The sequence below is a fragment of the Odontesthes bonariensis genome, chromosome 9 (genome assembly GCF_027942865.1).
Source record: "Odontesthes bonariensis isolate fOdoBon6 chromosome 9, fOdoBon6.hap1, whole genome shotgun sequence".
NCBI lineage: Eukaryota > Metazoa > Chordata > Actinopteri > Atheriniformes > Atherinopsidae > Odontesthes > Odontesthes bonariensis.
The window spans coordinates 27,956,152-28,100,330 of NC_134514.1; positions in this window are offsets into that span (position 1 = coordinate 27,956,152).

The window sequence follows — 144,179 nt, forward strand, 5'->3', positions numbered from 1 at the left end:
TAGGGTTTCGTTTACTTGAATAACTTCAAAGAATAAAAAATGTGCTTTTTGGTATTCGAATGTTGATGATTTGTTTTTCTATGTTAAGCTCATTGTTTATGTTCTTTTAAGCAGAGATTTTTACATTTCCCTTATTTCAAGAGTGAGTGGTTTAATGTAGCTGCCTAAACATAAGTATTTGACATCCAGAAAGTAAATTCTAAAGAGCATTTTGCCACGTTAAAATTTGGCTGCCTCTATACAAGAATATTCATAAACCTTCTTCTCAGTATTTTGACGCTTAAAACAAGTCCTCGATTTGATTAATAGTTGGTTTATTTAGCATTAACTGGGCTTGATTTCTTCAAATTTGTTTTTGATCATGTTTTAAGAGGAATTCACTGAATCCACAGTCAGTCCAGTTTACCTTGCTTGGGTACAAAGATCCTTATGTCTTAAAATCGCAGGCTTACATTAAATGGGGCATGTTTTCCATGCATGCTTATGAAATAGTAATTAAAGAACCAACAGATTTACTCCTTTTACACAGTGTTAACGTTCTCTAAAGTCCTCTTGCTCATCATTCTTACACATTAGTAGTTGGGTTTGTAGGGATCCTTCTTTTTCTCAATGCTCTAGCACATTTCTGCAGCTAAATTGTGGAACAAATTGGGGGAAACTTGACTGCACTGACAAGCAACAAGTGGTCAAACATTTCTTTCCATCTTGAATGCCGGTGGATCTTGCTGATATGTTGGTGGTGTCATACCCGAAAGATTCAAGAAAGATGATGGTGTTAGAGTGTCTATCTAAAGGCTGAGTTATACTTCTTTTAACTGCCCTTGCGCTTGCGTCTTGCGCGTATGTTAATGGCTCGAGACGTTTATACTTCATTTTGCTTTGTTGGCGCTTGCGTGTGCTGCGTGGCGATTCACCGCCAGGACAGTAGGTGGAGTAGCGGGTTTTTTCAATGACAAGCCTACTATGATGAAAGCAAATTCACCGCCAGGACCTCTTCGAGTGGATTCATGCTTCTACTTCTTGTAAATAGCCGGTATTTTGTCAGATTTTCAACACCTTGGGGGTCTAAACGACTACTTTCTCGCCTGAAAATGTTTCAAATGTTGCTAAAGTTATATATTTACAGAGTTTATAGCTTAAGGGAAATCAGCTTTTCAGGCTGGCTGATTTGGGCTCGGACAGGAGTGAAGTGCACTGTGTGTAAACGCTCTGCATACTGTCAGATCGATGAGTATGCCGTTTTCAAGTAGTAGGCGGTTTCGAACACAGCCAGTGGCTTGTGCTTGCGTCTTGCGTAAAGTTTAGAAAATTGAGGTGACACACGCAAGCACGCAAGGGGGGGCTTGCAACCGCGCAAGGGCTTGCGTTGCGTCTTGCGTTGCGTCTTGCGTTACCGACTATAAACCAGGCTTAACACTGAACTTTTTCTACACTCTGGTGTCTTTGCTCTAATGTGGTTTGTCTTCCCGCTTGCAGCACAGCAGCAGATGCCTGTCAGATGAGACAGAGGCTTGCTGGGTGTTTGAGCTCAGTGATCCAACAAAGGAAGTTAAACTGTCGGAGGCAGCGTTAGAATGACTAGTTCTGACACACACGTACACACACACATCCACAAAGCAAAATCCTGCTGCTTTCCTTCACCGTCAGTTTGACGGAGTCAGTTTCAGAGCTGTCATGTTAAAGACATTCGCATACAAGAAATGTGTTTGTGTGTTGAAGCTGGGTGGTGCTGGTTTCTCCACTGAGAGATTTACTGGCTCCACAGGCACCTCATCCCAATCTGACAGGCCACAGGATGAGTGTGTGTGTTGAGGGTGTCCCCTGAGAAAATGTGGAAATTAGATCATTTGACACCCAGTTATTTACTTGCGTGGCTTTCTGAGTTATTAGACATAACATCTATTATCATTTTGTTATGCTGTGAAACAGTGAATGCCGATCTGGGTCTTCTGCCTAGTGCCATCATCCTTGATGAATGTGACTTGTTATGAAGGAAAAAAGTAAAGCAAGTGGATACAAGTAATTGTATCCACTCAACTCATTTTGCATCGTTCCAATAAGTCCTCAACACGTCGTCTAATTGATATGATCATGTAGGTCGTTTGTTCATACCTTTAAAGACAACCCATGACAGCATCCTGTTAAGTATCACGCTTACAAGCCACAGGATTGAATTACAACTCGGGAGCATTTCTATATAAAGGAAATTACATTCTCAAGCTTTTTCTTTAAAAAAAGCCACAGATTTTCACAAGGATGCAGGAGGAGGGTGTGGGTGGTTATATTGGAGTGACCACACAAAGCATTTTGTATCAATCATCCTTTTATTACACAAGTTCAAGGCCATCTTATGATAACAGCTTTTTCACTTCTGAGTTATGCTTAGTCAATAACATGAGAACACTTTACTGAAACACCTTCATCACCTCCTGGTTGATCTAATAGCAGAAGTTGATTACTTTTGTTACATTGGAAAACTTTGTCACTTCCTGGTTGTGGTCAGCGAATACCTTCATTTTGTTAGGGATAGAAGTTGAAACTATTTTGTTAGGGTAAGAAAACCATCATAGGCAGGACTGAAATAAAGTATTCTTTCAAGGTGACCATTCCGGACATTTGGTCCCACATGAACAACACCCAATGTGGACGTACTCGGGTGGAGGAAAGTCTCCAAATTTCAGCTTTCATGCTGAATATATGTTTTTGTTTTCAAATTTAGTTTACACAAAGTTCATTTCTGTAAGTGGCAGATTTATTATGTCAACCACACTCTTCCCCCCTTTTTTTTTTTGCCCCAAATGACTTGAAGTGTTGCTATGCACAGGTATTGATATCTTTGTGATATAAAAGAAATAACATATAATTATTGCGTTGATCATGCACATATAAGATGATCATGGCTTTTGTCAGCTCATAAAATCAAAACAACATTAAAAAAAGATTTACGGTTTTGTGCTTTTTTTTCTACAAACCCTTCACCCCTATATTGAGTCTTATTTAACTACTTAAAATGAGGAAACATAACACACTCTCATACATACACAAAAACCCACAAACTTGTATAGAAATGCTGAAGGTATCAAATCATTGTGTCATGCATGCTTTTGAACACTATAATTGTTTCTTAAAATGTGTTGAAGGGATGATGAACAGCCTAAGTAACAATTTTCTCCTTAAATCCATTGTTTTTTGCAGTAATTTTATCCACACATAATAATCTAAGAGCCTGGACACTCTAGTTTAACACTGACAGTACCATCTTCAAAGTTCCTAATCATAAAACAGCACTATGCAAATTCACATTATGCAGGTCAGTACCCTGCAGCCCCTGGTTTAAATCAAGGTCATTTCCTCCCATGATGTGAATCCAACACCATTGTAAAGACAGAGTTTGCTCTCCTCAGCCAGAGGGAAGATGAATGTCCCTTTAGTGACAAGTTTTCTGTCCTGTCCTCCCATATGTTTTCATGGTACCCCTTAGCTGATCTAAAGTTGGACAGATGTTCTGCCTCTTTTGTGTGAGCCGCAGGGTTGATACTTCTCTCAAGTGTCCCCATTCAGAGCAACTACTCACACTATAACCTCCATTTTTTTTGTCCTCCCAAAACTGACAAACCTTTCTGTCTCCTTCAGTCATGTCATTGGTATTAACCGCCTTCGTCCCATTACGGGAGTTTCAGATAGGATCTGTCAGAGCTGTTTGGTTTCATTCCTGGTACGTTTTTCAGGTTTGCAGGACCCAAGTAGAAGCTGAGACGGAGCAGGTAGATAAGAGGTAAGTGATTTATTTACAGCAGAATAATGTGACAGTGAGACTTTGAAGTGAAGGATCTCCCTGGATCTCTGGTGACAGCTCTACAACGGGTCTGTGGCTCTGTGAGAGGATAGGCAGGTTAATGGACTGGTTGGATCTTGGAGACTGAATCTTGAGACTTGAGGTGAGTACAGACTGGTGTTTGAAAAGAGGAAAAACTTGACCTGACTTTCCAAAAGCTGACTCGTTGTGGAAACGTTGGTGGTGCAAAGTGGCAGTGGAGTAAAACGTTGCTTTGGGTGGCTGTGACGTTTGTGGCTGCGTTGCGAGGCTCCTTGTAGCAATGCCGGTAGAATGCAGCTGCTCTCTCCAGCATCTTCTGTGAAACAAATAGAAAATCAAGCTTTTACAATAAATCTCTCTAGACAATAGCATTCAAATTCAATTCAATTCAAAAATACTTTATTTATCCCAGAGGGAAATTAAATGTTGATGTAGCTCAATTAAACAAGGAGTTATTATAGATGCTGATGGCTGTGGGCAGGAAAGATTTCCTGTAGCGGTCCGTTTTGCATCCAAACTGAAGAAGCCTTTGACTGAAGAGACTCTGTTTTCCGATAACAGTCTCATTGAGAGGATGTTCAGGGTTGTCCATAATTCTCTTGATTTTATCCAAAATCCTTCTTTGCATTATTGTCTCCAGAGGTTCCACAGTCATCCCCAGAACAGAACCAGCCTTCCTTATCAGGTTGTTGAGTCTTTTTAGGTCCCTGGTTCTGATGCTGCTGCCCCAACAGATGACGCAAGAGGAAATGACGCTCTCAACAACAGACTTGTAGAAGATCTGCAACTTGTTGCAAACCTTGAAGGACCTTAGCTTCCTCAAGAAGTACAGTCTGCTCTGTCCTTTCTCGTAGATTGCTTCACTGTTGTGTCTCCAGTCCAGTCTGTTGTCCACATGAACACCAAGGTATTTATATTCCTCAACCACCTCCCCTTCTTCTCCCATGATGGAAACAGGGTTTGATCTGACCTTGTTTCTCCTGAAATCTACAATCATCTCCTTTGTTTTGTTAACATTCAAGATGAGATGATTGTTCCCACACCATGCCACAAAGCGGTCCACCAGCTCTCTGTACTCAGCTTCTTGTCCATCTCTGATACACCCGACCACTGCAGAGTCATCTGAATATTTCTGTAGATGACAGGTCTGACTTGTACTGGAAGTCTGAAGTGTACAGAGTGAAAAGGAATGGTGAGAGTACAGTCCCCTGTGGTGCTCCTGTGCTGCTGATCACCTGGTTAGACACACAATTCTTCAGTCTGACAAACTGTGGTCTGTTTGTCAGGTAGTCATTAATCCAGGTGATTGTTGAGGCCTCCACCTGAGTCTTCTGGAGTTTCAGACGAAGCAGATCAGGCTGGATTGTGTTAAATGCACTGGAGAAATCAAAGAACATGATTCTCACAGTGCTGCCTGCTTTGTCCAGATGACAGTGGGTTTCTTGAAGCAGGTGTATGATAGCGTCTTCAACTCCAACTCCATGGCGATAAGCAAACTGCCGGGGGTCCTGATATGTGCTGGTTTGCTTACACAGGTGGGTCAACAGGAGTCTCTCCAGGACCTTCATGATGTGGGATGTCAGGGCAACAGGTCTGTAGTCATTGATGTCTGAAGGGTGAGTTTTCTTTGGTACCGGAACCAGACAGGATGTCTTCCACAACAGTGGTACCTTCTCTTGGGTCAAGCTAAGGTTGAAAAGGTGTTGCAGAATCCCACAGAGCTGCTCTGCACAGGCCTTCAGGGATGTCTCTTTGGCTTGGAACAGGAGGGGAGGATGGTGAGCTTGTTCCTGAACTGAACCTGTTGAAGAATGTGTTCAGCTCATTTGCTCTGTCCAGACTTCCATCCATCCGATCCTCCCTCTGCTTGAGGCCTGTGATCTTCTTCATTCCTGACCACACATCTCTGATATTGTTCCTCGGCAGTTTACTCTCAAGCTTCTTTCTATACACCTCCTTGCTCTCTCTGATCTTGACTTTGAGCTGCTTCTGTATACTCCTCAGTAACTCCCTGTCTCGCTCCCTAAAGGCTCTTTTTTTCTTGTTCAATAGTTCCTTTAGCTCACTGGTGATCCAGGGTTTGTTATTAGGGAAGCATCTCACTGTTCTGGTGGGGATGGTGTTGTCCACACAGAAGTTTATATAGTCAGTCACACACTCAGTCATGGCATTAATGTCCTCTCCATGTGGCATACAAAGAGAAATCCAATCGGTTGCATCAAAACAACCCTGTAAGGCTTCTTCAGCATCATGTGACCACTTTCTAACAGTCCTTTTTGTGACAGGTAGTCTCTGGACAAGGGGTTTATATGCTGAACAGAGAAAAACAAGGTTGTGATCGGATTTACCCAGGGGAGGTCTTGATTTGGAAATGTATGAATCCTTGACATTTGTGTAAAACAATGTCTTGTTTTCTCTGGTAGAGCAGCTGACAAACTGTTGAAAAGTTGGCAGTGTAGCAAAGAGTGAGGCATGATTAAAATCACCAGATATTGCCACAAAAGAATTGGGGTGTTGTGTCTGTATCTTAGCAACAACGGAACTGATGACATCACATGCAGTGTCGGCAACAGCTGAGGGTGAAATGTAAACAGCCACCAAAACAACACTGGTGAACTCTCTTGGCAAATAATATGGACGAAAACTTACTGCCAATAGCTCAATGTCAGGACTGCAGAGACGACTCTTCACAGTAACATGTCCTGGGTGACACCATCTGTTGTTGACAAGCACTGCCAATCCACCCCCTTTCCTTTTCCTGCTACTCTTTAAATCTCGATCTGCTCGTACAGTCAGGAAGCCCGGCAGAGAAACGCTGGAGTCAGGTATATGATCCTGTAGCCATGTCTCAGTAAAACACATAATGCTACATTCCCGATATTCTTGCTGAGTCCTTGTCAATGCTAGAAGTTCATCCAACTTGTTAGCTAACGATCTTACATTTCCCATGATGACGGATGGCAGAGATAGTTTGAACTTCTTCTTTCTTTCTCTCCTCTTTGCTCCTGCTCTGCATCCACGACGCCTCCTTTTCAATTCCAGTGGGATTTCTGGCTTCAGTTGTCGAATTATTTCTGCTTTTCCAATGTTAATCAGCTGCTCCCTGTTGTAAACCACCTTGTTGCTATGGTTATGCATCATGACAAAAGAGTAAAATATACAAAAGTATTGGGAAAAATTAATCCAGCTGCACAGCATCCAAGGCAGGAAGGAACAGTTGTCCAAAAAATGCAATTTCTTCCAAGCAAAAACAGGAATGAAATTTTGAAAAAAGAAAAATCTCAATGTGAGGTTCAGAGCTACTCCAACGTGCTGCCACCCTCAGCAGCGCATTCTAGAACAATTGAATCAAGCATGAGTAGTTAGTGAATAACAATCTGGTGCCGAATCCAGAAGACACTAGAGCTTGAGAAGGAGAGCCTCAGCATCAAGTTGTTGAACACATCAAGGTGATTAGGAGCCAGCAGCCACCAAGCCTGGGGAGCAGAGGGTCCGGGTACTAAAGTATAATCCGTTTTTCTGTCAAAACGAAAAAACGAAAAACGGAAGTAGCTGTCCTTTTTCCGTTTTTCGTTTTAAAACAAAAACGAAAAAACGGCGAAAAAACGGATTTTGTTGATTTCATAAAAAAACAAAAAAACAAAAAACCAAAATCAAATAACGGACCAAATTTGGTTTTTGGAAATTACTTTTTTCATTTCTTACATTCGAACATGACGGCAGGCAGATTGGAAGCGAAAGTAACTCCAAAATAAAATTAGCGTGCTAATTTAATATCAAACATATTTTCCGCTTTTTATACACCCATTGTAGGTAGTAGGCTGCATTTATTTTAGTTAAGTGAAAATACAACATCTGTTTTTTTGGGAGAACGTGATAGCCTATATAAAATTATAATACGCTACAAAAAAGTGATCACAGCCAAATATGACAAAAGATGAGGCTAGCCTTTCATTTCTGACAGCTGAACATTGCACATCTACAAACCTTAAACAAAATAAACGAGAGCAACAACCGTCTATTTTTTTTTCTTCTTAAACAATGTTTCATACTGTTTTCATATAATTTGCTGATGGCAATTATAGAATGCTAGTGCGTGTGTTATACTGAAAGCGAGGCTGGGTGTGTCTATGAATATAGACAACAGTGATTTTTTTTTATTTTTTTTTTATGTGTTTAATTTTTTCAATAAGCAGACATACAAAAGACAAGACTAGAAAGAATAATAAAACGACGACAACAACAACAGAATAATCAAAAACCCAAATGGAAGGATCAGTTCCAGATAGATGTGACAGGTACATTATACAGTATAAAATGAGCTAGAGATACAGCGGGAGCTGAAAAAGAAGAGACACCCGCCCCCACATGTCTTTATTAATATTTTGTTTACTGGGTACTACTTTGGTTCCTGAGTTGTGCATTTGGGTTCAAGTGCTAGTTCTATTAGTTAAACACATGCCACACAGACATGAGTTGTTTTGATTTAACACATTCCAACCATTAAAATTGTACTCCACTTTGTCCGCACACCTGCAACATTTTGGCTTCAAAGGAGCAAAATGCAAGGTCACATTACAGGGTCTGACATGTTCACTCTTAACTGTAGTCTATGTCAGGGTGTATTTTACTGTAATCTCCAGCAATCCTGACATGGGCCCAACAGTGAGGAGGACCACCACATTGTCCAGATTGAACAATCTAGACACCAAACTGCTGAAGACCTTCTACTACTCTTGTATTGAGAGCCCGCTGGGACCTGCACTGAGGCAGACAGGAAGAGGCTTCAGGGGGTAATAAAAGCAGTAGTAGTATCACAACAACCTTTTTCACTTGACTTGTGACTAAAAAGAGCATTTGTTAACTGAAACTGACTTCCCTGATTTGACTAAGAAAAACGACCTGCTCACAACAAAATATTAAAGCTAAATGAAACAGTTTATAACAGAAGGAACAACATGAACTTGAACGTGAATAAGAAAAATCAGTGGAACTCTGTTATTTTATGTCAGGGACACTTTGTTTCGTCCATTTCTCAACATATTCTTATTCCGAATCATACAAGGCTGTAAGACAAAACATAATAAATCCCTGGAATAAGGGTGAAACTTGCGCTCTGACGTGTAAATACACAACCGCCATGAGCAAAGAGTAAAGCATATTTGTTTATAGTGTAGGCTACAGTGCTTCATTCAATTCACTGATTCAGAAGTTAGGGTAGTTCCGCGTATTACATGGTAAGTGGCCGCGAGTTATGCTGTAAGAGTGGAGAAGGTGGGAATTGGCCAGGAGTTAGGCTACACTGGAAGTCCGGGCAAAGTAGGAAATAAGTGAACGGGATGTACACTCTAATACTCAGACAGTATTGTGAAGTGTTACCTAAAGGTCTTTGTCGTTGTACAGAGACGCTATGATTTGCTTGTACAGCACCTAAAAGAAACCCTCACAGAGAGGACTGGGTGTTGTGATTAATGAGGAGATGTGGGAGGACATCTGGGATAATGCAAGAAAAATAACTGTTTGTAACCGGACAAGAGCGATGCAATTTAAGATGCTGCATAGAGCACATGTTAGTCCAAGCCGTCTCTCTCAAAGTACAGGAAGGATGTCTCTCCACTCTGTCTTAAATGTAAGACAGAAATTACTCTTACTCATCGTTTCTGGTCCTGTGTTCAAATTTAAAATTATTGGAGTGATGTCTTATTTGAAATGCAAAAGATTGTGAAAAAGGACCTCGATCTCGACCCGGTCTCTCTCCTTCTGGGCCTTCCCAGTGAGCGTGTGACTGATAAGTACCAGAAGAAACTGTATAATGTTATGTTATTCTACAGCACTGGATTTCAGATAATTGAGAGGATGGCACAGGACATGGGGGGGGGGGGGTGTCTCTCTTCTTTTTCAGCTCCCGCTGTATCTCTAGCTCATTTTATACTGTATAATGTACCTGTCACATCTATCTGGAACTGATCCTTCCATTTGGGTTTTTGATTTTTCTGTTGTTGTTCCCAGCTTGTTGTTGTTGTCGTCGTTTTATTATTCTGACTAGTCTTGTCTTTTGTGTATCTGCTTATTGAACAAATTAAACACATTTAAAAAAAAAACAAAAAGAACCTCACTGTTGTCTATTTTCATAGACACACCCAGCCTCGCTTTCAGTATAACACACGCACTCTATAATTGCCATCAGCAAATTATATGAAAACAATATAAAACATCGTTTAAGAAGAAGAAAAAAAAGACGGTTGTTGCTCTCGTTTATTTTGTTTAATGTTTGTAGATGTGCAATGTTCAGCTGTCAGAAATGAAAGGCTAACCTCATCTTTTGTCATATTTGGCTGTGATCACTTTTTTGTAGCGTATTATAATTTTATATCCTACTACCCACAATGGGTTTATAAAAAGCAGAAAATATGTTTGCTATTAAATTAGCACACTAATTTTATTTTGGCGTTACTTCCGCTTCCAATCTGCCTGCCATCATGTTCTAATGTAAGAAACGAAAAATGAAAAAAGTAATTTCAAAAAACCAAATTTGGTCCGTTATTTGATTTTGGTTTTTTCCTTTTTCGTTTTTTTATGAAATCAACAAAATCCGTTTTTTCGCCGTTTTTTTGGTTTTTGGTTTAAAACGAAAAACGGAAAAAGGACAGCTACTTCCGTTTTTTGTTTTTTCGTTTTGACAGAAAAACAGATTATACTTTAGTACCCGGACCACAGACCCTGACAATTCCACTGGAAATGTTCAGTTGTCCTGGATCGGATTTATTTCCTAAAGACTTCAGATGTGTAACGTCAAACATCCATCTCACAAGCTCACAAGTTACCTGAATGTGCAAATTGTGAACTGAGCTTTCTCTCGAGCAACATTATCGTTTACAGTGAAAAAAACTGAAGAAGGTATCAGAAGAAAGAAAAAAAAAAAGGGAGAGGCCAGCCAGCTGAATCTCAAGGATGTAATCGATGACTTTGCTCAGCAGAAAACCAGAGGAGCAAAACCTGTAACGTAAGTTTTCTTTGGACTTTGACCTGTGTCGTGCACTGCCACGAAGGATGATTTTACCTGCTGTTGTTCTGTCACGGGATTTTGTCATACAGCTGCTGACTTTTTTTTTTTGTTGTTGTTTCTTTTTGGTTTACGCATGATGTTGTTGGGTGTATTGAAGTTTTTTTTTCTTGCTGCTGAAGTTACCTTGTGTTTTCTTTTTTTTAAAGTTTTTGGGCACTGTGTGACCTATTCAATAATAGGTGGATGGGAAAAGGGGCAGAGAGAGAGTTATGGAAGAGGAACTACAGCCTCTGTAGAAGGGGCACCTGCACAACCAGTTGAGCTATACACACACCAAGTTACCTTATGTTAACGTGACGCTAATTGTAAGACTGAAGCATTTGTCACTGTTTTTTTCTTCCTATGTTAAACTGTCATGGATAAACATCTAATTATCAAGGACAGTTTCCATTATCACTCTGGCACCTCTACAATCTGCTCACTTGCGAGTCAGACATGTTGTGGTTATAGACTGACAAAAAGCACATGGGTACATCTGCTCAGCCACAGATTCATTCTACAACATGACAAATTATCTTAAACCTAAAGTGTGAGTCTGGGAACTACTTTTATATTGCCCAGTAAACCCTAATCTGACAGATAATGGTGCCAAGTTCTCCAGTAAGTGATACGGGTCCATTTCCTTCTATGGTTTATGCTATGGATTCTGGGCTGATACTTATTATGGAAAAATACATTATAATATAGCTTACGGCCAACACGGATTGCTTTCGTCATTTATTTGACTCTTTCATGCTGGGGAAACAATAAAAGATTGATTCTTAAAAAAAAAAATAGTGAACACTTTAAAGTATTTTGGCTTTTCATCATATTATATTTGAATGGGGAAAAAATTCATGCTTAGGGATGTCTGATGCTTATATTGTTCATGGGATCTGCTGGAGTAACTCCAGTTTGGGGTTTAGTTTGATTTTAGCTGACTTCCTTGCATCTTCTTCAGGGTTGCCATTTTTCTTTGGGACCTCAAGCTACGGGTAGTTGTTTGGAACTTCTCTTTTCCCTCCTGGTGGTTCAGTGCCCGCAGTTGTGATCATTTTGCTGCTTTTCGTACAATTTTGCTGCATTTATCTGATCCAAATGACATTCCGATATACTTGCTGAATATCCCGGTGAGTTGGATCAGTGAGTCAAAGATTCATTCAGTCTTCATATACATGCTACCTATTTAGAAGAGGTGATTGCTCCATTTCCATATCCACTCTTCATGATGATCTTGCTGAGGATTTTCTTAGTTTATCCATTTTTTAAATTTTATTATTATTATTGATTTTTGTTTTAGGTGACGAGTTGTGTTCAATTTAAAGGCGGGGTAGGGGATCTTTTTCTGGAACATTTTTTTACATATTGCTTGAAATACTCTTCACACCCCCATTGCAACCAATTAATTAAAAGTTTTGACACAAATATGAAAAGTTTTAGTGGCCTCTAGAACGTACAATCTAGGAAAAACACTATCCAATCATACTGAACAGACCGTTCACAATGATTGGATACTGTTGCTGTCTATCAAACTGCAATCTGCTCCTCCCTCCCCCTCCCCCTCCTTCCCCCTGTGCGCGTACCCTGCTCCGTGAACGAAGCTTGGCAGGAAGCTAAACTAGAGCCAGCTTGGCTAGCACCTAGCATTATTAAACGTATAGTTAGCATAAACTAAATACTAAATACGGCAACGATCGATGCTTGCTGTCAGAACAGCGCTCGTGCACCTTCGTGCTCGTGCGCGTTCATGTACTCTAGAGGCGTGCCTTCGGGGGGAAAGTGAAGAAAAGGGTTGGGACTTTTTACCTGTGTATTTTCAAAATGCAGCTTCGCTGGACTCAAAATCCAGGATCTCCTACCCTACCTTTAAGTGCCTCACTAAGAAATTAATAATACAAAAAACAATAAACAGCTGATCTTTCTTATATATTTATGGAGTCCTATCTAATGATTTTAGTTTGGTTCTTGGCAGGAACAACTGCACCGTATTCATACAGCTCCATCAATCTCTGTTTCACAGATTTATAACTATGGTGTTAGACTGGCCCAGATGGAGAGGATACTACCATATGTGTCAGATTTATGGCTGACATGGCCAGGAGTCAGGCACTGAACAAGATAACAAGTCAGAAGAAAGAACACCTTAAGTATCTTCCTCTTTGGTGCTTATAGATACAGACCAGACAAGAAAAAAACTACAAAAAACCCTGAAAAATATATGAACTGCATACATTTTTTTAATACTTTGTTCTGTAAAGGTGGTAAACAATCAAAGTATTCTTTTTCTTTTTTTTTCTCTCTTAGAATTTATTTTCTACTGAGGCTTTGATAATTGCAGCCCAGTGGATCCACATTCAAAGCAAAAGGGATATGTGTCAGTGACCCCCTGGAGCTTACTGACAGATTGTTTTTATTAACTAACAGAAGTGATGTGTCAACTGTCAGATCTTCTCAGAGGAAGCTGGCTGTTTGATCTTGTGTCTGAAGTTATTTTGAGAATGATCTACCTGTATATATGTATTTGTGTGTGTGTGTGTATTTTTTTGTGGCCCAGAGAAGCAGAATCCTATGTTGGTTATTCCAGGCATGTTCTTCTCTCTGGCCTTAAAACACTTGAGATGGAAACGGTCTCATTCAGCTTGACCATGTCCCCTGTTACATCACGAATATGCTCCTAAATCTCTCCCAAACTCCTAAATTTCTATATCACAATCCAATGAAGCATCTGTGGAATGTAAAAAGGTTGTTGCTGATGGGTGTATGTGTATGCTTGTGTGTATCCAGCAGTCAGTGCTGATGTGCTAACCATTGATGACAGAAGAGTTTATATGAGAGGTTATTTCTCAGTTTCCTTGTTTAACAAACCAACCGAGGGACCAAATGGTCCTCAGATTTATAAACCATCTGCTGCAGCAGAATGACCAATTCTGAATGTATTTATTCAGAGGAGTAAAGAGAAGATTAAGAATAATTTCAAATAAAAGATGACAGGGTGTTTAACTTAATGTTTGATGAAGTTCTTAACCTGTAATGGGAATGATATTATATGCAAGATGCAGATGACCTGTGCAGCTGTGATCTTCTGAAAGATTTTTCTTTTAGCTGTAAAATCTTGTAGAATAATTAATTTACTGTAGCAGCAATGTTCATTGGTAGTAGGTTGGTTGTTTCTGAGCCTTGAAATATAGTTTCCTGTCTTTTTTCTTTATGTACAAAGATTGTCACAAGCACTCACTGATGATGCAGTTTTTTTCCGGCCAGGTGCCACACACCATAACAGCTTAAAGTGTGTCTGTGGTCAGGCATCGCAGCAGTTCGTCTGCAATTTATGTTTTCAAATTTTCATTTGCTTCTCATATTGAAGACTCTAAACAAGGTGACCAACACAGTAGAACTTCCCATTGGTTGTCTGGTAACACCAGATAATATGTGATTTCTATCAAGGCTAACAATCATACCTGTCATGGATGATGCTTATCAGCTGCTCGCAATTATAACAATAATAGTAATAATAATGATAATGTATTATTATTATAGCTGCTCACAATTGTAAGGCAAGGCAAGTTTATTTGTATAGCACAGTTCAACAACAAGGTCATTCAAAGTGTTTTACAGATACATTAAAACAGTAGAAATACAAAGCATGATTTGAAATTTAAACAAAAAAGAAAGAAATAAGAAAAATAGATGAAATCAGTTGTTGAAATATGATTAAGTTTTAAAACTCAAGCTTCAGATTTGGAGCTTTATTCAAATGCAGCTTAAATACACTGAGTGTTTCAGCTGATCTGAGGCTTTCTGGGAGTTTGTTCCAGACATGTGGATAACAGAAGCTGATTGCAGCTTCTCCATGTCTGGTTCTGACTCTGGGAACTGATAAAAGACCGGATCCAGATGACTTGAGGGGTATGGAAGGTTCATACTGGGTCAGGAGGTCACTGATGTATTCTGGTCCTAGACCATTTGGAGCTTTATAGACCAGAATCAGAACTTTAAAGTCGATCCTCTGATGGACAGGGAGCCAGTGTAAAGACCTCAGACTGATGTGGTCCACTTTTTTGGTCTTAGTGAGGACTCGAGCAGCAGAGTTCTGAATAAGCTGCAGTTGTCTAACTGACTTTATAGGTAGACCTGTAAAGATACTGTTACAATAATCAAGCCTACTAAAGATGAATGCATGGACTAGTTTTTCCAGGTCCTGCTGAGATATCAGATATTTTAACCTTACATATTCTTTAGGTGATAGTAGGCTGACTTTGTTATTGCCTTCATGTGTTTTTCCAAATTTAGGTCTGAGTCTATCACTACACCCAGATTTCTGGCCTGGTTGGTAGTTTTTAGGTGTATAGATTGAAGCTGTGTGGTGACCAGTAATTGATTCTCTTTGGCTCAAAAGACAATTACCTCAGTTTTGTTTTTCTTTAGCTGGAGAAAGTTGTGGCACATCCAGTCATTAATCTCTTCAATGCATTTACCAAAAGCCTGTACAGGGCTTTGGTCTCCTGGTGACATTGTAATATATATCTGTGTGTCATCTGCATAGCTATGGTAGCTTATGTTGTTGTTTTTTTATAATCTGTGCCAGTGGGAGCATGTAGATGTTACACAGAACAGGTCCCAGGATGGAACCTTGGGGAACTCCACATGTGATTCAATTGTATCAATTGTTCCAAAACTTTACATTGATTTATGTTTTGTCCAACTAACAGTTGATGTACTTTCTTATCACCTACCATTCTTTTAGACATTTTACTGTATTCTGCCTCATTTTATTCCATTTTTGCTACAGTTTCTGATTAACTGTTTCAAAATTCACTCAACCAGATTTTAGATAATGTGGGAGTGGCATGAATGATGTATGAAGTAAGGATATCACAGCAGAACTAATGAACTTAAATGACTAATGAACTAATCAGGATCGTCTCAGATTTTGATCTTTCCTGGTATTATATTCATAAGCTTTCTTCTAACCATTGTTTGTTTTCTTGCTTTTCTGAAGTTATCTTATGAAAACAAAATTGTTGTCATCAAAATATAAAATACCAGTTCGACATAAGGCATAAATACTTACATAATATACATGTATTATTTCTGTATCATCTCATCGCTTTCCTCTTATAATTTCTTAAAAGAGTAGTTGTCACGGTGAAAGCCGGGCTGAATCACAAATCGTAATCAATCGGTCTCGGAATCCACAGTGGTGAGCTAAATCCTTTAGCTTGGAAATCCACTGCAACAAACAATATTAGAAACAGACACTGGGAGCACAAGAGAACAAGGTAAGTACATAGAGAGTTTAACGAGAAGTCAGTCGAATTACCACTGTAGCCGTGAGAACAATCTGGCAAAGACTGGTTGCTCCTGCAGGTCCTTATCGAGGCGTCTTGACGAGCGCTGATGGAAAGCAGGTGCGAGCGCAGAAACCAAACAAACACAACTGGCCCGCATAATCATGACGATAATAAAAAAACTTTTTCATTTTTTTCCATCCATCCATTATCTTCCGCTGGTCCGGGGATCGGGTCGCGGGGGCAGCAGCTTGAGCAAAGAGACCCAGACGTCCCTGTTACCGGCCACTTCCTCCAGCTCTTCTGGGGGGACCCCGAGGCGTTCCCAGGCCAGCCGAGAAACATAGTCTCTCCAACGTGTCCTGGGTCTTCCCCGGGGCCTCTTCCCAGTGGGACGGGCCCGGAACACCTCTCCGGGGAGGCGTCCAGGAGGCATTCTCACCAGATGCCCGAGCCACCTCATCTGACTCCTCTCGATGCGGAGGAGCAGCGGTTCTACTCCGAGCCCCTCCCGGATGACCGAGCTTCTCACCCTATCTCTAAGGGAGAGCCCAGACACCCTGCGGAGGAAACTCATTTCGGCCACTTGTATTGGCGATCTCGTTCTTTCGGTCACTACCCACAGCTCGTGACCATAGGTGAGGGTAGGAACATAGATTGACCGGTAAATCGAGAGCTTCACCTTCTGGCTCAGCTCCTTCTTCACCATGACGGGCCGGTGCAGAGCCCGCATCACTGCAGACGCCGCACCGATCCGCCTGTCAATCTCCTGCTCCATTCGTCCCTCACTCGTGAACAAGACCCCGAGATACTTGAACTCCTCCACTTGGGGAGGGATCTCATTCCCGACCCGGAGAGGGCATGGTCTCAGATTTGGAGGTGCTGATTCTCATCCCAGCCGCTTCACACTTGGCTGCGAACCGCTCCAGTGAGAGCTGAAGGTCACGGTCCGACGACACCAAACAGAACCACATGGTCCGCAAAAAGCAGAGACCCGATTCTGAGGTGGCCAAAACGGACCTCCTCAACGCCCTGGCTGCGCCTAGAAATTCTGTCCATAAAAATTATGAACAGAATTCGTGACAAAGGGCAGCCCTGACGGAGTCCAACCCTCACAGGAAACATGTCCGACTTACTGCCGGCAATGCGGACCAAACTCTGACACCGGTCATACAGAGACCGAACAGCCCATATCAAGGAGTCCGGCACTCCATACTCCCGGAGCACCCCCCACAAGAGTCCCCGAGGGACACGGTCGAACGCCTTCTCCAAGTCCACAAAACACATGTAGACCGGTTGGGCGAACTCCCATGCACCTTCCAGGATCCTGCCGAGGGTATAGAGCTGGTCCACTGTTCCACGGCCAGGACGAAAACCACACTGCACCACCATTAAAACCAATTTCTTTTTAAATTTGGTGGCATTGTGCTTTAGCTTCAGCTTTACATTTTACAATAGTCATTTATGAGCTAATCATTCGAGGAATACCTCGAACCTATAAACATTTTTTTTCCTGTAACTAATCTATGAAATTTGTCTCATTAGAGCCATATTCTACCTTCTAGAGTGTGGGAAAGAGAATTATTTTCTGGTGCAGTGCTGTATCAATCAATATGATGGAGTGGCTCGTCTTCACATAAACTTACTGAATCCAGCTCGGCAAATGTCAACATGAACAAACAAAAAGAATAAAATGTCTGATAATAAAGCTTTATTATAAAATAATGTTTTCCACAAATGAAACTGATTGCTTCCTCTTAAGATCTGTCATGAAAGAAAAGAAAACTGTACAATAAAACTACAGTAGCTTGTAAAAGCATTCACCCTCTATGACATTGAAATTAGTGAGGCAAAAACAACATATATGAAGAAAATTTCTATGACAAATATGTTGTGTGTGCATTTGTATTCAAGAGTCAGTGCAACCATTTACTGCCAGAGGTCACCAAATTTTTACAATCTGTGTCACATGATCTCTGTAAATGTGCATCTGAAGTGCACCATGAACACCACAAAGGCAGAGAAGCTCTCCAAAGCAGTCAGGCATAAAGCTGGGGAGAAGTACTTTTCAGGGTTGGGTTAGAAAAAAATGTTTAACTTTGGAAATGCCATAAAACGCCATTCAAATGCCATCTCTCATCACTAAAAAAAAAGAAAAAAGAATAGGACAAACCTGTCCAGAGAAGGCCGTCCAGCAAAGGTCCACTCACAGACCAGGTAAGCAGGGCATTATTCAGAGAGGCAACAAAGGTAACCCTGAAGGAGCTGGCAGGCTCCTCAGGAAAGAGTGGTGGAAAAGTGGAAAGAAAAAAGCTATTATTGAGAGACAGGTTCGCCAGAAGGGATTTAGTATACTCAACAATAGGGCAAAAGGTCCTCTAGTGAGATGAGACCAAAACTGAACGTTTTGGCCAACAAGGAAAATGCTACATTTTGCGTAAACCTCTCATCACCCAATAACATACCCACAGTGAAGCATGGTGGTTGCAGCATCATGCTGTGGGGATGTTTTTCATCTGCAAGGACAGGACAGGGAAACAGGTCAGAATTGAGGGAATTAGGAATGGGGCTCAATACTGGGAAATTCTTAAGGAAAACTTGTTTCTGTCTTTTATAAGTGTACTGCTAAAGCAATACTCATGTGGCATAAGGGAAATGGGAAAAATGTACCCCTTTTAATTTTTTTTTATTTTTCAGAATTTAAAACTCTGTTTTAAGAGTCTTTTACAAAAAAATCTCCCAAACAATCCATTTAAATGACAGGTTGTAGGAAATATGCCACAGGCAGCGGATACTTTTGCAGGTAACTATAATAAAAGGAAAGTATATCCGAAATTGTATTGGGTGTATTTTATGTATGTTGTACAAACAGTGCGTGGCTCATTTTAACCAAACAAAATACCTTAAACCCAGAAATCATAACCACATACTACACCAATACTTAAAATTTTGATTAACTTGCAGTTCTCAACAGTATTAAATTGGAAAATGAGGTCTTCTTGTCAGTATTTACTTCTTAGATACTCAGCTAAATGGATTGGTTCACTTCTCTGAGGTTAATGCATTGTTTTCTGTCCCTTTTCTAGACATAAATCATTGATCCAATAATAAATAGAAAAAACAGAAAAACTGTTTTACAGTTTCCTAGTGTGTCTAACATGCTTCGAACAACTATTATCAAACATAAAGCATGTTTCCATGTAAATATCTTTTAGGGAGAGTGCATCGTTGTTTGCAGTTTTGTCATTAATCTGGTCTCCTCAGCTGTTTAGTGTTTCTCTGCTTCATTTTGTCCCTCATGTACCTGAGGCTACTCATCACACTTTGAATGAGGATAATGTTGTTAATCTCCTCAGATGGAGGTTGACTGAAGCAATTGGGTTGAGTTTCTGGCTTGAAGACACACCGACAGCAATTTCAAAATTAAAACTATCTGTAAAATAACTGAAATGCCATTAGGCTGTTGACAAACTGCATCATGTCTTATAGAATAAAAATACTTTTTTGAGAACCGAGAATAAGGGCGTATTCAGACCAGGAAAGTCCGATAGTTCACTTGCTTTGGTCCGAACCTTTTTTTTTCATTTTGGTGCGGTTCGCTTTCAGACTGTACATTTCAGTAAACGGACCAAAATATGTCAACAAAGCCACGCGCCCTGAAGTCGTTCGGCTATTGGTCAGAATCGACACGCGCAACACAAAGTGCTAAGTTCAAAAGTGAATGTATTCATGGACGCTTTCCGTGCCGTTATTGCTTTTAATATAATCAAAACTATATGTTTTTTCAACGTTTTGCTATTTTCACAACTGTGTAATTACTATGCTGCTGTACAAGTAATTTATCAACAACGACGACAAAGGGCAAGGCGGCTACGGAGGAGAACGCTGATTCGGTCTTTCGTTAGCTTTACCACAGCCGGTCTAGTAATTAGAAGAACGACGCTCTGTTCTGTTACCTAGCAGCAGACAAACGACGGATGCTCCCGAGGTACAAAAAAGCAAAAAGTCTGGGATTAGGTCCGGTCTGCTTTCACACCTCCAAAAGATCCGCACCAGGGTTCGTTTGATCCGGACCGAGTCCGACCTTTCAGCTCGGTCTCGGTCCGCTTGTTTGGTCCGGACCAGAGTTCGGTGGTTTGTATTCAGACCATCCCAAAATGTCCGAACCAACGAAAATCTGGTCCGTTTGGTCGTTTGGTCCAGACCAAACGAGGTAGGTGTGAATACGCCCTAAGTAATAAAATCTATCACAGTTTGTCCTTGACTTTTTTTTGCTTTTTTATTCTTGTACTTATGCATTCATGCATATGTTGCTGTGTCAGGGTAATCATTACGTGTGACATTTGAATTTTGTTTCAGGTGGTTTTCATACACTTTTCGGCTTGGAGCCTATGGAATCGATGGCTGAATAATTTAGCATAGCCAGTTTAGCGGTGTGTATGTAGTTGTGTTAATGGTAATGTCAAGCCCTCAGCTATTTGTGACCATCTCTTAACTCAAGACATTCAGCGAAGGATCTTGGGAGCATGAACAAGAATATTCAACCACATTGCTTCAGGGAATAGTTAATTTGAAAATGGTTAAAATGGAGTTTTCCTTTCATCAGCAGATATTGTATTAGTCTTAATTTATACTGCTTTTGTTGAGCATATTTAATTATCATTCCACTTTCCCATAATCATTATACATCTCTGCTATTCTATGCGACTGGGAGTGGGTCACAGAAAAAAAACATGCAGGCCTTGCACACAGTTAGTCACTGTCTTCAGCTCTGCAGATTCATCAAAGAGACCACCCAAAGCTCCTCCAGAGACACGGAGGGCAAGGCCAGAAAGGAGGGGTTGGCTGTCAATGGTAAGTAAGTGATTGAAATGTTCTAATTAGATTAAAAGGTGCCTTTCTGTACTGAGTGCATCACTAAACCAATTAGCAAGAAAAGTCTGAAATAATCAACATGCTTTTACTTTGAGTTGTTATCTGCATGCCCATCTATCACTCTTGCACACTTAGCTAACTCTGGATTGTTCAGAGCAGGATAATGAAGCAGAAAAATGGATTACTATCAATTTCAAATGGACGTTTCTGTTTTGAGTGAAAGACAGTCAACATTCAGCCCCTCCTTACCCCTCTCTTGCCCTACCCTCTAATTTCATCATTCCTCTTCATATCCACTTTGGGGCATTGTTTTTGTAGTTTGGCAGTTCCAGTTCATCATCTGGGGTGCAGAGACGCTCCTTCTCAGTGACGCGTCCAGGATTACACCTTCCATTGTTAACAGGCACTGCAATCCTCCTCCTTCACTGTTACCCCTCTGTCTGCAGTCTCTGTCTGAGCTTATAATGTTAAAGATGAGTAGAGAGGTGTTAGAGTTGTTCCTGCAGCCAGGTCTCGATGAAAAAATATTGTATTGCCTTGATTTGGGAATTACTTCCCCATTACTTGGGCTTTGGACAGCTCAGTTAGCTGCTCCAATAGGTTAACACCGCCCCTGTTTTCATGGTTATGTATCATAACAGATGTAAAAAAATTGAGTTACCAACAGATTTTCTTATAGCAGCATAGCATCCAAACCAGCATGGGGAAATGTTTCAGAAATCTGTGTTTTTTTCAGAAAAAAGCTCAGTAGAAAATCTCAAGAAGATGCAAAGAAATACACAATATGTCCAGAGGATGGCATCATTCTGGAGTATCTCTATCAAAAAATGTTCATTCAGAACATTCTGATCACATGATCGAGCAGATCTAAACACGAGCTTGGAGCTTTTACATAAACTGCTTGCTTCAAGGTCCTTCCCCAACGCTTCTATCGGATTAAGACCAGAACTTTGACTGTGCCATTCCAATACAATAACTTTATTCTTCTTTAGCCATTCTTTTATAGAGCAACTTTAGAGCTTTGAGTCATTGCTGTATGGTTAATTTTCTCTTAAAGTTCAGTTTGCAGACAGCAACCTGGTCACACTCCCAACTCGTCACAAACTGATGCTTGTTTAAGAGCCTGCTGTTTCAGCTTTGAAAGCATATGGCACCCCATCACTTTTAGAAGTGCAGAGCCTTCCGTGCTGGTATCCTAACGGTTGCAGGGAACATCGCTGTGTCATAGTGGAAAATGTGAGCAAAGCTTTCCACAGTATAATCTATTTCATTGTGTAGTTTAATGCCTTTGTCAGGTACAAGCAAAAGAGGTCAAATAAAAACCACATATATGAAAAGAAAAAACTGAATAGTTCCATGGAAGTCTTGTGTCCATCCTCTGTTCTCTTTACACGGTTTGTGTTAATTGTTGAAAAGCCATCAATGTGAAAAGATCATTTTTATCTGTGTTTACTGTTGCTGCAGTCGGTTTATCAATCACTGGCATACAAGGATAACATACAATATTTTTTGTGTCAAAAAGTGATGGTGAAGGTGTGTCCAGTTGGCAGAAAACTGATTCAAAGGCTCCTGACTAAACATCTGTATGTGGCATTTTCCTTTTTTTTTTTTCCATTCTCCTCTTTTTTTTTCCATCAATGGTGACAACACATCCTGGCCCATGTGAAGCAAAACAAACCAGAACCACTCCATGATACCGGCACCCCTGTGATTCACAGTTGGTATAAGGTTTTTATTAAAAAAAAAAGTTACATTTCTTTCTTTCTTCCAAAACATAGTGATCGTCATTCAGATAAAACATTTATTTTTTTTAAAAAAAAAGGCTACAGTTTGGGGCTCAACTTGACAAAAAACCTTTAACAGCCATCTAACCTGTCCAAATAATTTTTGATGGGAGGCGATGTTCGTTTTAGAGAGCAATGACTTTATCCTTGTAGTCCTGCCATTCATACTTTTGTTCTCAAGTACTTTTGCTAATGCAAACGGCTACAGGTGCTAACCTCTTTTATCATACACACCTTTGCTCTTTGAGTAACCTTGGTTGGCAATGTCTTCGAGGTTAGCAATGGGCTTGAGTTTTCTCCATTTCTACAAAAGTCAACTTTTACACAAGAGAAGAGCCTGTTTCCTGATTGAAACCAAAGTTATTTTAGACAAATCAGTCTGATAACCCAAGCACATGTCGATCAAAGTCAGAAATGTACTTAAACTAATCAGATGAACCAAGCAGGAGACTGTGATTTTGGGAGCAAGGTAAGCCTTTTCTCATACATTTCTGTGGCTCTTCTGCTTTAACATTCATTTTTGGTTTGAAGGCTTATTTCACTGTTACTACCCATAAGTATCAGCGTGACATTACAAACTCTGGAACCGCTATATTTAGGCAGCTCTGTCACCATAATTGCCTGCTGGGATCATCTCCTCTTTACAATATTTAACTTCTTGCAAAACTAATGTCCACTTTGAATATATTGTTGGTTCCTCTACTTGTTTATACGGCATCTCATTTATTTATAGCAAGTCTTGGTCCTCTCACTCATGTCAAAGTTATTTCCCTGTATATTCAAGCCAATGCAAGGGAAGGTCTTTGATTCTAAAGGGTGATAATATGAGCTAATGTGATTTACTGATCTTTATTTGTCTCACTATAAAAAATGTAATAAAAAAACTAAAAAAGGATGAATGTGTGTGTTGGAGCGTGTTGGTGTGATGAGGCAAACCAGCAGGTGTCAGATCGAGTGATTCTGTGCAGATTTCAACATGATGCAACATCTGTTGATCTGTTTTTCTGTTGTTGCTAATCTCATAAATATCCCCTCTGTGGAAAACACACAGGTTGTTTAGTGATGGTGGGGTAAAAATCACAACATGATATATAATAACGTGTACCCGTCATAAAATGCATGTTTTTCTGTAAAGATGTGAAGATAAAACATCTGGATATAACATGAATAAACCCATACATGGGGAACAAACGACAGGTAGCCTGTAGATTTGAAAGTGTTTCAAGGATTTTTTCGCAGAAAAACCTAAGCGACTGTGTAGTCTTTCCTGCTCACAGTCACACGAAGCCCAACTGATTTGGTTTTGTTTATGTTTACAGTCGGACAGTTGATTTAGGAATACTATTGTGCAAAAACAGCAGTTGTGAACAGTAAGCCAAAAAAAACACTAATCTGATAGCGAATTCTATTTCCAAAATAGCTCCCTGCCCTTTTTTAATGCATTGTCTATTGAAAGCAGTTTGCCAATATTATTAAACTACTGCTCAAAGAAATAAAGGGAACACCAAAACAACACAATGTAACTCCAAGTCAATCACACTTCTGTGAAATCAACCTGTCCAGTTAGGAAGCAACACTGATAGTGAATCAATTCTACCTGCTGTTGTGCAAATGGAACAGACAGCAGGTTGAAATGGGAGGCAATTAGCAAGACGACCCCTATAAAGGAGTGGTTCTGCAGGTGGTGACCACAGACCATTTCTCTGTTCTCATCCTTTCTGGCTGATGTTTTGGTCACTTTTGCATTTTGTGCTCTCACTGTGAGAGGTAGCACGAGGCGGTGTCTGCAACCCACAGAAGTTGCTCAGGTAGTGCAGTGACTGTTGACAGGGTCTGTTGCCCCCGAGCAGAGGAAGCAGCTCGGGCCTTTGTGCAGTTATTGGCTCGGGAGCTGTCCTCGGCCAAGCCCACCAAGAGAGAATGCAGCAGTCAGGGCTGGGTTTGACCCTGTCAAACAGTCACTTTATTCTCAAGAAATTCAACTTTCTGGAAAGATACTAGCCTGAACCTCTTGGCATGCAGAAGCGCCAGCGTAGCTCACTCACTTAGCTAGCTGGCTGGCTTGTATTGATAGTTGCACAATTAAAGCGATTAAGATTAATAACTAAACTACTTCTTATAACAAGGGGATTAAGTAGCCAAAAATGTTAAATAAGATGTTTCACTTACCGCTCCGCTGTCGTTACTGGAAGCCATGTTGAACTGACTGAAATTCACATGCATATGTAGCAGTTTGTTTAAAAAAAACTAAAAGAAAAAAACCTTATATTCATTTCACCCAAACACCACACTTGTATTATTCTTTATTGGGTTGTCCTTCTTCTCTGCCTGTTGATAATGTAGTAGTGTGAACATGTGCGTGTGAGAGCATCCTGTAGGGCGGACATGCATGCTTTGGTCATTGCCATTTCTGCTGACCGGAGTGTCTGCTGTTGAGCCGCACAATCACACACAGAGCTCACTGTTTCTATCTCTTTTGACAGTAAAACTGTTGAATTGGATAAGTCCCTGTTTTTCATTCCCTCACAACACAACGCAGAGGAAAAACACACAGCGAAAGGCATGCTGGCTACATGATATAGCGCAGTTTGAATGGCTTAATGTGATTGGCTTATGAGTAAATGGTCTCGTTAGGTGCGTTCCTATGATTGGCAGAAACGAGGAAGATATCTAGTTGGTTGCAGATCATTCCGTGTTAAAAAAAAGACATTTGTGGGGTGACACAAGTAAGGGGAGTCTCAAAATCCACACACAGACACAGACCAGAAGCAGTTTGTAAATCAAGTTATATTTATGTGTGCATCAGAAATACATTTTGAATCTTATCCTGCGCATTTGTGAATATTGAAACTGATTTAGCTCCATAGAGAACACCAAGATTGGCAGATTCACCATTGGCGCCCTGTGCTCTTCACGGATGAGAGCAGGTTCACCCTGAGCACATGTGACAGAGTCTGGAGACGCTGTGGAGAACGTTCTGCTGCCTGCAACATCCTCCAGCATGACCGGTTTGGCGGTGGGTCAGTAATGGTGTGGGGGAGACATTTCTTTATAGGGCAGCACAGCCCCCCAATTTGCTACCTACAGGTACCCTGACTGCCATTGGGTACCAGGATGAGATCCTCAGACCCATTATGAGGCCATATGCTGGTTCAGAAGGCCCTGGGTTCCTTCTGATGTGTGACCATGCTCGGCCTCATGTGGCTGAAGTGTGTCAGCAGTACCTGCATGATGGAGGCGTTGGTGCTATGGACCGGCCTGCCCGTTCCCTAGAGCTGAATCCAATCGAGCACATCTGACTCATTTTGACTTTTCATGCATAGACTCCAACAAACTGTTCCAAACTAAAGCCAAGCTGAGGTGCTTGTTTCTTGTAATCGAATATCCATTTAAAGTCTGGGGCTCAATCATTTTTCATGCATTTGTTTTTGTTTTTTTCTGATAATAAGAATACAGCCTTTTGTTTGGTAAACACTAGTCTATATGATATCTAAATACCTTGTATACTGCATTTTAAGACCCATGTCTTGGCCAGCATTGCCTTTCACTGACAGTCTGAGGGCTATAAACACGCAACAAAGTCAAAAAAGTAAAATTGTACCAATAACAATTGTTCATGAGTGGTCATCAAGAGATACATGTAAAATATATATTTTAAATCCCTGATTTCTCATATTAACAGGCACCATAGGGTTTAGTGTCTTGCCCAAGGACACTGCAACATGTTTTCTGGGGATGCGGGGAGTCGAACCACCAACCTTCCGACTGATAGATGACTGCTCGTCTTCCTGAGTTCACTGCTACATTGTCCAACATAGAACCAGCCTCCTGAACCACTGGTTTCTGATACGACCTGACTGCATTTGTTGGTAGACCCACTTTGAGAAGTGAAAATCTCAGTTTGTCAAAATACCCCAGTTCACGTGTATAAGACCGTAATGCCACCAAACTTCAAGTTCAAATCATTCAGTGTTTGCTATACCTTTGAAGGTGGAAGTGTGATGGAATGGAGGAGTCTCCAGGGCCTACTGCCAGCTCGTTAGGGTTAATGGCTGGCAGCTGGCTGGGTGTGGCCACCAGGGAAGCCACTCTCTCTCTCTGCACTCCGGCAGGGTTGGACCTCCAGCACAACCTGTGTTTTTTTTGGGGGGGCCTTACTTTGTACAGACACTTTCACTCATGACACACATCCACATCCATACATACTGACAACTGATCTCATCTTTTATTTATTAATAAATTCTTTTTGTTAAGCTCGATGCCATGCGTGGTCCCGACCTTTTGTCCAGGTTCCTGGAACACGGAACATGATAGGAAGATAAAATGAGTTTGCCCTCGCTTTTGCTTAACTTATTATCAAATTCCCATTTGCAGTTATAGAGGAAATTTCAGAAAGAAATGAGCTTTCACTGCTCTACCAGCATCTTGGTTAATATTTAATAGCCCAGTTAAGATCCAATGAGTTTTTTCCATTCTTTAATTGTCTTTTTTTTTCATTTAAAAGTCATAGATTCAGAAATCCTATCTTCTTTAAAAAAGTATTTTCAAATGCAGCATCAGTGCACAAGACTGTAATCCAACAATATGAAAATAACTTTGAAACATTGAAATTTAGCCCCTAAAAGCAATAGTTCGTAATGTTCGGCTCCAATAAACACTCTGGTGAAAATGGACAAACAGTTAAGCCCAGAGTTCATGGAGCCTGTACCATGTGATGGAGATTTTTTTAACATGATATTGATTGTCTATACCCTTCTTGGCTGTAATGCTATTTCAGTGCTCTTAAAGGCAGTGCACAGTGTTCACAGCCTTGGCCAGTTCATTGGATGACTCTTGATGAGAGTGTGCCTGAAAGAATGATCAGTGCTAATGAGAGAATTTAACAACATACATTTCCATTTTTCGTTTAGTTTGGTGTGTGTAGCTCTCAGGTCTCCTACTATTGTAATAATGTGCTTCAGGGGTTATTGAGTGTATTTTTTCTTCTCTTAAGTTTTTTTTTATATGGTAGCTTGAAGCTAAAGAACAGCTCTAAAATCAGGCACACTGAGCCAAAAAGATATGATCTGAAAGGGGAGCGATTGTAATGTCTTTCTGTGGCATTTTGACCAAAGCATATCGGATGTTTCATTAAGACCTCCGGAAATTGTGTCTACTTGTAAGAAAAAGGGCATAATATGTCTCCTTTATGATAAGGCATTTTGGTCCTTCATTCAAACCTCAGTGACTAAATTTGCTTCCAGGCAGTTTGGTAAATGTTACCAATCATCCCAATGAAAACAAAGTAGAAAAACACAGTTAGGAATAAAGAGACTGTTTTTGATAATAGAGGGATGTGAGGACAAGTGAAGGACAAAGAGTTTTAATTTACACTTTCAAGAAAAATGGAGATTCACAAAATGCCTCATTAAATCTCTATCAGTTTAGTTTTAGAAGCACATTCTTGCGTTTCTTTTTGAAGCCTTTGAATTGTGTTTCTCTCTCACTCAAAGGAAGAAAGATTCACTATCGCTTCTGACAAGTCTCGCTGTATGTCTCCCACCCAATTTTCACCCTCCACAGTCATTTGCTGTTTCATCCTGTTGTTTTAGTGCTGACATTGTAAGACGAGGCTCTGTGGGTGCAAGTGACCCAGTGACCTCCTGCTAATATTTCACATCTGCACAGTAAAGAAAAGCTTTTACCCGTGGCACAGGACAAGGGGTAGCAGATCACAGCATGCGAGGTTCGGATGGCCGCACTGGTAGAGCAAAAAGGCAAAATCTGTCCCAAAGGTAAAATTGAGGATTGTCACAGGCGGTACTAGTGATTTAAAATGGCAAGCTGGTACTGTAGAGCTGGACATGTCTCAGAAGAGAGGCAGGCTGAGGACAGATAGATATATATAGCAGCTGTTTTCCAGTTCCAAGTCCCATCTTTTTTTTTTTTTCCACACTTAAAAATTCATACAAATTGGTTAAAGGGTCATGAGACCCTGCCAAATCAATTGGGAAACGGAAACTCATAGCCACCCAGAGCGTTTGCCCTTCAAGACTGTCACGAAGTTGTTCCTGGGAAAAGGTCAGAGGCTGACAATTCGAACACACATACACACACAAAAAAGGTCAGTTTTCGAGTATTTGGGTGGTGCGAAGTATGTAGGGGCTCGGCCGTGATCCACTTAGACTGTTTCATAGATGTCAGATTTTCTTCTGTGAGTCTTTAAAAAAGGTCCTAAGTAAAAAGCTCCTGAACTAATTAATAGGCACCTAATTTGTTGGTCATACTTTTTCTTCATCCCTTCTAAAGAATTCCACATTTCTTTCTGACAAATTATGTATTTTAGGTCAAACCATGATGTTTTTGTTCTCCTCAAGAGGACTTTGTATCTTTTTAAAGGAAAAACCAAACGCTTGTGTGCTCCATTATGGAAACCCTCCTAGGAGCCATATTTTCCTCCTGCTGCCTGCAAGGACTGTACGTGCCCCGTAATCATAGGTTAATGAACAGACAACTTAAAGGGGATAGAGAATCAAAATCGTCTTTTTCACGTTTTTGGTGTTAGTTCTGAGTCTCCCCGCTGTGGGGAGTACACACGAAGTGCCAGCAAGTGTCAGAACCTCTGTTTCAAGGACTCCCCTTTTTTGAATATCCCCCAGAATATCCCCCAATCCGTTTTTGTGAAAAAGTGATGTCACTTTTTCAGCAATCTATATTTTTATTCTTTATTTTTTATTATTATATCCTATGTTACATGTTTGCACCTTACGCCGCAGCAAATTCCTAGTTAGTGAACAATGTTCAATAACAATGGCAATAAAACGAATTCTGATTCTGATGAGCTTTCTTTCCAGTCAGTGTATTACTCTATAGCTCTGTTTTCAGTGAGAGCAAGGGCAGCCAATCAAACAACGGCAACTGAATAGCGCCAACACCTACCTGCATTTCATAATGAGGTTGCCAGATAAGCTCTGAAACGACACTTGATAATACTGAACAACTACCACTAAAAAGTAACATTGAGTAAACCTCCTGTTAAACAATTAATCTTCTCTAGAAAAACTGCGTTCAAGTATTTAAAACATTACAACAATATTACTGGGCATGTATTGTAATGTTTTAAATACTTGAACGCAGTTTTTCTAGAGAAGATTAATTGTTTTGTATATGGGATTATCGTCCATCGACTCTTTTGGGCTTTCATATGCGCGAGCGAACCAACAACCGGTGAGGGACATGCTGTTTATAAAGTTGTTTTGTAACGTCCCCATGCCAGTAATGTAAGAACCATGCATATGGTTTTGATGGTAAGGCTTGTGACTTTATTGTCGGATGGTTTATAAAGTGGTGTGACGTTTCTGCAGTGTGCAAGTTGTTGTTTTACGTGGAAGGGTTAGCGCTTGCCCCTAGCCACCACGTATTAGCCTCGCATGACAGGCTGCCCAAACAGCGCTATCTCCACACAGGGAGCGCCGATTTGCACCTGTCTGTGTCCTACTATCAGTATTTGACAACCTCTAGCAATGGGATTGCGCTTCAAATGCCCCGGAGTTTTCCTTTAATTTAGGGGAGTGTTACAGTTACATGATAGGTTATGTACTGGAATGTTCCCTGAAACTTGGGCCCTCAAATGAAACAGTGTCTTTACAAAAGCTTGGCTCATAGCTGATAACTTGCCTTTACTTTAAATACTTTGACAAGTAGGGACAGACACACAATATCATTGTATCAATCAAGTCTCTACATTTGCATTCAGGTAAGTTATTTTGGAACCTAGACCTATCCATCTACCTGCTGACCAATACTGGGCATCCCATCTGTTGGTGCACATTTCTCAGCTATACACAGGTTGTGCATTGAAAAAATGCGTGTTGGTTAAACAAGATTATGAGGTAATATGAAAAAAAATTGTGATCAATCAAAATAATAATAAAAAATAAAAAACGATTCCCTGACAGCAGTAGTTATTCTTTTTTTAACAATGAAGCACATAAACGCAGCGTAGTTTTACCGTGTGAAGCAGCTAGATTTTCATAGTGTGTGATTCTCAAGATCCCTGCATCAATGTATGTATATATGTTGGGATGACCAGAGTGATTACCAAATGTAGCAACACATTATAAATCCTTTCATTCACCGTACCAAAGAAAGGAAAGTATTTCTTTCCGTCACTTTAATGGAAGTTGGAGGTGAGAAAAGTGAGCCGACTGTAAGAGCAGTGGAGAGAAAATGGGATTAGGAGTTGGTGAGGTGGTAAGATGAGTGTTTCTCCTCTCAGAGAGAAAAGACATGAGGAAGATGAAGATGAAATGATGCTTTTAGGGAGGTGAGGGTAGCTAGAGAAGTGAAGATGTGAGAGGTGTGTTGTCTCCCATCATCACTAGATGATTTGAGTCTGCTCTCCAGCTGTGTGTAGGTGACAGGTCCCAGCACAGGGAGACATGGTTCAGGTTTCTGGAGGAAGAAATACTACGATCTTTGGGCTGTTTTAATGGTTTCACTCATTAAAAGATTTCCTTCTTTCTCTGCGATATCATTTCTCTTCCTCAAGTACCCCTGTCATTGAGAGGTGTACTGTTTTAGCTGCACTGGTGCACTGTGAGGCCAATTCTAAAGAATCATTACCAACTATTGATTATATTCCCTCACTGACCGACAAGGGAAATAAAACACTGCGAGAGTATTTTTTGTTGTAGACTGGATTTAGCAGAGGCTGAACTCAGTGGACCATGTGATGTATTGTGGGCCATTTTTTAGAACGAGTCTGTCCAGTTTTGTGCAATTTTCATACAAAACAACTCCATTTGTGATTCCTGAGCTGTCAATACAATTCATAATAGCTCTTTTGTACATGCTATAGCTATACACAGCTAAATGAGGCCAGAGAGCCGAGTACTCCATATCTGCAGGCATTGAGATATTGTGGAAAGGGACATTGGAAAAATTTGTTTGGGCTGCTGTCAAATTGGATTTTCGATATTTGTTTTGAAAAGGATGACTAGATGTACATCTAACTTGATGACTTTAGATATTGGACCTCTCTCCACAGTAACCCATTTATTTATCTCTATGGAAAAGAAACATATTTAAAGGTACACTTTTTATATGCAACAGCACAAATTACAGTAGCAATTAGGATTAAGTACTGGCCACTCGGTAATGATATCTATCACAATGCAGTGTTTTTTTTTAAATATATAGTTTTTTTATAATTTGATCTCATAATCAGGGAGATTCTGCTGTAACATTTCACTGTACAGCTTTGTAATCTGATGTATAACAAGGCTTTTAGCAAAAGAAAGAAAGAAATTAAACACAATGTGGTCTATTTTCCACAATCTAAGAGTAGTAAACATTACTTTTACAGTTGCTATTAAAAACTTTTAACTACCTCTCCATAAATCACTATGGCTCTGCACAAAATACATTTTCTGACCTTCCACTGATCGTAACTGATCCTGTACCTTGAGTTGTCTGAGTAGATAGAATAGAAAAATACTTTATTCATCCCCAAATGGGGGAAATTCAAATTAGTCAAGTAGCTCAAAAAAAATCTTAATATTTACAATGATTGTATATTAACAACAACAACAATACCAATTCTAATAAAAATACTACTACTAACTTATAATAATAATAGTAATAAATGACTAAATAAATAGAAAAAATTAATCAATCAATTTGAGAAGAACTCAGCAGTCACTGTTAAAAAGCGTTATGGCTGTGGGAACAAAGGACCTTCTGAACCTCTCAGTCCTGCAGCGCAGAGAGATGAGCCTCTCACTGCAGCTGCTCCTCTGTCCTGTCAGGATGCTGTGGAGAGGATGTTTATTGTTCTCCAAAACAGAATACAATTTCCTCCTCATCCATTGCTACACCACAACACTGAGAGGGCCCAGTCCTGACATACTGTGGTCAGGCAGACAAATAGTCTATAATCCATGATGTCAAGGAGGGGGCCACACCCATACCTAGAAGCTTGTCTATCAGTAAGGGAGACTGTATGGTGTTGAAGGCACTGGAGAAGTCAAAGAACATGATTCTCACATATGAATCAGGCACATCCAGATAAGCATATGCCCGATTGTGTTTCTGGTAGGCAAACTGGAGGGGATCAAGAGCCTCAGCAACCTGCAATCTCATGCGACGAACAAGGAGTCTCTCCAAGGTCTTCATGATATGAGATGTCAAAGCCACCGGTCTGTAGTCATTCAGCTCCACCGGTTGCCCTAATTCTGGCACTGGTATGAGACAAGACGTTTTCCACCTGAATGCTCATATTAAAGAGCCTCTGAAGAGGGACTGCTAGTTGACCGGCACATTCCCTCAGTAGCCTTGGACAGACTCCGTCTGGGCCTGAAGCCCTCCCTGACTTAAGTCTTCCTGAGCTCAGCTCCAACCTCCTCTATAGTTAGACACAGAGGTTGTAGCGGAGGAATGGCGACAGGAGTGATGCTGCTATCGATCATAGAGATGCACAGCTCTGAAACTTCCAGAGTACTTCGGTGGCTCTTCATGAAATTCCTTGATGTTGTGTAACTCGGCTACATGCACATTCAGCCCGTAATATCTTTAAAAATATCTTTAGTAACTACTGCCCAACACATAACTTGTTTTCCTGCAAATTTCAAAATTTGATATTCTCGGACTTTAAACCATTAAGAAACATTGTGTCCTATTTTGCAACTCTATCTAACAAGCAGGGAAATTCCATCCAATGTCACTCAACATCATAACCTGGCATCACATGTAAACTTGGAGGATCATAGTGAAACTATTTATCTTAACAATATTTGTTGACCATGATAATTATCAAATCCCTAGTGGGTTAAAGAAGTAGAATTTAAGGTAGTTTTGGTTCTTGAACCTACATTACCACGTAGTTTAAGAACCTGAGTTGAACCAGGAATTTGTGTGCCCTAAATATAACCAAATACGGTAAAACTGAAATGGGACAGAATGACATTCCTCCATTTGGCCTCCAGCAATTTTATGACCTTGTCACTTGTTTAGAATCACACTCCTGAATTACATCTGCAGTGTTTTACTGTCACTGTCTAATAGGGCTGTCACTTTTTCCAAACATGAAGTTCCAATGAATTTGAAACAAACACCAAACACCAAATGTAATTGATTGTCAACTTAGAAAGCTAAATTAGCTTGTTTTACAGAGAGGTCACCAGAGAACTGGGTCAAGCTGAGAGAAGGGAGCCCACAAGGCAAACTACTTTTAATGTATAGCCTATGATCTGAAGCACCTACAGCCTGTCGTCTTTTAGATTTGAACAGGTTGCTGACATTCAAACTTTCTTCATGTTAGAATGGAATTTTGAACAATAATGAAAAAGTGACAACCCCACTATCTATTACCACAATAGGTTTATCAGGAGCCAACACATGCAACACAACCTCCCATGATACCTGTTTTTTTCCCATGAACTTCGTCACCTGCTAAGTATTTATTTATCCTATGCCCTGACAAGTTCTTTGTTTATTTTGTCACAGTTAGTTTTTTGAATCCGGCTTAGCCGCGCCTTCCGTTTGATTTTTTTGTTTTGTGAAATAAACCAAGTTTTCTTTTGAAAGTTCCGCATCCGTGTCCTACCTTCACCACCCCCCACCTTGACACTTGCAGTGTAGCCTCTGTGTTTCAGTTTCTAAAGTCTCTGACAAAGGCACGCCTGCCTCCTGAAGACTGTTTCTGATCTGTTGGACAGGTGTTTGAGGGTTTTTCTTCCCCATAGTGAGGATTCTTCTGTCATCAGCAGTGGAGGTCATCCTTGGACTACCAGTCCCTTTGTGATTACAGAAGCCAATTGTCCCAAACATAAAGCTGTCCTTAAATGAGGGAGACTATGAATAAAAAGTCTTGGAATTTTTTACATGGACTCCATGGACTTTTAATAAAGTCTGGAATGTGCACTTTAATCACATCTGAATAGTTTGATCTTACATTGAGGAGCAGAGGGGGGAACTCAAAGAAAAAAGCAACTTTGTCCCAAAGATTATGGAGGGCACTGTAGTTAAAACTGAAACTGACAGAATGTTTTATAAATAGAATGTTTGCTTTTTAACCTTACTGTTTATATACGGAAACCTACATTAGAGCCTACATTTCTTAGTGGGAGAATTGGGAGTATTTGTACGTGCGTTGCTCTTTTTGGCTTATATATCTGAAATGTTGGGAAAAAAAACGACCTGCATTAGCATCACATGCCATTAAGTACTGCATAAATTTTCCTCTTTCACCTTAGTTGCCATTTTCCATTTGACAAGCACTTTCACGATCTCATTGAGTTTAATGCTTTTATGCATCTTGGATGCTTACGTTTTTACTACATACCCTCAGCAGGTATTGCAACTAATTAAACCTGCTGTAAACAAGAATGGCAAGTTCTTTCTTCTCCTTCAACTGCTCTGTGTAAATAAGGTTACTGCTACAATTAGTGATAATTGTATCTGTAAAACTTTATCCCACAAATGTACACAAAAATCCAAAAGAGAGGGAAAAAAAAACGTAAATGGCAGCTCTCTATTCTAAATGTAAATCTACCGCCATCGATTAGTTTGCTGTGGGCCATTTCATTAACATGATTAAGATTCAGTGAACACTTCCACATAACTCATTTTGTTTATCTGTTGCAGACGTTCATTTCAAATTACTCAAGTCTGTTTCGCATGAGTGGCTGTCAGAAACAAGCATACGCATTAAAAAAAAAAAAAAAAGATGTATGACTAGTGCTTCTTGATGAAAATACCTTTATCAGTTCATGGCTCTGTCTGACTGCATGTGGTGACTCTGTGTGTAGGACTCTGTCCTTGCCCTCAAAGAGGAAAAATATATCCATTTGAAGTCTGAACTGTAAAATGAATACATTGTCTGCCATTTTCTCTGTGCACCAGGCTATAAAATTGTCTGTAATAACCAAACTACCAGCCTGAGTTCAGTGATATTCAAACTATTTTTTTTCACTCTGACAGTCATTTTATAAAAATGTCAACATCACTGGAGCAAAATTACCGCCTTCATTACCTATTGAAGTCCTTTCAGACTCAGAGATAAAATTGAGATCTGATAGGAATTTGGTTTTCTTTTTAAAGGGTCTTTTTTTTTTTTTAATTAGATGTCATTACACTGCCTTAAAGTTTGACTGAGTATAATCTCTGCTTACCTTTAAGCTTTCATTTTGTAATACTTTCTAACATCGAGCGAAAATGTCTCACGTATAACCAATTTCTGTCAAGGATTTGCTTCAGATGTTCAATTGTGCATGGTTTTACAAAACCTTTGTTTGCTGCATTTCTCTCTTTTGTTACAGGTAAGTACTGCCACTTACTTTCTTCAGAAGAATAAGGGAACGAGATCTTTCACTTCTTTATCTCCTGCACCATTCATTCCTCTGTGGGGTTGTTTTTCTTTGTTTAACTTCAAGACAAGAGAACCATATCCAAGGGGCTGCTTTGTATTTTCTGATGATAATCCTATAGAATACAGGATTTCTTCATAGATAAGTTTCTTCTTTTATTCCCTTCAAACACCCAAGGAGAATCTTAATAGGAAGAAAAGTAGCTAAGCTTGGTTATTATGTCAGCAGTTCTTTATGGGAAAAATAGATTACAAGTCCATAAGAAAAATGCAGTAAGAAGACGAAACACAGAACACCTAATTATTTATGTGATGCCAGAGTGATTTTTTTTTCCTTTTTCCAAACCAGCTATAAAATTACTCACAACAAATTATTGCTGTGCAGTCATTTCCTCTATTATTGAGAGTTTTATTTACAGATCTATTAACAGATGTCCTGAAAAAAAAAAACAGTCACATATCCCTGCTTGGAGGCTAAATTTTGCACACTTTAAAAAATTGCTCACATTCCTTACAGTCCACTATTTTAATTCACTCACCAGAGCTGCTTTTGCTGACTAATTATAGGTTTACAAATTAAACACAGCAAATTCTCTAATAGCTGCAAGAACAAATTCAAGAGTTTTCATACATTCCTGCCATCTGAAGAGCGAAAGACTGCTATTTATTTATTCTTTTTATGATGGCAGCATCTCCACAGCAGTAGGAATATCTTTTGTGTTATGTTGTGTTCCTGATGTAGCTAAATATCCTTTTGGGTTAGATTTATAGTCCCTCTCCAGCAGCGCCGGCGCCACGGGGGGGCACTCGCGGGCATTGCCCCCCCATCCACGCCAGTGTGCCCCCCCTGGGTTCACTTTGACGTTTGACCGGAGATTGCCTCAAACACTGCAGTGCATGAGGGGACACGATCTAAAAATCTTTAAAAAAAAATACGTTTTTTAAGGTCTTAAAATGTCTTAAATTTCTCTGATTTTCGAAGAGTGGCATTACATTTCATCTGGGCGGAATGAAAGAAAGATATGTCTAGAGAGATTTTGTGTGTGCGCCAGTACTTCCGGTGAAAACTTCCGGTGATTTGACAGCTAAGCTAACGCGTCAGGTTAGGGCCAGTGGCCGTAAACAAAGGCTATAGCCGAGAAGAAAGATGATAATATAATGTAACTAAAAAGACTAGCTTTCTTCAGTAGCCTAATACTTACCGATTTAGCATGCCTAGCAGCCTCGTTGCTAATGCTAGCCGCCGTAACGTTACCAACCATACCCAACGTCAAGGAGTTGGCTTAGCAGGGGCAAGATTATGGGGCTGGCAGAGTTAACTTCATAATGGGTGAGTGCAGGTTTCATTCACTTGTTTTCATTCTTTCACAGGATTGATTCACTTCATTGGTTTATCCGATTGCTGGCCGCCGAGCCATTATGTGTCTGGGTTTGTGTAGGTTACTGATCATGGTTGTTAGCCGATTGTCAGGTTGTGTGTTGGGTGTGTATTTTTTCTATGGGTACCATTGACTGAGCGGTCTGTGCTCGTTTTTTATTTTTATTTAATTAGATTGGAGATGCTAATTAATACTGAGGGGGGGGGGGGCTGGTCCCGGGGAAAATTGCCAGGGCCGATTTTTTTTTTTTTCCCAGTCCGACCCTGAACTACATGTTCAAATGCGTTTTGATGTCGGCTCAATGCCAGTCTGAATTCACTGTGGCCGTGCGTGGCCGTTGCTGTTGTTGTTGCGCTCCTGTTTGCTTGTTGTGTGTATTAGTATTAATGGCGACTAGAAAGGGGCAAACGTGATCTGGGCTTTGCGTTCAATTTATGCACCGATGATTATACAGAGTGGATTAAACTGTGCAGGCTATTCGAGATGTCTCCGAATGCCTACTTTAAAGGAAGCGTGATGTGTTTGCCAGGGCTGCCTAAACGAGTTGCCAACTGTCCCTTGAAATAATGGAATCGTCACGTATTTAGTAACAAAAGGACAGTTACTTATTGGGCTGAAACGGGGCCCTCAATTCGGTTAAAATGTAGAAAATTGCATCTAAGAAATACCAAATTTTCTGGGGGAGGACCCCCAGACCCCCCGCTAGGGGCCCCCCCCCTACTCCTTTAAATGCCCGTCCAATAGCTTGTCTCTGCCGCCGGGTCTGCTCTCCAGTAGTTTTTAATCCCATAAAAAGGGAGAGGGCCTCAGGGCAGACCCAGGACCAACTGGAGAGACTGTAGCCCCTTTCACACTGCCGAATAACCCGCGTTTAATTCGCGAATTTAGCGTGTCCGCTGTTGTGTTCACACTGCCGACCCGGGCTGCCGCGTCAACTCGACTCGCCTTTCGACCCGCGTCGGACCCTAGTCTTTTTGCCGAGCCGAGTTTGATGTGAACGCAATCGACGCGGGTCGGACGTGGGCGTGACGTGGGCGTGACGTGAAGAGTTTCAAAAACAGAATGGACAGCTGATTCAGAACAACAGCGACAGGTGAGGACAAGTTTCACTCTGTTTTACTTGAAGTTTGAGACATTTTTGAAGATGGCCAACTGGGAAGACAAGGAGGTCCGCGAGCTCCTCAGCCCCCGAGCAGAGGACGTTATTTACCGCCACATGTCGGGGACGGTGAAGGATGGACCTCTGCTGGAAGGGCTGGCGAGAAAGATGGGAGAGCGCGGTTTCCCACGCAGCAAGACGCACCGTAAAGTAACATCTCCATGAACTGGATTGCAAAAACGAGTTCTCAAGGTGTCCCGCCATCGTTTGTTTGAAAAAATTTGATGCAGACAGGTGTATTTAACCCTACCTCCGACGCATGGCTTGTGCCTACGTCAGTGTACACGCCCAGCATTTTATGTGTTTCGTGTGACGCTCTGCCACTAGGCCACGCCCTCTGAACTCGGCTTCAGGCGACACGGGTCACCCTGACACGCCAAGCGTTCACATTGCTCGACGCGGGTCGAAGGTGCAATTTGGACCTGCTAAAGTAGCGGGTCGCAGTGTGAAAGGGGCTTATATCTCTCGATTGTTTGAGAACAACTTGGTGCTGCCATAGAAAAGCTGGAGGAAAAGCTGGACCGGTGTAAGCTGCAGAAGATGGATGAATGGGTGGAATTTCCAAAAATTGTACATTTTGACAATTAGTCAGCTAAGCTAGGCCAGTTCCTTGAGCCAGATACCAGTTCTTAATAAGAGAAATCTAAATTATACAAGGTTACACGCATGCAAGACAAAGTGTAGGAATGCAACTGTATTCACCTTCAATTGTTTTAAACAATTTTCAAAATGCATTCCTTGCTGATCAATTAGAGCCACAGCTGCTAGCAGCCAGGGCCAGCTAGGGCTAGCTTTCTATTTGCAGACATAGCTGCTGGACAGTCGCTCGTGTTCATGACAAGGCCATTCCCAGCTGCTACGCAGCAGCTAGCATCCACTGCAGTTGCATTCACTCATGACCACTCTGATTACACAGGCTGGCACTAGCCAGCAGTCCACAGCTGCTCACTGGCTTGATCAGTTGAGAGCAGTGAATCTTTAATATTGCTGAAAGCAACATGAACTGATCATTATAATTTTTATATTTCCACTTGCATGCAACCTCTACTATTTAGTTTGCTTGTAGTCACAACTGAAGGAGTTACAAATGCAGCTGCCTGGAACAGTTATGTAACTTCTCATCTCCGTCTTTCTTGCTCTGGGGCTGTAGGATTTCTCTTCAGATTCAAAGCATAAATTCCCAGCCATGGCATTAATTGCTGATTTTGCTCATGGTGTCTATTGCATTGGACACATCTTATGGACATGTTAATAAGGCTAAACCTACATTTGTAGTTAAGGGGGACTTTGTGGGAGCTTTGTAAGAGTAATTGACGATAGGGGACAAATAAAATAGTGAAAAATGCTGAACCTATTTGAAATGAGTGATAGATTTACACTAAAAGCACTACCTCTGCCAAGGCCAAGGCCATATTTCTTCATTTCTAAGAAAGTGACAAAGATTTCCACTGTAATATAATGGGTTTCTCCTTTGCTCATAATCCACATCTCCAAGTTTCTTGCAGAAAGCCATGTAGAAACATATTCTTTTTTTGTGTGTCAGTTTGTATGTTGTGAGCTCACTGTACCAGTTGATATCTCAAGAATACCAACTAGAGCAAAACTTTGAGAGAAAAATGTTTATATTATTTGAATATATTGAAACACATTGGTTAAAAAAAAGGGTCAATCAATCAAAAAGAAAGTCAATCAAAAAAAAGAAGAAATATTTTAAATAATAATACAGAGAGTCTTAAAATCTTTGTTACTTGTTAACATGTTAATTACCTCCACCAAGGAGGATCTGTGCCTACTCAGAATGAGTGTTGAATCCATGAACATAAGAATTCTTCCTTCCTCTAAGAAAAACTCAATAGCATGGACAACAGGACAACACTCTCTTATACAGTCCATCCAAAATGTTTTCAATGTCAAGTAACACAGCCTGCTGACGCAAACTGCAAACAAGGGAGATATAAGTATTTGAGAAATAAATGACCAGATAAGTATTTTTTTAATTTTATTGTGCATTGGTGTGAGCTTGGTTTGCTGTGTGGGCTAGTGTGAGCTCTCAGGCTAGATACGGTACACTCTCTCATGCAATATCACATCCTCTCAGCGTCATTGAATGTTATTTGTGTCCAAATACATTTACATGGCTGTGCCAAGCTGATGGAATGATCTCAGGAGAGCACACCCTGCAGAACAGATGGTGGAGTTTAAATTAGCATGCCTACTTCAAGCCTGGGAACATCATTGTGTATGCAATTATGTGTATGCATGTTTGTAATTGCTACAGTACCTTCTATATCCTGCATTTGTTTGTAGCATCTGTTGCTCACATCGTTGGAAATGAGTATTATGCATATGCAAGATGCTGAAGGTGATTTATTTTTTAGCTCCTCAAATACCATTTGCAAAGCTACATCTATCTGTTTTTAAAGTCTATCTTAAATTTTCATTTAAATTTTTTGCTTAAATCTAAAGTTCAAACAAATACTAACTTCCAACTGTCTCCAAGTTCCTTGTTTACATCTTAAATAAAATCCTGAGATTCTGTATAGTCTGAGTTCGCTAGTGTGCCCCCTTGGGGAATCCTCCTGTTACAAGCGTAACAAACAGGTAAATGTGAACAATTAACAGCAACGGCGATGGCCGCCTACGTAAGCAGAAGGTTGAAGTACATTAGCAAGTATATTCTCAACCTAAGAGGACCTCCAAACTACTCCTTGACGACTCACCCTCTCTCTTTGAATTCTACCATGTTTCATGTTTACGTAGGAACCAGTATGTTCAGACATTGTCTGGAGAAACTAAAATTCACACACACCTAGCACGCCAATCTATTTATAGCTGTTTTGATACAATGACACCTGCGGCTCCATCAACAACAGTAATATTAATACTTTCTGCTTCATTGACACAGTAGATTGATACAATTTAGAGGGGATGAGACACTTTGATGGCTTTCTCTCTGTGACACCAGTGTGCATGTGTGTTCGTGATTTTCTGAGCTTGTGGGGTCCAAAAACTGGGAGCGCATCATACTTGTGATGAACAGAAATGGTGGGGCCCACTTGTTGAGAGAGAGAGAGAGAGAGAGAGAGAGAGAGAGAGAGAGAGAGAGAGAGAGAGAGAGAGAGAGAGAGAGAGAGAGAGAGAGAGAGAGAGAGAGAGAGAGAGAGAGAGAGAGAGAGAGAGAGAGAGAGAGAGAGAGAGAGAGAGAGAGAGAGACTTGACTTTTCAAACTTCATTTATTGCACATTCTTTCTTCTTTGCAAGAGTCAGGTAGTTAAAACAGGATTTTAACAGCAGCCTAAAAAATAAAAATAAATAAATACACATATAAATGCCTCAGAGGTCAGACACAATTAATCAGGCTGCAAATCCTCTAACAAACTGTTAAAAGTAAGTGTATCATGTTCAAGATAACACACAGCACTTTTATAGCACCATATCTTCTCAAAAGACCCAAGATCATTCATTTCCTTATAAAAATGAAAATCAACTAGAATTCTTGATTTCACCAAAGTCATTAACACCATTACAATATTGTACCCTGAGTCAAACTCTACTTTGTTCCGCCTACTGACATAAATAGCCATTTTGGACTGTCCAAGTAAAAAATTAAACAATTGACATTTGAACTTACTTTTTTGACAATATTTGAACCCAAAAACGAAATTTTCCATTGAAAGGTTTTCATTAAAACCCCCAAATAACCTTTTTAAAAGGGAAAACAGAGGTTCTAGTCTCACACATTGCATGAAAGCATGAAAAATGGTTTCCTTCATTGTACAAAAAGGACACTGTTCACTTACACTCGGATTTAAAACTGAAATAAAGGCATTTACAGCCACTGCCCCATGCAAAATCCTCCATTGTAAATCCCCATATTTCTTAGGTAATGGTGACTTGTAAAATACCCTCCATTGTGGTTTAACCTCTTCAGTTATTCGCAAAACAGCACGCCAAGGTGTGTCTATTCTTTTGTCAAGGTTTTTTTTGTTCATAACCAAAACACACAGTTTATACAGAGCCTTACCAGAGGCAAGGTTACAACTAAGGAAAAACAAAGGCTCAGACTTGAGTAAAACACCAGAACAGTCAACCATATCTGCAGTGAGAGTAAAATTAGGAAATACATCAGAGTCATTTGGAGACGTCAAACCCATACAGAAATCCTTGAGCAACTTTTTTCCTTCTTCTGTAAACAAACCCTTCCACTTTCCTAGAAGATGCTTCATAACTCTGGTTGACCTTACTCCTAATTGGTTAGCCACTGTATCCACATTTTGAAACAAAGGACCTGCTAAGTTGAGTAAGTCATTCAGAGTGAGAACTTTGGCGTCACAGAGAATTCCTGTGAAGGCAGGAAAGGACTGTTCATGTGAAAGGTCCAAGATGGAGCCATAGATCAAGGGCTCCTGCAGAAACCAAAAAAGAGAAATAGAGCTCACAGTCCTCCCAATCCTGAAAAGACTCCATACTTTAAGAAGATTCCGATAAAAAATGGGAAACTTGTTCAAGTTCAGGCGTTTAGTGTCCATCCAGAAAAGGGTTTTGTCTAGACCCAGCCCTTCAAACGTGCGAAAAATAGCGCAAGCAACAGCTTCCCAGCTGCTACTTACTGTCCCACAAAGTAGTCTCTGTATAAACTGTAGACGAAAGGCGGCCGTCCTACTCTGTAGGTGAACCAAACCATGTCCCCCTTCTTCTCTGGGTAAAAACAAAACACTCTGCGGCACCCAGTGTAGGCTGTCCCAAAAGAAATTAACCAGAACAGACTGAATTTTTGAGAGTACATTGACAGGAGGGTCTATGCAGGCCAGCCGGTGCCAGAGGGATGATGCTACCAGGTTGTTTATTATAAGCACTCTGCCTCTATAAGACAATTTATTCATTAAAAATTCCCATCTACTAAGACGGCCCCTCACTTTCTCAAGCACACCTTCAAAGTTTTTCTGTATAAACTCATCATTCCCAATAAAAATCCCCAGGTATTTAAAACCATCTCTGCACCAATGTAAGTCTTCAGGTAATCTGGGTGATCCATTCTTCCAATCCCCCATCAACAAAGCCACACTCTTTCCCCAATTTACATTATTAGAGGACAGCCTTTTAAAATCATTAAGTAAACGCAACATGGCATCCACATCTCTCTGGCTCTTAACAAGAATAGCCACATCATCAGCATAAGCTGATAATTTAAACTTAAAAGTACAGTTTGGAAGCATTACACCTTCAACCTCATTTCTTAACTTAAGCAGAAGTGGCTCAATTGCCAAGGAATATAGCATTCCAGACAAGGGACATCCTTGTCTAATCCCTCTGAACACTTTAAACGGGGCACACAAGTCACCATTAACCTTTAGCATGCTTTCAATGTCACGATACAAAACTTTTATGTAATTAATAAATTCAGAATTAAAACCAAATGCAGACAAGACATTCCATAAGTAATTATGCTCAACTCTGTCAAATGCTTTCTGGTTGTCTAATGAGACAAGGCCAAAATCTAAATTTAGACGCCTTCCAACATCCACAATGTCTCTAATAAAACAAATATTATCGTAAATCAACCTACCAGGCACACAGTAGGTCTGATCAGGATGGATGACTTCTCCTACAACTTTGCTAAGTCACCAGAACTTTTGAGAGTACTTTATATTCCACACATAGGACAGAGACAGGTCTCCATGACCTTATGTCATTCAGATCCCCCTTTTTCGGCAACAGCGTCACCACAGCTCTACGGCAACTCTGTGGCAGCCACCCCTTGGCTAAGCTGTCACTCAGCACCTCCAGCAAATCGGTGCCTACCTCAGGCCAGAAAACTTTGTAGAATGCAACCGGTAGACCATCGATCCCTGGAGCCTTTCCACTCTCCATGCTTTGGAGGGCTATGAACACTTCCTCCAGGGTTATCACCCCTCCGAGGATTGTATTTGCCGAGCTGGACATCTGGGGTAAATTGTTCAGAAACACATTCTCAGGAGCCTGCTCATAAGAGATCTCGCTCTCATAGAGATCCTCAAAAAAAGCCCGTGCTCTCCTACGAATGTCAGTTTGGGAATGCAATAGGGTGCCATCTTCTGACTGCAAAGACTGCATCAACTTCTTTTGGCCATTTTTCTTTTCCAAATTAAAAAAGAATTTGGTAGGTGCATCCATGAGTTCAATAGACTGAAAACGTGACCTGACCAGAGCTCCTTGAGCCTTAACTCCTAATAACTCTGCCAGTAAGTTCTTTTTAGTTTTCAATTTCTCCATTACATTACCAGTTGTGTCCCCTTGAAGATTCAGAATCTCATTCTCTAAGGTGGACATACGATCTGAGATGTCCCTCGTGACATTGAAGCTATACTGTTGAGACAATAATTTTATTTGGACCTTAGCAAAATCCCACCACTGCTGTATTGACTTAAAATCAGTCTTTGTAGTTTTAAACTGATCCCAAAAAAATTTAAAAACATCTCTAAAATGGTTGTCCTGCAATAGACTGGTATTTAAATGCCAGTAAGCACTCTTTGGTTTGAAAGTACTTATAAATATATTGCATGTTACCATACAGTGGTCAGAAAACCCCACTGGTACAATGTTGCAACTCCTAAAGAAATTAAACTGGTGTTTAAACCCATAAAATCTATCTAACCTTGCCAAGGACAGCGTATTATTAAAAGCATGTACCCAGGTATACTGCTTTTGATTTAAATGGAAATTTCTCCAAACATCTACAAGATTGTGTAACTTCAAAACTTCAATTAATTTTCTACGAGAAGGCATGTGAGGCTCCATGTGATTACGATCCAAGCCCTTCTCTGTGCAATTAAAATCTCCCCCAACAAGCAAAACATCTTCAACATTACAAGTTTTAAGGACATCCTCCAAGGTTTGAAGAAAGAGCATGCGCTCTATGGCATTGGTTGGTGCATAAACACAAACAAACACAAATGTTTTGCGTTCATATGTGGCCCTTACTTTTAAAAGCCTGCCTTTGATAATTTCATCAAAGTCATAAGAGCATGGAATAAAATTAGGGCCAAACAAAATGCCAACACCCCCACTACTTGATGTATTATGACTTAAAACTGTTATACCAGGAAATTCACTCGCCCAGTCATCACCATTCCTTATATCCGTGTGAGTTTCTTGGACAAAGGCCACATCAATTCTCTTTTGTTTAAAAGTTTCAAACACAATTGCTCTCTTATTTCGTTCCCTTGCTCCGTTTAAATTTAAGGAAGCAATTAGAGCTTCGCACATAAGGAAATATAAAAAAAAGAGCTTAACATACATACTGATCATTACAGAGGAAGAATCACTGTTGACTTAAAGCCTCCATTTCACGTAACTTGCAAAGTATTTTTTTTAGACGAAAACCCTCCCTATCCGTAAAACCTCCTTCTGACCTAAATAAAGCTGTTTTTGCAACGAATTGCTCCACATCTGGGAAATAATGATCAATCATAACGTTCCTGGCGTGTTTCGTTTTACTCAGAAAGGCTTTTATATCACCAACAGTGTAACACTGTTGAGAAAAACCACTCGTAGGTAGACTGCAGGTAACACTACAGTCAGACGCATAATCGCTCTCACTCTCAGCGTCATACCCTTCAACTGGAGTATTAGGATTCTTTTTCTTAGATTTTCCTTTAGAGCCTGGGTAAGCCCTTTTCTTTGTCGGCATTTTGAAAACATTTTCAGGTTCCATAGGAGCATTCTCGTCCCCAATAACGTCGTTAAAGCTTTTCTCCATTAAATCGCTGAAATTACGCGGCGCAGCTGCGGGCGTTTCAGATTCAGAATTGATATCCACTGAGCCACCATTTTCTGATGTCTCAGGCGGCGGGACCGTCTCTGCCTCTCCATTGCCATCATCCGCACCTTCACCCTCCCCACTCACAGGTACCTCATCATTACCAGTATTGGGTGTTTCCTGAGATTGCTCACTGGAGGTACCCTCTTTCGGATTTGCATTATCTGGTTTTGCCTTGTCTGGACAATTACGCGCCAGGTGTCCCAGCTGTCCACAACCAAAGCACTTCATGGTCATTGTAGTTACATAAATCGTGTAATTGAAATCATCCACCTTAACAGTCAGGGAAAGGTCAATTTCTTCCTTGTTTTTCAAAACTATATAAGCGAACCTTCGGAATGAAACTACGTGCTTCAATAGCGGAGATTTGCTTGCCATCGGTATCATTTTAGGGGGGGATATTACTTTTCCGTAACGTGAAAGGGACTCTGTAAGCACCTCATTACTAATAAAAGGGGGAACATTAGAGAGCATTATTTTTCTCGAAGGAGTCGCCAAAGGTAAAACGGGGAAAAAAACCTCCTCAACCACTACCCCCGACTCTACCACTTCATTGACTAAATCAACAGATGCAAGGAACAAGACCACTGCACTGTTCATGCGGGACGCAGATAACACATTGTCATGACCAATTTTACCCCCCACAGCTAAACTGACCTCCTCCACTGAAGAGGGTGAATCAATCTTAATACCATGCTTCCTTGTAAGAAAGCCAAAACGCGCCCCGTGTGTACTTCGCGCAGCCATACCTCCAAAAGGAAGCAGACGCCTTGCGCGTACACTTCAACACACTCCAAACAACAATAGACTAACAAACTACATGTAAAAATGAAAAATAGAAAAGATAGAAACGGGACAGAAGTTTTGGTGCAGCGACCAAACTTTCAGCACTCACTCACACACGCTCCTACTCCTCCCACTCGCACAGCACACGCACAGAGAGAGAGAGAGAGAGAGAGAGAATTTTAAAAGCGCTTTATTTTGAACCACAAAAGTAGGAACACTAACAGAGACCAACTAGCCCAACCAAAACCAAAAACAATCCGTCAGTTTAGAAAATGGGAAAACAAAATATCCTCCTGGTCTGTCACAGAACAGAAACAATCAAAACTGCACCATTTGTCTTTAAAATAATCCATTGCCCCAGTAAGCTTGAAAAAACAAAAGTCAGCACTAATTCTGGACCTAATCTTGTTCTTCAGAATAGATACAACATTATCCCCACTCCCACCTTGGATTTTGTTTTTTCTACTTAGATAGATCGCCATCTTTGCTTCACCAATAACAAAATTTAACATTTCACATTTCGCTCTGTGCCTTTGATTATAAAAAAAACCAATAACAAAAGCCTGGTGAGAAAAAACTACACCAAATGAAAAAAGCAAAATGCTCAAAAAGGAAAACAAAGGGACAAGTCTAGGACAGTCCAAAAAACAGTGAAAAACAGTCTCCCTGCAGGTGCAAAAAGGACAGGTACTGCTAACCCCAGGGTTGATTGTAGACTTAAAAGCATTGACGGCAACAGCCCCATGTAGGACCCGCCACTGCAAATCACCAGCTCTTTTCGGTAAGGGAGGCTTGTACAGCACCCTCCACACAGGCTTTTTCTCCTCAGCGAGCTCCAACTTATCCCGCCACACAGTATCGAGTCTACCCTTCAGGGTGTCTTTGTGCAGTACCTTGACCATATTTCTGTACAGCACCTTCCCAGTTGCTGAGTACACGAATATGCCATCACAGTCAGGGAAGGTAAGTAAAGGGCTTGCAAAGCCACATTCACTCACATCAGGTGTAACAAGCATATTGGGAAACATATCAGGTACATCACATACAGTAGACCCACCACCATACCCCCGGAGCAATTGTCTCTCCTGCAAATTCAGAAGCCCACTGAGTCTCCCAAGAAAATTTGTCACATATCTGATGGACCTCACACCCAGAAAGGAGGCCATCACTTGAACATTTTGCAGATCACATCCAGCTTTGCAAACAACATCACGCAATTGAAAAACATGTTTACTACACAATAAGGTCATGAGACCAGGTAGTTCATTACATGACACATCAAAACGTGACCCCAAAATAACAGGCTCCTTAAGCAGCCAGTGAATTGAGGAGAGCCCCCCCACCCATTGATGCCCAAACAGACTCCACACTTTGAATAAACTCTGATAAAACACTGGCAGCCCAGCAAGGTTGAGCCGCCTGGGATTCATGAGAAACAGTGCAGTGTCCAGACCCATTCCACCAGCCCCACGCAAGATGCTAAGGGCCAACAGTCCCCAAGCCTGGTCAGTGGAAGCAGTGAGCAGCCTCAAGATGAATTGAAGTCTGTATGTGTCCTTCCTGCTGACCAGATCTATGAGCCCCTGCCCTCCATCCTCCCTGGGCAAGAAGAGTACAGCCTGAGGCACCCAGTGGAGCCCGTCCCAGAAAAAGTCCACCATATCCCTCTGGATGCTGCGAAGTAGTCCTTGCGGGGGCTCAGCACAAGCAAGCTTATGCCACAGCGATGAGGCCACCAGGTTGTTGACGATAAGAGCACGCCCCCTATAGGAGAGCTGGGGGAGCAGCCACTTCCATTTATCCAGGCGGCTCTTGACTTTTTCTCGCACCCCTTCCCAGTTCTTTTGAACATATGTGTCATTCCCCAAATACACACCAAGATATTTCAGGCCCTCTCTTCCCCACAGCAAACCACCGGGCAGGCCAGTGCACCTTCTTTCCCATTCCCCCACCCAGATGGCTGTGCACTTACCCCAGTTTACTTTAGCAGAAGAGATCAAATGAAAATCATGAACAATTTTCTTCAACACATTGATATCATTTTCCCCATTAACAAAGACAGACACATCATCGGCATAGGCAGATAAATAAAAACATTCATTAGTCAAAGGCACAGAGATACCCCCTAAACCAGTACGCAATCTGTGTAGCAGAGGTTCAATGGCAATGGAATACAACATCCCTGACAACGGGCAGCCCTGCCTAACTCCACGCAGCACCCTGAATGGAGCCCCCAGACACCCATTTATTTTTAGAGTGCTTTCAATATCACAGTAAAGTACCCTAACCATGTTAATAAAGTTGGAGCTGAACCCAAAGGAGTCCATTGCTGACCATAGGTACAGGAACTCTAAGCGGTCATAAGCTTTTTGTTGATCTAGAGATATCAGTCCCACGTTAAGACCCAGCTTCTCTGATACAGTCCACATGTCCCTTACAACAGCAATGTTATCAAATATGGAACGGCCAGGTATGCAATAAGATTGGTCATGATGCACCACCTGGCCTATCACTTTTTTAAGCCTTGAACCCAAAGCTTTTGCTAGGACCTTTATATCAGAGCATAACAGTGAGACTGGTCTCCAATTTCCAATGTTTTGCAAGTCGCCCTTCTTTGGCAAAAGCGTTATAACCGCCCTGCGGCAGCTTAAAGGAAGGCAGCCCTCTTTTAAGCATTCACAAAGTACCGCTAGGAGGTCCCCCCCCAGACAATTCCAGAACGCTTTATAAAAATCTATAGGCAGGCCATCTATCCCAGGAGATTTGCCATTTTCCATACTCATTAGCGCACTCTCGAGCTCAGAGAGAGTCAAAGGGCCGTCAGTTTCAGCATGACTCTCCTCAGACAGCCTAGGCAACCCATCAAAAAAATTACTTGAATCTAAATTCTCTGGAATGAGTTCACAGTCATACAGGTTAGAGTAGAAAGATCTGGCATAAGCTCTCATTTGCGCTGGGTCAGACAATTCCTGGCCAGACTCAGTCCTCAAGGAGTGCATAAGTCTACTCTGGCCACGCTTTCGCTCCAAATTAAAGAATTTTGAGGGCGTGTCCATTAAAGAGACACCTTGGAACCTTGAACGCACCAGGGCCCCCTGTGCCCTAACATCCAAAAGCTCAGCAAGTGTGCTCTTCTTCCCCTCCAGGAGGTCCCTGGCACACATGTCACCCGTGGATAGAGACCCCTGGAGATGCAAAATCTCTTTTTCCAAAGCCTTGAGTGATTTAACAATATCATTTGTGACATAGGAAGTAAATTGTTGACACAACACTTTGATTTGAGTCTTCCCATATTCCCACCAATCTCGTAAAGAGGAAAAAGAACATTTTTGTCCCCGAAAAGTTCCCCAAAAATAAACAAAAGTGTCCCTAAAATGCTCATTATCCAAGAGAGAGGTGTTAAAGCACCAATAGGCACTTCTTGGTTTAAAAGCCTTAACAGATATACTGCAAGTAACAGCAGAGTGATCTGAAAAACCAGTAGGCACAATGTTACAAGACTTAATCATGTTAAGCTGAAGTGTAGGTGTATATATTCTGTCCAGGCGTGCAAAGGAAACATAATTGTCTCTACTGTGAGACCATGTATACTGCCTCACCCCCTGATAAGAGGCTCTCCATGCATCAACCAAATCATGATTCTTAACTAACTGAATAATAGCTCTTTGAGACGGGACATGGGGTTCCATGTGGTTTCTATCCACTTTGTCGTCTTCAGTACAGTTAAAATCCCCCCCCACAAAGAGAAGAGATTCTGAATCCAAATTCATGAGCACTTCATTAATTTTATCAAAAAAAGCCACCCTCTCAGGGCCAGTAGTAGGTGCATACACAGTAATAAAAACAATAACAGTTCTATCAAAATAGGCGGTCACCATGAGAAGTCTCCCTTCCACTAGCTCCTGGGCACAACAAGAAAGTGGGAGGGAGCTTTTAGAAAACAAAATTGCCACGCCCCCTCTCAACGCGGACCCATGACTAAAAAAAATCTGACCATCCCATTCTTTTTTCCAGTCAACCTCATTAACTGCATCGCTGTGCGTCTCCTGAACCATTGCAACACTAATGTGCTTTAAATTAATGAAGTCAATAAGCGCTAGTCTTTTCTTCGCATCCCTAGCACCATTTAAATTCAGAGTTGCAATGTTCAGCGTGTTGGCCATGACATATTATGGTTGTGAAGAGTTAAGCGACGCACCTTGGCAAATTTTTTGTCGCAGTTTGCCTAGATATTTACGGAGGCGCGCAGTCTCCTTCGAGTCAAAAGCCTTAACCCTTATTAGGCAAACTGTGTCATTAATAAATTGGCAACGGTCAGGGAAGAACTGTTCCACTTCAACTTCGCGTTTCCCCTTTGTGTCGCGCAGAAACCGGCTTATGGCATCCGCTGAGTAATGTACCTCCTTCTCCCCACCAAATTCAGCGAGGTCACTCAGCGAACCCATCGACATCGTCGAACACACCGACTCATTATCGCTATCACAGTCAACACTGGCGGCGTCAATTTTCTTCGACTTATTGGGGTTACAATCAATATCAGTAGTCCTACTTTTTTTTTTAGGCGGCTTAAATTCACCGTCCGTGTCCATTACATCAACTTCTGACAGCGCATCCAAGCCCATGCTACCGGCAGCGCTCAATGAGACACCCACTTTACTCAGAGCATCAAGTTCTTTAGAAATCATGTCATTAACGGCAACGTTAATCGGGACAGGTTCAGATAAGGGCAAAACAACATCAACATCTGTGGCCATAGTGACCCCGTCTGTAGCAGATGTACTGGCCAGATTAAGATCACCGACAGCATCACCCGACCTGGCGGCCTCAGTCAGAGGCGAACTAACATCGGATGTCTGATCAGCAACAGAGGGTAGTGGGTCGTTATCAGTAGGGGTGGTAGGAAAAGGATCATTGGGGGCCGCAGGTGCGGTAGTTTGGGAAGGCACAGTCAAAGTACCCGCAGTGGAGACACCTGCTGCATTCGCAACACCCCTCTCTGGTTCAATCACACCAGAGGCCGGCTGAGCTCCACTGCGCTTTTTACGTGGACAATCGCGGATCACATGGCCTGGCATGTTACAGGAAAAACACACTAAAGCAGTGTTGGACGTTGCGTAAATTGCATAATCAAAGCCATCAACCCTGAGTTTAATGTGTAATTCAAGTGGCACATCACCTTGGTCCAACACCATGTACGTCTGCCTTCTAAAGGAGACGACATGTTTTAATAAGGCCGATTTACATCCCAAGGAAATCTTTTTCAAGGGGGAGACAATTCTACCATACCGTTGCAAGTGGGCCTCAATCAAACCATCATCAATGAAGGGGGGGACGTTAGAAATTATGACCTTCTTAGCTGGAGTACTAAGAGGCAGAACAGGTGTGAGCGTACCATTTAAGACAATGCCTGAAGCAATTACCTCCCGAGCTTTGTCAACTGACCCAAGAAAAACAATAACCGCGCTGTTCATGCGCGAGGCAGATTTAATATGTTCATGGCCAACTATTTCGCCAACAGCTAGGCTACAGTCCTCAACGCTCGCAGAGCCCTGAATTTTAACACCATGTCGTCTTGTGAGTTCCCCAAACTCCATTGTCCCTGCGGCGGCCACGCTGCCAACTAGGCCGTGGGCGCCGCAGAATGGAGAGCCAAACAACCAAAACCACCCAAAGTATTTGGCTACGCCACACACCAAAAACAGAAAACGGCGCAGCAAAACACACAAAAAGACGCACAAAAAGTCAGAAAGTAGAAAAAGCCTAAGAGGCTGCACTCACGCTCACAAAGCGCTCCCCACACTCAAACCTCGCACATGCGCAACGAGAGAGAGAGAGAGAGAGAGAGAGAGAGAGAGAGAGAGAGAGAGAGAGAGAGAGAGAGAGAGAGAGAGAGAGAGAGATTTGATTAGTATGACCTCGAATAGAGTATGACAAACAACAGAAGGCTATAATAAACAGAGCATTTGTACATATCATAGAAACATTGGAAAAAATAATTGATATTTCTATTTTAAGACACTGTGTCTACCTGACAGATGGTGATTAGCAGCCCCCCCCCCCCCCCCCTGCAGATGGAGAATAATAATGTCCATTTAAGCTCCACATTATTCTTTAGTGTTTGACAGCAGCCTGTTTGTCAATAATTCATTATGTCACACATGTCCCTAAATTTAGCAGTTTGATCCCAAAATGAAAACTTACCATAGAAGTGTTTCATTGCCATGGTTCAAATCAACAAAGTGATGTTTTTTTCATCATCTGCTTATTTTACAGCTACTTTGGTTCTCCTGTTTTTACTTTAGAGGTCATTCATGACAAACCTACAAAGTAATGTGAAAAGAGCAGGGAAAAAGTGACTCCCCAATGCAAATACAAATGAAAATTTCAGCTGTGCTTGTTAAACACCAGAAACTGCAATGGAAATCAAGTGAACTTTACAGAGGAAACGCTTTAAATACCAGATTGCAGAAATTATATTAAAATTATGTAATGATTATATGTGAAAAGAAGAATTTAAATTATATTCTAAATTTAACAGGGATCCAATGAAGAGGAGCTAAAACTGGAAATATGATCTCACCTGTTAGTTCTCATCAGAACTCTGGCTGCAGCATTTTGGATCAGCTGGAGGCTTTTCAGAGAATTTTTTGGACAGCCCAATAATAAAGAGTCACATTCGTCCAATCTTACTTAATCTGCTTCACTCTGTGACAGAAGGCAGTCCTGAAATCTGGAAATGAGTGCATTAAAGTATAGATCCTGCTAAAAAAGAACTCTAAGGTTACTCACTGTAGTACTAGAAGCTAAGAAAATGCAATCGAGAGTAAGTATATCACTAGACAGTTTCTCCCTGAAGGTCTCAGGTTCAAAGGCAACAACTTCAGTTTTGTCTGAATTTAGGAGCAGAAAATGTTGAGTCTTCCAGGTCTTTATGTCTATAAGACACGCTTGTAGTCTAACCAACTGATTGGTTGCATAGATAGGTATAGCTGAGTATCATCAGCATAGCAATGGAAATTTATGCCATGCTGTCTAATAAGATTACCTAATGGAAGCATGTATAAAGTGTGAGGTGAGTGAGGAAGGCTATTTATGTACAAGAACAAATTGGAATATATCAGATAGATATGACTTAAACCAGCCTAATGCAGTTCCTTTAATCCCAATAACATGAAGACTTTGTAATAAAATGTTGTGATCGATCATACCAACAGGACAAGCCAAGACACCAGTCTGTTCTCAGAGGCTAAGAGGAGATCATTAGTAACTTTCACCAGTGCTATTTCTGTGCTAAAAAAAAACCTTTTAGAAACTCTTGCATTTTGTTATGGGCCCTCAAAAAACAAAAAACAAAATATTGTCACACAGGGAACTGTTCAAATTTGTAGTGGAAAAATACATTACTTTAAAGGTCGTCCAGCCTCATCCTTCAATTTCAGGTGATGCTTTTATCATCAATAGTTATATAATTCGCTTAACTGAATAAATCAGTGAGCTAATAATACTACTAGTACTTTGTTCATTGTCTTATGTCACTCTTTCATTAATTTCCCATACCCACTTCATTCTATTCAGGGTCATTTGGTGGGAGGCACTGTACACCCCAGATGGGTTGCCAGTCTATCACAGGGCCTCACTACCACTGAGGCAAAAGGAACAGCCATGTACACTCGTTTGGTAAATTTAGAACAACAAAGTAATCTTATATCTATATTTTTCGGCTGTGGGAGGAAGGTTGAGTACCCAGAGCAAACCCATGTATGGAGAGAGCATGCAAACTCCACACAGAAACACCCCAGCTTAGATTCGAACCATGAATGTCCTTGCAGCACTGCTAACAAACCCCACACCGGCATGCGGAAATTGTTTTATACTTGTCACTTAACCAAATGGGAATGGCAAGAACAGCAATCAGAATCCGACCTCTGATTGCTGTGCTTTATTCTTTTTACCAGTCTGAAGTTAGAAATTCTGATTTCCCATTTCATATTGAATGCAGTCAGTACAGTACCAATAAACTAAATTGGTGAAATGTTGCTCATAAAAGCAACAGCTCTTAAAATTGGCTGCCAAAAAAAATCAAAAACGAAACACAGAGGTATGGAGCGACCATGAAATCCAGAGGTTTTGGAGCCGATATTTGTCCAAGAAATTGCGACATGAGTTCCCAATGGTGTTTTTAACTGGCCAGCAGCCGCTATGTCTTGCAGGGCGTGTTTAAACAGCTTGGGTCTGGTCAACTTTTCCATCGTCGAACTGCAAACAAGAAAAATGTAAGTATTTCATAATGAAATTGCGAGTCTAATATTTTTCCATAAGTTTGATGTGTGGGGTCAACTCTCCATTATAACATGCTCCACTAGTGATTGAGTACTACAGATCTCAAACAAGACAGACCTTGAGGAAGAGAGAGCTGACTGGAGTCCAGTGGGTCACTCCACACCTTAAGATGATCCACTTGAATAGAGGTGTTAATTAATGGATGAAAAAGGAGCTGCTGTACTGTCTCTCTTTGTCTTATTTTGACCAAAGCATGTCACAGACATTTCATTAAGACATTAAGAAATTGAATCAGCTTGTGAAAAAAAAAGGTCATAATATGTCTCCCTTATCTGAAAAATGTTAGTTTTATATTGCTTTGGAGAGATCAGAGAATTTACAGCAATATTATGGAAGCATCATATTGAATGGAAACTTGGGCTGTTGAGTTTTACTGAATCCTGACAATTTACTTTATGTTAATTGCAGAGATCACTTTTTGAATTGGTCTTTTTAATACTGCCAGTTCGATGTATTTTGGCTAACAGGTGTCTCTAATGCAGATCAGCCAACTCTAAATGCAGCAATCATGTTGCCATCTGTGTTTTAGCAAGTCTAATTTAACCTGTGAAATAGCAGCATTTTTCAGAGGCACTCATTTAATGGGTTGGCTTCACTGCGATTACCTTAAAAATTGCCAATTCACCGTATGACCATGGAAATATTGACATTTTGTTTGTCCTCTGCTTGTTTTCCAAATGATGTTCACAGCCTTGTCCCTGTAGATGTCTGTTTTCATTTCTTTTAAGCTGATAAGAAATAGAACACATCTGCAGTAATTGCCACAGTGGGAAACGTCTGACTTTTGACTTCTTATCTGTCCTAAAGCACTCTGCATTGTTTACTTGCTAAATTCATGATAAAAAAGGACAATTGACATTTAATCTCCTCTGGAAGTACCTCGGTCTTCCAGTTTAGGGTTGGCAGACCAAGAACTGTACCTTGCTCTGACAGAATAGATACTTTTCCCGTTTTCATAGTGAAAACTAATGGATTTCCTACGACTAATCAAATATGTTTTAAGCAGCCGTTGTATTTTGTTGTCATATCTGAACTTTGTGACTCAAGATCAGTCAAGTGGATAACATGTCGGTCATCTATGTTTGCTTACTGGCCCTGTATGCTGATCACTATGGACCCAGAGTTGCACTAAATGAAAATAAAAAATAAATTTGTTTTTGCTCAGATTATTGGCTAGTATTGTTACATATCGTATAATTACTCTGTGAGATCTAGTGAGCTGTCGGAGAGGAAGCTCCCTAGAATTCAGTTTATTTTCTGTTGTCAGGGAAAATTCTCTTCTCAGCTGAGAGGTTATTTTCTCTCTCTCTCTCTCTCTCTCTCTCTCTCTCTCTCTCTCTCTCTCTCTCCCTAGACAGGGAGAGAGAGAGAGATTTTTATATACATTTATATATGAGAGATATACAAACTTAGCAACCTTAACTGAATGCAATCACTGAACACACATTGCTGTAAATACTGAATCAAATTTGACAGTAGCCAATTAGCTTTCATCCACGTTTTTGCTAATCACATTTAACTTCAGTTGTACAGTTGCTTTAATTTGACACATTGGCATTGATTAAACAATTTACAACCCAATATACATCTTAACAGCGAATGCTGAACTATGAGAACTCAACTAAACCTTCCATATTCAGAAATATACAGCATTTATCCTATGTTTAATTAGCAGTTTATTACCATCAAATCCACTGAAAATTAAAATTAAACAATACTTAATCAACAGTATGGCAGAAATAAAGTTTGTTACACTCGCCCTTGATCAATTACGCACACCATATGTCAACGAGAACAGTTTAATTAGCCAACAGGTTGTTTGCTTTTATCTGCTCGTGCCGCTCTCCCCACTGACGTAATGCACAAACATTTTACACAGCAACCAACAGATGGCGCTATTACCCAAAATCAAACTACCTTTACAACAGACACATGTTTGCGCTGTTTGCGCAGTCTGTGTCCTCGCTCACCTTTTTTTTTTTCTATTGAAATTTAATTAAAAGTTTGTAATTTCCTGAAGAAATATCAAGGAGGATATACAAAATACGGGACATGCTTGGATGTGGACACCATTCTTATCTGTTGTTCTTCCAGCACTCTGAACATTTAGACCAGAGGTCACCAACTGGCGGACCGCGGTCCAGGTCCGGACCGCAAAGCCGTCCCAATGGCTACCCGGACCTAACCGGCCAAAAACAGAAGGTTATGATAAAACCTGACGGAGCGCTTCTATTTTAACCGGCGCAGCTTTTGCAGTCTTTACGGTAGCAGTTTAGCTTGTGTGGAAACGCACAGACCAATCCCACGTGATACTACTCAGCCAATCAAGTCTGTGCATTACAGACGGTAAATATTGAGAACCTACAGTGCAGACAGAAAAGAGTTTGAGTCAAGTTACACATGAAAAGACGATAGATAGCATACAGTTAGAGAAAACAAAGGGAGATATACAGACGACTGACTTGAAGAAAGTTGAGAAACAGGAGTGAGACGGAGAAAGGGAGAGGAACGGACGATGGAGCCGGAGAAAGGTAGAGAAAATTAAGTAACAAATGGCGCTCTCCAAAAAAAGAAAAGTGGACAGCGAAAATTGAGCATTTAATCCGGAATGGATAGACTCGTTTCTGTTCATACTTCCCACTGGGAGCATTAAAACAGTGTGTCTCATATGTTCAGAGACTGTGGCACTTATAAAAAAGTGCCAATGTGAAACGCCATTATGAGAAAAAACATAAAGGTTTTGAACAAACATACCCACTCAAATCTGAAGTGAGATCACAGAAAATAAGTGGTCTCAGAGCCCAATATGACCAGTCCAGAAAGCGTTCTGTGAAGACCTGTTAGGTTTTACTCCCCTTCAGACCAGTACAAGAGGAGAAGACATCTACCTGGCCAAGCTGCAGTCTGCAACTCTTTTTCAAGCATAATGCCTGGAACTGTCCGGGGATTCTGAAAGTAGTACATTAAATACCCCAATACAAAAAAAAAATGAGTTCTCTAGGTCCCCTATATGTCCCGCTAGGTCCCTCCAAAGCCAGCAGGTTTGTTTACAAAATTGCAGACCGGACCGGTAAAAGGTAACCAATCAGGTTATGAGCTGGGCTCTGCTGCCTGTCAATCACCGATTGTGCACGCGCGATACAAGGTAGGCTCGTCCCCACGCTTATTTATCTAGACTATTGAACTTCATTAAGGGCTTGTCTACTTACTGTGTCTTCCATGATCGCAAATGACAGGTGAGTTGATGAATGAGGAGTCGTGTAAGCGCATCTGGCGTGCACGTAGACGTGCACGAGTTCTCATGTGTTTTGATGGGGCGGGACAGGAAGTTGAATAACTTTTTATTTTTCGGTTAAAAAATAAGCATTTCTTGCATTTTGCGACTACGGAGGTCACCGTTTTCAACTTCAAGCGTTCTGATAGATCATGTAAACTCTTAAAATGCCAAAAATTAGGACTTTACGTATGACAACAACAAATCCTGCAGACTGCAGCTTTAAGGAGATGTTAACAAAGAGAGGATTAGAGCCAAAACAAGCCCCTGCTATGATCGAGAACATTATACTTATCTGCAGTCATACATACATGTTCAGTTCTATGTTACGTGACAATAAATATTGTCAAAAAGTTTTTGAATTGTACTGAATTAATTTGATTTAACCGTCAGGTATTGATTACATACAGATGTTGATACACAGGGCTCTCAAGTTTTCAAGTTTGCTTGGAGTAAGATTCGGGCGGGGCAGGGGCCGGGCCATGTGCGTGGGGGGGTTTCTTTCGGTTTTTTTTGGGGGGGGGTCCCTTGCAGCATCCCATCGCCATAAACTAGCTACTTAAAGAACAAAGAAATTGTTTTATTTATACCAAAATCACAAATCTTCACTTTTACACTAAATTCTGCTATATTTTAAAATAAATTGTTTTAGGTATGCAAAGTCTTAACAAACAAAAAAACAGACAAATTAAATTAAGAAAAACAAACATAACCCCAAATGGGCCCCTTGAGCAGTCCCTCTCTGTGTGTGTTTGTTATGAGTGTTGTTGTAAGTGTTTGTGGCAGATTTTGATGCTTGATGACTGATATTGGGGGCTCCCATTTAAAGCACTGTGGCTCAATGTCAGCCATTTTCACAGTCATGATGGGTGACAGAGTTCCATTCAGAAACAAAGTGTTCCTGGTCTTGGTTTTATTGAGCCCCACCATGGAAAAAACCCTCTCTGCATCAGCATTTCAGTGTGGCAGAACTAATACCAGTTTGGCAATTGTAGATAGCCTTATTGGGAATCTGTTTATATCAGTCACCTTTGAAAAAAATTAAGCACGGAAGCCTAATTACACTCCTACATATTTTTCATTAAGTTGCTCATGTCAAAGGGTGTGTGCTGAATATTTAGGTCTACTACTCCAACGAACACTTTAATCGGCAGGTATTGGTCTTTTACAAGGAGTAGGAAAACTATAGTAACTAATAAAAGATTCAAATAAATGAAGATATGACCTGCTGATGATCCTGACGGTTCTCTTCCACCTCCAGCTCGTCTACAACTTCTGCACGCATTCAGAGCATAATAGGCTATGTCCGCTGTGCATTCATGGGACGCGTGCTTGCAGCTGAAAGCTATTTCACACCCGGCAACAAGAAATTCTGTTTTCTGATTGGCTGAGAAATTCTATTTTGTGATTTGCCGATGGGTTGCTAAATCAAGACAGCTGTACCAGAGCTATAGTTCTGAGCTGTAAGAGCGCACAGTAACCTGCCATTGACTCGTTTATAGTATCGGCCATTAGAATTTCTGTGCGACGAAGTTGATCATTTCTCAGCGTGAGAAATGGCATGTGTGGCGTGTGAGCGTGTGAACTTGTTGAAATGCGTGTGTCTCACGCTCATTGCGTGAGACTTGAGAGCCCTGTTGATACAATTACTTGGCTACTTAAATATATATCACACTAAACTTAAATATATATCACACTAAATAGTTAGACATTATGATCTTCCGGACCTTTGCTTCAAGAAATTTTCTCTAACTGGACCTCTTTAAATTTTAGTTGAATACCCCTGATTTAGACCAAGAGTGAGAGATAGAGAAAAAAGAAAAAAAAAACAACAACTCTGTGTTCCCTTTACTTGCTATTGATTTTTCTTTTTCCTCCTCCTCACTATCATCTGTCAATAAAGATGATGTAAGCTCTCCATTTACAGTAAAGAAATGTGATGCTCTGTTGGTAAGTTTGTAATCCCTCATTTATTGTCAGTATGCAACAGAAACTTGATCTAAATATGATTTAGATCAGGGGTCTTCAACGTTTTTCAGGCCAGGGACCCCCAAACTGATGGAGAGTTGGAGCAGGGACCCCCCTACTATTTATATGGCATACAATTGTGTTTTATATTTAACGGGGGCCTAGTGCCGTGTATAAACATAGCTACTCTGTTATTGTACATTCAATACTAAGCTATTCAAATAATACACAGGTTAATATATTCATGTTTTTATTTTAAACATGTGCAAGGTACAAGGTGGCCGTGCCACTGCCATTTATAAACAAACATCTTGCATACAACACTGAGCTATTCAAATAATCCACAGATTTTAACTTTAAACATGCATGTAGATGGGACAATGAATCCTCAAAGCATCTGTGGATGGCACACGTTTGCACACAATTTGTGAGAAAAAACTGTTTGAAAATTTTTTTTTTTTTTTTAAATCGTCTAATCAACCAAAGATTTCGCGACCCCCCTGCAGTACCTCCGCGGACCCCCTGGGGGTCGCGGACCCCCTGTTGAAGACCTCTGATTTAGATCATATTCTTCAAATAGAGGTTGTAACACAGAGGAGGAATTTGATAGTCTGAGTTTACACCGCTGTTGCTCAGAAACAGGTTGATGAAATGGCAGTGAAAGAGAAAAAAAGTCGAAAAAAATCTTAAAGTATGTGGGAAGAATATTTCAGGAGGCGTATAGGAGGTGGTGACACTGCACAGAATCTCAGGGAATAAAGGTTGAAATTTTTATGATACTGAAATGGCCCTGCTTTGAGCTTTAGGTCAGACTTCAATGTTTAGTTTTAGTTTTCACATTGTCACAAGACGCTTGTTAGATTCGGTTCTTTAATTGGAAGCTCAAGAAAGGACCGGAGTAATTCAAGTGAAAATGAAGTGTTTATTGGTAGTCACACGTCAACGCATATCAGCGCTGGGCTCAGTGGAAGAGAGCTCCCGCAGGAAGTCCATCAGACTGAACCTCGACTTCCGGTAATCATTTGCATTTATAGCCTCATAGGTTGGACTCACACTCGACCGAGTATGATTGGACATGAGTAGGTTCAACATGCTTCGTTATGTTCTCTGGATCAGCCCAAAACAATGTGTGTGTGTGTGTGAATCTGCCCTTGCTTTCCCAGGCTTTCCCAATTGTTTTGTCTTCCTATTCCTGCATCACTTTAGGTCATCATAGAAAAGTACTGAGACTATTTCATTCATAATGTCTATAGACATAAGAACAAAGCCAATGTCTACACACTAATGAGTTCATTCAACTGCTGCTTAAGCGTAAAGTAGGGTGCATAGTTCTGGTGTAGGTGTTGCATTTTAAAGAATGAGACAATCACAGAGAGCATTTGACCTTTGATGAATATTACCAGGTCTGCTCCAAATGCCTCCAGCTCTGCATGGAGCAGCTTTCATTAGATGCTATATTTAGAGATATTTTTGTTTAACTTAATTTTTTTTTAGTTGATTGTATAAATGTCGGTGCATATGTCTGAAACCCTTGTTCATTCTCAAGACTCGTGTTTCAAAGACAACCTCAAAAAGACAAATGCTGTCCTCCAAAGGAATTGGTGTTGGTAGTTTGTCATGCATGAGCAGCATCAGGTCATAAAGGATGGACAGTAACTCAGTTTAAGTAATGCGATAACCGTTATTACGTTAGTCTTTTGTGTATAATACAATTTTACTCCCCAAGAAGACCTTCACATCTATGACTGTTTGCACTTCGATTTGTAAGGCCTGGAGCTTACAGGCTGTGTTTCTGAGCTCTTTGAGGTGTTTACTGAACTGACAATGCCTTTTTATTTGAGGGCACAAAGAAATATTCTTACTGCAGTAGCCATATCATTTCATGATTATGACCACAGTTACACCACCATCATTTATCATCAGGTTAAAGAGCCGAACAGTGAGAGAAATGTGACATGCTGCTGTCCTGATCACTTGTTTGTAGTTTTACTTTTACTTCTCTTCTTTTTCACAAAGGATTCAACAACATATATTCATTTTTTATCTTGACTAGATTATCTTATCAGCCCTCTTCGAAGAATGGCTTCTTGACAGCCACCCATCCTTGGAAACCTTTTCTGATGAGGCTTCAGTGAGCAGTAGATGGATCAACTGAATATTCAGAGGCATCTCTCAGCTCCTGTGTCAGGACTTGGCCAGGACTTCTCTCTTATTTCTCAAGGACATCACAGTTGATTAAGACCTGCCACTTCTCCTTTTGTCTTCCACTTGTCCAGTTCCCCTCAAATTATTTGAAGGACACACTGCATGCCATGCTGTGTCTTTAAGACAAGCTGCACATAGAAAAGTGCTTAAAACTGGTTCTTTGCTAAGTTGTCTGTCATGTGTGAACATAACACTGGTTCTTCCCTTGCATTAGGTGCCTTTTAATGTCTGAAAGATTCTTAGTTCATTGTTAATTTATGCATATATTGCACAGCAGAACGCAAACATGAACAACAAGATGATGTCCTCCATATAATAGACTTTCGCTTCTTTTTTTCATGAGCCTTCCTACACTGCTACACCTACACTTGGGAATAGTTGACGATTTTTTTTCACAAGTGTCAACAGCACAGCCCGGCGTTACAGTTGTATGTGTTTGGATGTAATGGATGCATTTTGCTCACATTGGTGGCAAAACAAAACAAACAAAACCAAATGTGGCCTTTTGAATAATTAGTCATGTAACCACACATGGACAGATGTTCCAGACTGACTGTACGCGGAGTCACATAAAAGGTTATTTCTTGCACAGCAGCTGCTTTTGACGTCAGACATTGCACACCCATCTTCCTACCTCTTCTTACGGATAAAACCAACCTCCATTTGATATAGTTTCACCACGATGACTTTTTATATCTCAGATTGTCCTTCTAGTTGGACATGAGCCCATGAAGTGTCTTTGTGAGGTGGAGATAGAAATAAACAATGGTGTCACTTGCTGGATTAAATTGTTTCCTGAGCAGAGGGTATTTTGTTGCAGCTCCGCAGATTATAGGAATACATTGGAGAAAAATACAAAAGGTTGTAAAAATGAGACAATGTGCACACCTCGCACACCATCCGACCATGCATACACAGTATTTATAGCAGTGGCACACTGATATGGAAAATGAGGCCACATAATTTACCATAAAACAAGACAAATTCCCAGAGCCTCCTCAGTGTGATTAGGATTTTTTGTTTCTAATTGTGTTTCACATTGTGAACTTTCACAATAAATGCTATTTACTGTAAGTCTGGGTGTTGGAATAACTGCATTTGTGCGTCGTGCGTGTGGAAGATATCTCTAATAAGGCTTTAAAAAGAAAAACAATATTTAGATACCTTTCTGAATTTTCTAGCTCAACGTTGTTTCATAGGCATCCGCGGGGTTGTTTCAGAAAGATGTACAGGTGAATCATCAGGGTATGTTTGAAGCTTTGTCTCCCTCCTGATCATTGCCCCACAGACTGCACATTACACAGGCTGTGCTTTCAGGTGTTGCAGAAAAAACAAGATTTGTCTCTTTGCCATTGCCCTGATGTGATATGCGTGCTGATGCGTGTTTTGGTAGGTGGTTTATGATCTGAGCCTTTCCTTTTACCTCTGCAGGATCCTTTGCTCTGAACTTATAGAGCTGCTCGCTTGTTACTCTTTAGAAATCAGCAGCTTTTGTTCTGTTCATGATTACAGAATTGAGATCCTTTTCTCTCCTTTACTTTCAGCATCATATTCAGAACAACTGGGACTGTCCTTTACTGTTACTGTGATCATGATGCGTATTTAGATGTGGTGCAAACAATGTCTTGACATGCAAATGAAAATTAGGAGGAGTGTCTGCAGCCATTCATGGCTAAAATGGGAGTAGAAATAAGGTTTGTGCGCATAGTTTCACGATTATTGAAATTGATATGAGAGAACAATATATACACACAGCTTTATAAATCTGGCAAAAATAGAATGCATATGCACATTTCTACCTTGGAGCATAGACACAGTTTTGTGCATCTGGCCCCAGGAGTAAGCATGAATGATCTTATCAAGGACACAAAGCTTTAAAGCCGCTGTTAATCGAAGATAAAGCCAAAGTAGAAACAGGTAACGCAAAACTGCCCAAGATGGACTGAGGGACACGAGGTAATAACTTTGACACATAAGTTTAAAAAGATAATGTCCAAAAAAGTAAATTGACATACAAATAAATCCCACACCTGTAATGTGAGTTGTATGAAGCGTTTAAGCTTTATTTGTTTTCAGTCACCGTCTTCCTTTATGTGTCTGAGAATGGATATTTTATGGTGAAACGTGAGGTTTTTTTCTTTTTTCCAAACTTTCTCTGTTATAGTACACTTGTCTGCAGTTCAGATTTCAACAAAATGTATCCCCTTGAGTGTATATTCACTACAGCTAAGCAGTTGGGATCTTTGCTTGAGGGGGCAGCATCAAAACACTTCATGGAGTCAGAGAGTTTCTATGTATGAGGAGAGAGAAAGCTGGCGGCTTTTTCCGGGTGGTACTGCACTCTAGGGCGGCGCCAAAGAAGCAGTGCAGAGCAGTCAGAATGAATGTGGTACTATGAGATCCACCTTAGATCCAGCCATTGCTTTGGATAGAATTTTTTATATTTTTTCATTTTAATTTTCCTAAAGGCAGGATAAATTATCCTTTCAAACCGCACTTGGTTTGATTTTTTAAACTCACTAGATTTTTTTAAAATACACATTTATTGTCAGAATTGCATCACGAGTGACGTCACGCATGTGGCATCACTTTACGGCATTGTCAGTCCTAGCGCTGAGCTAGCAGAGAGGTGTTAGCTCAAATAGTTACAGATTGCGAACAATACAATGTGGTAAGATAAGTACGTCCAAGGGCCCCTCCCCCCCAAAAAATAGAAATAAAGAACAGCAGTTGGCAGTTGTAGATTGGTCGGTTGCACGGGAAGCTAATGTTCATTCAGGATCAGTGGACGAGTGCCGTAAAGCAGCCGGTCGTAATCAGCCGTGCGTTCTTCAGATTCCGTTAGCTAGATGCTAGCGGAGACTGACTCGCAAATGCCAGACCTGTAAGAAAACAGAAAGATATAACTCCCAGGTTATTGTACTTTTGATATAAATCCACATCCCTCTGTCAGAAATCACAGTAATATTTTCAGGTTTCAGCCGCCAGCGGGGACATTTTTTTAGTTATTAGCGCCAGCCCTGTGGCCAATCTCGATTCTGCACTCGCTCGCCAGCGCCCCCAGAGAAAATCAACTGAACTGCAGCCAAATTTTGTATAATGGGGCGAATAGGAAGCGAAACGGCTGTATGCAAAAGGCCTGTGATAGAGTTCATAAGAGTTAGTTGACTCTGACTTGATCAGTTTCTGACTGAATCAAATAGACTGAAAAATCCTTTATTCATGTAAAAATGGCAAATCATTTCTCAGCATTAAGAATGAAATCAATCATCAGTCAAAATATTAAAAAGTCAGAGTGTGGGACATCATTTTATTGCAGCTGGGTGAGCATGCGTCCAAAGAACTGTAGTTGTAGAGGTACAGATCGTGTAGTTCCCTCAACGCCACTGGCCCACATTCGAGTCTCAGCCTTGGGCCCTTTGCTGCATCTTCCCCCAAACACTCTGCTCCCTTTCCTGTCCACGTACTTATAAATAAATAAAGTGCCCAAAAAACCATTGAAAAGAAAAAGTGCAGAGCCATTGCTGTGGGCAGGAATGACCCCTGTGATGGCCAGCCACACACGGTAATATCCACACCTCACCACCAGTGCATTTCCACTTTCATTTACTTTACATTCTAACACTACTCAACACATTATTTCTTTACCAGATTAGATTTTTCCAGAACTTTTTTCAGCTTGCAATGTTGATAAGCAGTGCTCTCATTCCAACACTGTAAGGTCCAATTCTGCTTATTTTGTATTAACACTCTTTTCTTTCTTTGAGTTCCCTGTGGTTTGGCTTCTCCTTCCTGATGCAGCAAAAGGTGGGGCCGAGGCTGAGGACTCTAATATACTGCCCCCAGCCTTATTGGACTGAACCACACACTGCATGGTCATAGGGGTATTTGCGGTTTATTTTGTGTTTCTTCTGTTGGTTTAGAATGTAGCAGCTATTTTGTTTCCCCCCTTGTGTTATACATGGTTTAGCTGAACCAGTATTTAAGTTCCCCTTATGTGTTTGTGTAGGGAGGTCAGTTTGTTTGTTATGGTCATTCATTTGTGTGATTTTCTCTAGTTCTCAGTCTAGTTATTTTAGGTTGACCTCTTTTATAAGCCTGTTTAGTTGGACTTTTGATTTAGAATTTTTTTAATTTTTTAACAAAAGCTCCTGTTTCCTTGTTGCCTTCCTGCTTGGTGCCTATAATGTTCTTTGTTACAACAGAGCTGAAAAAGGCTCTGACTGAGAACACTTTGTTGTTTGCTCACTGTGTCATGTAAAGGGTGTGCATTGTTTTCCATTACGCTGAGCAGATTTTGCAACATTCTTCTTTGCGTAATCCAAGCACAGAGCTGGTCTCCTTAATCAGTTTTTGTGCAGTTGCGTTGAGTCACTCTCTGAAATGCTACTGCCCCGAAAGATTGCTTCAAAGCAGATTGCACTTTCTACCACAGTGTTGCTCTGCATCACTGCGTGCACAGCAACCACCGAGCATATCCTGTCGCTGATCAGTTGAGTCTGTCAGAAGTTGTATCAGACCTGTTAGATACCCTTATTCTGGGCGTCATTTCTGCAAAGACTTATAAGGTGGTAGGTGTCTTTGCTTTGCCGGGTTCAAAAAGCAAAAACATGTACTAGATTTCTGAAATGTGTGATGCAATAGTGACGCTTTGTTGAAAAAAAAACAAAGATCTACAACGACGTGTTTGCTATGGAATTGTTTTAGATTTGAGTTGCATAAACTTCACTCATCTTTTTCCCTGCTCTCAGTAGTTGTTAGCGTGAGCATAAGTTTAGTAAGTATTGAACGTTTCCTTAAACTTTCTTAATTTTGTTTTAATTTCCTTGCTTGTGTTTTGCTTTTTCCATACCAGCAAACTGCCAAAATATTTGCATCTAGAGGCACTCACACTCGATGATAATCAGTTTAGCTAAGGCCTTTTGATCAGCAGCCACTGGTTGTTTTTGTATCAACTCTAGGTTAAGGATTGTACCACACATGCTAAAAATAGAAGGTGGATATGTATCTGCCAATAGGGAGAACGGTGGAAGGTGTCAGGTGTTACGAGTGAAGTGGGGAGAGTGGAGGATTCAATCAGACGTTGTAACAGGTGACGGCAGGTGGCTGCAGCTCTCAGGCAGATTCTGTGGGTGCAGGTTTGTCTATCTGCTAGCCAGAATTGTCAGGTGGAAGAGGCAGCTTCAGGTTTGTGGGGGAGGTTGTTGGAAGAGGCGGGTGCTTAAAGTTACCAGCACAAGTTGTTGATGAAGTTTGAGGTTTAAGAACTTTTCCACAATCAGTGAATGGCAGGCAGATGATGTAGCTTTGCACCGGTAAAAAAAAAAAAAAAAAGATCACATGACCATCATGTAGAGCTTGAGTATAGCTTTGACAAAGAATGGTTCTGCTTAGAAGTGATAGACATACTACAGATATATCTGGGCTGCAGCCTGTGTGATGCTTGGTCAGAAACTCTGTTTGTGCTCTGCAAGATAAGCAAATGGTGGTTTGGAAAATGTGTAGACAGAGGGATATGTCAGGCAGACACATAGAAGCATGGGTTATAATGCCACCTACATTGAAGAGGAATACAGCAGTAATATATTTTTTCTTTAGAGAAATAAAGTGGAAATGGAAGTGTTTTGTTTTTTATTTATGCAGGTGGATGTAAGGCGCCAGTGGAGATAGAGGTTGTCTTTTTGACACCTGCACACTTTAACACCGGCGTGCAAAAACAATTCAGCCTCCGTCTAAACCTGCAGCCTCCGAATAAACGTGGAGAAAAAACTTGTCATCTTCACCTGAGGGCTCCAACGTCTGCAAAAAATGAAGAAAAAAAAACATTTTCACCTCCACCATATTCCTTTTACAACTGCCTGCCAATAGATAAAAAAATAAAAGATAAAACAAATTGAACAAATGGAAAACAAAGTACTGAAAAAGAATCCAGCATCTTTCCACATTTGCAGCATTTAACACCCGCCTGCAAAAAATGATCTCCAGAAAAAGAAAGAAAAAAACAAAACATCTCAACCTGCCACAGTCAATCTGCAAAAGAATCCACCTTCCATTTCTTTGGATTTCTTTGCTGTTTATTTTGATAGCTACTTCAGCATTGTGTCTCTCAAAGTGTGAACCTTGCAAGGGGGAGGATGAACTCCCTCGCAATTTGACATTAACATTTCCTTGCCTGTCTCCGCTGGCTTATGTTGGGATCGAGGACTGATTTCCTTTCTCACAGAGCTTCTGTTTGACATGACGTTACATGTCCAAACTATATGGATGGACACAACTACTCTTGTACCTGCAAGAAGGAGAACAAATAGAAATAACCTCATCATGACACAAGATTGACATGTTTTTAGTAAGCTATAGATCCTTTGGTACTCCTCGAACAGATATCAGGTTGATTGCAGAAAACACAAAGAGCATGTTGGCATCTAACTATTAATTCATCAAGAAAAACAAACAAAAGCTCAGATTGCCCAATAGTTCCTTATAAAGTGGATTGTATGGGGTATTCAGCCATGTTAAAGGACAAGACCGTTTTTTTGACATTGGGCCCTTGATTTCACATTATAACATGATGTTCTACTCACCCCTGCTTGTTGTTGGTAATTTGGAGCTGTTCCGAAGATATTCGAGAGGCGTCTGGCTGCTCTCTTGAGATATTCGGCCATGAAACGGTTTCCTATGGGCAACGTTATACAGGCACAAACTATGCTGTTTATAATTTATTAATTACTGTAACGTGGAGGTGCGTCGCTTACTTAAAAAAATCCGGGTTACTGTAATTTTGAATTTTAGCCGAATGAATAAATAGGCAGCAGGTCTGTGGGCTGTCTGTGGTAGTAGCACGACAATGACGTCAGTAACACCCACTTTACGACAAAAATTCAAAATTACAGTAACCCAGATTTTTTTAAGTAAGCGACGCACCTCCACGTTATCAGTGCTGGTGTACAGTAATTAATAAATTATAAACAGCATAGTTTGTGCCTGTATAACGTTGCCCATAGGAAACCGTTTCATGGCCGAATATCTCAAGAGAGCAGCCAGACGCCTCTCGAATATCTTCGGAACAGCTCCAAATTACCAACAACAAGCAGGGGTGAGTAGAACATCATGTTATAATGTGAAATCAAGGGCCCAATGTCAAAAAAACGGTCTTGTCCTTTAAGAAAGAAAGTGAGGTTAATCAACTCTGAGTTGGTTCACCTTGAGTTTAGCGCGTGCACCACAACTTTAAAAAGCCAGCATCAATGGAGCCCCGATTCGACGAGTCACCTTGGCAACGGGGAAAAGGAGGGGCTACGTTTTTCACCAACCTCAAATTGGAAATCTTAATGCGCTCATACGAAGAGTTTCAATACGTTTTTAGAAATAAGTGCAACACCGTTGCAGCAGCAAAAGTGTAAGTTTAAATGTAGTCCTTTGCAATCACAATAATATTACAGGGAAACTGCTTGAATGGTAGCCCATTCATTTATTTCATTTAGGTTCAAACAGGTGAGACCTCGGCATGGAGGTACCTCATTTTGATCATGTTTTGCACTGTAAAGTAAATATTAACTCATTGGCTGCCAGCCATTTTCAGTTCAGAGCCACTCATACTGCCAAGTGTTTTTCAGTATTTTGACTGATTTTCCAAGACCCACAGAAAAGTGTGTCTTATGACTATGTACACACCGAAATTACCAAAAGAAAGAGTAGACTCTCTTCTTTGATCAGGAAAAAAAGTTTGTTTCTACCATTTTCAGTCTTTTAGTAATAGACAGTAGAACATAGGTTGGTTTCACCAAAAACAGCTGTTTGACCCAAAAAATTGAGAAAACGAGCTCTTTTTTTTTTGTGCATAGTGGCACTGCTGCCACCTAGCGGGTAATTTTGCCAGTATATTCTCTGTTTAGTGTTTACAAGCCTAAGATTTAGTGACGAACTCCGCTAGATTGTCCCCCAGCCCGCTCCGTTAAAAACGCAATTGACGTCTATAGACGTCTTTGGCAGTGAACGTTTTTTTTTAAAGGGGAACTCCGGGGCATTTGAAGCGCATTTCCATTGCTAGAGGTTGTCAAATACTGATAGTAGGACACAGAGAGGTGCAAATCTGCGCTCCCTGTGTGGAGATCGCGCTGTGCGCACAGCGTGTCATGCGAGGCTAATACGTGGTGGATAAGGGGCAAGAGCTAAACCTTCCACGTAAAACAACAACTTGCACACTGCAGAAACGATATTACTAGGCATGTATTGTTGTAATGTTTTAAATACTTGAACGCAGTTTTTCTAGAGAAGATAATTGTTTTGTATATGGGATTAACGTCCATCGACTCTTTTGGGCTTTCACATGCGCGAGTGTACAACTAACCGGTGAGGGACATGCTGTTTATAAAGTTGTTTTGTAACGTCCCCATGCCAGTAATGTGAGAACCATGCATTTGGTTTTGATGGTAAGGCTTATGACTTTATTGTCGGATGGTTTATAAAGTGGTGTGACGTTTCTGCAGTGTGCAAGTTGTTGTTTTACGTGGAAGAGTTAGCGCTTGCCCCGAGCCACCACGTATTAGCCTCGCATCACAGGGAGCGCAGATTTGCACCTCTCTGTGTCCTACTATCAGTATTTGACAACCTCTAGCAATGGAAATGCGCTTCAAATGCCCCGGAGTTCCCCTTTAAATTGACGTCTATAGACGTCAATGGCACCGAAAGAGTTAAGTGGCTATTTGACTGTGCAGTTATTTTATTCCCAACATAATGCTGTTTTCACACACATAAACTATGTCTTCTCGTCTATATCATCCATCCATCCATTATTTATACCGCTGAATCTGTCAGTCGGGTCGCGGGGGGGCTGGAGCCTATCCCAGCGGTCAATGGGCACGAAGGCAGGTGTAGGGTTGAAATTAGGCATTCCATTGTAAAGGTTAGGGAATGCATTATGTCAGTGGTGAATCACGATGGTAATAGAAAGTGAATAGTGAGCGTCTGTGTTTACAGCAAAGACTAAGGCATGCAGTGACAGCAGCATGACTCAGGAGTCTTGTCAGTTGGGCTGACCTCATCACCTGTCACAATATTTTTCTATCAAGTCGCGTTACAGTCTTGACCTCAGCTTTGTGTCTGTTCATATTTTTGAATTAGAAATGAGTCCAGAGGGGCTTTTCATTGGAGGGGAACATGTTTTTCCAGCAGGGACTGTCAGAATAATCAGTCCTTGCTTTGCCCTGACTGTGCATGTTTTCTGCCGTCCTTCTGACATTCAAATCAAGCTGAATTAAAAATTATTGAGTTACATTTATTTTCTGTGCAGCGTTCATGCAGTATGTGCTGGTGTATAATCCACATTGGACTTGTCACTTCTTGTCACTTGTTGTCTAAAGTTCAAACATAAACATCCGTAACCAGTTAACATAAAAAAAACGACAGTCTGTAAGCACTTCTAAGGGAACAGTCATGACAACAAACAATCTGACAATTCTTTCAACCCCAAACACCAGCTCAGAGCTCAAAGATGGTTTCTTTCATTTGAGGCGTCTTGGAAAGGTGAAGCTATATCTGCCAAGTATTGAATTTGAAAAAGTTATCCAGTTGTTTGTTATGTCCCAATAAGCTTGGTTAAGCTCTCTTCTATGGTTTTGATCACCTGACTCCTCATAGCTCACAGCTTGTTCAGAATACAGCTGCCTACATGCCGCCTGGGTGGAGATAATGCAAACACACCGCCACTTCACTTTATTGGCTTTCTGTTAGTTTCAGGGTACAGTTTAATATTTTATTGATTTTGAGGTTTTAGGTCCCAACTTCAGACCCACTTACTAGGTTTGATTCCCGGCAGGGGAATAAGGAATAAGCCACACATAAGCGGCTGGGTGTCAAGTGTTATCTAAATGCAGACCATTTGTATTGTTTTGGGAGAGGGGTTTCATAAACTTTTGATGGAAGTGGAGCCAAGTTCTAAAATTCCACAGTGCACCACACTCTCATTACATATAGTACAGCTCATTTGGGATGATGATTAAAGACGAGAACAGACAGGTGGACATGTGCTTATGTGTCACAGCTCACTGCATTTCAGACTCGAGGGACACAGCTGTCTGTGTCACAGGATGCTGTGGCGACACACTGGATGAGTGTAAGATCTCCTGTGAAGCAGTTGTAGCTGTCGCAACAAACTATGTGAGCTTAAAGCGTCGCGTGGATGAGTTAGGGCAGAGTTTGCCACACAATGTTAATGCATGGGCTGTCTGCCCTGGTAGATAAGATCACGTTTTACATCAGCTCTTCCCCTCCCAATGCACACATACTGGATAATACCAGGGAATCATGTTCAGGAAGAATGCTGACAGTTTAAGGGACTTTTAGACTTTTTCTTTCACCCTTTTGGGAACTTTTAGTAGGAGAAAAAAAACACCCAGTGAAAAAATGTACAATGCTTTTGAAGAAACATTGAATTACTTTCTGTGCCCCCTCTGCCACTCTCTACTTCCAGCACAGAGGGGGAGATCTTGTATCGGTGCCCAGTATGCTGTTTACTATGATGGGCATAAAACTGGCGCAGCAATAATTTGTCCAGGTAGATGTGGCAGTTAACTACTGAACTGCAGTCTGTTCAGTTAAAGGCAGAATGAAGAAGGACAGAGAGAGAGACAAAAATTAAGACCTATCCCAGCAGCCACCAACAAGCAAGCTCACAATCGGCCCTGCGGTGAATTTAGAGTCAGCAGTTAAACCAATGTTCATGTTTTTGGACTGTGGGAGGAGGCCAGAGTACCCGGGGAGAACCAACGCATGCAGGACGGGAACACGCCAACTCCACACAGAAAAAACTGCAGAGATTTTATTTTAAGGTACCTTGTTGCTGAGAGGCTAAGAGGCAACAGTGCTAACCACCACTGGGCAACCATTTGTTGGATACGTTTTATGTGTGGTCATCTGAGTTGAGCAGAAAAATGAAAGGAAAGTCTGTGAGCTCATGCAAGCACATCATCTAGTGATGTCATCTACTGAACTGTGAAAACTACTAATTAAATACCCACATAATAATCATTTGTAAATGATCGCGCCTTTCAGCTGACCTTACTGTTGCCCACCCTCTTAGAGAGAACGCTACCCTCTTCTCAGTCTGGTGCATGTCATTTCTGCACAGGCTCTGGCTCCAGAGGCTCTCGGCTCTCTTCTTTCAGTCATCACCGTTTGCCTTTGGGAGGAACATGCAGGATTTTTAATCTGGATATCACTCTCCCTAACTGTGAATCTTCATGTTGAGTATGTTTCTGTGCCCTTGTAATGAATTCTTTCATATGATAATGGTGGAGCTTTGGTCAAACACTTAGGCCCCACCCACACGTAGCCGGGTATCTGCTAAAACAAATATATTTTTCTACGTTTGGACCTGTCATCCACATGAAAACGCATCGTAAACGAATGTTTTTAAAAACTCCGGGCAAAGTGAAGATTTTTGAAAACTCCGTTTATGCAGCTGCGTGTAGACAGAGATAACCAGAGTTTTGCGTTTTCGAACGTCACAATATGCGCCAAAACAACAACAAATCTGCTTTAAAGTCTAAAGTGCGACCTTTGTTCACTGAAGAAGCATGGAACTGTGGTGGTTATTATCTTGCAGGCGCTGTTTACTGCCTTGATTTTACACGCCCAAGTCGTACTCCCAGAGGAATGGGACAATTTCGCATGTCCCGGTGTCCTCACTCCTGTCGCTGTCGGAATTATTACGTCCTCATATCGAGGGGCAGTCCACTGTCATGCGATCACCTGTCTATGGCCCTCATTTATCAAACTTGCGTAAGACGAAAAACGTGCTAGGTCGTGTGTACGTTCTTTCCTGCGCAAAGGTTGGCATTTATCAAATCCATCGTGAACGCAGGAAAGATGAAATCGCCACGACAGGTGTGAGGCCGTGTACGCACTTTTCCATTTTGACTTGCGGTGACTGCAATACAGCAGCGTCACTAGTGCGTGCTCAGGAGTCGCAACAAATCCCTAGGTTAAAATTACAGACTTATCACTTTAAAGAAGGCCCATGTTTTATTTGACTTCAACATAAATATAAACATAAACGCAAATTAAATAAATTAAACAAGTACAACTTCGTAATTGGAAGAGTGATGGCTCATTATTCAACCGCGCACCCTCACATCGAACAGGAGAGGCGCTTTAACACTGCGCATACGCGCACGCATGCCACTGTGGAGAGGTGTATAGGGCTCCTAAAGCTGGATCTGTCTCTCGGCTGCGGGGGGAACCCTATACGCCAGAAAAGGTATGCAATATTATTATTGCATACGGGGTTCTCCATGCATTGCCCAAAAAAATGGAGTGCCATTTCCAGATGTACATCCAGAGGACCCCGCACCCAGAGATCCCTACCACCAGCCTGCACAGCCAAGAGCGCTCAGGAGGACAGAGGAACGTATTCAGCTATTCTGACTTTTGGTAAGCATTCTGTTATTCAAGGAAAAAAGAAAGGAGAACAAGGATTTCTTTCAGCATTTATTCTGTGACTTCAGTGTTTCATTTATGTCTTTCAATGTACTGTCGATAGATTGCATGGTGTGTGTTAAAGCCATCATCCACTTCACGATCTCTGTTTGTCTTTCTAGGACCTCTGTGGTTAACACAGCTGGCCGGTGTGACGCTGCAGACCGGGGGGCAGAGGCAGAGGCAGAGGCTTCGGATGTTGACGGGCCGCGTATTCGTCGCGCGGGTCAGGTTGCCCGGATGCCACTTCGGATTCATCTGTGAATGAAAAATATTAGTTTGATTAGGAACCTCATTTGTGTTGAATATTAAAGCAACTGTTTTATTTAAACGTCTTGGGTGTGCAGTCATTCTTACCATTCTCGAGCTCTAGCATGGGCGCATCAGTGTCAAGTTTCCCTGGCACGCCCGATGAGCACGTAGCTCCGATCACGCCAGCCACCCTCTTCTCCAAGGCACTCAAATCCACCCCACCCCCACCCCCCCCCCGTTTGTGACATGCTGCGTCGGAGAGCTGCGACCTTCTTTTTCTGGCCAATTTCATATCGGACCACTTCTTCCTGATCTTATTGGAGAAAAAGTAAAACATCGTTCAATTTTAGATTTCATTTAATCTGGAGTTTATCACATTTTATTGACCATCACAGTAGGGGAAAATACATAACTCGTCCGGTCTGCGATTTACATCGCCAACGCTGTTGACAGCCGTCCCAGCTGTCAACAGTGTTGACAGCGTTTCTTTGCCGCCTTTCGTCTATCCATGTCGCAAATTCTACAGGTGCGGCCTCTCAACCCCCTTTTGTAGAAGGCGTGGTTAGGATCATTACGATGGATTTCGGCCGCCGGATTTATCAACAGCCGCTCGGTTTTACGATGGGATTGGTGTGGTACGCATGTTCTGTAAATCTCACTTGAGCCTCTGCGTACGACGAGTTCTCCGCTCATATCAACGATGCTTTCTACGACGGCTTGATAAATGAGGGCCAGTGTGTTCAAAAAAGTTGCGTGCACACTTTATTATTTAGCTGACAAGGGCAGATTGCGCAAAACAGCAAATGCATTTGGGTTGTCAAGACAGGTGAAAACGCAGATGTTCGTTTATGTGTGGAAGGTGTTTTTTTCGAAAACGAGGTAATGTGGATACAAATTATTTTATAAACGGAGGGAGGAAACATTCGGTTTTAAAAAATACCAAGCTACGTGTGTACATAGCCTTAAGTTCACCAGAGGGTCATGTTTTGGTCGCAGTTGTAGCAGAGCACAATCTCAGGGTTCTGCCTACTTTAAACAGAAAAAGATAGATGGCCGCCTTCCCTGAGCCTGGTCCTACCAGAGGTTTCCTTTTTAAAAGGGAGTTTTTTTCTTCCCACAGTCACCTCGTGCATGCTCAGGATGGGGGATTGGATCGATTGGATTGGTTTCCTAGCAACCTTTTCTTGCAATGGCTGTGTATGTATGAATTGGACCAATTTGGAATGTAATGAAATTGATTTGTTTGGATTACGATGAATTGGATTGTATCTTTGAAGTGCCGTTAGATGAGGTTTGTTGTGATATGACACTCTGTGAATAAACTGAATTGAATTGAATTAATTAGACATTGTTTAGAAAGAATTAAACTGTAGTAACTCAGTTCCTGCTTTCTTGCTACATATAGACATTGTTCTGTGACTGGAATTTCTCAAATAAATAAGTTATTGTGTCCCAAAATACATCAGTGACCTTTTCTGTGTCAAAGCTTGGTGCTGTTTGTGATGTAAGTGTTGACTAATTCATGGTTTATCTAACTATTTTGTTAATTTCTCATTGTCAAGTCACTGCAATGTCAATGGTGGTCAAAGCAGCAATTTACTCTCATCAAATATCACAGTTAATTGCAGCCATGTTTCAAAGTAATGGATTGCCACATAATGAACGGAGCAACTTTTCAGTAGCAGACAGAGGGCTAGCAAAACACATTCTCTATGCAGGTCTTAAAATAAGCTGTCAGTCCACCGACTGACACCCCTGTCAGTCAACAGCTTCCATACTCCATCGTCTTCTCCTTCCATTTCACTCACACAGTCAGACGAATCAGTTGGATGAACCATACTCGATATTGGTGACAGGTCAGAAATGTACAATAATCATCTGCTTTAATGCCGAATTGTGCTTTGATACCAAAGTATTCAGAACTAGATCTATGTTCTGTTTGTGAACTTTAGACAAAAACTACTCTTAGCGCCGTAGAGAACAGTAAATGCTTAACCTTGGCTACCAGATGTTGCATTTAGTGTAATGATGTTTTTAGCTTTGAAGAGGAAGAAAGGCTGCAGTTGTTGCTGCCTCTTGGCAATTTCAGCTGTCCACAGTAAACACAATGCATCCTATGCCAACATACAGTAGTTCATCTTGACAATGTTAGTAAATGAGAGGGTAAAATTGGACTGTGTACAGCCTCCTAGATTCGCTGCACCACCTTTTTTAGTCAACTAAGCCTCAGCATGAACATACACTTTGATTAACAATATATAACGGTAATATTTCAACACGGATGAGCAGCAGCTCCGAACTCAGCTTCTCTGTTCTCACTAACAAGTAGTCTGACACTAGTCGGCTCATAATTGGCCTGACACTACTTTAGAACAACCTGACCTGGGTATGGGGATTCAAAGAAGCTGCAGATCTTTTGCTAGACTTAAAAAATCCTCAATTATCATCGTAAACCGCTGCATAAGAAACTTGATTTATTCTTTCATTTTCAAAAGAACTCTGACGTCATCGGTGCTATGTTATGATTAGGTAAAAGAATAAAAGCCCCACAGCATGACTGCTGTCTGTTAGCTCTGTTTTGATGGCTTCTGTGCTGTAAAGTCAGATCTCTGCAAAATTTAATGAGGATTTACTGAATAACAAATATGTCTAATCACACCAGGCACAGCTGCTAATCAGACATGCACACAGACAGTCACAGTCAATCATGATGATTGTTTAAGGTTGCACAGTCTTTTTAATTAAGGCCTCTGTTACAGATCAGCCCATGAGCATAAAAGAATGAGAAGACGTGACCTTTAACATTTGGTTTGTATACGTGCTTTGATTAAAGTTTAGCAGTGTCTTCTGCAGCAACATTAAAATGTGAACCTTGAAAGAAGAAAATCTACACAAAAATACACAAAGTTGCACTTTTTTTTTATTTTTTTTATAGTCCTGTGCCCGGAGTTTCAAGATCAATAACTGACTTTCAGTGTCAACTTACGTTTCTTCAGTTTCAAATATTTTTTTCAAAGGAACAAACATTATGACCCTGATCTAGCTCCGTAATTATCAGATTAATGTATTTTTTTGTGTGTCAGGCTACATAACTCTGCCCTTTGAATCATTCAAGCATAAGAAAGTTGCCTAACTCTAGAGAGGAAACACTGTTTTGTCTTTACATAACAGACAACTGAGCAAAGAACCAATTTTAGATAGTATCTTTTTCTGCACTTTGTTATCAGCCAGCTGTTACAAAGACACATAATTTGTTCCCATTTCTTTAGTTTCATCCATCAGTAATGCCAAAGATAAAACAGTTTGACATACTTAGAACAATTATTTTGCACCAACAAGGTGATTTCCAAAAGCTAAATCCTGAAAAATTGCCTTAGCCTATCTCCGCATGATAAGCAGTGTGTTCCTACACATTTTGAGGAAATTGAACAAGTGGAGAACAAAAGAAGAAGTGGCAGGCCTAAAAGTTATCTACAGCAGATGAACAGTCTATGCAAGCAATATTCTTGAAAAATGGGAAAAAATAAACATGGGCCTGACACAGGACTTGAGGGAGGAACTCGGCTCTTTAGTTGATCTATTTACTGTTCACTAAAACCACATAAGGAATGGTCTCCATAGAAGGGTGGCTGTCAAGAACCATTCTTAAGGAAGGAAAATGGGGAGAAAAGGCTGAGGTATGCTAAATTACACAAGAAGTGGACTGAAAATCAGTGGCAACAGGTCTTTTGGAGGGATGAATCCTCCCCAGAGCGTAAACATCAACATTATTGAAGCAGTGTGGGATCATCTTGACAGAGAACAGAACAAAGAGCAGTCGGCATCCAAAGAAGAGCTTTGGATTAATCCTTCAAGAAGCCTGGAGAACTATTCCTGGAGACGAGTGAAAGAAATTCCTGTACACAAAGATTTTCTAAGAGGGTTTAGGCTATATTGGAGATAAAAGTGTTCATACTAAATATTGACCTAAAAATCCATTAGAATTATAAAAAATATATATATATATTTTTTTTATACTGTATTTCCACTTATGTTTGCTTATTCTCATTTTCCTGGCAATATGTGAACAAATGAGGCATGGCTCAAACCTTTTGCACAGTAATGTATACAATGAGGGAAAACAGTCCAATAATTGGTAAGTCGTAAGACAATTTGGCACTCCCACTTTAAGGGTAAAGGTACAGCCAGCTATTCTGTCCATGAACCGAATCTCAAGAGAAAGTAGCATGTAGCAAAATGGTGACCATCCGTGCATAAATCTTTCTGCCTAGGAAATGTGTATTAAGACTAACGGTAATGTTTTTTGAATTTGGCCAAATCAAAGTCCTGAGTTTAAAACAGTAACATGCTTTGCCAAGACCTGAAATTAGAATTTTTCCAGAGGAGTTGAGTTGAGGCTCTTCTGCATGGAGGAATGAGCTAAGAAATGCACCATTTATTTAAGTATAACATTTTTTTTCTTTTTGAACGAGGGTGTCAGTATGCAGTCTTAAGCCTCATCAGATTTTTAAACAATATTTTAGGGTGGAATATTAGGTGGTAATACCTCCATGTTCCAAAAAAAATGACCAATATTTATTAATAATAACGAATCAGGAGCTGCACGGTGGTACTCTGGCTTCCTCGCATCACCCAAAAACATGCATGTCAGGTTAACTGATGACTCTAAATTGTCCCTAAGAGAGAGTGTGAGTGTGAATAGTTCTCTGTCTCTATGGCCCCCCCGCAGCCCTGGGTTGGATTGATAACAAAAATCCATATGGATGGATAATGAAACAGTCATGATGCTACTAAGACCATCTCTTATATTCAGTCCTGTGCAGTTTTCTGTGCTTTATGACTAAAGAAGAGGAAAAACTAGTCTGTAGTTTAAAATGTTTGATAGTCCCTTTGAACGGAATAATACAAGGCTTTGTTTATTATGGAAGCGTTGAAGAATGTTTGCGAAGGTCGGGGACATGAGACAGCGTAATTATAAGAAAATGTGTAAAGTGTTGAATCATTGGATTTCTGCTCACATGATGTATATGGACGCTAATCGTGAATGGTGCTGTGGAAGTGTGTGTGCTCCTGGGTAGTCATGACTCAGCACCATAAAACAGGACCACTCAGCCACTGAAAAGACCGCTTCAGTTTTAACAGACAATATTACATATGAAGAATGGCTGCAGTATAATCACTGAAACATTCTTGCTTGCTGTGACTCTTGTTTCTAATGTAAAATGTATAAACTGTTCATTATGACCTGTGAAACACATTGACTGATTAAGGATAGGTAATGGCCAGTGAGGCCTGACTGCAGCTATGATCTACTTCACTGGAGGGAAGTCGGACAGTAATCGACTGCTTCCTCTCTACGCACATCTCTCTGTACATCGGACATCTTGTAACCTGTGTTGTGAACCACAAAAGTGGCTTTGTCGCATTTTCCTTTGCAGTGTCTCCTTTTTTTTCCTTTCACGACACTCTTGGCAGCTTTTCTTGCCACCCGATCTTCATTCCATTTTTATTTGAGTAGACTTCCACTTCCCCCTTTTTGAGTCTATTTGTCACCTTTTGTCCATTTCTTTTTCTTGTTCCATCTGTCCTCACTTTGGAGGGGCAAAGACTACCGGGCTGATTTTTAGTGGGTCTTTGTAAAAGACAAACTCACTTTTAAACATAAACTTGTACATTTATGTGCATTTGTTTGTTTTTTAGGGTCAGTATTGGATACTTGTATACTTTTCATTTGGAGCTTGCACCTGCTTGTAATTTTGACCTGAGCTACAGTACGTGATATCTGACACAGGTAAACTTTAGGCATGGTAGTAGTACACAAACAAAAAAAACCTTACATTTTCTATATATGTATGCATAGCAGGACTTACGAAGTGGTAGTCATACTTCAGAAAACTATCAGATTGACAAGTGGAACTTTTTTGAGATCATATTACAGATTTTTCATGCTTGCCAGTATTGCAATAATATATACATATACTTTTGACCAGTATTTTAGACTGGAGCCTTCCTCCTTCATTCTTAACGGTCGTTGCTCAAAAAAAAAAATGGAAAAAACACTGGTGTCAGTCACAGAACAAAGCCATAAACTGGAGAACTAAAAAAAAAATTACTACCACTGTTACAACTGATAGGTCCTCACCTACACACAATGCCAACGAAAATTGCTGAGTCAATAAATTTGATGTCAAAATCTATGCTCTGCCGTTGCAGAATGTGTGTGACTGAACTCTGAACACAGTGTTGTGTTTTTCATAGTCTTAACTCCCATGTATTGTCATTAGCTCGTGTCTGCACACCTTTCTCCCAAAGTTGTGGTTGCAAAACATCCCTAGCACTGCAACATAAAAAGCAGCATGGGAAATATATAGACTGTCCTCCCCAAAACATGCCCATGGGTCATATGTTTCTGCAATGAGACATGACATGTAATTATGCTTGTAGAGTATGGAATCTCTGGAGGTCGTGAGAGCAACTGCATGATTGGTGTAAAAATGGACATCCACTAATGTGACTGTAACGGAGCACAGAGAACGTGTTTTAACCTTAATCATTATTGTTATCTGACCCAAACGATGTAGTTAGGGTTAGGGTTGTCCCCCTTACCAAGCAATGTTATTACCTAAACCCAACAAGGAAGTGCTTTATTGGCCTTAAGACATGATTGGATTTATTACAGTCTGGGTCGCAACAGCCTTTACCTTTCACCTCCATCTCTGTGTGTCTGATTATATTAAGTGACACTTTGAGTGTAAGAAGACTTTCAGTCTTTAAGGAGCCTTCGAAAGAGCTGTGTGACTAAGCATCGTCAGATTTTTTTTTTAGTGTATTTAGTTACTGAACACCTCAGACTGCTGTCCATCAATTAAAGTATACATAAGTACTGTTGTGTGTTGAGTGTTGCCCTGTGCAACGTCACTGAATGTCATATGATTCTGCCATGTTTTACTTTTCTATTATTGCACTGTTTCAAAATGAATTAGTACAAACTCCTAAGAACTACAATAGTGAACTTAGATCGTGCAAAAGCGGTCTCTTCTCTGGTCCGTGATGCAAATACTGTGGCGGATCAGCGGCTCTGTGAGGGAATAGACTGCTTAAAGGGATAATCCGGAGTAAAATGCACTTTAGGTCAATTTACGGGATGTTGGCAGTACATACGTTGAGTTGACATCAAAATCATTTAATTCTGATGTGTTTTGAGAATTTTTATTTGACCGTTTTCAGCCAAAAGTCGTTAGCCTGGAGGAGAGTGGGGCATATGGTATCGCCGCTACAAAACGCTATTTTTACACCTCTTCTAGTATTTCTTCCAGTATTTCTTTCGAAAGCCAGGATAGGAACAAACACGCACCATAACTCCTAAAGTTTGCTCCGCTGTTTGTTCAACAATCTGCTCACACACCTCTCCTTCTTCTGTGATGGTCACTCCAGTCACGCAAGAGACGTCTTCCGTAAACAGGAGGCTAGGTCACGCGAGACGTAAGGTCACGTGACATTTTATAAAATTCCAACCTGTGAGGAAGCTAGGCTTTGCTGTTGCATACAACTTCATTTCACTTTCGAAAGAAATACTGGACTATGTTTGTAAAAAAAAAACGGCAACGAAATTGTGAATTTCCAGAGCGTGTTACTCCACACTCGGCTCTACTATACAGACTTTACGCTGAAGATGCCAGCTGCAGCAGGAGCATTTTCGGAAAGATACTGGCTGGTTTTAAATTCATTCTGGACTCTCTATCCGACCACATGAAGACCTCGGGACACTTCTGTTTGGATTTAGGGACCCTCTACTCACTACCACGTAAGTGTTATGTTGTTTGGAGCTGTAGAAGAGGTGTAAAAATAGCGTTTTGTAGCGGCGATACCATATTCCCCACTCTCCTCCAGGCTAACGACTTTTGGCTGAAAACAGTCAAATCAAAATTCTCAAAACACATCAGAATTAAATGATTTTGATGTCAACTCAACGTATGTACTGCCAACATCCCGTAAATTGACCTAAAGTGCATTTTACTCCGGATTATCCCTTTAAAGGAGAACTGCGGTATTTTCAACATTAAGCCTCATTTATGAGTCGTCTGCAATGTTTTAGAACCCCCCTCACTGCTTTTTTGATGTTTACTGCCTTCTCCGGTATTTGCCTAATTTTGATTCTTCTCAACCTGCTTCAGAATGCCAAGTCATGCACATGGTCCGTAAAAGCACCATAAACGTCCGTTTTCAAAATCATCAACTCACCGGAGTGGTTACTGGTGTGCACTGGTAATCCATGTAAAATTTCGTTGCGAAAAGTTGCTTCTGTCGTGTTTTATTTGACATTTTGTACTGGATGTTCGTTGATATTACTCCGCCACCGCGAAGAAAATAGTGCGAGCATGAACGAGCTGCCAAATAAAACACGTTAAGCCAGCTGCCGCCGAGCAGTAATGTACGCATAGTTATTTTTTTGAGTTTTGAGTTATTTTCACAAAACCCCTATGATGAATAAAATAATTGGACACCGTGTTCCTTCGCCCGGACGCGGGTCACCGGGGCCCCCCCCTGGAGCCAGGCCCAGGGGTGGGGCCCGCCGGCGAGCGCCTGGTGGCCGGGTCTGTGCCCGTGGGGCTCGGTCGGGCACAGCCCGAAGAAACGGCACGGGTCCCCTTTCCCACGGGCTCACCACCCGTGGGAGGGGCCATGGGGGTCGGGTGCAGTGTGAGCTGCGCGGCAGCCGAAGGCGGGGACCTTGGCGGTCTGATCCTCGGCTACTGAAGCTGGCTCTTGAGACGTGGAACGTCACCTCTCTGCTGGGGAAGGAGCCTGAGCTGGTGCGCGAGGCTGAGCGGTTCCGGCTAGATATAGTCGGACTCGCCTCGACACATGGCTTGGGCTCCGGAACCAGCCTCCTCGAGAGGGGGTGGACTCTCTTCCACTCTGGAGTTGCCCGTGGTGAGAGGCGTAGAGCAGGTGTGGGCATACTTATTGCTCCCCGGCTGTGCGCCTGTACATTGGGGTTCACCCCAGTAGACGAGAGGGTAGCCTCCCTCCGCCTTAGGGTGGGGGGACGGGTCCTGACTGTTGTTTGTGCTTATGCACCGAACGGCAGTTCAGAGTACCCACCCTTTTTGGAGTCCCTGGAGGAGGCACTGGAGAGTGCTCCTCCGGGAGACTCCCTCGTCCTGCTGGGAGACTTCAATGCTCACGTGGGCAATGACAGTGAGACCTGGAGGGGCGTGATTGGGAGGAACGGCCCCCCCCATCTGAATCAGAGTGGTGTTTTGTTGTTGGACTTCTGTGCTCGTCACGGACTGTCCATAACGAACACCATGTTCAGGCATAAGGGTGTCCATATGTGCACTTGGCACCAGGACACCCTAGGCCGCAGCTCGATGATCGACTTTGTGGTTGTATCGTCGGACTTGCGGCCGTATGTCCTGGACACTCGGGTGAAGAGAGGGGCGGAGCTGTCAACTGATCACCACTTGGTGGTGAGTTGGCTCCGCTGGTGGGGGAGGAAGCCGGTCAGACCTGGCAGGCCCAAACGTATTGTGAGGGTCTGTTGGGAACGGCTGGCGGAATCCCCTGTAAGGAAGAGTTTCAACTCCCACCTCCGGCAGAGCTTCAACCATGTCCCGAGGGAGGTGGGGGACATTGAGCCCGAATGGGCCATGTTCCGTGCCTCCATTGTTGAGGCGGCCGACCGGAGCTGTGGCCGTAAGGTGGTCGGTGCCTGTCGTGGCGGCAATCCCCGAACCCGCTGGTGGACACCAGTGGTGAGGGAAGCCGTCAAGCTGAAGAAGGAGTCCTATCGGGCATTTTTGGCCAGTGGGACTCTGGAAGCAGCTGATGGGTACCGACAGGCCAAGCGGAACGCAGCCTCGGCGGTTGCTGAGGCAAAAACTCGGGCTTGGGAGGAGTTCGGGGAGGCCATGGAGAACGACTTCCGGACGGCCTCGAGGAGATTCTGGTCCGCCATCCGGCGGCTCAGGGGGGGGAAGCGGTGCACCGTCAACACCGTGTATGGTGAGGGCGGGGCTCTGCTGACTTCTACTAGGGACGTCGTGAGTCGGTGGGGGGAATACTTTGAGGGCCTCCTCAATCCTACCGACACGCCTTCCGATGAGGAAGCAGAGTTGGGGAGCTCGGACGTGGGACCTCCCATCTCTGGGGCTGAGGTCGCCGAGGTGGTCAAAAAACTCCTCGGTGGCAAGGCCCTGGGGGTGGATGAGGTCCGTCCTGAGTTCCTCAAGGCTCTGGATGTTGTGGGGCTGTCTTGGTTGACACGCCTCTGCAGCATCGCGTGGACATCGGGGGCAGTGCCTCTGGACTGGCAGATTGGGGTGGTGGTCCACCTCTTTAAAAAAGGGGACCGGAGGGTGTGTTCCAACTATAGGGGGATTACACTCCTCAGCCTCCCTGGTAAGGTCTATTCGGGGGTACTGGAGAGGAGGATCCGACGGATAGTCGAATCTCGGATTCAGGAGGTGCAGTGTGGTTTTCGTCCTGGCCGTGGAACAGTGGACCAGCTCTATACCCTCCGCAGGATCCTGGAGGGTGCATGGGAGTTCGCCCAACCGGTCTACATGTGTTTTGTGGACTTGGAGAAGGCGTTCGACCGTGTCCCTCGGGGACTCTTGTGTGGGGTGCTCCGGGAGTATGGAGTGCCGGACTCTTTGATACAGGCTGTTCGGTCCCTGTATGGCCGGTGTCAGAGTTTGGTCCGCATTGCCGGCAGTAAGTCGGACATGTTTCCTGTGAGGGTTGGACTCCGTCAGGGCTGCCCTTTGTCACCGATTCTGTTCATAATTTTTATGGACAGAATTTCTAGGCGCAGCCAGGGCGTTGAGGGGGTCCGGTTTGGCGACCTCAGAATCGGGTCTCTGCTCTTTGCAGACGATGTGGTTCTGTTGGCGTCCTCAGGCCGTGACCTTCAGCTCTCACTGGAGCGGTTCGCAGCCGAATGTGAAGCGGCTGGGATGAGAATCAGCACCTCCAAATCTGAGACCATGGTCCTCAGCCGGAAAAGGGTGGAATGCCCTCTCCGGGTCGGGAATGAGATCCTTCCCCAAGTGGAGGAGTTCAAGTATCTCGAGGTCTTGTTCACGAGTGAGGGACGAATGGAGCAGGAGATTGACAGACGGATCGGTGCGGCGTCTGCAGTGATGCGGGCTCTGCACCGGCCCGTCGTGGTGAAGAAGGAGCTGAGCCAGAAGGCGAAGCTCTCGATTTACCGGTCAATCTATGTTCCTACCCTCACCTATGGTCACGAGCTGTGGGTAGTGACCGAAAGAACGAGATCGCGAATACAAGCGGCCGAAATGAGTTTCCTCCGCAGGGTGTCTGGGCTGTCCCTTAGAGATAGGGTGAGAAGCTCGGTCATCCGGGAGGGGCTCGGAGTAGAACCGCTGCTCCTCCGCATCGAGAGGAGTCAGATGAGGTGGCTCGGGCATCTAGTGAGAATGCCTCCTGGACGCCTCCCCGGTGAGGTGTTCCGGGCCCGTCCCACTGGGAGGAGGCCCCGGGGAAGACCCAGGACACGTTGGAGAGACTATGTCTCTCGGCTGGCCTGGGAACGCCTAGGGGTCCCCCCAGAAGAGCTGGAGGAAGTGGCCGGGGACAGGGACGTCTGGGTCTCTTTGCTCAAGCTGCTGCCCCCGCGACCCGATCCCCGGACCAGCGGAAGATGATGGATGGATGGATGGATTTTGAGTTATTGTCGACGATGCTGTTATCGCAGCTCCGCGCAGCATGTAGTTAATTCTTAATTAGTTCTGTTAGTGATTACTTTCGACTGATGCTGTGTGAGCTGACGTGGGACACATCACAAACATGAGTTCAGTAGGCCTAATGTATAGGCTTGTTGCCATGAATTTTTAGTGCTTTAATAAAATGCAATATTTTACCAGTTGATGAGCCTGCATACTTTTTTTTGGAATGGTATGGGTGTTTGCGTTGACCATAACGAGGGCGAAAAAGCCGCCACTGACCTAAACTGTGTGTTCAGGACACGATTAAACACAATGTAACAACAGGAACTTAAACAACGTTCTAATATAATTAAAGCTCGCAACAATGTTGCAAAATATGAGCCCTTTACACACGAGCACGGGTAGAGTTCCACGGTCAGATTGCTGGAAAGGCTCCGTTTTTTGCTCATTAAAATATTTAATTGAAGGAGATATATACAGCTATTTATTGTATTTACATAATATTCTACAAGTTTGCGGCCGCGACCCACAGTTTTTTTTTTAAACCGCACCCCCTGTTAAAAACTACTTCCCATGGCCCTGAAAGTTGGCAACCTTTCAGGGCCATGAGAGAGTTGGCAACCAGAGTGGGGTCAGTCATTTTACGTGGCCTACCACTTCGTGGCTGAGTTGCCGTCGTTCTCAATCGCTTCCACTTTGTTATTATACCATTGACAGTTGACTGTGGAATATTTAGTTTTGAGGAAATTTTACAACTGGACTTGCGGTTGTAAAATTGCACAGGTGGCATCCTATCAGTGTACCACGCTGGAATTCACTGAGCTCCTGAGAGCGACCCATTCTTTCACAAATGTTTGTAGCAGTCTGCATGTCTAGGTGCTTGAATTTATATGAATTAATATGCAGGCCTGAGAATCACAAGTTTATTATTGTGTATTTTAAATTTAATACAGTGCATCTTAGATTCAAAATCTATTTCGAGTTAAGATGGTTTCTCTTATTTGATTATCATTTTGATATGAATGTAACATTAGAGGTGCTGTGGATGCTATTTCTCATGAAATGGTATTTTCCCTCCAATGGATTTTCTTTTTTTTGGGGGGGGGGGGTTTAGTCAGTCAGTCAGTCTCTTTCTCAACCTCTAATGTTGCAGTTCAACTGCTGAAATTGTCTTTTTGTAAATAAAAACAGTGGCTGTGGAGGATCCACTCTAAATTTAGACGATGCGATTACAATTCGAAGCAGGTGAGGCAATAATCCCCTTGGACTGTGGGAGAGAAGTAGGGCATCATCCCGGCTCCCTGCAGGGTCATCTCTGTCTCAGAAGGCGACTGCTGAGCTCCATCTGTGTGGCTCCTGACTTTATATTGACCTCTGCAAAAAAGATCCTCATCATCTTTACACCTTTTAAAGATATTTAAACCACCAGGAATGTTGTGATCTTTCCATTTTAATGACTTACATGATTAAACATGATTCTTTTACAGTTAACTTTCTGTGGGAAAAATAATTATAAAATGTGAAATTTGGAGGGTTTTTTTTGACAGTTTACACCATCAATGTTTTAAAATTCTTTGTGAACTGGACTCCACTTGTCAAAATGAATCACGTAAAGCCTGTTTTCAACCCAATAAGTGTCTATTATTAATACCACTGTTCCACAAGGTGTGATAATATCTCATCCACACCAGGATGAGCACACACTTGTGTCATTTAAAGAATCACAGAACTGTAGGCTGAGATTCTTGGATATAACTACTTTTGAAAAAGCGCTCCTGTTAAATGTCAATCCCAGCAACTTCAGAGAGATATTAATCTCAGCACCCTTCTGGAGTTTCAGTGGAAAGGCAGCGACGGATCAGAGAGACGTGGTGTGCTTCGGGCAGCAGGGGGGGTCGAGTGAGAGCTGTAGAGGGAGACAGCAGCAGGACCGCAAACAGTGGACAATATGAACATGAATAACAGCACAGAAAGGTTGGATGTTTCCTTCTTTTAGGCATTATAGGCGGCTGCATAGAGCGCCATCTACTGGGGGGGCAGCATATAGCGAGTCAAATTTATGTTCACATGCGATCAAAAAGCTGTTAGGCACCCTGTATCAAAATCAAACATCTGTGCGCTAATGGTACTTACATTAATCCAGTTAATCTAATAATTTTGCACTGCTGTAAAAAGGAGGCGTTCATACAAAAAGAGAAATATCTGTGGGTGCAGTTTACAGATCTTATGTTTATCATGATGGTTGTGTTTGTAAAACATAACGATCTACTATGTTTCCAAAACCAATGAAGAAGCACGTGAGCTTGACTGCAAACTCTTTCATTTCAAAAGAATACAAATTTTTATTCCTAATTTAGTATACGTAAAGCTATGTTAATTTCTTGAATACTCTCAAAAGCTGAATAATGTCTTACTCTATTGTTTTTTTGTTAAATTTTCTCATTTTTGCATGCCCATATATATCTAATTTATAATTACACTTATAATCAATTATTGGTCACTTTACCTCTTTAATAGTACTGTACTGTTTATTGATAAAAAAAAAAAGTTAAGTTGTTAAATTAAAAACATTTTCACTATTGCATCACATTCAGTGTAGAAGACACTCTAATTTTGGAAGTTGGAGGGGTTTGACTAAAACTGCCATGATCCAAAATGAATGTATAAATGGTGCAATAAATCAGATTATTGCATTTATTATTGCATGAAATCATTATTTTATCTTTATTTCTAATAGCATTTATCATCAAAATAACCTCTTTATTGATCCTTAAATATATTTTTTGGATTATACTCGTTTCAGTGCCTCATAGGTTGGAGGATGGCGCACCGCACCACTTAGTGTGACACCAGTACAGTCAAGTGACCTTTCATTGAAATGTTCTTTTCCCATTCACTTTCACTTGCTTCGTTTTACACATTACAAACTACTTTTTGAAAAGATGTAAAAAAAAAAAAAAGACTACTGTGTCATTCTCATTGCACAAAAATCTGAATTTTTAATTTTTGAAAATTGTTGTTCGCTGCCATCTTGACCAGGACACCTTGGAAGAGGAGATCTTGAATCTCAATGGGACTTTCCTGGCTGAGTAAAAAAAGATAAAAGTGAGATGCTCAAGTTTAGGTTTTAAAGTTTACATGGTTAGGGTTAAGGTTAGGAAAACATCATGGCTTGCCTTACAACTTACCCTCGAACGAGGTTTTGCATCAAAATATCCTTTTCCTGGATTACAGGTTGTCCCGCCCCCTCAGCTAAACACACAAAATATTCTGGACCCACAAACAGTTTTGCCACATTACTCTGTCATGCTAGCCTAGATATCTAGACGCCCCTAGCGCAAATTGAATTTGCTCCTGGGCGCAATCTAGTCATTTGTGGTCGTTTTGCGAGGCTGAAAATCGAAACTTAATCAGGCCAATCAAATCGTGAGGAGCGGCGTCGGAGGCCGGGCTACCTAGTGATGACAGTGGTGCGACGTGTCAGTGTGTAGTTCCAGAGAGAGGTAAACAATGGCTGCGCCCAGCGAACAGTCTTTCAAGTTGGCTTTGGCAGCGACTAGAAGATTTAAATATACATTTTTCTTTGCGAAACGAACAGATAACTGCACTTAAGTTTTTCTTAAAAAAAGGACGTTTTCCACCATGTACGTTCCGTCGCGCTGACTACGTAATCCTTCTTCATTGCTCTGATTGGTTGTTGCGCCATCCTATTGCGTGGCGTTGAGTGCAGAGGCAACTTAACAGACAACCGTTTATCCCGCCCACACTGCTATCCAGCTTCACTAGACCCCTGTACAGCTTTTTGCTGTAGGGGTCTGGCTTGCTAGGCTACTGTCATGCTGTATAGATGTAATCATTTTCTCTTTCTAATGATGGAATATAGTTGGAAACGAAAGCAGAAATCTCATTCCATTTCACATTCTATATGTTAATCATTGCATAAACTAATATCCTACCTTGTTTTAGTGACATTTATTGGCATAGTACTTTTGAGTCCTTCATATATTTTTAAAATTATTTTTCGATTATGGCTGTTTTAGTCCTTCACAGATATTGTGGCTTTTAAGAATCTGTGATTATTTTTTTTATTCTAAATTTTTATTCTAAAGTGTTTCAGTAACTGAAACACATCAGAAGTCGTTTGGTTAAGCATCTGCCAAGTAACAGTTCTGAAGGATTGTAACAGGGAGAATCCAGGTTCATCACTTATTGAATGATCCTCTGCAGTAACAGTCGACAGCACCCAGGAGGGAAATAAAACTCTGGTTGGTATCAATAGGAAGGATTCTCGAATGCGATTTAACATAAGCAGGTACTGTTACAAACAAATATATATTCTTTTTTAGTTTGTTGTCAAACTAATTATAGGGTTAAACCAGGAGGTGTGGTGGTGAATTAATATAAAATAATTTATAAAACGATTAAAAGCATCAATGTATAATATGAAACAAAAGTAGACATTTTATCCTCCACGTGGAAAACCCGGCATATTTTCTAACTTTTAATGCTTTTATCATTTCAGGTGTATCATTGGGTTTGATCTCAAACTCAGTTGATATTTTTCTGAAAGCAGCGATAGAGAGATACAAAGACATGTGCAGCTGCATGATGTGTTGATGATATCTCCACTTATGCCCGCGGCGGATTTCACTATCAGTTAGTCTGAGAAGAGCGCCACTGCTTGAGGTTTGATCTTGGTTTCTCATCTCCGTCCTCCTGGCTTGTCTACATATCAAAGCTCCCAGCTAGAGTCCTCCCTGCTCCCCCATACACAACACCTAATCCGCCATTCATCTGTGTATTAGACGAGATTGTGCCGCTTCAAAAAGGTTTTCAGTAACCTACATTTATGCAAGAAAATCGTCGTAAGAAGATTGAGATAGTTAGATTGGCTTAACTTGAGTAAAACCCTTAAAGGTAATGGATACAACACTCTTTGTGTATGGACTGATGTTTACAGGAAGAAAAAAAAGTGTTTTATTACATTATTGTTATTACACTGTAATTATTTTTATTGTTATTACATTATTATTACACTGGTATTACCGCCTACTTCCTTTTGCTTTACATTATTGTTTCTTTTATGGGTTTTAGTGAGAAACAATCATTTCAAAGTAAAACTAATAAAAATCTCATCACCAACAACTAAAAATTGTGGCTTTAGCTGATGCAAACCATAGCAATGCATTGATTTTGATTGTTCTGTTTTCAGCAGATCATTCATAACCAATATCGGTGTGCTTGGCATTCAGGTCATGGTCAAATGTCTCCCTGTAACACCGGCGGATCCCAGTGGTTTAATGACGCCATTTACAAACAGCATATCAGTTAAAAGGGTTTTTATACCCTTCCAAATACTGTTGTTTTCATTTTGGACAAAAAACTGTAAAATCATGTCAAAACAGTCTTATCAGTGAAGGCAAAATCTTGGAGCAATTTCCAAAACAAAATAATTTGATGTAACGTGATGGATTATAACAAACACATGCTAAAGAAATATCAACACCTTGCCAGCAAGCAGGCATGATGTCACGAGTTAGCACCGCACCACATGTGGTATTATAATATTTGTATACTTGTGAATTTTGAATAGAGGAGAGACAGAAACACAGAAGGTGTTAAACCAGAGCACAGGAATTTTTTGCCGTCTTAGCAGCAGATTGTCTAAGAGCAGATGTACAGCTTCAAGCAAGAGAGGAGCAAATCTCAAAGCGAACAGAGTGAAATAAAAAGACCATGTCCTGAAACACAGACTGTGGTCATGAATAAAGATAGAAAACACACCCCACGCAGAGAGGGCTGGAAAGATCTAATTTTTGACTGAAAATGCAGAAATTAGAGAGGAATAGTCTGACTGACAGTTCGTCACACTGTTACGAAATCGAATCTGTTGTTCATTTGTAATCTTTACAATGTAATCTTTCACTCCATATTTAGTTAGGTTTAGGCATATAAACCCCATGGTTTGTTTAAGGATTTTAAAAAACAAGTAAACTTGGTTTTATGTAAAAATTCATACTTGAGTAGACCTTATCACAACATGCATGACAGGATACAAACCTCCTTGTCATGGCTATGAACAAATACATGGTCCCACTCAATAACGAAAGTCACACCTGACTAAGAGACATTCCTTTGAATATCATGGTGGGTGTCACAAAATAAATAAATGCAAAGTTCCTGTCTACCTAACCTGAATGGAAAGTATGCAGTTTCCAAAGTAGCTCGTCGCTACGGTACAGCCACAAACTTCTGACTTCACAAGACTTTAACCACAGTTCCCATATTAGTCAAACAAATGACTAATATCCCAGATCTGCCCAAAGCCCACATGTTGATTCACGCAGCAGTTCGTTGCACTTGTGAAATGTTTCAGACCCTTTTTCAACTAATTAGAGTCGTGTTATTTTATGTGCCATCTCTGCTTGTTTAAGTGAGTGACTTTGAAGAGGGACTGAGGGGTCTCAGTGTTATGGGTTGTTCTTCTCTATCGGTCATGCTGTGCCAGTGAGTATCTGTCGTATCTCAGCTCCAATTACTGTCAGGCTTCTCTTGCTGTCAGGAGTCCCTCCTGCTGTAAGTAGTAATCATTTCTATCTTCTGTCTCTGTTTGTTGCCAGCAGGGCAAATCTGTTGAGCTGCGTATGAAGTAGATGCAGTGTGCATAATAATGGAATCCCACTGAAGCAGTTCAAAGATTAGTTTTGGGGGAACATTTTCCGTCTTTATTTGGCAGCAAAATCTGGAGAAAGACATAATGGCGAGCTGGAAATGGTCTGACCAGCAGGGGATCTATCCAGGGACTCACTGCCCGAGGTATTTGAATATATCTATCATATATGTAAATATTCAAATATTGTTTAACTACACCACTGATGTAGTTCGGCAAAAAAAAGTAATCAAGGAGAACATGAGAAACTTACATGGATCACAGCAATTCAAGTAAATATTTGATGACTTTTTCATCCATTCTGGCATATCTGCATTGTTAAAATGATGTATTATCACTTTAAATGTCACCCAAAACTAAAAAAAAAGTGGTATTGCCTACACTTGTTTTATTGTTTTTATGCTGAGGGAACAAATTTTCTCCAGCAGTCTCTAACTCTCCGTCGCAAGACCTTTTCCTACAACCTTTTTAGGGGCAGGATTTCCTTTTGTGGTGGAATTTCTTTGGCACCCACGAGAGCTAGAGCACGCATGTTATCCTCCGCAAGACTTTTCAAAGCATAATTTCTTGAGCGACAAGTAACACGTGATCTTCTCGTACTTTTCAGAGCACTGTACTTTGAGATGTTCTCAAGAAAATGTGGTTTGGGTTATGTGGACAAGTTGGACCCTTTTCAGCTTCCCCAAAGCTGAAAATAATCTTGGATCAGTCGATGCGGTTGGTTTTGAGCAGACTTTAGTACAAACATCATGAAACTGAGCGAAAAAGCAGCAAAGGGGATAATGGTAATTTGTGTTCATACATTTTTTTTAACAAGACAAAGGAACATATCCATTTGTTGGTCAGTTCTTCTGAAGAGTGCATACGTGTCTCTGCTTCCTCCTGCTGCTTATCGCTTTATTTGCTTTTAAATCATTTTACTGCTTTCCACAAGTCTTGGATATAATTTTATTCTTTTTCTTTTAAGTGAACCAAGACTTTTTAAAATCATTTTTATTCTTTTTACATCTTATCTGACGAGCCAGCGACTACAATCCTTTCAACATGCCCTGTGAAAGCTGTCGGATATATCAACAAGAAATTTGGGAGCTACAAGTAAGGATTTTTGCCTTAGAAACTGAAATGGGACTTCATGAAACGCTCCCAATGGAATCCGGTGGTAAGAAGTCCACATTTACTTCCAAAGGAAAGGGTGAAAAAACTGCTACCTCCAACTTAAAGCTAAATGATACTGTGTCTTTTCCAAGACTCTGTAAAGGCACGTATGATGGACTTGGTGCAAAGCCGAAGAATCGTCAAACTGTTGGTATCAACAGAGAATATGTAACATCACCCGGAATAAAGTTAACAAACAGATTTTTACCACTGTCAGAGCCAAATGTGACTGAGTGTGACAGACAGAGAGACGGTACAAAGCAGCAGATGGACAGAGAAACTGTGCCGAGTGTCAAGGTCAAAGATACTCTTGTGCTTGGAGACGGAGCCATATCTAATATAAACATAAACAGAATGGTTACATGCAGCTATCCAAGTGCCACTGTCTCTGACATCACAAGATTACTACCAGAGGTACTGGCAAAACACCAAGGGGTGAAACAGCTGATTGTGCACGTGGGTGCAGTGGACATCAGAGAGAATCAGTCTGAAATCTTAAAAAAATACTTTGAGAAACTGTTTGAGAGTCTTGATAAAGTGACAATACCAACATTCATAAGTGGACCTCTCCCAAACATCGACAGGAGGATCAACAAATTCAGCCGGCTGCTTCAGTTGAACACATGGCTGTCCAAAGTCTGTGAGTCCAGAGGACCTCATTTCATTGAGAACTTTAATCTTTTCTGGCAAAGAGATGATCTCTTTCAAAGAAAAGGCCCACACCTGAACAGAGGTGGAGTGAGACGACTGACGGATAATCTTCTCCACGCTCTGAGGCATCAGAAGGGGCCAGGGCCAGGACCAGGACCAGGACCAGGACCGGGTCCTGTGCTGCCGCAGAGAGAGAAGAAGAGCCAGAGAAGAGCTCCTGCCTCGCCACCCAAGGACCCAGCAAAGGATTCAGCCACAGCAGCCACAGCAGCACCTCCAGCATCCCGAACACAGGATTCAGCAGCTCCACCATCGCCTTCACCACGGCCCTCACCACAGGCCTGGGACCCACCTGCTGCATCTACACCCTCCAGAGATGTTTCACCATCGTTCTCTTCTCCACCGTCACCCAGGAGATTTCCTGATCACCTTGAAAGCTTGGTGAAATCGGGGATTAAAATGGTTCCTCTCACGCCAAACATGGCAAGATCAAGAATTCTATCCTCAAAGAAGCATCGAGCCCCTCTCCCTCCCCAGCCTACTCCATCGACCAAAGCCCCCCCAGCTTGGCCCCCACCACCGGTGCCCATAGCTGTCATTTCCAACAGCGTCAATGCTGTTGTCTAGGACACTATGGGCCTCTGTGTTGGTAAACACCATCTCAACCAGAGGTCCAAGGATGGAGTGAAGAGAGGGACAATCAGACTGTCCAATCAGAGAAATCTTATCCATATCCCTTGCAAGAACACAGCATCCAGTTCAACTATAACTAATCTCAAACACACAGTACTCAATGTCAGATCTTTAAGTAACAAATCATTCTTAATTAATAGTTTTATTTCCTCTCACAATCTTGATTTTATGTTTTTAACTGAGACGTGGCTCGACAAAAACACAGCAAATGCAGTCCTGATTGAGTCTAGTCCACCTCACTTCAATTTTGTGTCTGAAACACGAGAAAACCAGAGGGGTGGGGGTGTTTGTGCCATGTTCAGGAACAATATACCCACCCACAAGTTGTCTTTTGGGTTTTTTTCATCATTTGAGTATGTGTCATTCAAAATGGAGATAAAACAATCTTCCATACTTTATATCACCATTTATAAACCACCACAGAATTGTTTTATTGATGATTTTACTGAACTACTTTCAATTGTGTGCACTGCTTTTGACTGTTTAGTCATAACAGGGGACTTGAATGTGCATGTGGACGTAGCGCATAACAAGGAAGCTAAAGAGCTCACTGCTGTCCTTGAAATGTTTGGTCTAACTCAGCATGTGACTGAGCCCACCCACAACAGAGGGCACACTCTAGATGTGCTCATTTCAAGGGGTGTTGTTATTTCAAACGTGAATGTCGTTGATGTTGCTTTATCTGATCATTTCTGTGTTTTCTTCGACCTATCTACTTTACCCAAAACACCAGCTGGGTCTGCAGTTGTTCGGGGAAGACTCATAAATGACAGAGCAGGGACACAGTTTATGGAAATGATTAGGTTTGAGAACACCCTGTGTTCTGATGTTGATGATCTGTTGAACTCTTACACATCAAGTCTCCTAAATGTTTTGGATACCATTGCTCCTGTCAAGGTTAGAATGGTTAAAAGTAGGCAAAGGGCGCCATGGAGGAAAGAAGAGTCGGTCAGGGCACAGAAAAGGGAGTGCCGGAGAGCCGAACGGAAATGGCGCAAGTCAAAGCTCCAGGTTCATTATGAGACTTACAAAGAAAAGCTATGTGTGTTCAACCAGACTTTGCGTAGAACAAGGGAGAGTTATAGTTCTGAAATCATCAAAAACTCCAGTAACAACTCTCGTGTCCTGTTTGCTACAGTAAACAGATTAACAAACCCTCCAGTTTCACTGCCTTTAGAACTCATTTCTACATCCAAGTGTAATGAGTTTGCAATATTCTTTAATGACAAAGTTCAAGGCATTAAAAATGCAATAATTTCCACAACACAAATAACTACTCTGCAGCCAGCTAGACACCTAGAGCTGACACATTTCACACCTGTTACTGACAAAACAGTCGAAGAGACCATCTGCAGTCTGAGTTCATCAACGTGCTGCCTTGATGAGTTGCCCACTAGATTCCTAAATTCTGTGCTGAGCAGTTTGTTACCACAACTTGCTCATCTAGTCAACATCTCACTTCAGACTGAAACATTTCCAAAGGCCTTAAAAACTGCTGTCATTAAGCCTCTTCTAAAGAAGAGCAATCTTGATGCCACAGTACTGAACAACTACCGGCCCATATCAAACCTGCCATTCTTAGGCAAAGTCCTAGAAAAAGTTGTATACCAACAGCTTAGTGACTTTCTCCTGTCTAACAATGCTTTTGATACTTTCCAATCAGGCTTTAGGCCCCACCACAGCACTGAGACAGCTCTGATCAAGGTGACAAATGACATCCGCCTGAACACAGATGCAAGTAAAGTCATAGTCTTAGTTCTGCTGGACCTGAGTGTTGCCTTTGACACAGTTGACCATGCGATCTTATTACAGAGGTTAGAAGACTGGGTGGGAATCTCTGGTCGTGCTTTAAACTGGTTCAAGTCCTATCTGGAGGACAGGAAATATTTTGTTGAAATTGGTAACTGTGTCTCAGACCAAATGGCTATGACCTGTGGGGTTCCCCAGGGGTCAATCCTGGGACCCGTATTGTTCAATCTGTACATGCTTCCACTAGGCCAGCTAATACGCAGCTATAATGTGTCCTACCACAACTATGCAGATGACACTCAGATCTACGTGTCACTGACGGCAGGAGAACACGGGCCTGTAGATACACTGTGTCGCTGCATCGAACAGATCAGTGTGTGGATGCAAAACAATTTCCTCCAGCTAAACTCAGACAAAACTGAAATCATTGTCTGTGGCCCACAGAAACAAAGAGAAAGTGTTATCAGTCACCTTGAGACTCTCTCTCTAAAACCTAACTATCAAGTTAGAAATCTCGGGGTAATATTGGACTCAGACCTGAACTTTAACACCCACATTAAATCTGTAACATCAGCAGCTTTTTACCAATTAAAAAACATTGCCAGAATCAAAGGAATAGTGTCTAAACCAGACTTAGAGAGACTGATCCATGCGTTTGTCTCCAGCAGGTTAGACTGCTGTAACGGCCTGCTCACTGGGCTCTCTAAACGGGCTATCAGACAGCTGCAGTACATCCAGAACGCTGCTGCTCGAGTCCTGACTAGAACCAGGAAATACGACCATATTAGTCCAGTGCTCAGGTCTCTGCACTGGCTTCCTGTCGCTCAGAGAATAGACTTTAAAACAGCTCTGCTTGTGTACAAGTCTCTTCACGGTCAAGCGCCAAAGTACATCTCTGACATGTTAGAGCCATATGAACCAACTCGGGCTCTGAGAACCTCAGGGAGGGGTCTCCTGCTGGTGCCCAGAGTCAGGACTAAACAAGGTGAGGCTGCATTTCAGTTTTATGCTCCTAAAATCTGGAACAGTCTTCCAGAAGATGTGAGACAGGCCTCAACTCTGACAATGTTTAAATCCAGGTTGAAAACAGTTCTATTTAGCTGTGCCTATGACACCTGAAAGTATTTTATCTGCACTCTTCACTTTTTAATTAATCAATGATTATTTTAATGGGTTTTAAATTTCTTTCTTTTTTAATTTCTTTCTTTTATTTTTTTTATTCCTTTTTAATGGTTTCATTGCCTTCTTGTGATTTTATGTAGCTGTAAAGCACTTTGAATTGCCCTGTGTATGAATTGTGCTCTATAAATAAAATTGCCTTGCCTTGCCTTTGTTGCTTTGACAACCGCTCAATTTGTTTGAACACTTGTGGGTTCTGACCATATTTACAGCTTACACTTTTAAACAAAGATGTCCTGATGTAATCTTCTTGGTCTCAGTTCATCATGCTTCTCAATTTGATGTTCAAACTCAAACTGTGTTTCTCAAAGTGTTTTCTTGCCTATGTGTTGTCGTAGCTTCCTAGCCAGAAACTGCGTTGGTAGTTCACGAGTCTCCATCATCCCCTTAGAGTAACAGTAGTTAAACATTTTAATTTAATTTTAATTTTACTCAGGATTCATGTTTTTGTAGTTAATTGTAAGAAATGGATTGTTCATTACACGTTTTTATTAGCAAATAAATCTGTCATATGTTAATTGTTTTATTTAGCTAGACAAAATAAAATGTTCATTTACATTTGTTCATGATGCAGTTTATTTCTCATTAAGTCTTTTTAAAATATTTTTCTATCAACAGGAAGCAAATCAGAACAGAACATTATCATCATCATTCAGGCAAGTAGCAAATAATGTCTGCATGATGTCATATTGTTTTGTTATTTTCCCCCATTCATCCATTATAACGTAATGTTAGAATTGTGGCTGAATACTTTTGACCATCGTTTTTATACCACAAATTTTGTCTTCATTTTCAGGATGCCCTTTGGAGGAGCCGGTGGGCTTTGTGGACAGTTGGAGTTTAGGTCTAGGGAGAGGAGGTCGAGAAGGAATTCATCAGGGATAAAGAGTAGGCCTCTTGTGATAAGAAATGGTCGTGCAGAAGATGCAATTTTAGGTCATCAAAACGTTTAGAGCTCTAAAAACATTAGAGGTTGAAGCATCCACACACTGGTCAGGTCGGTCTCTACCCTGCTTGTACTCAGATTGTGCTTGTTTATTTAAAAGTTGGGGGGGACTTCATGCGCATTTGTCTAGAAATCATACACAGACTCAACAGTCAGGCCAGATAGTTTCATGTTTGTGTCTTGTATGTAATTCATGTAGTTTTAACACAGAGAAGGAATATTTTGAACACCTCGGGACTCGAAACTGTGAATTGTGTTTTTAAAGAGTGTGACTACAGTACGAATATATATTCCTGACCCTCTCTCAGAAGTTGTTTTGAGCATGTTTGTGTGTGTTAAATGTTCTTGAATATCTCAGTATTATATTTCTGTAATGAATGTTGAAACTCTGTTTCAGAGGGTTGTAAGTTTTTCACTGCATATTTGAAAAGCACTATTCCAGATCTGTACTGCATGTACAAAAGTAATGGGACACCTACACAATCTAATGCAATTATTTCCAGTACACAGCTCTACCAGCTTATACTTTTGTTAAGCTTCTACATGCTCAGTTTTTATTTACATTGTCAGAAAGATGATAATTTGACTTTATGTTTACTACTTAAATTGTGGTGGATGGTGCTGGTCTACCATTATAGTGCATTATGTTGACAGTGTTCCTAATATTTTGTCCCAATAGTGTATAATGGATGCAGTGTTTGTTCTTTTCATGTCAGTCATGCCAATGTTAAACTTATGGCTGCCCCATAAAAGATTGGGCAATTCAATCCACAATAGTAGTGGATTTACTTTGACTGTTCTTGTTAAACTGTTTAAAATGAAAAATAAACATTTCAATTGCATTACAATTTGTTTGTGTGATATGTGATAAATATATATTAAATGCATAGAGTACTGATTAAATTTATTTGGTAACATTTATCAAAAGAATAATGGCAAAGATTACCTAATTTTAGTGAGTAATGTAATGTAATGCAACCAAGTAAATTAAAATATCAAGCACAAGAAAATAATTAAAATCTACTAAATTACTTCATAACAGCAAATACTACAGATATATACAATTTACTTACAATTTTGAGTAAAATGATGTTCCTGCCTATGAATAACAAGTAGACTTTACTTAAAGCACATTGAGTTGCCTGTGGTATGAAATGTGCTATATAAATAAAAATGTTAATTTTTTGTTAATTAAGACTTGTTAATTAAATAAATATAACTTGAAACGTAGATGTAATTAAGTAAATGTTACTTAATGTCTTCAAAACTGTTATGTTTTATGGCAAGTAAATTTTATTTGATACTGGCAAGTGAGTGTTACTTGACATTGCAGCATTAAATATTACTTAAAGGGATAATCCGGAGTAAAATGCACTTTAGATCAATTTACGGGATGTTGGGAGTACATACGTTGAGTTGACATCAAAATCATGTCATTCGGATGTGTTTTGAGAATTTCGATTTGACTGTTTTTAGCCAAAAGTCGTTAGCCTGGAGGTGACGGGGGGCATATCATGTCACCGCTACAAAACGCTATTTTTATACCTCTTCTACAGCTCCAAACAACATAACACTTACGTGGTAGTGAGTAGAGGGTCCCTAAAGCCAAACTGAAGTGTCCCGAGGTCTTCATGTGTTCGGATATAGAGTCGAGAATGAATTTAATCAAGCCAGTACCTGCTCTCAATCAGAGCCTCTTCCGTCAACAGGAGGCTATCTCACGCGAGACATCACGTCACGTGAGTCCGTAGTTGATTGCCGAGTGTGGAGTAACTCGCTCTAGAAAGTCACAATTTCGTTGCCGTTTTTTTTTTTACAAACATAGTTCAGTATTTCTTTCGAAAGTGAAATGAAGTTGTATGCAATAGCAAAGCCTAGCTTACTAACAGGTTGGAATTTTGAAATGTCTCGTGACGTGATGTCTCGCGTGAGATAGCCTCCTGTTGACGGAAGAGGCTCTGATTGAGAGCAGGTACTGGCTTGATTAAATTCATTCTGGACTCTATATTCGAACACATGAAGACCTCGGGACACTTCGGTTTGGCTTTAGGGACCCTCTACTCACTACCACGTAAGTGTTATGTTGTTTGGAGCTGTAGAAGAGGTATAAAAATAGCGTTTTGTAGCGGTGACATGATATGCCCCCGTCACCTCCAGGCTAACGACTTTTGGCTAAAAACGGTCAAATCGAAATTCTCAAAACACATTCGAATGACATGATTTTGATGTCAACTCAACGTATGTACTCCCAACATCCCGTAAATTGATCTAAAGTGCATTTTACTCCGGATTATCCCTTTAAATTTTATGAGTTATTTTTTTCAGTGCATTCTCAAGAAGAGGCTCCATCCAAGAAAAAGCTTGCTCCCATTCTGAACTAATTACAAACAACTTGGAGTTATAAAATGTGCAAAGCTAAACTGAGGGTACCCAAGATTGAGAATTAAATGATTGAAAATATCATGGCATATCCAGTTTAACATAAATTTGACTTATAATGTACAAAATGACATAAACATTTAATAAATGTAATATTAAGACAGTTGTGTTAATATTCCCTCAAGAGTCAATTAAACATTGAATATCTTCTCATTTTACAATCCAATGGATCAGTCCTTCACACAGACGCCTGCTGTTTTATTATTGATATTGACAGGAGATCACGTTAAAATTTGCAAAGAAAAAACTAACACAAAATAATCAGACACTTAATGCAATGTGTGCCCGTCTTTATATTTCTTGGGATGCGAGTTGGGAAACAATTTCTCCTGATCATTTCATCCGTTTCATGTACTGAACATCAGGCAAAGATAAAGCAAAAGGTTAACTCGTGTTTGACGTGTGTATCAAAAGGTCAAGGAGGTTTTAAAGTAGGTGTTGCACAGAAGAAAGAAGAATGTATCTTTTCACTGGTACTTGTTCAAAGGACCCAGGTTCTGACGCACAGTGAGAGCAGGAGGAAAAAAATTGCAGCATTTACTTAAAACTAAACTAAATGCGCCGCAAAAAACAAGGGGAACCTGGAAGTAGAATGAGAAAGATGATGACAAACACAGTGCAGTGAGTGATTTCAGCAAACTGGGACCTGATGTGAAAGTCAACAGAAAGCAAACGAATGAACAATGTCTAAAGAAAGCAGGATGCAAAGTGAAAAAAACAAATGAGGTCAAAGCCAAAAACACAGAAAGAATTAGCATAAAAAAACTCCAAAAGACTATGACACAGTGCACTTTGTCATCACAATTAGTATTTAGAACTTATAGGTTCATCATCTTTTGGTTTCTTATGGTGGAACACTGTGGAAATTACTATTTGTCAAATATACTAATTTTATAATGAAGCCAGAAAAAAGATACATCCGTATTTTTATTTCTTTTTGCTTATGGTATAAACTCATCCTTTCTTCTGTTTTGTATTATCTTTATCTTCAGTTATCTTTCTGGTCAAATACGCACTGCTTTTCCACTGCTTTTCAAATGAATTAGTTGTGATGAAAGGTATCTGCTGATCTAATATTTTCCCTCAAACATCCATTTAGATAAATTGCAGGCCCGTTTGATGAGGATCTGTTCATTTATGATGATGTTAATACCCTGCAGTTTCTGATAAAACGTTTCATGCCGCACATGCTGAAGCTGAAATTGGATGCGTTTCTTTATGAGTTGGAAGACTATTTTTCTTCTGGCTGCTGCTGGAATTAATTCCGACATGTCTTTGTGCGCCCGCCGGTGCATAATTACCCAGAGTGCACTGGATGGTAAAACAGAGGGCAAGATGTCTCGTCGCCATAGATGTCATGCAGGAGAGCTTAAGTGTCTCATCTGTGCTGACTGTTACAATAAACTGCTCACCTAAAAACCACAAATTAAGTTTGTGATCTCATCCACACCCATCATATGTATAGCAGAATATAAAGTAACACTGTTGAAAATTCTTTTTAGACTGAAGCAAAGCCAAAAGGCAGAAACAGTGTACACTCTCACTACTTCTATAGAGTTTAAAATGGTAAGTGGTGGCCAGGTGCTGTTAATCAAATGAAATTGATTAATAGATCATCACAGGATGTGACCACCTCTATAAAAGCAGAGGTTTTAGCAGTGTGCTGGTGTGGAGCGTTAACATAATGAAAGCCCATTATTCTACAGTGAGAAAGATTACTCACGGTCGCCATTCTTCCCAGGAGTGAACATCCCAGCAAGTTCACTCCAAGGTCAGACTGAGCAATTCCAAAAAAAAAAAAAAAAAAAAAAACAAGAGCTACATCTCAGACTCTAGAGGCCTCAGCTAGCATGTTAAATGTTGAAGCTCTTCAAAGTACAGAGAGAAAAAGACTGAACAAGCAGGGTTTGTTTCTAGAAAAAAGTCTGTTCTTTGTAAAAAAGAACATCGCAGGTAAGGTTTATGAAACTGAACAAGCACAAGACCACTAAACTTCTGGAACAATGTCCTTTTGTGCAGACGAGACCGAAGTGGAGATGCTCGGTCATAATGCACAGCAGCATGTTTGTTGGAAACCAAACACAGCATATCACCACAGACACCTCAATGACCTGATGCCTGTCAAAAGAGTGAGCCAAAGTCACTCCCAAACAATATGGCAGACTGATTTACAGAAAACAATTATTTCAGTTTATTGCTGCTCAAGCTTAGCCTGGGAATTCCCATGCTGCTTTGCGCGCGATTTCATTCACACTGCAAAGGCATCATCTCATCGAGATGTGGACGTGTCAGCCAGGCTAGCTCAAGGTGGTTCTATAAGCTGCTAAAGCCCTCCGTTTTTCACGCTGCTTTTCTATTTTGGCACAGTGTAAATTGTTAGATTTGCCTAATTTTAAAACCTTGTAAGAACCAGGCGGTTTAATAATGTGTCCTGATACATTAAGTCTTGGAATTTACAGAGGGTGTGGTTTTATTTAGTATTTTTAGTTTAGAAGAGAGTCTTGCCTTCTCCTGCCCTTTTCTGCACACTGTTACCTGGATTTGCAATAGATGGGCTGACTGACAGTGGGATGAATTAGTCTACATATCCTTAATGCTTTGTGTTGCTGAAACTGTGACTTTTTAAGGAATGGACAACTCACTGCGGGAGCTGTCCTGTGGATTCAGTCACCAAGAAATTGGCTTCTGATCCTAAAGACTGCTTGTTTGAATTGGTTCGCGGTGACAGAAAACACATTTTGGTGGACAAGCCCCTCGCTCTTTATTTTCCTCAAGCTGTTCCTGCGCATTGCATTGTGGGAGGCAGAATTTAGACTATTGGAGAAGACAATGCTGTCCCGGACTGCTGTTTCCATGGAAAGACGTGCTTGGTTTGTAACAATATTTAAGTGTCATATGTTATATAAATATTCGTGTTTCCAGTTTCTCAGGAGCACCTCACACCTTATACTGAAATATGAACAACTTGCTCTGTCCATGCCATCATACCATCTATCTGTCAAGAGACTGTCTATCTCAGAAAGAGGAAAAATACTGTCTCCCGTTTCAAATTAGCTCTCTGAGGTAAGCTTACCCTGACTACAGAAAGAAGCCCTCTGAGGGTATTACAGCTCTAAACCCCTAATGCCTGAGCAGGACTTCAGTTAACATCATCATACACTGAAAGTTTCCCCACACTCGCCACCTGTCAAAGTATCTATAAATGCAAGAACTCAAGGTTTTCCAGCAAAACATAAGGAGGTGATCCATGTTTGTAACTTCATGTCAGTGTTTTTTCATGTTGTGGATGACTGGTGCATATTTGGTGCCTATTGTGATTATTTTTCCAATGTTCACTGATACCTCAGTAATAAATCCTGCAGAGAAGTGCGTTTCACCATTAATCTAGCAAAATAAGCATTTGATTCAGGGTGGAAAGAGAAAATATTGCACGCTTTAGAATCTAACTCACTTTCTTTCTATGCTTTTGAAAGGAGTCAGAGAGGAATTTCTTATTCATGCAAAGCCAATGTGAGTTCATGGAGCTTGCACTTTAATTTCCCTTTGTTCTCTCCCACTCCTCTTACTCCCTCTCTCTGGGTGTGATGTTTTCTTGACAAGTTTCATATTTCTTCCTGCGAGTTGAAACTTTTGGATTTCTGCTCACTCAAATGAACAGAAAAAGAAAATCCTCTACATCTCCGGACCGTTTTTTAAAATTTTTGTCCATTAAAAACATTTCTTTTCTCATATGTCTATGCATGAAATCTGCGTGGTATCTTTTAGTTTATCTTTATTGCTTATTTTTAAATTAATTTAAATTATTTTATTTGTTTCTCTTTATATTCTTTTATGTATTTTTAATGCTTCTTCCACTCCCTGCTGCAATGCTTTTATTTTATGTAAAGCACTTTGAATTGTTTTGTACATGAAATGTGCTATACAAATAAATTTGACTTTGACATTACTTTTGGCATATTTTGAAAGATTTTTCTGGATCTTGTCCTGTCATCAGACCTTTCTCTTTGTCTTTCTTTATGACTGTGCTTTTCGATTACATTGTATAAAGTGCTCCACTCTTTACCGAAAGGTCAAAGCAATCAAGTAGTTCATCTGTGTCCAAAACCCTAACTGAGCTGTCACACACAGGACTCAGGGTTTTAACTTTGATTATATACTGTTACCGTCTCTCTTCTCTGGCCTCGCAGAACTTTTAAACTCTGCAGCAGGTTGAATGTTGAATCCAGTCAATACTACACTTCTGCTCTCCTCTCTGAAACCCACAGACCTCTAAACATTGATCTGTTCAGACTCCATCTGCTCATATGACTTTGACTTCCTCATCTCATCTCAAACCTGACCTCAGGCCAGCCTTTATCAGGTTGCCATGCCAGGCAGACTTGGCACAGGCAGCCTGGCAGCCTTTGTTCCTACAAGAGAAATCAGCTAATGATGAATACTTTTGCAAAGGACACAGGGAGAGAAAGGAGAGTTTTTTTTAGCTGGTAGACAAGCTGGTTAAAAGCTGCATGCACCTAATTACAGGCTGGATTTTACTGCACTGAAAATCTCTCATATGCAAAAGGTTGCATCTTAAAAAATCTTCTATCGCATGAGGTCATATCTGTGATCACTTTTGTATCTTTTTTTTTTTTTAGGCTAATACCCATATCATCAGCTCTTCCCGTTTATAGCAGTTTTTAAAAAAAGTGCTGCGACTCAATTTTCAGCTGCGATGAGCACTATCGCTTCCTGTCTCTCACTTGGCTCACGGAATTCTGATAAGATCAGAAAAGTGTTTGAAACCGCTGCACCTCTGAAGGTGAAAAATATCAGCTATCAAAACAGCTCAGAGTTACCGTCATGTGTATCAACTTAAAAGATGACCAAGGAACGCGGTCCCCATAGAAAGGGAACAAAAACAAAATGCTAAATTCAGCGACGCAGCATGGAAAGGAGAGGCTTTTATGTTTTCCCCTACATCGCTGCATAACATTATTACACCTTGATGTTCACAGTCGGTCACACAGTCAGAAAGAAACACACATCTTTCTGCACCGTTTCCAGTGACTTTTTTTTCGCTGCTTGAACCCGATTGATTATCTTTTATCTTAAGTTTGCCTTTTAATAACATTTGTCTCTTTCTCTCTCTTGTTTTTTTTCCCTTCCTTTCCTGACCTCTTCCATACTGGATCATCTTGGCTGGATCCTGAAACACAGGTAAAACATGACAAATCCTGCAAATGACGTGCGACGGTTCACTTGTGTGTGTGTGTGTGTGTGTGTGTGTGTGTGTGTGTGTGTGTGTGTGTGTGTGTGTGTGTGTGTGTGTGTGTGCGTGCTGTTTGTCGACATGGTGATGCTGTGTTAGATGGAAACATTCTCAAAGCCAGCTCTGAGCTGCTGATAATCACGTTGTAAAGTGTAATGGATTTCTGAAGTGTGAGTGTGTTTTTCCTGTATACACAGGCTGCGCGCAAATGATTTTAAGTTGATTATGTGCTGTCAAGGGAGAGTGATGATTGTCCCAGAATGAGCAAAAGTTTGACACTTTAATGCATCGATTCCAGTAAGGGACACTTTTCTAATGCCAAACGGAAAGAGGCACAGTTCATGGATGTCCTGCTTTTATATTTCATTCACCTCTGCTGATTGCTGTCCTTTGGATGGAACCAAGAGTGCGGCTGCATTCTGGTATTTGAGTAATTTGTGAATTAGTGTGAATTCTGTACAATTTATATTAATTTACTCATTTTAATCTTTTTCTCGTAAACTAAATGGTTTGGGGAGTGTGTTTGATGGACTATGTTTATGCGAACAGCATTGTCATCACTATGAGAAAGACTCAGATCACTTTCGAGAAAATAAGCTCATTTTCAGGGTAAACAGTAGCAGAATTAAGCCAATTGCACTGGTATCATGTTGACATATGCACCTTAATTGCAGTATTACCTCTGCATGAGTTTTCACATACACTGCTGCCCTACAATGCATGCCTTCGTTGCCACGGCTGCCACGTCCACTTGCTATGAACGACTTAAAGCCTTTTTTAAGGAGAAGAACCCAGACTCTTGTTTTGGACTTAAATGGCAGTGCTTCAACCACTTAGTTGCATTTTAAGACCTTTTTTCTCCTTTTTGCCTTTTTTAGTCAGCAAGAGGCCAACAATAACTGATCTCATCACAACGAGGACAAAGCGACAGTAGACAAAGAAGCATGGGTGTAAAGAACAGACAACAGCTGCTTGGAAATCTTCATCATTTCTATAGTTCTGTCAGAACCACTCTCGTCAAAACGAGACGAGAACAGAGATGAATTTCAGAAGCTTATTCTGAATGCATACAATGTTTGGCAGTATGGCTCTGTTCGGAGGAAGTTCCCGACTTTTCCATGAGCTCCATGGAAGCCAAGACAGGGAACAGCAGCATCCTCAGGTGGAGTGCCTTCCATTTGTTGTAAAGGCACCAAACCCTCTAGAACAGAGCAAGCAACAATGAACAACAGTATGACATTGTATGGCAATGAGAAGTCGGTGGAGCAGGGGAGGTGGTGGGTGCAAGCAGAGAGCAAAAAAAAGCAGTGACAGCAAACCAAGTTTAAATGAAGTGCCCCAAATGCCAGCATCCAATTGCGAGCAGCAGCTGATTACCCATTGAGCGCAGCTGGCCATAAGGGTTGGGTCAGCGTCAGCCAATAGGCAAAGGGTGTGTTGACTACGTGGTCTGCCAGAACTAACGCGATGCTCCATTTAGGCCCAATCCCGGGTTCTTCACTTGGCACTACGAGTTGGCCCTGACTTATTGTTTTTTTCTGAGCTAAGGTGCTTCCTTCTTTTAGGGATCAAAGAGTAGTGGATATCAAGCCAACATCAAGCCCTGGTTGTATGGCTGGAAAGAGGGGTGGGACCAAGGGAAGGAATTGGAATTGGGCCTTAGTTTAACGTCACTACATAGCAGCTCTGTTTCCACTATGACTTTTTGTTCCACAATAGAGCAAAACTAAAAAAAAAACAAGATTGACAAACACAGACTAACCAAGTGGCAGATACCCATACTGAGGTTCCAAAAGTATCAAAACCAGAGTTGTTGCAGAACCACGTTCAAGCCCATTACCTTTAAGGACTTTATTTTTGAGACTAAACAGAGCCAGACCGTTCTGAACAATCAGCAATGTCTTTTCACTCAAGACATTTTCAACCTGCTGGCAAAAAAACAGAGAAAAAGACTCCTTGAATAACTCGTGCAATTTACTGTCATCTTGTTAAGGACACGTTGGAAAAAAATAATTACAGTCTCCCTGTGTTCTCTCCAAATGAAAAGTTGCAGACTTCAAACCCATCCTTGCAATAAAAAGCACATTTTGTGTTTGGATGCACACAAATAAAGAATGAGATCTGATCTTGATTTCTTCATGTATATTCATCTCACCTTTCCAACGCATGCTTTAACTGCAGCTCTGTGAAGGGCAGCAGGACTAATTGTATTTACACCCTCTAAATATTAAATATTAGTAAGTTTCTTACTCCAGCTGCCAAGCTACCCGACAGACATTGGTTTAATATAGGTATTGTGTTGCTGGCTGTATTGCTATCTCTTCCTTTCTCTATTTCTATAGAAGTGATGTGAAAAACACACCAGAGAGTGGACATGTTGGTGTGTGGAGCCATTCAGGTGGAACTAATTGGTCCCAAAGGAATATGAGTTGAAGGACAGATCATTGATCGACTGTAAGCAGTCACTTGTGACTTCAGCCACTTTGTTTGTGTCTCAGAAAAGTGTTTAATAAATGTGTTCTTAAATGGCTCGGAGTTTGAATGTATTTCAGCTCTAAGGATTATGAAAAGAAAAAAGAAGGTTAATTTCTAAAACATTGTTCAGCGAACTCAAGTTCTTGACTGAACTTCCTGCCTTGTGCCATGTGATCGTGTGCTGTTCTTCCACACCAACCTGAGCCTGAACTTCTGAGTTAGCTCAACTAAAAGGAAAGTTCTACAGTTAATCAAAAGTTGAACTTCTCCAATGTTTTGCCATTGGAGAAACACCCTGAGATGGACATTAATTATAAAGCAAGACACCTGGAGGTCAGCAGCTTGCAACTTTGTGTTCACGATAACACATGAGTGGAGTGAACTCTGTTAAATTAATGTGACCTTTTACTTTAATGAGGGTATGTACTGAGGTGGGTTTGTTTTCCCTACACAGATATTCTTGACTGTAAAAGATGAATTGTTTATAATTAACATTTACGCCCAACCACAAAACCTCATTCTACTGATATTGCTGAAACCTTAAAGCAACACTGGAGAAGTTAGTGCTTCAGACTCTTTTTGCAGTACACCAACATTCTTTTATGCACATTCTCTGGTCTGAGGCTACGTGCCCACGACAACGCTCTGAAGCATAAACGCAGATGTGCGTTTTTTTCCTCCACAATTTATCTGCGTTCTCACGAGCGTCTTGGGGTGGATATCTGTCTACCCATGGGAACAGGGAAAACGTATAAAACTCGCAGTTTGCCGATGTAGTGTGCACGCCTCGGACGTAGGTGGCAGTAGCAACAATACCTTTGGTATAGTTATATGAGTTATATTGTTATATATTAATAAATATGAGAAATGCCTGTTTTGTGGCTACTTCCTCCGCGTCAGTTGGAAGAAAATGGCGAAGCGCGGAAGCAACAACAGTACGCCTTCAAACTTTGTTTGGACAGATGATGAGGTCCAGTTGCTCCTGAACATGACACTGAACTACAAAGCCAGGAAGGCAGTGGATAATGTGGATTGGGAGAGTGTCCAAAATAAATATAGTGAGATATGTGAGTCGTTAATGGAGAACTACCCACTTAACGTGTGCAAAAAACGCACTTCTGCGTTTTGAACTGTTCCTACGGCGACGAGAGGTTGGATCGTTTTCAAGATCTCCACTCTGGAGGGCGTTTGCGTTTTCTCCGTTTTGAACTCCTAAAAACGCAGTCGCCGTGTGCAAGATAGGCACATCTGTCGAAATGTTCTGCGTTTATCTGTCGTTACCGTTGTCGTGGGCACGTAGCCTTAAACTGACCTGGAGCAGCCGGGGGGCTCAGATCCCTCAGCTCATTACTTTCCAACCCAGTATGACACCGATTTGCTTTATGAGACTACGTCACACAAAAGCAACCAGATAACAACATGCTTTTACCATAACAGATAATGGCGCAGTCACAAAAAAATGGGTGAAGGGCTGTATTGTTGTAGCAGACAACTGCTGTTTTTCTAAATAAAGTCATTATCCGTCTGAGTTATGCTCACTCAGGCCATTCAACTGCATTGTTTGTAACGGAAGAAAAACTACTCCTACTCCTACTAGCTCCTTCTGCAGAATTGTCCACTTATTTTTGTGTAGCAGCTGCCAGCACTTTTCAGATGAAAATAGCCTTTTAGAAAGGCGCTGGTGTCATCATTGCTGCTACGTTTGCCATGTAACCGTGAGGGATTCTTGTTGCCTATGCCGATTTGAACTCGTATGATCTGCCACACAGAAAAGTCCCTTTAGTAGGAGCAGCACATCAGTCATATATTAGTGATGCTCGTGAGTGTTGACCTTTTATAGCTGCACGAGTTGCAGCCTTAATGTTGAGCCTCTTCTTAGCCTCTTCTTGGACACACAGCTGAAGAATCTTCACTTCCAAATTGGCTAATGTTGATAGCTACCATGGTTTGAGTACGGCTTTATCCCTTGACATAGAAAATTAAAAGCATTTAGAAAATGAGAAACCGGACTGTATAAAGAGGCAAGGAGATGCTTAAAAGCTCAGGCAAAAAAAAAAATAATTATAAAAGGTGCCGTAGGGTGAATTATTGTGACAGTTAACTGTCAAAGGAGATGTTCAATCACAGAACTGTCTGTATGCAAAGAGGGGATGATGAGTCGGGTGAGTACTCAACTGTGGAATGTCATTTTCAGCATGTTGCTAAGCAAGGTGAAATCGACACCTGACAGAATTTTCTTCCAATGACATATGAGGAGGAAAGATTGAAATACATCTTAAAGCATTTAAGGCAAGATGCTGCATAACAAACCTTTGAATGCTTAGAATGATAATGACTCTGAAATTACTCATCATGAATCTCAGTCGAGTTATAATTTATATATCTAAATTCATTGTGGTTACTACAGCTTCACTAATTTACTGATAGATTCATAGATTAAATTTAATTTGTCGGTGAGAGAAGCTTCTTAACACGGGCGTTTGTGAAGAGCAGGCTTTATGTTAAATTGCAATTAAGTACATCTTCAAGTCCAACGACATTTAGACCGTGATAAACAAAGCTGGAGACACCGGCAGAGTTTTTTGACCGAGGAGAAATAGTAAAAACATTTTTACAAATAAAAACTACAGGACGGTAACAACAGTTGTTGGCTCAATTTTCTCCGCATCCAATGTTAGTCCAAGCCGGTCTTGGACATGAAACTTGTTGGCTGAAGTGTGGTCCCAACCCTGCCCCAGTTTTTTATCGTACCAGCTGTAGAAATAGTTCTGTGTCCTTCCTTATCTGAACATAGCTGCTTAGGTTTCCTGTATAGCACAGGCTTGAAATATGCTGCAGGTCACATTTGAGACACTGCTTCTCTGCTGACTCTGAATGCTGGCGAACAGCAGTCGCTCGTCTGATTGAGTAATGAGGCCCATCAGGAGAAAGTTGATACAGGATGGAGAAAAAAGGTTGGCTGGAGGAACTGAAGAGCATTTATTTAGGAGAAGAATGGATGTGTGTGTGTGTGTGTGTGTGTGTGTGTGTGTGTGTGCGTGCGTGTGTGTGTGTGTACACGTGTGTGAGTGTGTGTCACAGAGAGTGAAAATAGAACTGTTTCATCCCATCTAGATTCAATATCAGTGCATTCCCAGATGGATGCTCTCAAGCAGCTTAATGATGGCTGTTTTTACCCTTTCTGGTTCTGTCATTACCTTTCATGCTGGGCAGCACGCATCAGTGTTTTCAAAAGCACTCACATCCACTCCAGCGTATGAAGACTTTGTGATGAAAAATTTAAATTCATATCAACTTAAGGTGATACAAGTGTTCACAATGGAAATTGTAGACATTTTTTAAGAAATAACTCTCGATCTCTTAAAGGGATAGTTCGCCTCTTTTGACATGAAGCTGTATTACATCCCATATTAGCAACATCATTTATGAACATTGACTTACCCCCGCTGCGTCCTGTGAGCCGAGTTCCAGCCTCGTTTTGGCGTTGATGAAGGTAGTCAACTAGTTTACTAGGGTCCCGAAAATAAAGCGTTTTGCTTCTCAAAACAATATGCGTTCAAAAGAGTAATACATTTGCATCACAAAATCGTCCCTCCAGAAAAAGTCAGACCTCACAATCGCTTGGCGCTATTTTTGCCTCCCTTGATATCAATGCGTTCAGCCACCTAGCGATAGCCGCACCTGTAACGGTGTTTACTGCTCGGAAGCAGGGGACTGCTCGGTCTGCACTTCGGTCTGCACTGTTTACACAGCCCGCAGTGATACGAAGGTAGAGAGAAATAGCACCAAGCGATGTGAGGTCTGACTTTTTCTGGAGGGACGATTTTGTGATGCAAATGTATTACTCTTTTGAACGCATATTGTTTTGAGAAGCAAGACGCTTTATTTTCGGGACCCTAGCAAACTAGCCGGACTACCTTCATCAACGCCAAAACGAGGCTGGAACTCTGCTCATAGGACGCAGCGGGGGGTAAGTCAATGTTCATAAATGATATTGATAATATGGGATGTCATACAGCTTCATGTCAAAAGAGGCGAACTATCCCTTTAACGACATGACCTCACACTTTTTTTTTTGTATGAACATCATCCATGCAATGAACGTACAATATGTCCATAAGAATGTTTCTTTAATGTTTCCATCCACTGAAAATAAAGGAAACATTCAGGTCTCGTCCTACGGTGATTAAAGCAGCAGTTCCCATCAATGTCACATCCAGGCTGAAAACACAGAACAGATAGGATTACAGACACACTAAGCAGAGCTGCATGTAATGGTCACCGGACACTTTCTTTCTTGTGAGAGGTATTTAAAATGGCCTTTGGGGAAATAAAAGTGTGAGTGTGCAACGGCAAATACACTCACACACACAGGATGATCTAACAGCCTCTCAGTTCTGCTTCAAGGCTTTCACTTCCATCCAAAGCATCTAGCAATATGTATTAAGCGACATGTATGAGCATGTATTGTAGAAAAAACGTGGAGTTAAAGTAGTATAGGGAGATACAATCACTGACCAGGAAGATGTACCACGCAACATTTTCAATACCTGGCAATGAAGCCACAAAGCTCAAAACTGTTTCATTCATTTCATTAATCAAGCTGCACTGTCATTGCATGTGGATACAAAAAAACAACACTAAATAACTAGTTGACTGAAAAGGAAAAAAAACAAGAAATTAATTGCCATACCGTTAAATGGTTTTCTTTCAATATCAATGATGTGTGTCAACTTAATAGGTGTGGGTTAGTTCAATTTAATCTGAAGTGAAACCAAAGTGAATCTTGTGTGAATGAGTCTGAAATGCAAGATTAATGAGGGTTAACCTGACAAACCCTACACCAGCTCATTCAGCAGCTATGTACGTACAGAAAAATAAGAACTAATGATTTATCTTTTAACAAACTAAAGTAAAAAAAAAAAGTATCTGTGTTGATTTCTTTGTAAGAATTAGAGACCTTTTAACCGTAGATTCCAACAATGACAGCAACAGAGCAGTGAAGGAACTAGTGTGGAGGGAGGGTGCTATAGTAAGATAAGAAGGATGAAATATGCACCTATCCTTGATCTCGTACTGATGTTCGCCGTGACATTGCATCAATGTGAAGTCAATTTGAACGAGAGAAAACCCTTGTTCTTTCTCACGGTTGAGCCAAACCCCTGCACCAAACAAGAGCTCAGCTCAGGAAATTTAAAGTAGACCAGAATTCTCACAGACTCGAAACAAAAAAAATCGCTGCTTATTATAGATAGATAGATAGATAGATAGATAGATAGATAGATAGATAGATAGATAGATAGATACTTTATTCATCCCAATTTGGGAAATTGTTTTGTTGCAGCAGCATACAGTTAACAGTAAAATATATGAAAACAATTAAAGTAGTAAAAATAAGCAAATAAAATAAATATAAAATAAATATAAAATAAAATAAAAATAGTGAATAAACATTCGCTATGTACATATCTACAGTATGAAGAGTTTTTGTTATTGTTTTTTTAGGAGAGACTTCAAGCCTATTGAGCTTGAAGTTCTCTTCCAGCCAGAGGGGAGGTGTTATAGATGGTGATGGCTGCTAGTAGGAATGATTTCCTGGAAAAGGAGCTCCGCTGTCCAACCAGCAGCTGGTGGAGAGGATGGGTGGGGTTATCCATGATGGATAACAGTTTGTTCAGTGTCCTCCTCTCCACCACAGATTCAAATGAGTCCAGTTTGCAGCCGATGACAGAACCAGCCTTCTTAATGAGTTTATTAAGCCTGCTGGCGTCACCGGCTCTGATGCTGTTCCCCCAGCAGACCACAGTGAAGAAGAGTGCACTGGCAACAACAGACTGATAGAACATGTCCAACATCTTGCTGCACACGTTGAAGGATCTCAGCTTCCTCAGAAAATAGAGTCGGCTCATCCCCTTCTTGTAGACAGCATCGGTGTTGGTCCTCCAGTTCAGCCCGTTGTCTAGGTGCACTCCCAGGTACTTAGTCCTCCACCACTGCAACGTCCTCTCCCACAATGCACAGAGGCTTTGGAGCTGTCCTCCTCCTTCTGAAGTCAATGATCATCTCTCTGGTCTTTGCCACATTCAGAAGCAGGTGATTTCTGCCAGACCAATCCACAAAATCCTCCACCAGCGCTCTGTACTCCCCCTCCTGTCCATCCCTTATACACCCAACAACTGCAGAGTCATCCGAAAGCTTCTGCAAGTGGCATGACTCTGAGTTGTATTTAAAGTCTGTGGTGTACAAGGTAAACAGGAAAGGAGACAGCACAGTCCCCTGAGGAGCTCCTGTACCGCCAACCACCACATCAGACAGAACACCGCCCAGCCGGACATACTGTGGTCTGTCTGTCAGGTAGTTGGCAATCCAGGAGATAATGGATGTGTCGATCCCCATGACCTGGAGTTTTTCACTCAGTAGACCTGGCCGGATCGTGTTGAATGCACTCGAAAAATCAAAGAATGTGATTCTCAAAGTGCAACCCGATCCATCCAGGTACGAGTGAGCAAGCCACCTGCGGTCTGAGATGCGTCAAGACCAGTCTCTACAGCACCTTCATCACATGAGATGTGAGAGCTACTTGTCGGTAATCATTGAGTCCAGAAGGAGTCGTCTTCTTCGGGACAGGAACCACGCCGGACTCTGGAGTGACACTGCAATTTTTTTTTTGGGTCAATGGAGACATTTGGACTAGAGTGGGGAGACTGCTCCCTGTACAGTGAAGGGTTCTGGTGTTTGCTCGGTATTTTCATTGTCTGCAAGGAGAATTCCTTTTTTAACACCACATTTAGCAATTAATTGCTCCAATTGCTTCTTAAATGGCCAAAATCATCAAGCTACAAATGAAAACTAAAGCCTAATAGTGACGAGCTTATGTGAAAGAAAATACATCCAAGAATGGATCCTTGCACTCTGGTTCAAAACAGCACTTGCAGAAACCTCATCCTCAACATCTATCTAAGGTTTCCTCTTAGAATGACAATGAGCACACCCAGATAGGCTGATCCTTCATCTGTTGATAATGTATTAGAATGTCATGATAAGGGATCGAAGGAGGAGTTAAATGACAACTATCTGAATAAAAAGTAGTTTTGGGGCTGTATACTTGGGTTTTAACACCGACTATTTTGAGTTATTAAGAAAAAAGATATTTGGAATCTTTGAAAAGTCGCATTCAAAGAGGGAACTTTGAGAACATGACATGAGGTTTTTGGTACTGACATACAGTAGGCTTTTGAGAAGAAGACAATCTCGCTTGCTGGACCTTTCCATTATAAGTGTCTGGAGTTTTTAGTTCTAAACAATTAAAACTGGTCATCAAGCCGTCATTTCAGCAAGAATATAGGAACACACTGAGCTTGCATCTGGATTGTTGTGCAATGTGAGTGAAAGCAGTGGAGAAAGGAACCTTTACCACAGTCTGTGGTTCTTAACACACAAGTATGATGATATACTATAATGTTGTCTGACAAAACAGGTGAGGTGTCACCTGTTTTGGTGAGCCGCGGCTATTTACACTGCTTTTGTATTTCTCATGTTTTGATCTGTTTGCAAGTCCTGTGACATTAATCAAATATATAGTGGAAATGCAGGGTTGGATATTTCTTTTAAATGATGATGGTTTCAGCTTTGAACTATCCTCCCAGTGACATGACTTCATGTGAACTAAAATCTAGGAGCATTTTTGCTTTAATCTGCTGACGTATCTACTGCCAGCATCACTGCCAGCTTCTATGTGCAGGTTGTTTAAATCCATCTGAATTTTCAAAACAGTTAATAAAAACAATAATTGTAATTTGACAATAGGCTCGCATTTCAAGGATTTATTCTCGCTTTTGTTTTTTTCTCTAAAATGTGCTTTCTATTATGCAAGTAAAGTCAACTCTGATGTATGGTTGATTCTGCTTAGATTACACACCAAAACTAGAGTACTTCCACTTTTACTTTGTGTATTGTTGACTTGTCTCTTGCCCCCAGAATATGAATATTCATATGCAAGCAGGTGTTTACAGAAATTAACTCAGTTGAAACTAATTTGTGCATCATTACATTAACTTTCCAGATACAGTTGATCTTTAAAGTTGTGCTCTGAGTGTGTAAAAGTTTAAAACACGATTGAACCTGCACTAAAATGAACATTTGCCTTTTTAAGCAAATAGTTATTTCAGAAATTACATATGTATGTATGAATTGCATAACCTTTATCCTAGAAGATATAAGACACCCCTGTAAATTGTGCTTTAAAACAAATTGCAATTATTTGCAAACCTCATAAACCCATATGCTACGCACAGCACAGTGTAGAAAACATGTTGAAAGTGAGACATTTTACCATCTCATGAAAGATATTTGCTAATCTTTAATTTGATGGCAGCAAAATTTCTAAAAACAATTTGGGACAGAGGCAATAACAGGCTGGAAAAGTAACTGGTAATAAAACAAAACAGCTGGAGGAATAGGTAATAGGCAATAGGTTAGTAATGTAACTGGGTTGAAAAAGAGCACCTTAGAGAGGCAGATTCTCACAAAAGTAAAGCATGGCAGAGGTTTAACAATATGGGGAAAAAACAAGTGAAAAACAAGCATTTTCAGAATGGTGTTGCCTAATTTAGGATTACAAATGGGAAGAATATCCCATGGTCTACAGTTGATATTTTTCATAAAATAGTCAAATATATCACTTTGAAATTTTCACATATTTTCTATGTTCTATGAATGAAATATTGGTTAGAATTCTGGTTAAAAAAAAATCATTGCATTATTTATATATATTTTATTTACATTTCCTGGTACATCCTGACTTTTATTTTAATTGGGGTTGCAGTGAGTTCATAATTATATTAACTTTCTGGATAAAGCAGATCTCAAAAGAATTGTTGTCAGTGTGTAAAACTCTATAACACCATCAAATCTGACAGAAAATCAATGTTTTTTATTCATTTTTTTCCAAAATTAGATAAAAGATAATGCCATTTCAGCCATTTAACATGTAGGAAGCAGAAGAGAAACCCTAACAACGACGTGCCCTCTCTGTTATTTCTGCCTTTTGATTTTTATGAATAACAGGTCCTATTCTGTTTGCTGGTCAAAGTTATTTTGAACTAGTCTAATCATGTTTGTTATATTTGTGCTGTCTTTTGAGTATTCTCAAGTTTTGTTATTGAAGATGCTGTTTTATTGTCAGCCTTCCTCTTAGGCCTCCTGCATTTTCACTACAGATGCCTTTTCCTGAGGCTGCCTTGCCACAGTCTAAATTTGAATAGTTATTAATCTCCTCAGCCCGATGTTGGCCAAAGCTGTTTGGATTGCTACTTTGCTTGAGGGTCCAACAGCAGGAGTCCCAGCTGTAAATCACTGGTAAAATCAATCTATAACCGCGTTTGCCCGCTTCACTTCAGTTCTAATTATTGTCTTGTAGCTCTCCTGATTTAAGTTTGAAGCTGAATTAAGAATCAAATATAGAGACACGTCAGAGCCAACCAAGTATTAGCCGTCTTTTCCTGACATGGGTTAAGCAAAAATATATTCATATATTCATCACCCATTTTACTAAGTGATTTATAAACAACAGCTTTGGCGATTCATTCTTATGTGCCTTTGAGAGACAATGCTCACCATCACTCGATGTTTTACCTGGACATCCCTGTCTCATTTTTTATTTTGACCTTACAGAAAGAGAGAGAGAAAAGGGTTGGCATTTGAGTCTCCTGCAGAAAACAAAGCCAATTTTTGTGGCAAGGCAAGTTTATTTGTATAGCACAATTCAACAACAAGGTATTTCAAAGTGCTTTACAGATACATTAAAACAGTAGAAATAAAAAGCATGAGTTAAATTTTAAACAAAAAATAAAGCGATAAGAACAATAGATAAAACCAGTAGTTAAAATATGATTACTTTGCTATCTTCTGCTTTGGGATGGCACGAGCCACTACAACCCTGAATGCGTAATTAGGGCTTCCCCTGTTTTAAAAGTCAGCAGCCGCCACTGGTATTCAGACATATGTCATTAACACTTTGGTCAGAGCAGTCTCAGTGCTGTGGTGCTGTCTAAAACCTGACTGGAAGGTATCATAACAGTTATTTTGTGTTAAAGAATAATTAAGCTGTTGAAAAAACGCTTTTTCAATGATCTTACTTAAAAATGGGAGATTTGAGATAGGCCTGTAGTTGTTAATTTGTGTCTAGTCAAGATTGCCCTTTTTCAGCTGAGGTTTGATTACAGCTGTTTTTAGTGGCTCTGGAAACATTAAGGACAAGTTCACGATCAGTAGCAGGTCTGACTCCAAAATCTTTTAGACCCTTTTGAAAAAAGCTGTTGGCAGGATGTCTAAACAGCAAGAGGAGGAGTTCAGCTGTCCTCCAGGTCTTTGCTGTTAATGGGTTGGAATTGTGTTTAAACAGGTTTTCGGTGGATATGGTATATATGCTGAACCTGCTGCTGATGTACCAACTGCTTGTCTAATATTTTGGATTTTGTCTGTGAAGAATTTGGAAAAGTCATTGCAGGCCATGGTGGAATGAAGTTCAGTTGCCACTAACACAGGGGGGTTTGTTAGCCTGTCAACTGTAGCAAATAAGGCCCGAGCATTATGACTGTTTTTGGTGATGATGTCAGAGAAGTAGGACTTTCTTGCACTCCTCAGTTGTAAATTATAAGAGTGAAGTTTCTCAGAAACACAGGAATGATCAGAGAGGCCCACATCAGACACAGTAACCTTTGAAATGCTCAGATATGCCACATATTTAAAGAACTGAAAACTTGCAGGAGATAACTGCTTACATTGAAATGATTCATTAAATAAGACTGCCACCCGTCCTCCTCTCCTCCTCACTCAAGCTGATAAAACTGTGACCAGGAGGGGTCGACTCAATGAGAACATCAGCACTGTTATTTTGGTCTAACCAAGTTTCAGTTAAAACATCAAATCCAGGCTGGGCTCAGTGATAAAATCATTCATTAAAAATGTTTTCCCAGCTAAAGACCTAACATTTCATAAAGCCAACTTGAGTGTTTTAGAGGTATTATTTGCCCCCTCGTGTTTGGGAGCAGTCTGTGGCACACAAGGTATGTTTACTTTATTTAAAGATCTTTTAGAGTGCAACTCTGTGTTTTGACTGGGCCACATTTCTCCTTCTGTCACTTAAGTACAGAAATCTTAAAACCTACTAATAAACAGGGTCCCAGCTTGTCCTGGGAAAAGTCACAACTGCCATAATCCTTGCAGCCCGGACCCTCCACACATCAGACTGCGGAGACAGAACATGATGGCGGGACAGGAGGGGGCGGGGCTGCTCTGGTAGGGGAGGGGCTTGGTGGCGAACCTTTGGCCGCTCTGGGTTTATGGGGGACAAAAAGGGATTGGGCTGGGGGGTAGATCTGAGCCCAGCGTTGACCCGCTCCATCATCTGCTCAGTGAATTTCAGGTGAGGGGAGGAGGGAGAAAGGGAGGGTGAGGAGCGCGATGACCTGCCAGGGGTTTGGGGGCCTGGGGAAGGTCCTGGTCCCTGGTCCTGGTCATTGGTGCTGTTGAGAGGGTTGGGGGCAAATAAGGACCCCTCTTCCTGCCTCTGATGTCTCTCGGGTGGGGGCAGATGGAGTTCCTCCTCAAGGTTTCTGCTGGTCTTTGTTTGTTCCTTACTATGAGTTAACTCCTCGTTTATCTCAGTCTTGGCACCGAGCACAGATGGATGACGTAGGAAGTAAAATAAGTTGGAGGTGAACAGTTAAACCCCTGTCTTGTTAAAATTAAATCTATTCGCCTTAAAATGATGCCTGCGTTCCCAAAATTTTTTAAAATTATTAATGGTCAGCACATGCCGATAAAAGCCATTTATTCAGTGCCAACAACCTGCTGAATCTTTCCTCTCCTCCTCTGACGGGTGGTACAGGTCCACTGATGAATACAGCTGCATTCAGTGAGCTCACTGTGTTTAATAATCCAATGAAGTCCTGTTTCAGAACCTCAGATTGTTGTATTTTGTGGGCAGTTTACAGAACACTTTTCTCTGGCAAGGCTGACCGCTAGATAATTTTTTTTTTTAAACAAACAGGGTACAATAAAGAAAGAAACTTGTGCTGTTTTTGAAACTAGTTGTTTTTCAGTATGTGAAACCTTTAGTGCATTTCCAGAGGCAGAGAATAGAGTTGTGCAGCAGGAGAGTTTGGCACAGTCCATTTTCCTTTGGTGCAGAAAAGGTCAGCTGACACACATTCAAGGGTTAATCTGCGTTTGCCTTTGTGTGCAGAAGGCGTACATGTTTCAGTTTGCGATAACTTCCGAGAAATACAACTATTTTCGTTCAGCTGTTATTATTTGCTTCAAGTCATAAGGCAGTTGTATTAATAAGAGTCCTACATTGCGTGTATTCATCAAGCATATATTTGTAAATATTTTAGGTATTCATAGAAAAATAATATTGTATCTCTCTCCATCTGTTGGGTATGTTTTATATTTTGTGCCCTAAACTTTCCCACCATCATTGCTGTTAAAGCCTGAAGTCATTTAAAAATGCTGTTTTACAATTACAGTAGATTACAAAAAGAGATAAATTGCAGAAAAGACAGGTGGTTTTCTAAAATGAAACAAAACCTTAAATCTGTGATTTGTTTATTTCTTTGAACCTTCATTAAAGCTGCAGTCTGCAACTCTTTTTCAAGCATAATGCATGGAACTGTCCGGGTATTCTGAAAGTAGTACATTAAATACCCCAATACAAAAAAAATGAGTTCTCTAGGTCCCCTATATGTCCCGCTAGGTCCCTCCAAAGCCAGCAGGTTTGTTTACAAAATTACAGACCAGACCGGTAAAAGGTAACCAATCAGGGTACGAGCTGGGCTCTGCTGCCTGTCAATCACCGATTGTGCACGCGCGATACAAGGTAGGCTCGTCCCCACGCTTATTTATCTGGACTATTGAACATCATTACGGGCTAGTCTACTTACTGTGTCTTCCATGATCGCAAATGACAGGTGAGTTGATGAATGAGGAGTCGTGTAGGCGCATCTGGCGTGCACGTAGACGTGCACGAGTTCTCATGTGCTTTGAAGGGGCGGGACAGGAAGTTGAATAACTTTTTATTTTTCGGTTAAAAAATAAGCATTTCTTGCATTTTGCGACTACGGAGGTCACCGTTTTCAACTTCAAGCGTTCTGATAGATCATGTAAACTCTTAAAATGCCAAAAAGTAGGACTTTACGTATGACAACAACAAATCCTGCAGACTGCAGCTTTAAACAATCAAAAGTACTAAGAGAATTTGACTTAGTCTCCCCAAGCAAAGGATGGGTCGGAGCTCACCACTTTGTGTCGATTTTGGTCAGAGAATAATCCGTAAATTTAGGAAAATAAAAAATTTCAATGAAAACCTGCAGTGAGCTTTGGACTTTCAACTTCTGGGGTGCGTAACATTCAAGTGTGACGATATGAGGGGAAAAAATTGTCAATCATCAGAGTCTTTCTCTGCATCCGGAATTTCTGTGGAAAAAAGCCATCTCACATGATCAGATGAGTCAACAGCTGTTTTGAGGAAAAAAATTGACATCTGGTTGCATGTGCCAAACCTAATAAAGACCATCGAGGCTATTTTTGGGAAAAGGTAGAAAAAGCCAGCATCTATGATGGCATGGAGAAGCATCAGTGCCTATGGCATGGCTGACTTGAACATGTGTAATGATATCATTGATGTAGAGGTGTATTTTAGAATTTTGGAGAGAAATACACTTCCATCAGTTTGATGTATTTTCCTAGGTGGTTATTTCAGCAGGATAATTCAAGACCTTGCAACAGTGTGTCCTCATAGACAGATTGCGCGTGTGCTTGACTGTCCTGCCTGCAGTTCAGATCTGTCCCCTATTGAAAAGGCATGACTCATCCTGAAGAGTTTAGCAGCTGAAATCTTGTTCAGCAATAAAGGACACATATTCCTCTGAAAAACTCTGACAATTAGTATCCTAGGTTCCCAGATGATTTAAAGTGCCATTAAAAGGAGTGAAACAATTATGGCATGCTTCTACTTTTATTGAGTGTGTTGCTGGCATCAAATTTTTCTAAAAAAAAATTTTCCACCAAAAATACTTAGTCAGTAAAGACACTGAAATTGATGAATTTTGTACTCTTTACTCTTCAATAGGCTAAAGGTTCAAATAAAATTTACACAATTTAGAAAAAAAGTTTTAGAAATCATCCCAGCTTTTCACGAAATTGGGTTTGGGATCTGCCTGGGCTGTCAAGTCATTACAAAATTAGCAGAGCAACAAAACAAAGCTGTGTCGACAAAGATGATTAGATTACTTATCATTAAGCTAGGCTCTGTGCCCAACCTCACTTGAGTTACACCATTACAGTTAAGAGTTCCAATTTCTGGAAAGTTTACTGCACTCATTAAGAACCCAAGACACTAAAAACGATTTGCTGGAGGTTGTTTTTAACCGAGATGTCTGGATGACATAAGCTAGTGTTATAGCGCTGTTGGTTTGAACTCACCTGTCATGCGATACCGTCAACTGATTGTTCTCTAGTGAAAACTAAACTCACTGATTCAAAGATTAAAGAGCAACCTCCTCTCCCTAACTTGAATCTAATTATACAATAAATCTTTTTTGGGAGGCAATAAAGTGTTATTGTGTCAAATCTTCTTGATTTTTGTGATACTAAAAACGATTAATGAATGAACAGCCATCTTTAACATAGGTGATTATTTATGCCCATAGGAATAATCTCTAACAAACCTCACTCAGCAGAGGCTTTGATCATCTCATCTGTAGCTATGAACTGTGAATGCTCTTTTTCATTGGTAGTTACCCCACTCTTACCTCCACAAGTAACTTCAAACGCAGTAAAGCGTCTTGACAGTACAAAGCCTGCAAAGCCTCAGGAAAAAAATAGAGATTTATTGTGCCTATTTCTGCTTCAACACAGCCTCATCATTAAAATAAAATAGGTTTAAGGAATTTTTTCCTCTAATAAGCTAGTTACATTTTGTGAAGTAGCATTCTCGGGACCTGAATTATATTCTGAAGGGGAGTTCCAAATTCACAAATCAATGACATGGTTACAATACAATGAGCTCTCTTTGTTTTTTCAATAAGGTTGCTAATGCACCAAAGACAGTATAAGAAGTCTCAGTGATCAGATATACAAGGCAGAAAAAAACACTACAGAGAGACTTATAGCACACATACAGGAATTTGCCATGCACATGTAAAAACCATCATACTGTGAATCACATGTATACTGGACATAACAGCCATCATCTAAAGAACGATGGATTGTGAGCCCCAATGCTTCTTAAAAAATATTATCTCATTATTTTTTGTGTCATCTCATTAGCGTTGCTGTTGTGTAATGATCAGAATGTAATCTTTAATTGCGGATTCACGTGTAAATAGTGGAGCTTTGTCATTTTTGATTGATGAAATACAGCATTAGCGCCTCATCTCGTCTTAAAGGCTTAAGAAATGTCTTGTCTATCCTTTCTCATTTGACATGGACATTAGGTGGGATTTGCACATAGTTGTTAATTTGAATTTATAAAAGAGGGGTTAGTCTATTTTTTAAAAAATGACACACAAATTGGTACAAAAACATAAAGGACCTGAGCTGTTTCCTTTATCACCAGGACATGTAATTCTTAGTCCAGTGCGAAACTGTATACGCAGATCTAAATATCGTCCGAACGGACGCCGACTTTCACCAAACTGTTATCGGTGAGTAGATGAACGTATTTTATGCCAGAAATAAGGTCCAGGTTTGATTGAACTTCTCCTTTAGCAGTTGATGTTATCTCCTCCTCATACCAAGGCAAAACAGCTGAATCTCAATTCATAGTTTCATTTACATTGCATTATTCCATGATTTGATATAAGTTAGATATAAATAAGCCAAAGTACTGACCATTTATTCTCTATGAGTCATGGTGTTTATTGTACTTGCTTGTTGTAAAGTTATTTACGTATTCAAATTTCCCAGTTCAGTATCCCACAAGCAGAACATTTCTAAAAAAACAATTTATGCCCTTTTTAAACTGGAGCAAGGAAGTCATTGAGTTACTACAATGAAGCAGTAATGATGACACTATGCTGTAATATATGTGAAGCCATTGAAAATGCGTCTCTTTTTCATGTGGCTCCTTGCTGACAGTCCCGGTGAGCTTATCTCAGCTGGCTGCACAAGACCTCAGAGGACAGCTTGTTTTAAAGAAAATCAAATGGTAGCTCATTGCCTACCTTTCTGCTGTTGGACAGAGGCAGAATTAGTATTGTAAAAAAAATTAATTTTGACTTTTGACTCTGTGAAGTTTGAGCTTGTGCTGAGTTCTCCACTAAAGTAGCACTTCATCCCTCAGAGAGCAAAGCTGCTCTGTTGTGCTGAGGATTGTACCTAATTGTGTCTCGTGGCGACAGATTAATTTAAATATGGAGACAGATTAATCAAATCAAGGAGAGTAATTGCATGCCAAAGTATTATTGATGCAAAAAGTACTGAAAATGTTTCCTACATTTTTTTTCCCCTCTTTCTGGTCACTCCAGGGTTTACAGACGACTAATGCATTTGGAGGTTTTGTTTGCTCCAACATGGATTAAAATTGATCGATTACGTTTTCGTCGTAAAAATTCAAATTATAGTTATGAAATCTTCTTAAATTGAAGATGTCACTTTCTGAAAGTCTGGCCTATTTCCACAACTAATCCTGGAACATGTGGATTTATTCAGCCTACCTGTAGAGTTCCCATCGTGGGGTTGTCAGCTTTCTCATCTGGTGGTAAATTGACTGATTTCTCCCCACTTCCAGCTGTCTATTTCTGTGACAGCCAAAGAAAATCTTAATCCGTGCAGCTCCATTTGAAAACCATAGAAGTGCTGTCGGAAAGGATAGGACAGGAAATGCTGTAGCCAGCCAATCAATCTGTCCCTCCAATGTGCCCAGCACATTAATCTGCATGGTTTTTGCTACACTGTCTCATCACTTATAGAAGTGGCAATGATTTGATTCCACAAATTGTTATTACCACCTCATTGTTACAAAGCGTGATTGCTCAGTTTTCATCCTTTTACGATTCCCTAACTCTACAGAACAGGGAATATACACAAGGAATTGCCACAAGAGATAGAAATGATACACTAATGACACACTGAGAGAGGTAAGTTGAAATAGTCTTGTCTGCCTGGTAGGAATTTTGTGAAAGACCTTGTTAAGACCTATGAACCACAGTCCAAGAATGCCGTGCATTACACAGCCTCCTGTCATTTCATTACCAATCTTGGGTTCCTACAATTTGCTCAACCAATTCCCCACAGTTTTTATACATTTCTCAACATTCTCCTGGTAAATGCCAGAGTTCCATTGTTTTTCTGGTGGTTTAGATGATTTGTACAGATTCTGAGCAGCTGTGCTGTGACAAATATTTACCCAGTAGCAGATTTTGATGAAACTTTCTGCCACAAATCTAATTTTACAGATCAGGACAGGTCCTGTTAGCAGCTCAAGTAAACTGGCTGTAGCAAAACACAACAGCAGCACAGTGTTGCTGACTGTTTCCAATAGATTGTAGCTAAAATCTGATAAATGTTGCCAGATGTCATGATCCGTTAATTAACATATGATGTCATGATGTTGTGGCATTTGTATTCTACTTTGTGCCAGCCCTGTACACCTGGAGTTTTTCTTCTGCTCAATCTTCACCTACTCTGCATTTTTATTACCCATAAGACTGCTCTCATTCACTAATTTTTCTGCTTGTATCGTCAGTTGGCGAAATTAAATTTAGAAAAAAAAAGCAGCCTTTTTATGACGTTGTGTTCAACCTGTGGTCCTTTTTAATGCATCGCAAGGGTTCTACTGAGCTCTAATAAAGTCAAGAGTCAACATTTACTTTGGTGAAAGACAACCTCTTTGCTGTGATTTCAGCTCTACTTACATGTTTACATGACTGAGAGACTTAGAAGTAGTGAAATGTCCTTGCTGCTCCACTGCCTCTTCTCTGAGGGGCCGTTTACACGGAAACGAAAATGGGTTAAAAACGCAAAACCTTTTTGCCGATGCACTATATCGTTTAGATGGTAACGGCATTTTGGGGGCATGAAAACGCAAAAAAGTGAAAATGCCCACCAGAGTGGAATTCTTGAAAACGCTCCACTGTCCAGCCACCGTGTAAAGGATGAAAAACGCAAAACTGCGTTACTCGTCACATAGAAATAACGTGACAAGCATAATAAAGCGCCAGGAAACCGTGGGAAACACATCAGTAGGCTATCAACATGTCCGTCCCTGCGGACTTTCAACTCGCCTTAGGCGCGGTAATTGACGTTCAAGAGTCATTTCATCAGATAACAGCAATGATGAGCGAGAGTAGTAAAGAACAGACCAAAAATATGAACTACGTTCTCGAAATTCTTGAAGTTCATAGAGAGAGCAGGCGACCTAGACAGCTGTGGGTGAGACCTGGGAGGACTTCTCAGTGGTGGGATAACTTCATGAATGGAGTGGTAGAAAGACTTGGTCTTGGTAGTGTTGCCACCTAGCCATCTGGCGTATTTACTGCATCGATAATGAAAAGTCACACACTTTTGCGTTTCCGTATGCATGCAGAGTTTCACCCTAAAACGCTCGTCTAAAAGCAGATTTAAAAGTGAAAACTAAACGCCACTTTTGCGTTTTAGTTTCAGATCGTTTCCGTGTAAAGGTAGCCTCAGGCTGCATTAGCGACCCTACCTGCCTACACATGACAGTTAGCGTTTGTTCTAAAAGTCACAAAGTTTGTCACTAGTCACTTTTCTATATACGTCTCTGATGGTGTCTGACATCACATCACATCACAAATCATTAGCCAATCACGCATTGTGACTGAAGAATGCCCAGTGATCGACAAATACCCATTTTGATTGACAAAGGCCCATATCTATTCTGCAAAGACCTCTTATTGAAATTCCAAAGGTGAGGAAAACAGAAGGAAGAGTTGAAGATTACAGGTATTACCATAAGAATGCTGGCTGGCTTGCATACGGACACACAGGGAGACGAGGCGTCAAACTGTAAATGTACTTCATGCAAATACAGCACAGCCCTGAGTAAGCTATACAGAATTGATTCAGCAGTTTGTTACATTGTGAGAATATCAACTACCCTACCATCATTAAAATGTGTAGGAGGAATTCAATAACAAGCCAAAGAGAAATCTTCTTTCATTATACTAAACACCCAGACATCCCTCAAAAGTCCTGTTGGTCATACACTGCATCAAATGGGTCTACCATAAAGTCTGATTTTAGAAAATATAACAAAATTCGCCTGGTAAGGTGAATGCAATCACACACGCACATGGACACACTGATGAGCACTCTGCTAACAATGAAGTTGTGTTTGACTGACAGCCTTCATAATGATAAAGGCCACAAACAGTCAGCCACTCAGTCCAAAGGTTTCTGTAGAAACAGTGCTTGCAAGTGATGGAGAGCCCCACAAATCCCCAGCTACACACTCAGAAACCCACTCCCATTTGACTTGCAGTACAAAGTGGCAGCAGGTTAGCAGCAGTGACAGGTGATGGAGAGCTGACAACACACACTCGCATGAACACCCCCGCAGTTTTCAAATTAAGAGTGAGTAAGAATGAATGTAATCGTGCAGCAGGGTGACACAGGATAGACATTCATCAAGTATTGGAACCAGTTGAGTTGATTTTCTCATATAATTTGCACTCATTTGTTGACAGGAAGCTCAAACTGCATGGTGCATTTAGCAGATAACACATTCATGCCCAATGCTGTTTTCCTTCTCCCATGAATTGCCCCATGTCAATGAAAATAAGACATTTAAAGCTCAGTCTGCCAAGCAGGGGCGTAACCACCATAGAAATTGAGAGGGACACGTCCCCCTCAATGTTGGGAAAGTACCAATCTGTCCCCTCGAATATTTTGTCTAGTATGTGACATGTAAAAGTCCTCCTTCTTTGAATTATAACTTGTTAATTGGTCATTATACTGCATTTCTTAAAAACTATGTTCTATACAAGCACATCTTTATCAATACACCTATATGAAAATTGTACAACATTTTCAATATAAATATTTTGGGAAGGACTCACATTTGGACCAAGGGCTGAAATCTATTGTTCTATACAGTATATATTTCATGGGTTTAGGATTTGTACAGGTCACCCTAAAATGCACTAGAATGCATGAAATGGCATCTAAGAAATAAAAAATCTTCTGGGGGAGGACCCCCAGACCCCCTGCTGGAATATGGTCTACAGTTCTAATTTGGACCCCCCCCAATATCTACACTATGGTTTCGCCCTTGCTGCCAAGTACACATCAATTTCCTGTGTGCATAAAACTAGGTTGTGAGAAGTGAGTTGTCCAAAATAAAAATGGGATTTGCTGGACTCCTTATACAGTCATTTTTTTTACTATGTTTTCACTAAATATACTGGGAATGAAGCACTGTGTTTGACCCTTGGATTTACTTCGATGTGGATCTGACATCAAGCATAGCAAATGCAGTTGGAAAGTTCTAAGGACAGCAGGTCTGAAAAAAAAGGGATAAGGAAAGAAGTTGTGGTTCTTTCTAAAGAAAAGAAAAAAAATTAGACAATAGTGTGGACGTTCATTTACAGCTTTCTTTAGAATTATTTAAACACTATCAAACCCTATTTTCATTAAATACTTTAAAGACTCTCAGCTGAGTGTTGTGGCTGCACCACATTGGCTGTGCCATTCATTTCTCATTCAAGTCGATTACTTATACACTATCACTGGCTCCAAAAACCCAAGAGTAGGAAATATGGTCTAAAAATGCTCATTCACAAACCACTGGGTGACATCACTGTTGCAGTGTACGGTATTTAATTGCCCGGGTTATCTATTCAGAAACCAAATCAGCCAAACTAAAACCAGGGCACCTACTCTGACAAGTTTAATTGATCCACATGGAATTCTGCATTCTGTTGTCCTGCTGTTCTTTGCCTCTCCCAGCAAGATGTCCCAGTGCTGACTGCTCATTATGTCCATACTTTAATATGTTTGCACACAGAGCGAACAAACTTCTGATAACTAATAGATGTATATCTCTCAGTTGAATACTGAGGCCTTCTGTGCTTCTGGGCACCCGTCACAATTAATGATTAACTAATACCCAGGGACTCACATTTCTGCTCTCTTTTTACAAAACAAAGAGCTCCCAGAGCCTCTTTACATGGAGACTACACAAGTGGTGTTCCAGCTTTGTAGCAGAACTGTATTGCTCACTCACAAAGGAGAAAAAGTTTGAGGTGTGTAAGTTAATAGACACGAGTAGCAAATGCCCTTTCATTGGGTTCTTCTAGTTAATCTAATTACAGCATATTATTCACCTTTTAAAGCAATTGTACATCAAAAGTACAATTTGATTAACCCTCACATTCTTTGGTCATTTTTCAAGGCAGGTGATGTTTAATGAGAACTCTAAAAAAAAAAAGCATTTTATATTCATATATTGATATTTCATTTAGTTTAGTTTGTTTTCACTGAGAATGAGAGTCAGTGTGCCCTGACACAAAAGCTATTGCTGTTAACATTCTCCCTTAATATCGATGTTGCTTATACTCTGAGGAGATGAGGTCATGTCAATGTAACACTATTTCGACTCATTTAAACCTTGATAGGCAGGAAATTTGGAGTTGAAATGCAGCAAAACTGAATGGATCGCAGTTACAAACAAACAGTTTGAACTTGAATTGAATAGTTTAACGAGTTGTTTCAGTAACCAGATTAAAAATGCCTTCTGTCAGAGTCACTGCTTTATTTTAGAAGTCTATTAGCATTGAAAGGCAACTGCTATACAGAGCCCACATACTTTGCCCCACACTTAGTTCTTCATCTTGGAGAACCCTTCAGTCTTCAGCCTTGTCTGCAGCTCTTTTGATGCACTTGGGTTTAGATTGAAAAGGCTGGCTAAAAGTCAGATAGATCCCTCAGGAAGGTGCAGAGACTGGAATCATCTGGGTGAGGATCCATCTTGTGTCACTGCTTCCCTTAATTGCATTGTGACATAAACAGCAATAGTGAACCACAAGGGAAATATTTCTCTCTTATAAACAAAGACATTTTGATTATTCTAAATATCACACATATCTAACCAAAGCGAGTAGTCATCTAACAAATTCCTTTTCTCATTCATAAACATTTCTTAAGCCTTGTGTCTGACTGGAGTCCTCTTTAAAACACGCTCCTTCCAATAAACTGTTACAAGAATGTTTAAGATCGTATAATGTATAGGAGGCTTTGTTAGGGGAGTAAAGCAAGCATACCGTAATGGTAGCTTATTTATGTCTTTTTTTTGAGACCAAAATAAAAACTGATCAAAGCAAAGCAAATGCACTATAGAGGAGCTTTACCCACATCGTAGCTGTTCAGGAGCCTAATGCAGCGCGTCTGGTATTTATATAGATTTGGAAAGAAAGTGCGTTAAGAATGTGCGCACCTCTCGCAGTCTTCAAATCTTGTGTACACACATTGGGATGGCAACGTAAAAATGATGCGAGGTGGAAACGGAAAAAGAAGCCACGTCATTTACCACAAAACTCATTTCTCTGAACTGAGAAATTAGATTTTTTTTCTAATTTAGTTACATATCGTCAGCTCTCACGTTATTTTTCTATTATTATTTACAGTAACTGTGGGTGCTATAATTGACCACAATTGTGCATCATGTGAGATACCTGTGGAAGACCTCTGCAATCAGATGTCAAATCGATATGAAAAAGAGATTCTTCTGATTTTCTGGAAGTAGGTTGTCTCACAGGCTTCCACAGAGTTGTTTAAAAAAAAAACAGCAAACAGAACATGATCCGTTTTAGTTCTGTTTGTGATAACAGAGTTCATCACCAAATTAAATTGTATTTCCCTTTCTCTGCTTCACAGTCTCAGGTTTGTACTTGGTACAACTGTGTTTCTTATTTACTGTTGCTGCCATTATCACGCCTATTTAGTGGTTAAGCAAACAAGGTTTTGATTGGTTAGGGTTAGGGTGTCCACCTCCATTCAAATGCTGAAAATGCTTATAGTTTTTAAATGATCATGATTTATAAAAGAGAACCATATGAACACACAGGTTTTATAAATCTGGCAAAAAAAAGAATGTGTATGCACATTTCTGCCTTATGTACCCACACACAGTTTCAGTCATGAATCTACACACAGTTTTATGCATCTGGGCCCAGGTCTATGGTCTTACCTGAACATGTTCATTCCATCAAGTTTAACTCAGATATTAAACTTCTGTCTGTGAACCATAGCTGAACTGTGTTTGAAACAAATATACACACAGGAATTAGAGCTGAGCTATTATTATTAACTAAACCATCACATCCGCCCTTTAAAGATAATGTTACAGTTTTGAAAAGGAACTTCTACGAGGACAAATATGCGAACAGACAAGTGTAGTTTTTTTCTGGATGCTTAAAGGCTGTGCATGATCAGAGGTGAAATGAACTGTGTCTTTATCAGTAAAGGCCAAACCGGGAACACTGAGGTAGCCAACAGCAATAATCTGTCCCAAAGGTACAATCCAAGACCGGTCAGGGCTCAGGGATAATGTTTGGGATTACAGACTGGAGATGTGGCTCTGACTCTGTGCCAGAGGGGTGAGACTGACTGGGTTTATGTTACAGTAAGAGAGAAAGACCTAATACTAAATGATTTAAAGAATACTTACGTACTGAGGTTGAATCGCTCAGACATTTAAGGTTGAATTGGTTTTCTAAAGTCTATAATGTATGACAGGGATGAGTGGTATTAGCTACGTTATAGTGATTACTTCTCAGGAAAAGAAATGTTTTAGATGTTTGTGTGTTTTTTTTTTTTCAGAATCAGAATCAGAATCGCTTTTTATTGCCAGGTATGTGGACACACACGAGGAATTTGACTCCGGTTACACCTCACTCTCTTTAGTGCAACAATTACAAAAAAATAGACATAGAACAAGATTAAATCAGAAGTGCAAATTTTTTGCCTTTAAACACAGGTAAACAACACTTACCTTCTCTCACATACTTAAATTTTCTTCGCCAACTTGGATGTCATGTGGCGGTTTATCGTCACAGACTTATCGATATTTAATTCAACTGAACTTGAATTTAGCAACCAAAGCTCCTGTATGTTTCCGTGTCCGATGCCTTTCATTCTGCTGAGGATTCTTGTGTCCCATCCTTAAATCTCACATAGCGACACCGAGGAAATACACTGACAACTGCAGCACAACACCGAGCGACTCTAATATAGACCTCTTAGAAAGTGCAGTATCTCCACAGCCATGCTTTTCAGGACATCACCTTTGAGGTATTTCTGTGGCTCCTCTTTCACTATCCTTCTATGCTGCATTTCTTTTGATAGAAAAACAGACTCAAAGCAATAATAATACACTCTGAGTATAAAGTCAGCAGTGTGTAGAAAAACTCAGAAACTTATTTACTCTTCATACTATGATGATGAGAGCGGTGCCAGCTTATCTGTATGCACAGATTCTAATAATTTTGATTCCTTCCTGGTACATTCAAAGGTGTACTGAACAATCATGTATCGCATTTGGTACAAAGTAGCTCTAAAAACAACCTGCATCACTACAAGTGTGTTTATCATTGCAATAACATTACTGTAATGTGCAATGGTACCTTATGCCTTTTTATGGCCTGTATATGGATGATTTCTTGGTGTTAGGTGTTCATACTGAAAGAGATCTTTGATTTAATACTTTTTAAATTTACAAACACGTGTCAACAGATCAGCCATAACATTATGACCACCTGCCTAGCATTGAACATGTCCCACTTTTGCTGTCAAAAATGGCCTGACCCGTCGAAGTATGGACTCTGAATCTATGGACCTCTGAATGTATGCTGCTGATCAAGCTGTCGCTATCTGATCCTTTAAGTCCCGTACAGCATGTTTCCAGGTTAGGCCTTCATTGATTGTCCAGCAAATTAATGATATAAAAGAAAAATGTGATTTATTAGACCAGGCTGCCGTCTTCCATTGCCATGTGGTCCAGCTCTAATGCTCAAGTGTCCATAGTAGGTGCTTTCTGTGGTGGGCACGGGCCAGCATGGGCAACATGACCAGTCTGCAGCTAAACCACAGCCTACGCAACAAACAACTGTAGCGTTACCGGGTATTTATATACCTATTAAATATAAGGATTTATGAGATGTTCTTACAGTCTCAAATAAACCTTACCTCGAATTCAGGGCACCACCCACCTAGGTTTTAACTTAATTTAAGTCACAGTCAGGTAGGAAAACTGTTTGAAATCTTACGATCCTGGTGTTAAATTAATTAATAATTAATATTCAATTAATATTCAGTCTCATATCTCGCTACTTTCGTGAAGTTCTCGTTTGGTTGGACAGACATTACGTAAAGAAAGCATACGACACAATCTGTGATTATAACATATATATAGATATATGAACTGTTTATTACAATGATATGATCTTAGACATGAACCTTTAAACAAACAGGAGATGCATGGAATATGGGTGATTATATAAAACACTTAGTGAATATAAAATAAAATATGGGAATGGAGAGTTACTGGATTTATTCAAATAGTTTGGGTTGGCTGACTATTTGACGCTAAATACTGACATTTCGGATTAATGTATCATTCTGTGAAAGCCTCGAGACATCCATCAAACCCACTTTAAGGTGAAAACGGGTCGGTCTTACTGTGCTGAAGTTCTGTTTAGTCGGAACATGGCAGCGGCCACGCGGGGTCCGAGGGGACTTCTCTTCCGTTCTCTGGGCCTTCCTGGCTGTCGTGGCTGACTTTTTAGCTTCTCCGTTGCTCCTTTCCACCGGGAAACGGGGACGATGGTGTTGAGGGCTTTGCTGCTAGATGATCGAATCTTCTGATGTCAGTGGGTCCGTTGCTTCTCTGATGAAGTGAACTTAAGTTCACAGAAGATTAATAAAAGGTTGCTTGGAGTTGGCTTTCTTGGTAGGGAAAGGTGATGATGGCGTGAAACAGCAGAGGTTAGGACGTGCGACGTAGAAGGACAGGGATGGCGAGGGACGAACAAAAACACGTAAAACGTGCATCTTCAGAGTATTTCAATCTGTTTCTTTGTTCGGGTCTTCCTCGTCTTTCTTTGGGTCCTGCTCCGTCCTTCTCCTTCCTCCCCTCCGTCGTCTTCTCCACGGCTCATACTCTCATCTTTCCGCGCTCTTCAAATCTCTCTGAGCAACTCATCTGATCAATTCTCCATTGTTCTCCCTCTGAAAACAAGAGCGTGCTTCTGGAAAACAACTAAGAAGAGACAAGACGCCTGAAGCGAGCCAGCAAACGAGAGAACTAGAGAGAGACAGAGCACAAGAGAGAGCGTGTGTTTTCCGCGGTTCCGGGTTTTGACTCTCGGAGGCGGGGCTTACACTACTTTTTCAGCCAATGACATGCTTGAACTGTGTGCATGTCTGTGTAAGGTGATCTGTGCTATAGGGGGATTTCTGGATGAGACAAAGAACTCTGTGTTTCTCCATTACTCCCATCTCATAGAACATTTGTCTCGGTGATTCTGAAAACACCACATCTTGTTAAGATATGCAGATTAAAGATATAACATAGACTTGTAATATAAAGACATCAAAATAACACACATGATAAAGACAATTATGACTTTCAAAATTCAGATGAATATCTATGAAATCGTGACGTATGAATAGTGAGTCACACAATGCTAATTCTAACAATGGGGACACCAAACAAATACCAAATAGATACCGAAGGGACATCGTTAAAAGTTAAATTGTTGCATATACATTGTCCATTTTACTGAGTCCTCTGGGATTTAAATGTTCAACTAATCAACACTGCAGACCACTAGGGGGCAATGTGGTTCCATCAGGCAGGTTGGGCATTTTCCACCAAAATCAGTTCTTTGTCAATATTTAAGCCAGAATCGTACAAATTGTCTCTATATGCGTCTTGTGATCAAGCTGGAAACCTGAAAGAAATTGTACACGGTTATCAAACACATTTAATATAGTTTTAAGATTTGACTAAAAGTGAGTCTTCTCAGTTCATGTGTAGCCATCTGGTCGGTTTGCTGGTGAAAAGCGGTGTTAAAGTGTCAACTTTCGAGTTATGGTCTAGATAAGATAGTAAGTCTCCCACTTTTCCAAGAGTGAGTTCGACTCCCCAAAAGCTCTTAAGGGTGTTGTAAATTAGGCAGTTTCTGTCTCTTTTTCCTTTGTGGAAAGAAAATGAAGATCTGGTTTATATCCACATACGTAAACATCCCCCACAGGAATGTTGGTTTTGTCAAAGTTTGAAAAACTCTTAATCCACACGGCACTGTGACTGCTACACAACTATGCACTGTGTGTTCTAACACCTTTCAATTGTAATCAGCATTACCTTTCTTATTCTTTTTTTTTTAACAAGGTTGCTACAATAGATCTTCTATTAAAATGGACAACATAAGAAAGCCTTTGCTCTCCACATACATCAAATGAGCCTCAGTCGCCCATGACCTTGTCGCCAGTTAGTCTATTTTCCTTCCTTGGAGCACTTTTGGTAGATCCTGAACACTGCAGGTTGGAACTATCCAACAAGACCTGCCATTGTGGGAATTTTATCTTTATGTTGGGCCTGCTGTTTATCTGCTATTCAAAGGATATCACAGACTACCGAGTATCATTGTTGAGAGAAAATCACATTTTGACCACTGACAACATCAGTCAGTGGTCATCATGGGATAATTGATTGACGTCTCCTACCAGGTTAACATTAGAGTTGGCCTTAAACATAATGCTAAATATTTAAATGTAAACTCTTGGTCTAATGTATTGACACCAAACATCGTGTGTAATTCTTTTGTTGATAATTGTACTGTTCATTCATACATGTTCATTAGGACTAATGTGAGAAGATCCCTTTTCAGAAGGTAGATATGTAACCTTCGCTTCTTGGCTAAACTTCTGCTCATTTGAGGGGCTAATTCATGATATCCACACCTGTGCTTTGACAAAGGTCTTCATTATGTCAATTTTGTATTCTTTCCAAGTGTCCCAGGATCCATGTGGATCTCTGCAGATTTTTCTATTGAGCATAAGATTTATCTCCACAGAATGTGAGCACATTAAGTGCACCAACTGTGCAAACAAGAAGAGTACAATCCTTAGTTTATAGATGTAACTCCGGTAAAGTGTTTTAAATAGATTTTATGTGGGTAGATAAGCCATTATCCGCACCTTTATTTTTCATTATGAAGAACTCATAGTTGGCAGTGTTTTCTCTCTTTGAGTCTTTCTGTTTACCGTGCTGTAAACAACAAGCACACAGCTTTCTCTTCTTCCTGCTGGGATTAAATTGGCTCTTCTAATGTGCAAGCATGTAATGTTTAGAGGTCGAAGAGCGACCATTACCCAGAGTGCTGAATTAATTAAACCACGTGTGTTTGGTGTCCTCGTGGAAAATCAGATCACTGGAATTAATAATTTGTTATGGTGTCCTGATGGAGGAAAAAAAAGGTAGACAAAACTAATAAAATGTCAGATGGAGAAATATATTAGTTTAGATAAAATCATTAAGGTTTTCTATCTTTCCACATGGTTAGGGCTACTTTATGGCAGTCAGTACAATGAATGCTTGGCAAGGAATGAATGTATCTATATTTTAATTGCTTTAACTGAAGGCCACAATAGGTTCAGTTAAGCCAAAAACCCCAAAGATAACCACATTTTCCTAAATTGAGTTTGTGGAACATCTCCCAGGTGTGCATAGCAGCGAGGTCCCTACAGTAGCATATTGTTAAAGAAATACTGTTATCGAGGCCAGAATTTTAATTGGTAATGAATATAAGAAACTCTGAATATTGCAAATTGTCTGGTGATTTGTGCACAATTTGTGGTGTTTAAGTATGAGGAGAATCTTTGTCCAAATGTTCAGCTGACGACTGTGGGTGTATGCCAGTCATTCAAAACCACCAGCTTTCTCTCTCTGTGCATCTCTCGCGTTCGGCTGTCATTCAGTTGCATAATTACAACAAGCACAGGGGTGAAGGCAAAAAATGCAGGCCAACCTCCATCATACCACACCATAAATATTTATAAAGGCATTTGAATAATGGGATTTTGTAACAACAAAATATCATTTGGAGGAAGAAACAGGAGAAAGCAGGGAGGTGAAGAATGTCAACAAGTGACAGAGGAAGAATCTTCCTATTTTAGCGGGACGTTTTTTTGGGTTGATGAGCGAGAGAGAATTATATGAAATTGCAGATGTACTCTGTGATGATTTTAGTTGCCATGGTGACACATTTAGGAAAATCGTCATCCGATCCGCTCTTGACAGGCTCATGTGTGGCTACCACAGCTCTTTGTATGGTTCACATTACAAGTGAAAGTGAAGATTTTCTGAGCTGGAAGTGTTATCCTTTTTTACTTGGCGTTAGAAAGAAAGGAAGGAGAGGAAAAAAACTCAGTGATTGCGATGTGGATAAATGTAATCATCTGCTGTCAGCTCTATTTGTTGTAATTAATTTAGAAAAGATGGGATTATGTGTGATAAGAAATATTTTCGCTGAAATGAGTATATCATTCTTTATAGAAATGATGCAAAATAACTTTTCGGAAAATAACATTGAATAGATTTTAACCAGAAAATGTCATAGCTCATCCTATAGTGAGAATAATAAGGGGACGTTTGTTACACTGAAAAAAAAGAAGTCTCTGAGCTGACTTTAAAAGGATATATACAGTTTTATTGGCTCGTTCTAAAAACCTTAAACATCTATAACTGTCCCCATCCTAAATTACTATGGACATCTAAACTGATGGTATCCAGAATATCACAGAAAAGGAATTTGTGGTGTGATGAGAACCTGTGGAAATGAGCAGGTGTGCTGCTGAGTTAGTGACATATGCTAATGATTGCTCATGTTGTTTTCACAGTACTGTAAAGTTTGCAGGCTGCACAGTGGTGTGCTATAGAATGGAAAGGGTTATAAGGTCATTTTGAAACAATTTGGAATCCATCATCCCACACTGAGAGAGATTATTTACAAGTGGAAAACATTCAAGACAGTTTTCGGAATTGAACGTCCTATCTAGTTCACCACACGGTCAGACCATGCCGTGTTGAGAGAAATTGTGAAGAAAAAAGAGCTAAACTCTACAGGTTGATTCAGCATGTTAAATGTTAAAGGTTTTTGATAATGCAACTTTGATGAATATGAAAATGAATGTATTGATTGAAAAGGTTGTCAGAGAAAAAGCCTCTTGGCAGCGCGGCTTAGATTTACAAATTTGCATCTGAACAAACCACAAGACTTTTGGAAAAATGTCTTTTGAACAGTCGAGGCCAAACAGGGAGATATCTGGTCATGATGTAGAGTACACAGCCTTAATGAATAAACTGACATGTACGAAAAAGGTTTGGATCAAATGCTCTGAGAGTTTACATTCGGGTTCCAGTTTTTATGTTGAGTGTACCTAGCTTGAATTTAGATTTCTGATATTGATAAACGAGCCCCCTCTTATAAATGGACTATACATTTTGGCTTTTTTTGCCATTCTCATGAGTTGAACATGTTTTTGGCCCATAGAGGTACTTTCCTCAGGCTTGGAAGGTCTATAATAAAGGTAATTTACATTATATTAAAGAATCAAGATGGGTTATCTGCTGTTAAGGTTTCAATGGTTGATATATATTTAATCTTAATGTGTACACTTTCCTTCATTTGAGATGAAGGAAATGCCTCTCAATAGGAATTCATTCCAGTGCAGTTTTATTTATAGCACAAGTTTAGAGCATAAAAAAATCAATCTTCGAGCAGTATGAATAAAGAAACAATTCCTGCCGAGTAAGCAGACAGTGTGTACGTGTGCGTTGATGACAATACACACACACACACACACAGACACACGAACTGTAATTCATTTACCACAATACATTGGATATGTATTTGGAACCTAATTTGATGCCTGAATATCAATAAAACTCTCAATATCACCTGAAGTTGCAGCTGTTCTCTAACCGGAGCACATAGTCAGTGAGAAGGAAACTAGCCATCAACGTACACATCCGTCACAGGAACCACATTTAAGTCTTACAGTAAGGCACCGTTAAACAAATATGGTGCTGAAAAACTTCTAAAATACGACAGAGATTTGTCATTAGGGGCTTGATGTGGAGAGGGAGGGGGAATGAGATGGTAAATGGTGAATGGGCTGTACTTGTATCAGGCTTTTTACGACTCACACTTTCACACTACAAGCCACATTCACCTATTTACTCACACTCATACAGCACATAAGTTAGATGGTGCTTTCCTCTAAGTATTTTCATACAGGGGATGGATGCGGTGGTGGCCAACATTGGGGGTTCAGTGTCTTGCCCAAGGACACTTCGACTTTGATGAACTTCTTAAGGTCTCTGCATCCATGGCGGTTCTCAGCTCCCCCTTTACTTTCTGGCTGCATTTTGCACAATCTTCTCCAGTGAGAGCTGATCATTTAGAGGGGTGGTCTGCTGCCACAGCTGCATAAAATCTCTGTGCTGGACCAATGTTTCATTGATGGTATGACCGTGGGCCCTGCGCAGATAAATGTTTGCTTATTCAGCGCTCACAGTTGCACACAGGACGCAAACTTAAAACCATTGTGCCTTACAGTTGTGTTAACTGACCTGACTTCAGCTGCGGCATCGAGTGAAACCTTGCTCAGAGCAATGAGGAAACGGGGAGGGGGGGGATTGGGATGAAGCTCTGTCCTGATGTTAAAACTGATGTCTATGGCTGCACAGGCCACACACGAGCTCAGGTTTTTAACCTACACAGTACGAGAGGAGACGGGTGGTCAGTAGTCGTACCTCTAGCACAGATGTGTTGGAGTGTCAACTTTGGGAGACAAATTTTGACAGCAAAGTGCAGCGTGATAAGAAACAAAGAGAAAAAAAATCTTCAGTACCTCTTCCATCACAACCAGACAAACTTATTCTCATGTAATTTGACCAACAGAACATCTGGGTGGTGCTGGACCAGGGCGCGGACGCAACGCAGCCCTTCCACCTTCTTTTTCCTGTATTGACATGATACTCTTATAAAACAGTGCTCTTCTTTGAAACATCAACAGACACTGGCTAAGATGTTTACAGATCATTTTCAACTTAGTGTTTTCTCTGGCCCAAAGGAACGGGAACGGGTCAGACTGAGTATGTAGCTTACAGGTGCTTTAAGAAAGAAGTACATTAAATGGTAAAGTCTTACCAGTCGTCTGAGGCAAGAAGCGTGAAGCACTGAGACAGACTCGCTGCTGGATTAATCAGCGGCTGCAGCTTCTCCTGAACTTTAGTTTCTGCTGTCTTGAGCGTTCAGACCCTTTTCATCTTCGTGGTCCTTATTGTCGTCTTTCTTGGCTGCACTGTTGTGTCCTGAGTTGTAGGTGTGCTGGGTTTTAAAGGTGGAGCTCAACTGATTGCTGCCACCGCAGTGTTCTTTTTAGGGGCCTCAGGACGATGTGGCAAAGGGGCGACTGAATTGCGCTTTAGGCGCTTCTGTCTCTCCTCGACCGCCTCCAGAGAAGAAACATGGTCATTGTTATATGGACTTTCATTTAAGCTCTATGCAAATGTGTAGTTTTAAACAGAATTACGTCCATCTATGCTTTTAATAAGGTATTTTGCGAGCCCGTATTTCAGCTTGCACTGCGGTGAAAGGCTTTATCTCCGACATGTGGAGTAGGTCGATTGAAGCTGTAAACATTGACTTTAGTCAGTTTTACCATTTTGGACTCATGAGTTTGTCTACAGAAGAATTTACCTGCTCCAGGCCCCCCGCAACCCGACCAACTGATTAAGTGGGAATAGAAAATGGATGGATGGATGAGTAATGGTGACAATATAGAGGGGGATGGCCACTATATAATTATGTAGTTATTAGCTGCTCACTGGTGTGAACTGTAAATCAGTTTTTCAGCTTCCCACATAAGAATTCTGGACAGAAATGTTTTTTTTTATATAAAAATCTCTTTACTCCGGGGCGGTCGGTTGCGTAGTGGGTTAAGGAGCCGCCCCATGTACAGAGGCTATAGTCCTCGCTGCAGCTGGCCCCGGTTCGAGTCCCGCACCAAGCGGCCCTTTGCTGCATGTCTCCCCTCTCTCTCTGCACCTTGCATTCCTGCCTCTCTCAAACTGTCCTATCATTAAAGGCATAAAAAGCCCCCCCAAAAAAAAAAAAAAATAAATAAAAATCTCTTTACTCCATTACCCTTTCTCTAAGTGTAGAATTAGAACCCGAGAATGTTCCAATTTCTAATACATGCGCTGAGGCCACCTGTGACATCACACAGAACACCTATATGTACAGAGTACGGTACCCGTGGCAGTCCTTACCTAACGACCCATAATAAAGGATTGGACTTTTCTACAATTCACCAATTGCAAGACTACCCAACAAATACTGGGATACTTTTGTTACAGTTATTTCTGCACAAAGGGGCCACACCAGATCCTTCCAT